The sequence below is a fragment of the Lonchura striata genome, chromosome 4 (genome assembly GCF_046129695.1).
Source record: "Lonchura striata isolate bLonStr1 chromosome 4, bLonStr1.mat, whole genome shotgun sequence".
Taxonomy (NCBI): Eukaryota; Metazoa; Chordata; class Aves; order Passeriformes; family Estrildidae; genus Lonchura; species Lonchura striata.
The window spans coordinates 73,128,376-73,268,940 of NC_134606.1; the positions used below are offsets into that span (position 1 = coordinate 73,128,376).

Here is a 140,565-nt window from a genome sequence, read left to right on the forward strand (position 1 = left end):
CCACCACTGCTCTGCGCAGCCTCTGCCAGGGCTGGAAGGCTCTTAGAGTGAAGAAATTTTCCCCAATATCCAGTCTAAACCTCCCCAGGCACAGCTTGAGGCCGTGTTCTTTTGTTCTGTCCCTGTTCCCTGGAAGCAGATCCCCTGGCCCACCCTGGCTGCCCCCTCCTGTCAGGGAGTTGTGGAGAGACAGAAGGCTCCCTCCGGAGCCTCCTTTTCTCCAGGCTGAGCTCCCCCAGCTCCTTCAGCTGCTCTTCACCAGATGTGCCCTCCAGACCCTTCCCCACCTCCCTTCTCTGGATATGCTCCAGGCTCTCAATGTCTTCCCTTCCATGAGGATTTGTTGATGAAGATACAAAACAGGTCTGGGAATATGCCCAGTGACAGGCAGCCAGCTGGAGGTAACTCCATCCACGACCACTTGCTGGAATCAGCAGACATTTTGACTTTGTGTAGAAGTTTTATTTCAAGGAATACAATTGCTTTGAGTATATTCACAAGAATAAATATAAAATTCTTCTCTCCAGAGCAAGAAGATGTGTTTTTATAAAAATATATCTCTATCCCAAAGAACCACTTAGGTGGAATTCCCTTTAGGACATATTATTTAATAAAAAAATAAAACACTGAAAATAAAATGCTTGACCTATACTTATTGAATCACCAAACAATTGAAATTTTTTAAAGGTTATAAATATTGTAAATATTATTAATAAAAATAACATTTAAATAGACAGGTAGCCACTGAGTCAGTCCATCCAGATGAACAGAACACTGCAAGAAGTCACAGCTTCTCCTATAGGGCACCAACTTCCTTGTATTCACTGGCGTTTGTTTGTCTCCTCTTGTTGCGGTACCTGGAATAGAAGAGAGAAATCTGAGTTCTGGAAAGCCTGTTGCTGCTTTTGGAGAGTGATGGGGAGTGGGGGGCAAAGGAAAGAAGGAAAAAAAAGCTGTATGAGCTCCTCACATTTGTTTTAAATCTCTAGCAGCTGGGCTGTCTCTGTCTGTGCTCATTTCCAGGTCTGAAATCACTTGAATGCAGTCTCCTTTCTCGTCTCTTCACTGACAATTCCACATCTGCATTAAAGTCTTCCTGCTGATACTAGGCTTGTCTTTGAGAAATCCTGCTGGTTAACATCTAGCTGTCTACCAGATCTGGGAAGCTGAGCTTTCCTTCTGGACTTGTTCCACCTCCTCAGCCTTCTGACAAATGCCTACCAGCCAGTTTTCAGGCTGCAGAATGATTCCTGCTGCTTTGGATCCATTCATGGAGAAGAGTACTGTCCCCCATGGTAAAGCTGATAAGGCAGTGCTCATGATATCACACTCACCACAGTAGCGTACCAGATCAGCAAATCAGCTGGTAGAAATCCAGCTGCTCTTCAGCCCCCGATGCCTGAGGGAATGGCATTACCAATGAAAGAACTAGAATATTCCTATTCCCTGCCTGCTCTCTCCTTGATCTCAACACACCCTCTAAGCCAGACACGAACCAACCTACAGAGCCCCAGTGTGAGGGCAAACAGTGTTGCTGCCTGTGCTGAGCGCTTCAAGTGCAGCTGAGCGGGTCCGTGCACGGAACTGCCCGCTGAGCGAGGCGTTCCAGGCTCCACCGGGGTGCTCAGAGGATGCCTGCCACCTCCAGCTGGCTCGGCCTCCCAAGCCACCAGGAGCACGAGTCTCACCTTCTGCAGATGTAGTAGCTGGCGAGAGAGAGGGCAGCGAGGAAGAGCAGGACCACGATGACGGTCAGTGCCACGTACTCCTTGCTGAGGGGCTGCCGGACGAGCTCCGAGTGCACGCAGCGCACTCCGGAGAAGCCCACGTCGCACCTGAGGGCGAGAGGCACAGTCAGAGTGGGGTTACACCTCAGCAGCTCGCAGAGCATCCCAGGCTGCTGGCCTGCTGTTTCCTCAGGGATGAGACACTTAAGATGTAACTCAAGCCCACGTGGTCCTAAAGAGGGCTGCAAATTGTTCAGGAAAATGAGCAATACCCTTAAAAATGCCTACAGGGTCTTTATTTTGTAGCTTGGATCAAAGGAGAGACCTTGGTGCTGTGCCTGAGTTCTGGATCTCATACTAGGATAAATACAGATGGCCTGGGAAGCACATCAGAAAGAATGTCCCAAGTCTAAGCCGGGTTGGTCACTAATTTCATGTGTCTGAGACTCGCACAGAAGTCACTGGAGGCAGCACATGTGCTGAACACTTCCTAAAATGCAGCTGAGCATTATAGACATGGTACTCCTCTTCACTTGTGAGCATTTAATACATGGCTGGATTGGTTTTTCAGCTAAGTGTCAATGGCAGCCAGAGCAAAGCTCACCTCAAAGCCCACCTCAGGGAGATCTGCAGGATGAGTGGGGCCTGTCCATACCTGCAATAGTGCTCATCCAAGTCCACGATGTACACACACTGCCCATGGAAGCAGTAGTCCTTCATTTCAGGCTTGCATCTCGTTATCCCAACTTGGGCCACACGTGGGCTGTTCTCTGTCTGGACTGCAAAGATATTTCATGAGCACCTCAGGATGTGGGCAATGATGCTCAGAGAAAAATGATTCCCAAGGGCACCTCAGTGAGGCTGCCAGTCCAAGGAAGATGGGAACCAAAGAGCTGTGCAGTACTTACTGAGCGCTGTTGTGCAGTTCTCCATTTCACCAGGCCCACATAACGGGATCACTGTTGTGCCCAGGACTGCTTGAAATAGGTAACCTATAAGAGAATAAAAACAGCAGTCAAAACTAGATGCATTTTGAGTTAACCATTTAAGATGCTGTAGTAATTAATTCAAGAACAGAAACTTCTCATCATGGTAGGAAAGACCCGAAGTTGAAACCTGAAAAAATACAGGTCTGAGTGATGTTCTGCCTACATTATATACGGCAGCCCAAAGAAACATCTCTGAAATGCAAACTTATAACACAGAACAAAGATTCAACAGAAACCTGGTTTCTGTGACCACCTCTCACCCACACTCGGAGTGATACTGGGCAGGAGCAGGCTTGGAGAGATTATGGGGAGAGGCAGGAATTAGGCCATTTGATGATTATGTTAGATTTCTGACTGGTCTGGCATGGCACCTGTGCAAGGGAAATAGCCAGGCTTCCACAATTAGACATGACAGTCCAGCACTCATCACAGGAGGAGTCCTTTTGCTGATCCAAATCAAGATATCCTTGACTCACAACAGGCCACAGGAAGAGTATTTCCTAGGAATCTGCAAGTCAGTGCAGCTGGTGATTCAGCACACCAGGTCAGTGCTGAGCCAGGCTCAGTACCCCACCACTGGCTTGAGAGGACACAAACTGCTCCAGGTAGGCTTAACACAAAAGCTGCTTTTTACCAGCAAAGAACTTCCTCAGCCCTCTCCTCGCTGAAGACAGCTGAAGGGCTGGACAGTTCCTGCACTGACGCCCACTCCTTTGGCAGTTCCTTGGTTAAAAGCCCGCTTGTAAAGCCACTAACACGAAACACTCCTCATCTGCCCACGGTCTTGGAGAGGTTACTGACCACTTTATGGACCCTGGGCCACTGTTACTCAGCAGAACACCAGAAGAAACAGGCACAGCTTTCAGGTGTTCCACTAGTTAAATGAAGATTTGCAAACAGGATTTGAAATTCAGCACAGGTGCCTGTAGTTTCATTGCTAGTCCGTGAGGAATAGTGAATGTCTGCCTCGGCTGGCCATGAAATCCACCTGGCTAAAACTCCTCCTGTGGTCACATTAACCTGCTCATGAACTGCTTAGTCATCAGCCCCATTCCACGGAAGTCTGTAATTTGTGTCTTTGGGCTGTTTGCCTCTATTAACTTGTCAGGTCATGCATGTCTAATGGAGGGAGTGTGCCTCCATAATTTCCTGATCGCTCTAATTCAACTCCAGTTATTAGAAAGTGTCATTACATCTCAGGGTTAAATCTAGTAGTGGTAATTTATGGATTTCCGGCAGCTCATCTGCTTCTGGGTGATCAGCAAGCTTCCTTTGTCTTTCATTCCAGCTACACACAAAACCAGCAGGAATATCTAAGAGGGACAAGGCTCTTCCTGTGTTTGCATTTTTAAAAACATCATTCCTCCTTCTCACCTCCCTCTGCAAAGCTAATAAACCAGATTTCCACCAAGCTCTAGAAGAAAGAACAAAGCCCAGTCCCCCAGAGCCAGAGCACCAGTAACAGATCCATGATGCCAGCACCTGTACCAGCTGGAGCTGGCATGACTCAGCAGGACCTGCCTTTCCCTCCAATGGGGAAGGACATACAAGTTTACTTTCAGGGTGGAATTTTTTTAAGCGGCAGTGTGCTCACTGTAGACTGCCTCAGCAGCAGCAGTTTAACATTTCTGTGAGGCCAGTCTGAGTTGCTAAAACATAAGTTCAAGTGTGTGAAAGGAGAGGCCACCAGCTGTCAGACAGTGGCAGCCCAGGAACCTGGGGTCCCAAAAGATGCTGAAAAAGATTTACCAGGCCAGTTCTTCTTCCCAGGAACTAGGGGGACATTTGAAGAGTGCTCCATGGACTAAGCTGCTCCCTTGGAAGGGAGGAGCTGTGGCATAGGGCAGCAATGTCCCTCTAAGGATACATCATGTCACAGAAAGAATTAAGGACAAAAATTAACAGAAGTCAAGGCTAAACCTGCCAGAGGTATCCCAAATACCCACTAGTTAAGCAGACGGATTAAGCCAGCTGAGGATCTCATGCAGCCTGCTCATTTCTGTCACAGTTTGCACGCTTCCTTGATCTGGGCATAACCCGAGCAGCTGCTTTTTAAGCTGAAGTTCCCAGCTGGAGACTTAGCAGAACCCAGCTTTCACATGTGAGGACACTCCAACCAAAAAGCCCATGGAAGAGACAGGTCAGCTCTCCTCTTGGAGAAACTTCCTTTCCAGAAGGAAACATGGCTTTCCAGTTAAAGCCCACAACCCAGACATCTATGGAGGACAAATTAAAAATAATCTCCTCCTCCAACACTGCTCAAGGGCTCTCCCAATCCCAGCCATGTGCGGGTGCCTCCTCCATCTGACTGCAGGCTCTCAGGGCCGGAAAGGCTGGACTGCAGGTGTGGATATTTGCTGACACCCAGCAGTATTTGCTGCTTTTGGGCAAAGTTCTTCCTGTTCTGCACTGCTCTGTTTTGCCCTTTCCCCCATGCACATATTTCCCCTCTGACATCACTGGGAGGATAAGGGATCTGCACACAGCAATGGCAAAGGAGAGCATTTCCCAGGATATTTATCAGATGATGCATACTAAACACAGCACCTGGGAGAGGTTATATTTTTATTCCTTCACTGTTCATTAAGCAAACACAGGGTACAAGATAAGGGTAATGAGGTGGTGGATTTTCATCTGTGTCTTGCAGGAATGAATGTTACATGTCGTATTCCTACATGATAATCCCATCCGGCTTCACAGGTATTCCTGCAAGGTTCACACTGACAGCATTTACTGGAACAGGAATAACGTTGCTACTTCCTTGTCCTTCCATAAGGGAAGAAAGGAAAATGAGGGCCGGTGACCAACTGCCTTCGCTTCCCACAATCCCCATCAGGACAACCTGCAAAGGTTAATCATCAGTTTGCCCACTGTGAGCCAGCTGTAGTTTCCAGTGGCAGGATGGTTGCTAAGGATAAAGGAGGCACATGCAAGATACACTAAACTGAGGACCGCTCTAGGGGAACTGTCACTAGGGGAACTGCCAAGGTTCTGAGAGATCAGTCATTATTTGAGTTGTCTTTGCCTGTCACCGCGATTTCCAGTCCTGTACTAATTCACCTGAATGGTGCTACCTGCCATTTGCATCTCTGCTGTCTCTCTGCCACAGCAGCAGCACCTACACACTCCGCATGGGTTGCGCTTTCAAAGCGGAGGTGCTCAGGTGACATGCACCTGTAGGATCTCAGCCCATTTTGACTGCAAAGACAGATGAAGATGTATTCACATCACCTGATTTTGGACATCCAGGGAATGTCTTAACTGTCTTCTGTCTTCTTTGGGCAAACCAAGTGGGGAACATGGAAGTTAGCCAGTCTGTCCCACTGATTTTGTGAGCATCCCTACTACCACTATTTAATTCCAGAACCACAGACTCACAGCTATGGATATCCAGGATCAGCAGCTATATGGCAGCCCTGGAAACACCAGTCTGTCATGGGAAGACTGGTGCTCCAAAACTGCTACAGGCCCACAGGATCATCTTCAGCATTGTACCAGGACTTACCCTTAGGCAGAGATAATGCAGTTATGTACACCCAGTCATCCCAGCAGTGCTTCCACCCCTCTGGAGACCTAGGCACCTAAGTACCACTGATCTTACTCACATGCTGCCCCTGTGCTCAGCCACAGTGCTTCCCACCACTTGCATGAGGGCTGAGGTCCCTATGCCACAAAAGCAGAAATCCCTTATTACTTCCAGCCAGACACATTGGCCACTAACATTTTCCCCATTGTCAGACACAGTGATCTTTATGCTGAGCCAATTCTCTGAGAGCCAGGAGAATTTGACACAGGAAAACATAAGGACAGCAGGTCCTGGAACTGCCCGGTGAGTCTGGAGGTCCAACACCTGCTGTCTCCACTGAGTGGGCATTACAGTGAGCACAAGGAGATCTGTGCCAAGGCTCCTCCAGCAACTCCCAGAAAAGGCAGGGCCCCGGCTTGTCCCCATCACCATCACCTCTGTGTGTGGCTGGCATAGCACTGTGTCCCCTCAGGAGTAATATCTCTCTCCCACCACTGCCTTGCTGCTGCCCAGTCCCAAGAGCACAATAGCCAGGATATGAACCTGGCAAGGACTGTCACTTCAGTAAGGCTTCAGCCATTCAGCAGGGAACCTCCTCCAGTCTGGCATAACACCAATGCCAGTCTTCCCAGAAGCACCAAGTTCTGCTTACACTCCTGCCCTGGGAGGGGAAGGCAGTAAAGTGCTCATAGCACTTGTTATGATGCCACCTAGCTATGACTAACCCATCCCTTACTATTAGATGTTGTGCCTGCCCCGGAAACAGAGAAATTCATATACAGATCCATGAAGACATACCAGTTCCTACCAGAGTCATTTTTGTACAAAGCATGGCTGACTCACGGACTACAAAATGTTTAGCCTGCTGTCCTGGCAAGTGAGACACTGTGCAGCAGCTGCTCCATCAACTGTTATGGAAATATCTGGCTACGATGAAAGACACAAACTCATACTGCAGTGGGCTTAGAAGGTGAGGAAAATATCTGTCCCAAAAGAGAAGTCTTGGAGTTTGTCCATCAACTACGACCTCGAGCCCAACATCATGAGTGTGAGAATATGCTTTGTCATTAAAGCAAGGCGTGAATGTGCCAGGTCTCAGGACTTTGCTGCCCACAGAGCTCAAGTTGCCCAACAGGGTCAGCTCTCAGCAGTCGCCACCTGTCAGTGCCAGCGCCCCGTGGAGGTGTGTGACAAGGATCAGCTCTTGCATCACAGCACACCCAGGCCCCAGGACTCTAGATGCTCTAAGGATACACGTGTTCACTTGAGACTTTCAGGTAGCTTATGTCATACAATGGAGTAACACACTCCCAGCAAGGAGGAGGAGAAGTGTCAAATAGAAGGAGGCCACAACCTGTTTTGTTATGATCAGGAAGTCTCTGCTTCTTTGAGGATTCACCCACTGAGCTCGCCCAGAGCATGGCCTGGGCAAAGGCAGCAGGACCGGGCGACAAACAGGACAGGTCAAGGTGAAAGAGAGCAGACTGCACCAGGAGCAGAGCCGAAGAGAAGGGAAAGAATGTCCACCTTCACTCAGTCACAGGACACACCTGGGCATCACACAAGCAACAAAACATCCTGTAACAACACACCACGAAGTGCAGTGTGCGCTCCACTCCTCAGCTCATACAATCCACCCGGGTACACCTGTCAGCGCCTGGGACTTCATCTCGGAGAGACACCCATCGGCTTCACCTGAAGGCAAGCCTGAACGTTGTGCTTTGACGCAGATTTCCCAGCAGCCAAGGAGCGCCCCTGTCCCAGGACGCAGCGCCCGACGCCCTTCCAGCCCTTGCCCGCGGGAACGAGGACCTCGCCGCTTACCGAGGAAGAGCAGCAGGCTGCGGCCCCACAGGCAGCCGGCGTCCATCGCCCTCGGTCCCCAGGGAGCAGAGGAGGCGGCAGAAAGGGAGACGGCGGCGACAGGACAGCGCAGCGGTGTGCGATCAGCCGGCCGGCCGGCCGCACATTTATGTGCCCGCGGAGAGGCGGGGCCCGCCCGGTGACAGCCGGCCCGCCCGGCGAGGGCAGCGGCTCGGCTCGGCCTCCGCGCTTCCTGCCTCGCCCCCCGGCCCTCGGGCCGCCCCTGCTTTACCGGCGGGCGATGCCCCGGCCGCCGAGCAGGGACGGCGCCCCGGCCCGGCTTTGCCAGGTCCCTTTGCAGGGAACGGCGGGGCAGCTCTGCCCCTCCGGCCGTCAGCAGGTGCCCGGGTACATGAAGGTGCCCCTGGTTCCAGCAAGTACCTGGGGCCGTAAATATTACCCGAGCCCTCTGAGCAGTCTAGCCCATGCGCTGACCTCCCGGGGCTGTGGATGCCCACGGCACAACCTCGGCACCGCTGTGTCTGCTTGCCCTCCAAGCATCCATGCGATGCGCAGTGGCATGAAGCCCTGCGGACCCGGAGCCAGCTGCCCAAATAGGCCCTGCCGGCACACGAGGGACCCTTGGGCCATTGCATTGCCATGAACACCACCTGTGCCTGAACTAACAAAGCTTGGGAAACGCCCCAGGGTGGGCAGCTGGAAACTTGCTGGCCTTATCTCCCATCTCCTGGCATTTCTGAAGTGACCCTCAACACACACCAGCAGCTGCCAGGGAGCCCCGGAGCTAGGGGCAGAAATGGCTTATTAAGTTACAGCACAGGTACCAGGAATGCCAACACCTCACCCGGCACCTGGGCTGGCCGCAATGGTCTTGGGCTCAGGGGGTGTGTATGCCACGTTCCCCCTCCAGCCCCTGGCCTCACCACGGCCCAGTAGCACAGGCAGTTCCTGGAAGCAACACCTCTATCAGTTCTAAGATCTTTGAAAGACCAGCCAACAGCTACTTTTTAAAAAATTCCTTTCAAGCATCCTGTTGAAGCCCACGCTCTCTGTTGCTATATGAGGCAAGACCTCGTTCAGCAGTTACATCTCACTGTGGGATGACTGAGGGATCCCACCCACCAAATCCCTACTGCACACATTTGCCTAAAATATGAAGCGTGTTTCATCTCAACAAGCTGCTCAGCAATGATTTACTCCTTTTCCTTTTAAAGGAAAAATATTCTTCCCCTGCCTTTCCGCTCTCCATAAAGGCACATCGATACCCAGTTTATTGTGGTACTGATAAGCTTTGTGTTCCTTTCTCACAGTGAAAGGAATCTGAATATTGACACTGAGCTGCACTGCACCAGCTGATGACTCAAGTGTCCCTAATTTCTCTGTTTTACAAGCAGTTATTGATACTGATATTGAAGAGAGGTAACTATAGAAATTACTGTAGAACTCCATATACCACAACTCCATGTTCAGAATGCAGTTCTAAGTAATAAATACATTCATTCAGGGGGCTGCAATAGATCTGATACTTACAAATCATACTCCTTATTTTCAGAGCATTTTCTTAGGTCTACAGTGGCATGGAGATGCTGAAGTGAAAAAAGACAGCATGTTGCTACAGAATTGTGTGTCAGCACCACTTGTTAATTACCTAAATGGTATGAGAGTTGGCAAGATAAATGTAATAAAGCTCGGTGTGAAAGTGGCATTAAGAAGGATGCCCTCCACAGCAAGTGGGACATGATATAGCTGGAATCTTTTTCTAAGTCCCCTTTTTTCCCCCTCTAATTAGCCATACCATGCAGATGGTGTCTTTTTTGATGCCACATGACTGTTTTGGTTGCTTCTTTAATTTGTGCTGATCTCCCTCATTAAGGATTTTATTGTCTGTTCATTCACGGATCATAATGAGTAAAGGAAGGAATTGCAATTATTAGCAACGTGTTTCTCTGTGTAGGCTCACAGATGCCTTAAAAAGCAGCATCACCAAAGAACTTCCACTTTATAATTAATTTTACCCTTAAATTCCTGTGTGATTTATCCTCTGAAGGGCAACATTTAATTATAGTTCTGTACATCGGTACCCAGATACCAAGTAACGCTGACACAATTGGAGCAATTCATTGGAATTTCCTCTTTCAGATGTGAATATATGGAAAACAAGTATCACGGACACATCTTTGTTTCATCTTTCTGTAATGCTCTTTGTTTCACAGTACCTGATTTCGCATCCGGCATCCCCGCGTGCGGCTTTCACCATTCCCTCCCCCACGTGGAGGCTGCCGCTTGGGGTAAGGCTGGCACACACCTTAAGAGCCAGTTTTCCAAGAGGCCTTGCAGCATCAATGGGGTAAGGCAGGCTCATTGCATCCCACAGGTCCCGGTAGGAGCGACAAGTCTGTGCAATGCTCTGTTGGGCAACAGAGCATCACGGGTGCATCTCCGCTGCTGGCCTCGATTTCAGCCGGGGTGAACCGGCACGCCCAGGGCAAGGCAACCATGGATTTGTGCCCCTTGGCACCCCACCAGTGAGGAGCCCCCTGAATGCTTTGATTTCGGGATTTTTTTCTTTACAAAGTGTAACAAGAATATGAGGAAGTACCTTCAGAACCTATGTGGAAGTCTTGCTTGCTTTTATTACCTTGCACTGCCTTAATAACCACCTTTAAAAGAAAACCTCTCTTAACAATGTACAGAGGCTCAGCTGAAGTCCTTGCTTCAGTCCCTTGCAATGTCTCAAGCATCCATCTCCCCTTCTGGGACAGAGCAGCAGATTCACAGCAGTGATTATTGTATGGATACAGACTGTGCCTTGTCTGTCAGTGTTCTGCAGTCCATCAGTGATGGCACACAGCACTTTCTATGAACAACATGCTCTTTTTGATTTAAAGAGGAAAAAACACAGCTTAAGTGTATATTTTTCTGGAGTGTCTGTTTTCCTCACAGGGACTCACTATGGAAGAATACGTGTTCACAGCAATGAACACAGCCACTTCATCTGTGTGTTCTTACATACCTAAAACCATACATGGTGAGTGTCTGTACCACTTACTTTAGCTGCCTTCTGTAGGGCTTGCACCTAGTTTTATGCATTACTGCTGCGGGCATGGATCTGCATAGGTTTAATCTCCTGAAAACAAGACAAATTAGCAAAATCAACATCTTTTCTTGCTAGAAAGTATTTTTGAAAGGGAAAGAAAAGCACTCCTTGTCTTGCGCTGATGCACTCATCATTGTTATGAACACATGCAGAGTAACAAAAAGCAGCAATTTCATAAATTCTCAGGAAAATCATCCAGAATTTTTCAAACACCATGACTTCACGTCAGTACATCCATATGTAGACTTACATACAGCAAGCTTTCATTGCACAAAATGAGAGATGCTCAAGAAATACTCTCAGAAGGTCAGACATCAATTGGAATGCACCTCACTCTTGACAGCACTTTCATTTGAACTACACATGATTAATATTAAGTTCCCAAAGGGATATAAAAAGCAAGTAGATGTGGCATTGGAGTCACAGTTCAGCAGTGAGCTTTGCAGTGGTGGGGGGAATGGTTGGACTCAGTGATCTTAGAAGGCCTTTCCAACCAAGATGATTCCATGATTTTGTGAAAATCATAAATGGTAAAAATCTTGAGACTCATGGGAACACAAACGCCCTAAGAAGGCAATGTGTTTTTAACTGGAAAATGTAGACGCAACCAGCTGGAGGAAATGGAGAAAAGAAAAACCTTGAACCAAATTACTCAGTTTAAAGGTCAGTTTCAAATTTGCCGTGAATGCGAGGGATGAATTAAACAACCATCCTCTCCTGTAAACTACAAGAGTTCAAATTCTGCACCCAGGGCTGAAAGTGGCTGATGCCTTTTCCTGTAAACACAGCAAGAGGACAACATAGTTACCGGACAACATAGATGTTGTGCTATTAAAAATAAAGAACAATTCCCCAAATTCACTGACTTCTTTGCTAACTTCTTGGGTCAGCATTAACCAGCAATTTACAAAAGAAAGGGGAAAAAAAAAAACAAAACAAACCCAAGCAGCTAATTCTCATCCATCTCAGAAGATGGCATTGAAAAGGGAGACAGGTTCATGCTGCATTCCTCCCTAAAGGGCAGTTTTTAAAACTTCATTCTCCTGGCTTGTATGACTTTGCCATTACTCTCCCCTGGGCAAATCCTGAATGGCTCAACACATCTCACGGGCAGCAAGAACTTCTTAATGCTCAGCTGGTGATTTCCCTTTCCTAATTACAGCCCAGTGCTCCATGCTGAGTGATTTCTTAGCCTCCGAGGGGTTGCAGCCTTTCTCATTTGTGGAGTCCTTCCACGGTTTCTGCTTTGACTTGGTGCTAAACAAACCCATGCCCTTGCTGAGAGTGGTATCAAGCCAGGTCTCCCCCACATCACTGTCCCTATATCTATTAACTGTTTCTCCTTGCTTTGGGTGAACTGTTTAGAACAATTACATAGAATAGAATAATAGAAGGATAAAGCTTGAAACAAAGGGATTTCCCCAAAGCATGTAGTACGTTGCAAGTAAGCTGGGAGAACACTAGCCCCTTACCCATCAGTCCTGTGTGCTGTTCTGTCCATCAGCAGCTCTTTGGGTTTATAAAGTCATCTCTTCCACAGAATTTCTCATTCTCCAGGGACAAGGATTAACCACTGGGATAGAATATATGCAAAGGTGAAGATTGCCTTCTCGGACAAGTCACCATGTGCACACATGGGTGCATCATTCATGCCCCTGATCAGTGGCCAGTAGAACTGAAATTTCTAAATGGCAGCATGCCACTGGTGGATGACCATATGGCCCACCCACTGGATGGCTCTGCCCAGAGAGGGACATCCACCTGAGGACAGTGAAAGGGTGGCAAACCCACTGGGATGGGGACTGCTGCAACTCACCAGCTGCTATCACATTTTCTGCACAGCAGTCTCTCTTGGCTGTGGGCTCTCCACCTGGACCTTCCATGCCTCTCCTGTACCTCCCATGGTGCCAGCATGGGGAAGACAAGAGGAGACACTGTCAGTGAGAAGCACAGACCTGCTGAAGCATGGCACTAGTCTCTAAGGCCTGCACTGAAGCCTGAGCAATATGTGCTGCACACATACCATCAGTAGAGCCCCTGACTCTCCACTACTCCATCTGGGAATCTTGTCCGTCACAGGCCTAAGATGCATTGGCTTCAATCCCTTTGGCAAGTTTATTTTGGCCCTTGATAAATATTTTGCTCTTATATCTCAAGCATATATGAGCAGAGGAGAGGCTGACTAGCTGGCTGTTTCCCTGCCTGCGCTTGGCCTGCTAAATCCAAAGCTGCACTGAGCTGTGACTCACCCCATTCCCTGCTCCACCACTGGAACTTCAGCTGTCCACAGACTCCACGTTTTGGCTGCAGCACAGCAGTGACTGTCACCTGCACACGGGACCTGGGGCACCCTGGACAAAAGGAATGTGTCATTAGGGATGATGGAGTAAACAGCAATCCACCTGAAACCAGCTCAGCCAGCACATGTTCCAGAAACCAAACCTAGGAAAGAGCCACAGGTCTCCGGTATTTGTTTGGCCTGGTAACCAGCACTAAGCACTGTAGCAGATGCACTTAGTGGAATTCCCCCATCCACTAGTATTATGGGACACTCCCACTACTGTTCTGATAATTACTGTTAATCATTACTATTACTGAAGTGACCAAAAAAAAAAGGCCGTGAGGATCAGACCTTTATTGTGCTGGCTGTTGTCATGCAGAGGTGATGAGACAGTCTGCCCCAGGGAGCCTATAAACACAGGTGCCCAATTCATTGTTGCAGTCATGTTCCAAACTAGGACACTCTGGTCCCCAATGAAGCTCTCCTACAACTCCAGCAAAAATAATGTGTGGCACTCCCTGCAGCTCACATCAGCTGGGAGCCAGGCTGGATATCCTGCTCTCTGCCTGCAGGCAGATGCAGGTAGAAAGGAAAGAAGCTGATCAGGAGCACTTTGATGTTGCAACACCCAGCAACACATTTCCATTCGGTGTTTTCCCTGACTGGGCCCAACCTGCTATAAAACTCCATATTCTTTGATCTCCAGTGAATTCAGTACCACCAACTCTTGAGAGCCCATGAGTCACATGGTATGTGGAAACCTCTGGGGTTTGGTTTGGGAATGACCAAGAGTATGTGAAATCATCCTCTAGTCACCTTCTCCTCCCATCAACGATCTGAACATCATCTCAGGTATCCAAGTCTCCTTGGACACTGTTCCTAGGTTACACACGGAAGAAATGGATTAGCCAACTGGGTACTGACTGGAAGCCACAGGGAAGGACTGTAGGCCTCACTGAGGCTGAGAAGGGCAGGGAGAGCTCCTGCACAGGTGGACACCATCTGCCTACAATGATGATTCTTCCTCCCATTTATAGAGGTCAGGCTTCCTCCAGGAAAGGAGACAGACCCCAATTCTCTGGTCAGAGCTGGCTGTTCCCCAACCTGTCTCCAGAGTGCAGTCTGGATTCCTCCCACACTAAAAAGCAAACTAAAAAGTGTTCAGTGCCTTCACGTTTCTCTGGTCTCTCAGCAAGGAGCTGTGGGTTTGCCCAAGGGCCAAGGGGAGGTGAAGGCCCAGGCCCCAAGGAACTTGTCCTGTCTCTCCATCCATGGGTACAGAGGGTGCTGGTTGTTTGAGGTGCAAGTAGCAGATGGGACAAAACAGGAATCTGCAACTGGATGTCCTGGGGGCAAGGTGGCAGTGGCCAGTTGGCCAAGTGTGCCACTTCCCACATAACTCCTCTATCTACGCATCCACCCCCTCGTCCTCGTTCCCACAGCTTAGCATTATTTAAGAGAGGCAGGAGATTTACTTTATGACACTGGAAGCACATGCGTGTAGATCAAGTGGGACAGGACAAAGGCCAGGGCTGGGTTCAATTAGATCAGTGATGTTATTAAATTAACAACAGCACTGAGCTATGGCTGGCAGATCTTGATCGATCCTCCTGCAGCCAACATCTTTGTCCTTCACAGAGGAAATTAAGGGCTAGGGAACAAGGATGAATTAGCCAAGGCTGCCAACCAAAAATTTGGTCTCTGAACCCTGTTAAACTTCTGAACAGCAATAGTTTCTCTACAGGATTTTCAACAGATATCCCTGAGAAGCCCTTTGTTGTGAGACTGCACATCAGATGCTCAGGATGAGACACCTTTGGCCCCTCACTTGCAGCTTGCCTACAGTCGAGGTCACACCCTCAAGCATCACAGGCTCACTTTCCAGCTCCACATCCGGATTAACTCCCCTGTCCAAACCTCCAAACCCAGCACACAAGCAGCCTGACATCAGCCTGAAGCCCATTAAGCACAGGACAGGATCTTTCTCAGGTGAAACATGCCAGACCTGAGAGCCTGTGCGGAACACAGCTCTGCTCTTCTGTCTCCATCCTGCCTCCTCAACCCTTCCCCGTTTTGTTCCCGTATCATTCCCCTTTGTGAACCAGGAGAGAGATTTCCAGGAAGAGCTACAGCACACAAAGCTCATTACCCATTTTTCCAAACCAGCCACTTTAAAGGGCGCACAGGTTAACTAAACTAAACCAGAGGTCTCTCTGCAAGCCCTTTCCCAGCGTCTTACGCTGCACCTTATGCAACGCGCTGCGCATTGCTGCGCGCATTTAATTACAGCGGAGCAGCTTTGATTGCCGTGTCACATCATCGGAGTGCTGGCTGCATTGCTCGTGTCAGAACTGTCTTTTACGCACATCTGAGTAACAGTGGAGCCTCTGGGCAAGCCTTCGATTGTTTACATGGCTCCCATAAACAGGATATCACCAATTTGTAAATATCCTGTCAGAAGCCCCTCAGCTGCACTTGATACATACCCATCTGCAGCGAGTCTGCCTCTCTCTCCTACACCCTCACTGGTAATGTTGCACAACCCCTACTGACCATGCATTGCCTCTTGTGGTACGTACCAAGACTTCTACAAATTGTTTGGACAGTTGGTGCACTTAGGGAGCATTTATTGGGGAATTTAAAGTGAAAGGAATGATACATTACTCTTGGCATTATTTCCCAGAGGCTTATGCTGTGTAGTTCTTGCTCAGGTAGAGAAGACAAGGGAGTTACACTGATGGAATGCTTGTTACTACATCTTACCTAGAGGTAGGGATTTTTTCTCTTTCATACAAACAATCCATTCCAGCTAAATGAAGACAGTGACACACAGAGAAAAATCTAAATTTTCTTGTGAGTTTCTTCAGTGTTGCAAAATGGGTTTTTTTGATGGTCAATAATTAAGATACTTGTCTGTAATCTGCAAATTTTATGCAGTAAATCCAAAGATAACTTTCAAAAAGAAGTCATAGCACCAAAGTCTTATGTTTTGGCAGTGCATCTCAGGACAGAACTTCCTATCAGAGCTAGAAAGAAGCTCAAAGTTCCCTGTCAGCTAAATACTTTATTAAAAGCAACACACACTTATCCTGGTTGGCTCATATTTGACTAATTGGGTAGCCAGCTCTGAGGGATGGAGGAATTGCTTTCATGCAGAGGAAAGCTCCAGCTTGGAAGAAAACAGAAGAGCAACACTAAGAACTCTTGGTGTGCAAGTAGAAGCACCGAGTTGAGTCACTGCTCATTCACATGCGAACAACCCACTACTGGGAGTGTGTTGATGCCAAGTAGTCTGCCAGCACATCCCTAGCTCCAAAAACAAGTGCCTTGAAGAACTGTAACTCCAGGCTACAATCATGGTAGCATCAGGTCAGATGCCAGCAAAGCATTCAGCTTCTTCCCCCAGACTTTGGCTAAAAGGACAAGACTCATGCTATGTCACAAGCATGAAAAATATAGAACCAGTCTCATTTTAGTCTAGTTCCCAGCATAACTTCAGTGGTATTCCCGAAACCTTTCCCAGACAGGACAGCATTTTCTTCTCCTCTGCTCCTGTGAGTGGCACAGACTGCTCTGGCGTCATCCCTACTGCACCTGAAAACGTCAGGCCTGTGTTATGCCCCTCTAACCCATCAGTATCATCACTGGAACAGCGACAGCCACACCTGAAATAGATGTAAGCTGTAAAGGAAATCATCAGGAACTTGTTTAATTTAAAACAAGGGGCAAAGGAAGCACTGTGAAGTCCTGACCCTACTTGTTCTAAAGTAGATCACTGCATACTGCACTATGAACTCAGCTGGGATCCAGATTGCTTTGCAGATAGAGCAGGAGGAAGCTGTAACTTACACCCACTACAACTGTACCTCCAGCCAAGGAGCAAGATAACTAAATGCCCTTGGGGAGATATGAGAGGCATTTGAAGCATAAAAATTGCTTACCTTTCCCTTACCAGGTAGGCAGATAAACACAAATGTCTCTGTTCAATAGTGCCTGACAGTCTTATGCAAGCCCTGAAAAGCAAAGAAAATTTAGACATAAACTATGGTGCAAGGATGTGCATCCCCAGTGACAGAACATTCCCCATCATCTCCAAAAGAAGCAATTCCAGAGAACTGCCTGAGTTGGCAGAGATCATGGGCCCAGAAAGCGTGGGAGAGCAGAGGCTGGTGCTTCTGTGCAGGGCACGGAGCCTGCATGTTTCACACGGGCATTCCCAGCTTCCCAGGTGCTGCGCCGTGTTCAGACTTTCAGTCACATGGCTGCTAGGACACACACAGCTTACCACATGCTAAGGGAGGGTGGGAGCAATTTGCTTTACTGCTCCTGCCAAAAGCCTCTATTACTGTATATTATGAAAGCTCCGGAGAGGCAAAACATTCCTAAAACCACTTTATTAAAATTAGTAACACCCGAAACTCCCCCCAGTTGTTTATGGATGGCAGGGCTGAAGAAGGCAAGAAGCAAAAGCATAGGCAGAGAAGGCTTTGCTTTCTCTGCAGCATGACAGGTGAAGAGAGTCTTTGAATAATTTCAGCTGGCTGCTGAAATGTTGTCCACTTCCCCCAGAGGCCATGCTGGGAGCAAGACTGGTTTTCCATCCACAGACACAAAGTGTTACCTATGGACTAAGTGTTGGTTTTCCATACCCCAGCATCTCTGAGCTACTGTCAAAGGTTGTAACACTTTCACCCCTGTGGCATCCTTGTAGCTATTTGGATATTTATATGATGGCAGCACAGATGCAAGCACAGGGCCTGCAACTTATTGAACATGTGCAGAGGCAGGGACTACTACCTTTGTCCCTGTGCTCCACTCCTGCCCTTCTCATGGATCACTTCCTCTGTGGATGCTGAGCCAGAGCAGCACTGCTGCCTCCCAGGCTCCCGTTCCTTATGCTGCAGTCCTGATCCATACTACAGGAGAAGGGGAATTTAAACAACCACAGAGAGATTTAAGCACGAAAAACTATCAGGTCATTATATTGCCATGCCATGACTGCTGTCCCTTGAGGCTTCTTCTCCCAGGACATGTCAGACCCTATACATGGCAGGCTCAGCCCAGCAATCTGTGCTATTCCCTTTGCTCATCCTTAGCACAGGCTAAATCAATGTTTGCTCCTGCCTGACACCCTGCTAGCTTGTTGCTTTACAAGAGACAGAAGCCACATTCAAGCTCAAGCCTCTGAACTTACAAAAAGCTGCTTTTGCACCATCTCACTCTTGGTGATATGTGGAAACCTCTGCTTGGACTTCTTTGGCAGTGACTTGCATTAAATCACATGTAACTGTAATTTTGTCTTATTTATATTACTTGTACTTTCTATCAATCATCATTTCTATCTATTGTCATTTTTTCATTCTGCACAGGACCATAGACCCTGGGGGAATTTCTGTGTGGAAAGGACTGGACTAAAGCTCTGGTGCAGAATAATATTAAGATGCAGCAGGTCCTGATGTGCACCTTTTTGCATACAGACCTGCCCCTGAGCCAGGGGAGAGGCCCTCACTCCAAACCCTCCATGGGCCACAGCCAGGGGCTCAGGGGGTCCAACTCTCCCCAACAGTGGTGGGGTTTGGGTTTCCCCGAGTTCTTTGAAGGATAATAGAATGTTTTCTGCAGGGCTTTCTGCACATGTACTGATCTGCATGAACCCAAGCTCTGGGTCAATAAAGATTATTTTTATGAGAAATAAAGACCAAACTTGCTGTTCAACATTACCAAACCACCTGATATCTAGGGCAGAGCCTCAGCTCTTCATCAGCACAGGGTATTGTATGCACATTAAAGTCTGAAATTTTTTATCAGATGCATGCAGGACACCTCTGTCAATATCTGACCATGTCACCTGGACACTGATCACAGAAAATATCGTTTGGCATAATAGGAATTAAGCACACAGCTTAAGTGCTGAAGGAAGGATGTGAAAATAATGAAGCAATGCACAGTCTCAAACAAATGTATTCCAATATTTGGAAGACAAAGAGAACTCGTCTCCCACCTCTGTCATGTTTTCTTTCAATGCACCTGTGCAGAACTATTTGTATTGAGAGAGAGAAGTAGCCTCACTCCAATTCATTGAAATTATGGACAATGCACAGTCCCCAGAAATCCTGTGGCAGCCCAGGACTTCAAGAGGCTTTACCCAAAATGTGCCTATACACACACACACTGGACCAAGGGCCCCTGAGTTTCCTCCTCCACCCACGGTTTTTAACCTTCAAGTAGCACTCAAAGTACATGCTGTTACTGTTGTCTTACTGTTGTCACATTGGCTTGTATCTCTCACTTTGTTCTTATGTATCATGGTGCTTCTCACTCAAGAAACCACCACAAGCAAATAGGAATTTTTAAGAATCCCACAGCACTCAAAAGCCATAAACGCCTAAATAGCCACAGACTGAAGGCAGTGCAAGTAGCTGTGTCTGCACCCACTGAAGACAACAAATGCTTTATTACAGCCTGCAGCAGAGCTTGGGGTTAGGGCAGAGCTGATTGGGAAAATCACAGAGCCCTACTTTATGATTAATTGTCTTGAAAAGCCTTCAGTGGAGCCATTCCACCAGTACATTTCCCAAATCCTTAATGGTTTAAAAAGGAACCAAACTAACCCTTACTTGGCATCATCCTAAAAACCCTTTTAAAGTCCTTTCAGGCTGCAGTTTGAATGTGGCACCTGAATTATTCAGGGGCACCTGCTCCTGGCTGGGAGGCACCTATTTTGGGTAGGCCAGGAAGGATGAGTCTGAAAGGAACCCTGCTGGACCAGAAGGAAAAGGTCAGGGAAGAATGCAAGGGGACACCCAAATGGGTCAGACCACCCCCAAATTCCTCACTGTCATGCTGAGGTCACGGACACTTCTGTGCAGGTCTTGGAGTGTGTTTGTTGGTGTAAGGTCGTGCCCTTCCCCTGCGTCACTCTCCATTCTTCTTGGGAACAATCAGGAAGAAACTTCTAGTGTTTCTTGGCTCTTGCACACACTTTTCACGCACAGGGGAGCACCTAGCCCATAGAGAACATTTTTTTCCTGCTGTAATCTTGATGGAAAATGTTGTTAGTGATGGAGAAAGGAAATCAGGAGACGGCTGAGAATTGCCTGAGGGAGAACTTTCATATCTGTTTGCACAAGAGACGTCGTGAACATGCCACCAAAGAAATCAAGAGAAGCATTAACAAGGCAAGGGGAAAGAGCAGGAGAATTTCCTCTCTTTCAGCTTCTTGGGAGTCCTGCCTGTGTTTCAGGGCATTGGTTTGCTTTGGTAAATCTGGATGGCCTGAAAGGGCACTGCAGCAGTCATGCATCCTGAGACACAAGGCAGATTAAGCTACCAAAGTACCATGTCAGAACCACAAAGACTTATACCCAAAAACTTGGCACCTGAGATGCTGAGTTTCCAAAAATCACTTGGAGGCCCTCCTTGAGTTTGTCTGCCTTAAGAGCATCCTTCCAATGAACACGCAATGCCATAGCCTTGAAAAGAAGGAGACGAGCACCAAATTCTCAGGCAAACCTTGCACGTTTTGGCATGGCCTGTAACTCAAGGTCCCCCTCCCAGCCCGTGTCACTGACTCATCCCAGCCTGCTTCCCCCGCCCAGAGGCAGCAGATCAGGAAAGCACTCAAGGGAAGCACTCGGGTCCTCCCTGTGGTGAGGCTGCCACAGCTCCCTGCGAGGCCCAATTCGGCAGTGACATCCATTAAGGCAGCTCCTGGAACAGCGCTCACGGCCAAACCCGCTGCCGCGCTCTGTCAAACGGCCGGCACAAGTCAATAAAATTCCGTCCATCGTGGGATTGGCCGCAACAATGGGACACAAACAGACTTAGCCTTACGCACTGAAATGATGTCAAACAATTTAGCTTTGCCCGAGTTACTCAGACATTCTTGCAAAGCTCGGCCCTGTCCTCTCATGTCTCAAGCCTGGCTGTGCTGTTTGCCAAAGGGAGATGTGGAGCTGCACAACAGCCTTGGAGAAGGAGGAGAAAGGAAGGGTTCTTGCATTTCCTTTTGCCCCCCCTCAATCGAAAAAAAAACCTGAATAACAACTTAAAAAAAAAGGCAAAGAGCACAATAGATTTGGAGTACCAGGATCCATGCCCTCACACTCCTGTAACTGGATCATATTGTTCCCCATGGCTTGGGAACCTGAAGGTGATGGCAGATGAACCGGCACGCAGCAATAGTGCTCCAAAAACTGGGCTTCCAGGAGCCTCAGGCCTGAGGCAGCAGGCATGGGCACCTAGCTCTGGGCTCACAGACATACCCTGCTTAGGAAGCTGCCCCATGCTGGGCACCTCAGGCTGGCTCTCCATCAGCCTGGCTCCCATCAGTCAGGGGCAATGCTGCCATGCCACATTTTGGTCAGTCCTGGCCAGGAAACACACCTGGCATTTGATATTTGAACATCTGGTATTCAAAATGCACTAAACTGTATTTCTGCTTATTTGAAGGTATTATAAAGATATGAAAGTATTATAAAATACCTTCATAAAGAAATGCCACTAGGGAATCTATACAAGGAAATTTCCTTGCCAATATTCACCAGATAAATTCAACAAGAAGTTTTGATTATAAATTAGCATTTAAGTGACTCAGCCTTCGATATGGAATCAAAACTCACCTCTGGACACCTTGAACCTTTTTATGAATTAGAAAATTGAGCCCAGAGCTAAGGCAGGTGACCATTCACAGATGACCCTAATTCCACAACAGGGCAAAATCCCCAAACCATCAAACAGAAAACTCCCCCAGAATGGCTATGCAAGACATGCCTTGACTACCAAGTTAAGCTCATCCCAAACTGCTCCAGAGAATAAGCATTTAAAGCAGTTTTAACCCTGATTTGTCTGTGAAACTGTCTCATAGCCTATTTTTATGTTTATACTTATGAAAAATTGAATTAGAATTTTAATTTGACTCGAGCAACCTCTCATTTAGAGGTTTGCTTGCCCGCAGGCCATGGGCTTCATACCAAGTCAAGCCCTGCTCTCAACCAAAACCAGCCTGTGCTCCAGCTCCCAACCCCAGCAGCCACAGAGGAAGCTCTGCCCACCTGGGCAGCCAAGAGCCAGAAGGGAGGGCCTGGAGTAGCAGAGCTCCCAAAGCAGCCCATTGAACAGTTCCCTCTCGTGCACACCTCCTCCAGCTTGCCCAGGTCTGCTGCTCACAGAACCTGCTCTCACTTCCATTCAGTTCAGCGAGAGTAGGAGCAGCCCTGAATCTAGTCATAGTACAAGATTTTATTGCTGTCATGATAATTGATGACTACTTACACTGAGATTTTAATGAGTACCTGCACTTTTTTCTGTTTGTTCCTTAACTGGGTCATAAAGGAGGAGTCCCAAGCAGTTTCCTGGATTTGCAGTACAATAGGGACCTCTAGAGGTGCTTCCTTGTTCCCAACAAGGTTCAGGACAGGTAAGAGCAGCCACACCAGAGCTCTGTGACACACAGACCACAGAGCAGCCAGCACTGGGTTCAGCATTCACTGAAATCAGCAGGGCTATGAAGACCTTGCCTATGACAAGGCTGGAGCTGACTGAATCCAGCCTTCAGATTATTTATCGTGCAAATGGTCTGCTTTCAAACACACTTTGCCATGATACTTTTCAGGATAGCTCTGAAAGTTAAAACACAAACAGTAAATCGGCACTCATATCACACGTCAGAGAACTGAAATGAACATTCAAAAAGAAACTCTGTTTGCATCCAACTTGCATCTTACTAAATCTGACCCATCTTTGCCCTCTCTCAATACTTACTGTGTTACTGATCTACCCAAGCATCATTTCTTAAAAGAACTCAAAGAAGAATTATCTACTTTTTAAAAAGGTTTGAAGTCTGATGTCTCTCCATCATGTGGGTTTAATCCCTCCTTGCTTTAGTTCTCCACAGAACATCATTCTTAAAGCCTTGCTTCCTAGGGATGGTCTACAGGCAAGCCATTAAGAACTGCAGCCTTCAAGGTTGACAGGAATTATTCTGAACTAAATTATAAAATCAACTACATTACCAAATTAGCCTTCTCCCTGTGGGATGCTACAGTGTATTTCATTGACCAGAAATGAAACAAAACATGTAACAGGTGTAAAGAATTACCAAGCTCTAAAACTTGGCCAAGAGGAATATGATTTTTGGGTTTGATTTTGGGATTTTGTTGGAGGTGGAAAGGAGAGTTGGGGTGGTTTTTTTTTTTTGGTGGGGGGGGGGGGGTGTCTTGTTTTGGTTTCTTTTCTTGCATGAAGTTGAGAGTCACCAGGAAGCGACTAGTTTCACAGCTAGTTCTTAGTACACAAACACAAGGCAGGACTGCATGCTGCAGCAGCACGAATCAGATTTGTGCTTTTACTAGAAGTGGGGTGGAGAAGAAACCCTGGTGTGTCATTATCCAAATATACTGTGGGTTACTAGGAATAAGAGAAAATCTCCAAGGAAAAACTGTCTCCTACCTGCCTGCCAGCCACCAGTGTGCCCCAGCCTGTTGCCAACAGGTGGGACAGGGACACTGCACTGGGAGCATCAATCCAGCTCATTACACTTCCCTCCAAAATCAAATCAAGTGTCTTGAAAGCCATCTTTTCCCCAGGCTTGCATCTCACTGTTTGCAAAAGACCTTGCTGGGATCAGGGAAACTGCAGGCCACCCACACACCTGAGCAGAAAAGGGGAAGATGAATTCAGGGAAGATGTTCCAGCGGCAACCCAGCACACCTGCACAGCAGCTGCAGATGCCAGTGAAGCCGTTCAAGGCTGGGTGGCTCAAGGGCAACTCAGCTTGAGAGGTGTGCTGCAGGAAAAGCCAGTGTGGTTCCAGCAGCTTGGATCATTGACAGGGCAAGTGCTCTGTCCTTCCAAAAAGAAGATCCCAGTCTTCGATGTCTCTGGCTTGGCCCTGCTGAGCTGCTGCCCCTCACAGCTGAGGCAGCCCTGCCTAAAAGTCACACAAACGCAGGGGCTCCTCTTGAAATGATAGGTTTTGGCACATGCAGCTGGAAAGGGAAGGAGAAGCTTACAACTCACTTAATTATGCCACTACAGAAAGAGTCTGAGCCTGATAAATGAGCTAGGAAAGATGATCCTGATCCTCTGACAGGCCAGTTCTGCAGGAAATTCAGCACTGTAAGCAGCAACACACCATTCCAGGCTGGCAGCATCTGTCACTTATCAAGGAAGGGCTCAGCAGGGCTGACTCCCTGAAGCAATCTGAGGCCATGCAGATTCCCCTCAGCCCAACTGCACTGTGAGTCAGTTCATGCAGCACACAGCTGGGGCTGCTCCAAGGCTGTGCTTCTGCAGGGTGGGCACACAGCACCCAAGTGGCAAGGAACCCTGTGCTGAAAGCCGTGACTCCACTTGGAAAAAGAAAATAAAGCAAGCATCTTCTTTTCCTTCCTGCCTTGCCTTCTTCCCATCTTCATCTTTGCATTTTATTCTCATTCTGTCCTGACATCAAGTCTCATTTTGCATGGCACAGGCTCATCTGGTGCTTCACTCTCCAGTTTTTCTTCCACTAGCAGAAAAATATCAGCAACCTCTCACTTCCAAGCCACCTTGGGCCTGAAAGCCAACTAGAAAAAACATATTTCGCTATGTCATCCCCTGCCAAATTGTGACCCCCCTAAGCAGACCTTTGTAACCAAACATTGAAAAAAATCAAGTCAGTGCATGCTGCTGTAGGTGCAAAATGGCTCAGTGCAATGAGTAAATACGACTGAAAAGGCACTTGCATATCCTGAAGGGTACCTGCTTGGCCTTTAGTACACAAACGGTGTAACAAACATCAGTAAGAGGACATGCAGATAAAAAGGCATCTCACTCCAACAGTTCTCTTTGGGCAAGGTGAAGTCCAGTTGTTCCAAGTTGTGCCCTTAGAACTTGTGTGACAAATGCATGGATGCCTGAGCCAGTTGTGTAGGGTGTGTGTCTGCTCCAAGACAACCTCCTCGATGGGGAAGGGCTAATCCTTGGGAAGTGAATCCAACACTGGCAGTGTGAGCACAGGAAGAGAAAGATTCACTCATATGACAAAAATTCTAAGGCTTTTCATCCTTGGGATATTCAGCTCTACAATTTTCTCCTGAGACCAACAAGCAGGATCTCTCACCTAATAACATGCAACACTCCTAATAACATGCACATCTTCCATTTCCATGTGAGATGGATGAAGGGAGTTTTTCATTTGAGAGGATGTGCAGACTGTAATTTATACCTAATTGCCCTCTCACCACGTATGTGTGACAGAAAAATGGTAGGACAGACTTGAGGACTGTGAAGAGCACAAGTTACCCAGCAGTGGAACCTAAGAAAAGGTCAGAAGAATGTACAGTGCAAAGATCAAAGGTTTGACTGGAGATGAAGAAGACAAAAAGGTTGAGGGTTGGAAGATACTGGTGCCAATGTACAGAGGAGAGGGTTGGTGTTCATCCACTCCTCACCAGCAATCCTTTTTGTGTGTCCGTATGCTGCTTGCTCCCTCTGTTACATGGAATTCCAAGCAGTGTATGATGTGCCATTTTATTTACTAGTATCACAGAACCAAGATGGCTCAGCTACTGATCAGGATGCCCACATGAGAAGCCCCCTGAGCTTCAAACCATTCAAGTGCCACATGCATCTTTACCCTTTCAAACCCCACCTTTCATACACATTTCAGCATTGCCACCATAGTCTTACAAATACACTTTTTTTCAATGAACAACATCCATCCTTGTTGTGAAAATTAACTCACAAAACAAAGAAACTGAGCTTTCAGCAGGGCACCTTAATTTAGGAGCCAATATTACTCCACAAGACCTCAAAGTACCAATTGCCTTTCTCTGGTAGATGGCCGAGCACAGCAGATGAGTCTACAATGTGCAACAGCTGAAATGAAAATCTCTGGGAGCCATCTCTAGTCACATCAGCACTGACAAACACTCCAGCTTGCAGTGAGACATCTCAGGTAGCGTCACCATCTTCAGAACCCATTTGCTTCCCTCTTCCTTGAACCAAATCTTTGTACCTTCCCAATTCTTTGTAGATAAGATGAATGGAACCAAGCATCCGATATGCAATCTGTTAGTCCATGATGGAACCAAATCCCTAAAATAATTTCTTTCTTATTTGAGTGGTCACATTGTCTCCATAATGTGCAAATGGAACAGAGAAAAGTCTGTTTCCTGGGAAAAAAACTGTAGTGAAGTTTCATAACAAAATTGCAGCTTCTCTAGCAATTGAAGCCTTGTGCAGAAATCAGGGTGCAGCAAGGCAATGTTCTGCCTGAAATTCCATGGAACTAAGGAGTTGCCTTAAGATGTTTGGGAAGAGGAGAGCTCCTTGTCACAAGCATGCTCCATAATCCATTTTGAGAAAGGCGTCTGGTTGCTTTGCTTATGAAAATAATAAAAACACACCATGCCCAGAGGTGTCATGGTCTGATTTTTCAGGAATTGCTTACTCTCTATATTCTAATTTAAGGATGGTTTTGAGAACCAGTCATTTTCCTCAGTCCAAAGCATTTGTTGTCCTTTACGGCACCAGAAGCCCGTGCTTGGCCCAGCACACCAAAGATAACCATTGGATTGGGAGAGGGCTGTTTATCCACATACACAGCCAGCAGACACCAAAATCAGAACCCAAACGGTCAGTTGTCAGTGCATGATGTCCAGAATACAGCTCCGCTGTGAGGGAAGTGGTGCTTATCCTCCAGAGAAGAAAAAAAAGGAAAAAAAAAAAACAAACAAACAAAACACACAAGAGACCAAAACAAAACACTGTACAAGTGCTTGAAATGATTGAAAACCGCTAAAACCAACCAGTCCTCCCCATGGCAAACACTGGGCACAGGATAGTGCCCAGAGGCCTGCCAGTGTCCTCAGCTGCTTGGACCTCAGCATGCTCCACCCTCACCCAAGAGAGCAAGTCTTTCTTCAACAACACACAGAGCCTGTCAGTCCTGCGGGAGTTCCCTTGGCGCTCCTCTGCCGTTCCCTTGAGCTCATCTCCTCAGCCAGGCCGGGGTACCTGTCCGATGGTGCAGGGAGCCTTCCTCCTCAGCAGGCAACTTGGTGAGTGTTCCAGCACTGGGGCTTCACAACGCCGTCTCACCCACGCACAACTTGTAGGGTGATTTCAGTTTCCTGCATCTAAAGCAGACACCATCACATGATTTCTATTGGCCAAACCTGAAACTGCAGCAGCCTGCAAGAACCAAAACCCAACCCCCTAACTCACTTAGACAGCCCAGAGGAGCCCCACGGTTCAGACAACTGCACCACTGGCCACACCAGTAGATCAGAAATCGGAGGTATAGAGCATTAGTTCCTTTAACATCACCTCAGAGATGAACAGCAGGCAAAACCACAAACCCAGTGCCCTCAAAACCCTGCCCACTGAAATTCAGATCAATGTAATCAGAAGGCTCCAGATTTCCTGTACCTCTTTCTTACGTAGTAGTAGATGATGGCAAGTATTCCACTGGTCAGTATTCCTATACCAATCCCCACAGCAATGTAGCGCTCATAAGAATTATGTGCATATGAATTTAGTGTTAAATGTTCACACCTCTCTCCATTATAACCTGCAAGGCACCTACAAAATAAATACACATCATGCAAAAAATTATTCAGAGCTTGTTTCACTTTCTATTTCAAACACATTAGTTTTCATCAGTTTTGAACAGATCACAAAACATCTAAACAAGGGAGGGCTGAACCTGGTGCTCACTCAGAACCTCTTCCCTCCACCAAGACTACCAGTTGTCCCAGTTTATCTAGGTTAAACCTAGCTTGAGTACTGCAATCACAGCAGCACACAGTCTAAACATCGCCTGGTTCTGCAGGGTGTGGATGAAGAGCGCTGTGCTCTGCTGATCCTTAGCTGTTGTAATGTCTCCAGAGGCCAAGACTATCCACTGTGCATCCTAGAGAATTGTAAGGACACCATGGTCCTGACTGGTATGCAGTTGTGGAATATGGGAGTTGGAGCTGATATGTTGGAAGGTGCTGTTCCCTTCTTAGTACTCACTGTGAACATCTACCAATTCCTTTATTACGTACTCCAGCATCAGCTGTAATTTGAGATGGCACCGTGGCAGTGACCTGCAAAGCTGTGAATTCCCCCTCTCCCTTCCTTAGTTTGACACTAGCACAGCAATACAGCGTTGTTTGCAGTCCTGAGGCACCATGGCACTCAGGTCTGTCCCAAAGTTTAATACTGCAAATACCTGACCAACACTGTGAAGCTGCACACCCAGCACATGAAGAATCAATGGCAGTGCCATTTTTGAAGAAGGATATAATAGGCAGTTCCTTACTTGCATATGGGCTTCCTCAGTTCGCTGTGGAAGGCACAGAGCCCATTGATACAATAGCTGTGGTGTTCCTCAAGGCAGGTCTGCATCAGCTTCAAGAGCTTTGGCTGCTCTGTATAATCTACTGTGAAAGAACAAAGTCACGTTATGTTTAGGACAAAGCATCATTTGAACCTATTTTCACACCTGGAGAACAGACACTGTGGAGCAAACACTCCGTACATCAATTTACTGTGTGGTGTCTTGTGAGCTGATTCAGTCAGCACTGAACAGAGCAAGCTTCCCAGACAGTTCAGCACAGCTTTGAGAAGCACAAATTGTAAATAAATCACCTGCTCTTGAGGAACAAGTACAGAAATGACTATGGGAGATTCACACAGGGTAACATCAGCACCCACCCATTCTGCAATCCAATCAGAAAAACTATCCCAGCAATAGCAGGGGTTTAGGACACAAGGCAAGCACTGAATTATTCTCAGTATCCTTCCCAGTCTGAATTCAGTTAATGGTTAATTTTTTCTTTTCCTTGTCCCAAGACAAACTATCACATTTCTAGTGCTCCTGCCTGCCAGCTCTGTAGCCATGAGTGAGGATGAATGGTGGGACTCCTCCCACCCTTCTCCACAGTTCAATGCCAAGATTCTGTGGATAGTTTTTGCTGCGAAAAGCACAGTCCATGGTTAGTGAGGCTCTGAACTGGTGCTGAATTCTACACAACCAGGTCAGCAGGCACACTTCTGGAACAGAAAATGCTACCTTATTCCCTTATTCGGAGTGGTTCAAATGGGAAGAAGTCCTGGGAACACGGGCACAGTCAGTAAAGAGAAAGCTCCAAAGCTTTGCCATCGCTGCAGGCATCTGTTCCAACTGGTCTCTCTACCCAGTTCCGGGAATCACTTGGTGGGGTGGGGTGTCCAAGCAATGACTTGCTATTTCAGGGGACTGCCTCAGTGACAGCTGAAGGTGATTTCCTAACAGAGTGCATGTCAACAGCAGCTTTCAGTTATGACCACAAGAAAAATAACATCTTGCAGCAAGGTGACAAGGTCTGCTCAACAAAGGTGACTCAAAGGTAGAGCAAGCAGAAGCCTTCCTTTCTGACTAAGTGCTGAATCAAGGTCTGGAGATAGTACAATCGTGGAACCATTGCCACGGACACAAGCCTCAAGCTTCCTTGAGGGCAACTTGTGATCCCATCACACACTTTCCAGGATTAACAGCACCAAGCCCCTAAATTCCCAAATTCCAGTCTGAGCCATTTAATGGCAGGAACCTTCTTTGTGTGCTCTTCTAAGTAGTTTTGGGGGTTTTTGTCTTCCTCCTCTCTGCAGCTTTATCAGAGGTGACAAGCAATGGCAAACAGCTGCTCTTGCTAGAGCAGCTCTCCACTTCAGCTGTGAATGATGTGGTTTGGACACCCAAAAGGCATGATGCTATCACTGACACTCAGATCAAACAATTCCTTTGACAACAGTGTTTCTCAAACCTGACAGAGTAACCAGACTTGCAGCTTAGGAAAAGACTTAGGGAGAAGAAGTGAGAATTCAGGTCTGCTTGAGAAATGACATGTTGGCTTACTGCACTTCCTCAGAAAAGCTACAGAGGTGGGAGAAGCATGTCTTGTTTTAAAATGAACTTCTAGTGGCTGAGAAAAGGATATCTTATCCATCCTTCCATGGAGAAAAAGTTACCCACAAGTTTCTCTTCACAGTGTGGGGCGTAGAAACATAAGGGAGGAAGTTGATGCTGGCTAAATAGAAGCTCTAGTATCCAGCTTTGGCTCTGGGAATGCTGCTGACAACCTCTGGAGATGGGCTTGTTGGCTAAGAGCACAGTCCTCAAAGAACCAGGTCTTGGAGAGACTGACTTAAGGAGGAAGAAAGGGCAGTTCCCATGAAAAAAGGCACATTTTGGGACAAGAGATGGATGACCCTACTGGCTGCACAGGAGAAGTGTATGCTGTTCTCTGATGAGGAAAACACAATGGAAAGCATGCAATCAGCAGAGCTGCAGGGCTCAGCATGCCAAGGAGATCCAGGATGCTGGGGACTCACAAAAGCCCACTCTGGTTAGGTCTCAAGTACCTGCAGAACAGCTACCTAAGCTCTGCAGGGAAGAGTTTCATAAAACAGACAACGGCACATCTACACTTTTCCCAGGAGCCTCCTCAAACACTTGGGCACCAACTGTTTTGAATCACCACTTCAGCACAAAGTCCACTAAGAAAAATCACTGAAAATACCCTTTAATGGGAGACCTCAGCCAGCATTTCCCACTTCCCAAAAGTACCACTCTCCTGCTAGGCCCTGAGAAGATCTCTACTGCGCAGGTTTTTCACTTCCATCTCTTCCATGAGGGGAAGAAAGAAAATAAACACGAGGAAGGTACAAATTCACACCCTAGAGGCACAAAATCCCCAGCCACCTCTACCCCAACTTCGACCAGATGGGTTTCCACATCCCAAAATCTCTCCTCACCCACACCAGCGCTGCCGAAAGGTGGCAGACTTCCACTGAACCACATCTGCAGGAAACCTGGCTTTGCACAGGCACCTCTTCCCTGAGTGCTGGTGTCACTAGAAACCCAGGTCAGCCTGGAGCAGCAGCCTGCCTAGAAAGCACTTGAGACAAACCAACACATTCCTTTGCCGCAGTCAGGAGGAACAGCTCGGTCCACTGTGGGTAAGATCAGCTATTAAGTCTACACACAAAAATTCCATGTGCTAATTATTTTAACACTGCAAAAGTACAAATTGCCTCTGAAAGAATGAGTCTCGAAAACAAAAAGGATGATTTCCTAGCCTGCCCCAGAGCATTATCATACTGTCTGCCTAGATACTAAACAAGCTGTTGAATAAACAGGCCCATGTGCCCTTTCATGTCACGTGAGGAGAGAGAAACATGCCGTGTAAGCACTTGACAGCTGCCTGCAACTGAGTCATTCAAAGAGATACACCTGGCAAGATCTGACATGAAGTCGGGGTTACAGGTACTTGGAAGCCTGGCCTTGCCAAAACTAACAGACTGGCAACAAAAGGAGTCGGCCAGTAAGACCATGACAGCTCAGTCCCCAAGTATGGTGCATGGGGGAGGAAAGGCAGTGGGAAAGAGGAGGCAGGAACAGCCCCAGGTCCAGGGCCTCCTTTTACAGGCTGTATGGAACCAGCTGATGGCAATCAAGAGAGTCCATTTTTCTACCAGGTTAACGGAGACTTTCCCTACTCCTGGCTGCCCCTTTTGCTACAAAGGCTGTCTGTCAGCCCCAACACCACCCAAAGTTCTTTGTCTATGCCATGCCAGCTCCCAGCTCCTCTCCATGACCTTTCTCTCTCTCAGCTAATCACTGAGCCTAAAATTCCAGGCCCCAGCACTGGCGACAAGTAAAGCCTATGTGACATCAAAGGAGGAAATAGGACCAGTTCCTGTAAATAGCAGGCAAAAAAATTGAGCAGAAATTAATGTTTTTCCACAAACAGCACCTCAGTCACCAAAGGACTTGAATCCCAAAAGAAACTGACAGTTTCTCCAGCGATACTGAACCAGGAATTCATGTCCTTAGAATCCAGTGTGGCTGAATCCTAGCACTAAATCTTAGCACAAACTTACACTGCACAGGAATAGAAGCTACCAAGAACCTGGAGAGATTCAGTGAGTTTCTCTGTTGTCTTTTTAAGCATTTCTTTTCAATCTTCTTTCTGGAAAGGCTGTTGATTAACTTTTTCACTGGATTTGTACGAGGTCCACCAGAATATAATTTTAACTTCCCGTGTAAATGTGTGCTTCAATGTTTGTGAATTTGATTCTGCCATTGAGTGGAATTCTCTCAAAGGAAAAGTGCTGGTGTCCTGTTGACTACCACAGCTCCAGCTGCCACAAAGGGTCACCGACTACTGTAGACATGGCTGTGACCCTGTAAATATGCCACCTCTTTGTTGAAACATGACCCACTGCTCCTGCTTTCTAGAAACAACACTATCAGGGCACATAACAAGCCACAAGGTATTTCCATTTTATTATCCTCCTGTTTGCTGTATGCACCTCTTCAATAATCGTGTCACAGACAAAACAAGACCACAGTGCTGCACTGATAAACCAAAGTACTGCGGTCAAAAATCAACACCTTACCAATTTCACATGCATACAAGTGTGTATCCATACTTTGTGTATATATAGAACTCATGCATACAGTATGTGTATGGATTAATGTACATATAACACTTTCACTATGAGACATCAGAAATGAAAATAAGACAGCTGGACTTGCTATAAGAAAATAATAAAAAGCTTATGGCTCTACTAAAAAAGGCTTGGAAGATGTCCTGTGACAACTTAGAATTAACAGAGGATTATTTGTATGCCTGATTATATCCCTTTCAAAGTACAGAAACACTAAAAATTATCGCAGTTAGATTCCTCTCCTCCTTTACTGACCTGCCAAAACCTCATTCCCAGACAGCACAGCTCTCCAAAAGCAATGACATCACCAGCATCTCAGCTAACATCAAGAACGCAGCTGGCAGGATAAACACAGCTCTACTCTCAGAGGTTGGCAGGTAAAATAGCCTGAGCTCACATTTCAGTCAGGAAAGAGAAAGGAAGAAGGGAGAGAGCCAGCACTCTGAGGGCTGTGAAAGCCCAGACAGCCAAAAGCAAAACTGCAACAAAGACAGAAACTACTGAGTAACAACTCATGACAGGCATCGCTCAAAGTTGTGCCCGTTCGTTCTCACTTCTGTGCATTAAGGTGCATGCCGAGGACAGACAGAAACCAAGCACCAGGTGAAAGTAACATAAATTGCCATCAGTAACCCCCTCCTTCAAATTATGACTGAACTTGAGTTAAATGATGCTTCAGCTGCTCATTGCTGAGCCTATCCCAGCTGGGTGGCAGCCCTTACTCCAGAGAGGTTTCAAAGGCTCCGTGAAGAAATCAGCTCATCTCACAAATCCAACAGTGTCCAAGGGATGGAGCATCACAGCAGCTAACATAACAGATTATGGTGGAGGTTTTGGTTTGTTGGTTGTGTTTTTTTCCTAACTGATTAACAGAGACAAACAGAACAAAAAAACAGTACCTTCAGCGTTGTTTTTTGTCCAATTATTCCGTAAGTCAGTGCTGAGGGATGAAGCAGTAATAGCTGACTCTTCACTCAGCGCCCCCATTGCTGTGTAATGCAAATACATGCTTACTGGAACAGAAAACTCAGTATATCCATTCAAGGTTCATTTCACCCAGAAAGCACTTCATACAAGACGCACTTCAAACAAACCCCTGAGAAGGCAGCAATATAATAACAATTCATTTAAAACACTTTTGCCTCAAACTTCCTTTTGACACAGCCTAATTATGATTGTGGGACAACAAACGACAGCTTGCAAATTTCCCAAAAGACAAATCCATCCTGTTTTTCATTTTATAATCTTGCACAATATACAACACAAATACCTGTAACATAGTACAACCTTACACCTCTTTACCAGTTTAAGTAGCTTATTTCCAAAGAGTCTAAATTATACCCTATCAGTAAAATTTCATCCAGGTTTCAAATGGCTGAAGTAGTTCTGCTTCACAGCGTCTCTGCACGGCTCCCACCCCACCGCCTATTTAAAGAGAGGCTTTATTTCTGTTTAACAAAGCCCAGAAAAGCCTCTTCCAAACCTACCTTTCAGCAAAATATAGATTAGCATTCCAAATGCCATGGCAGGCAGCTGCTTTAACACCTTCTCAAGTCTTCTTTCCAGGTGGCTTGCTTGCTCTGCTTATCTGTACTCCCGTGTTTTCTCTTGCACTTATATGCCAGGAAGCGTCATCTCCTGTTCTCACCAATCACAAAAAGGTGCATCTGGTAACAACCTAACCCTCGGGGCAACCACACATTTATTTAGGAAACTGCTATTATCTAGCAATGGCATCAGGTTTTCTTTTGAAACCCTGGTTTCCTATTACCTGTGGGCATAAAGGTACAGTTTTAGAGCAAAACTCAATCTGACAGAGCAGAAGAACAAAAAACCAGCCAAACAAAGGTGAGCCAAACAAAACACGATGTGAAAAATGTGGTGTTTCCTTCTCTTCAGAATGTAGGTCTTGTATTACTTCTAGGAGGATATTCACCCTCAGGATGCTACACTGGATTTCAATTGCAGAGACCAGTCCCTGCTCTGCTAATGTTCCTCCCCTGGTCCTCCCTGTCCCTCAGTCCCTGCCGTGCAGAAGAGGAACGCCGGGAACAACTAGTGCCGAGATTAGGAAGCGATCAGGCCCGAAGATAATAGATGGTGCTCTTCATCAGTGACTGCCAGCGAGATGCCTTTGATCCCAGGCCCTGCAAGCCTGAGGGCTGTGCTAATCACTTTCCATTCAGCCCGGCTGCGCACAGCCCGGGCAGCAAGGCAGCCCACTGGCCGGTGCCAGGCCTGGGATTGCTGGCTAGAGCTGCGGGGCACAAGTCCAGACCTTGCTAGGCACAGGCACTGAGGAAACACACTGAAAAAGCAGGTAAAATGTTGCCTCCTGTAGCAGCATATCCCTTAATTTCTGCCAGAAAAGCCCATCTCTGCCTCTCCAAGAAGTGACTACGCTCAACACTCAAATTTTTTACATAGTGTTTGCAGGGTCTCCAGAACAGACCTGTCAAACATGCTTCTCATACTAAACCATTCTCCACAGCTCCAAACACTGTCCAGCTTCCTTGGTCACAGGCAGCTTGGAACAGGTAGGACTGGTCTCTCTGAAGGGTACTGATGTGCCCAGACTAGAGCAGTTAATTGGAAAAGCCCGGTTCAGTAACACACTGAGACATCAACAGCCTGACTGACCAAAGCAGAGCTACACAGTTCACCTCAGCAACAACTCTCACTTCCTCAACTGTGAACTCCAAGCAACAAATCATTTCACAATTTTCAGATTTTAAAACCCAAAGTCTTTTAGTAAGTGCCCTGGTAACTCCGACCAGCTCACATCCTCCCTCTCCACTGCATTCTCCTCAGTAATCTGTAGGATTACATCTAACCACTTCACGTGTTAAGGAAAAAACACAAGCTAGTTATGCATATTTTAATTACACCTTTTCCTGCTCATGGACTGCATTCCAGGAGGCTTTTCCCTTCCTTTGCTATCCTGAATTACTGCATGCCTGCACACTGATTGAGTGCAACTTGCACACTCCCTGGACGGATAGAAGCATTTATGCCTACCCAGATAACCTCTGCTACCAGTCCCAAGCAGGGATGAGGATCGTGAGCCTTGCTTTCAACACTCAGCTGCACAATGGCAGTTTAATCTGGCCTGAATCTGAAAGCAGGCTTTGTCATGAGGCAACAACGGGTGTGGTAGGCCTGGGACAAAGCTGCAGTGGGCAAGGTCACGCTCTGTCTGCTGCAGGGCATTTGTCCTTGGACAAACCTTGACCAGGTCGGGCATACCAGTGTGCATTCTGGGTTGTCTAATGGGCCCTTCCCTCTGGATGCTCCTTCTGGATGTTCTCCCAGCAGAGAGCACTCTCACAGATGCCTCCAGCTGCTCTGCAGACAGCATGCAGTGGAGCCAAGCCCACGCCTCACTGGCTGCACTGCAATGCTAACCCAGCTACCATGGGATAAAGGGAAAAGGCTTGCAATGCACTATGACCTGCTTGTAGGGCATGACACAAGCAGGCTCGCTCAAGGGACACCAGCACGGTGCCATAAGTGGTTACTCTGCCAAAAAACACAGAGATGATCAGAGCTGAACCAAAGAAAGCAAACAGCAGTGCAAACAGATGGGTGCAGCAATGACTGAACACAAAATAAACAAAGGAAGAACACAACCATGACCCAACCACATCAACACCCTACAGCAAGACCAAGGTAGCAGTGAACAAGTTTTATTCCATCTTTCAGTCATGGGTTGATGAGTCCAAGTACAGTCTCCATAGGTACCTTTGTCTTCCAACCACTTAAATCACCACATAAATTTATATTACCACCTACATTTAAAAAGACAAGCAAACGTCTGCACCATTGGCACTGTATGTTTAGTAATAATCCTGTCAAACTTCTGCAAACACTGTGCTAAAGCAAACTCTCAAAATCCATCACAAGAACAGTCAGCACAGCAACAATGCTCCACCTTGACTTCTTTATCACAATAAGTGCATTTTTCCCTGTAACAGCAAGAGAACTTAGCCACAGTATTTTTCCTTCCCCTTCCAAGTTAGCCATAGCTCACTAGCAAACACCTAAGGATCTCAATTAAAACAAATCAGTAATCCCTGCCCAGATAAAAACATGTAGAAGCCCAAACAGTCTACCACTGCCTTCAGTAGGAATGTCACAAGTGCAGACACTCAGCTGAACTGGCATCTCAGCAGTAACTCCACTACAACTTTTACATTGCATAGGAATGTTCTAGATGCATCCAGGAAGCAACTTTGGGAATAGAAGCATACTGATCTTATCCCATATACTCTTCTCTAACCAGCAAAACTCTGTGCCCATTGAAGTCAAGGCTTACAACATAGACTAAAAAAAGGTCCTCTTCATGCAGTTTTGAAAAATAAGAGAATAATTAAATTGCTTAAAGTTCCAACACAAATATTTCGTGAGGGATCAAGTTTCTCCTCCCCTTTGTCTCCTGCTGCACTACATATGTAGTATATGTATAGTACTTGAAACTACATTCCAATCAATTTCATTCTATCCCATTCAATTTCAATCAAATTCAGCCCAATCAACTGTTCAGGTCTGAGGGGTTGTTGTGAGATGGGGTACTACACACCAAAACAATTTGCCCAGACTGCAGCCTCAATTCTAGCTACTGATTCACACTTACCTCTTGCAGATGTTTCAAGTCAGAATTTCACCAGTGTTCAAGCTTATTTGACTATTTAAAAACATTTACTGAACACGTGCATTCATGTCAACATTACTGCCTGGCCACTGCTGGCTCTACTTGTTAAAAAAAAAGTATTTAAGAATTCTCAACTACATCCAAAGTGCTTAGTGACCTCAGAACCCAAACCATGTATTTGAAAGATATCTAGCATGTCTTAGATTTTATATTGTTTGAACGGGTCCCAGGTGTTTAATAGGCCTTAATAACTGCCCCAGTAGATAGGTACAGTTGAAATTCATGCTCCATTCTTCACTCTGAAACACATAATTGGCCACCACTACCAACATACCTAGGCAGGCTGCATTCTCCAAGTCAATTTTGTTTACAATAAGTCAGTAGGAGGATTTGAACATTTTATAAACCGTCAGATTTAACATACCTGACACAAAAAATAAATACAATGTAGAAATAAATAGATTTGTAGTAAAAAATAAGCGCTTTGTGTATCAATAAATAGAACAACTCAGATTCTTCTTCCAAAGTAACTCATTTGCTCTAGTAAATGAGCTTTTTAGCAACCAGGAGCGTGTTCTTCAGAAGCATCGCAACAGTCATAGGTCCTACCCCTCCTGGCACCGGAGTGATAAAGGCAGCCTTCTTCTTCACTTCTAAGAGAAAACAGAAAAAGGCATTGACTAACAATGTTTCCAAACCTTTTTTCCCCCACATCTGCACCAAGGGCTGTGACTGGCAGGTACTGCAGGGAAGTACCAGTCAGGGACCAGCCAAGGCAGAAGCGTTACTGCAGCCACAGCAGGCATGGAACGTGGCCAGGACCGGGGCTGCGAGGTACTTCTAATCTGAATGTATCACCCAGGGCTAATTCTGGGCCAGGGCTGCACAACCTGTTCCAGCTGATCTACCTGCAGCACCTTGCCCTTTCCCCATGGCAGCACAGGCACTCACGCACCCTGTGCTCCGACACAGGGAAGGTTAATTCCAAGGAATTCTTTTGCTAAGGGGCAATTTTTGCCCATGTGACATGGGTGATCAGCTGTCCCAGGACCATCTGGGTGACATGAGGTCAGGATGAGCCTCAGAGAGCAGCATGGATGCGCATCACCCTCATCCATCAGCTGGGACACTGCACCTCCGATAGCCAGGAGAGCTATGGAAGCTGGGGATGCCATTCTCTAGGTGACACCCCCCAACTCTGTGCTTCTGAAGAACAGCATGCAGAGCAACTACTGCCATCAACAGCAGAGCACCAGCAGTAGCCAAGTCACCTAGTCAGCCTCTGTCCCACACACGACAGAGGACACACAACTGACACCACAAATGGTTTCAAGCATCAGCACTTTTTTATTCCCCTAGTCCAGCCTTTTCTACCCTGCTTCTCACATGCATGACACCTGTGTGGCCTTTTACTCTCTTGTGATTGGTCAAAGCACCTCAGCATTCCTTGCTCCTTTTCCTTTAACAATGTTCACCTGTTTTACACAGCTGCACCCCATTAGGAATGAGGCTCAGCCACAGCCTCATTCCCCATGTCCCATAATCTGTTCTCCTAGGACACATCCTAAAAAGACACCCTGAAATTATAGAAACAAAACTGGAGAGGGAGAGAGTACAACTTTCTGTTTGATTTGTTTTTCTGCTTCACACTACAGACAAAGACAAGAGTTTTCTTCAAGAAAAAATATTCCCATTGCAATTTCTGCCATAAACACCGAGTTCCTCCAGAAAAGACTTATTTCTTTTTAATCAGTTTTACTAGGATGTCTACTTTAAAACAGGATGCAAAGGGCAGGCTCTTTGCAAAGTATCACAATGGAAAAACTTACTGATGAATTAACTCCAACCATTAGTCAGGTTAGACTATTCAAATCCAGTGTACACCTTGAGTGCAATTAAGTTAACCTGTTTGTATGAGGAATTCATATAACAGCAATAAATTCTGGCTTGATCATCTTAACTGTGGAAAAAGCTATCAATTGGAATTACAGGCTGTTTGCAAAGGAATTCAGCTCGACTTTGTAGCAACTCACCTTGTTAGTACTGGCAGTCAGGGTTTTTTTAGGGCACCACCATGAGAGATTTTGTTTGTTAGCTTGGGTTTTTTTTTGTCTAGCTCAGTAATAACTTCTTGGTAAATCATTCCCCACTTTCAGAAGCTTTGCTTTTTCAAAGATGCGCACACACACAGGAGACAACTGAGCAAGCATAACTCACACAAACACATTCAATTCCACTGAAATCCCTACAGAGCAGACTCTGTCTGGCTGCGAGAAGAGATTAAGAGATGGAAAACTAGGCACCTGGCTTTGAAACAAACAAAATCACTTGCTACTGCTTGAAGTGTATTTATCTTGAATCTCTGGACTCTATGTGGTGCTGGCAGGAATAAGGAGGTCTCAAAGAACTATTACAAAAGAATTTGAAAAATTAAGACACTGGAGGTTTTGGGAAATGATTTACTAGATTTGAGGAGCCAAAGGTAAATGAAAATAATAAAATACTGTCTGAACCTCCCCCATGGCAGGGAACTCACAAGAGCACTTGCAAAGTTATCAGCAAATATCTCACTGAACTGAAGAACAGAAGATCAACCCTCATTGAGGAGAGCTGGTAAATACAACCAGGAGGGTTTTAATTACTCTGCTGACTGGCACCACCAGATACACTCTTAAAATATATGCAAAGGAAGTCAGGTTACAATGTGGTTTTTCAGATATAAAATTCAACAAATTAATTAAGATGTCATATGACAGTAACTCTCAATATTCGCAAACACAAACAATTAAACTTTTTGTCATACTATTTTAAAGTCCTTCCCATTTAGAATGGTGCTTACAGTTAATACAGTTACTATGAATTCTTGGATTAATGTCATAATTATTGAAATGTATCCACATCTGAAGAAAACACAGCCATTAACACAGAAAACACTGTAGGCACTTGAAACTGAAATATGCTTATTTCCATGGCAATGTTACCCATCTCTTTTTGTGGTGTTATTCAAACTACTCCTACCTTACCTCCAAAGAGGACAACCCACAATCAGACCATGCCTTTCCTCAAGAAAGCCTTCCAAAGCCTGTCAGGCACAACATGCATTGCCTGTGGTGTTAGTAACCATATCCAGCAGGAAACACACAGTGCACGGTTTTCTGAAGTTGGTGAATTCCTCTGCCCATATTCTACCACTATGGAAATCCCTGTAGGTAGGCGTGGCAGAAGCCAAATTTTGTATCAGATAGCATAAAACCACCCAGACAGCTCATGCACAAAAGCTGATCCAGATTTTTGAACACACAACAGGTGTCTGTGCTGGGGAAATTACCATCTGATATGTTTCCATTGGTAAGAGTAAATACAGACACAGTGAGCGCAATTTTCCAAGATGAATGCCAGCAACCAAAGGGGGAAGATAGCTTGGCCTCAGAAACATCAATAGACTTTCCTGATCAAATGAAATAGGCCAAAGCACAGTTCTCAGACATCACGTAAATGTGTGATTGAGCTCATGCAGGCAAGTGAGGCTCCATCAGGTCCTGCTTCTGCTTCTCGAGAATGAAATAACTTGGTTCACAGTTTACTCCTGATTTCTCCAGATGGATGCTGGTCTCCCAGACCTTCCCCTGACAATCTGGAAAATGCAAATTAGATGCCTATGGGGGAGGAGCAGCTATTTTGCAGCTTCTGTAGAACCTTGAAATCTTCCTTTGATTCTTCAGAAGAAATGCAATGTAGATTGTTTCCTTGAAAAACAGGATCCACTGCCTGGGAAACAGCCCTTCATTCCTAGGTTCCTTTAAAGCTGAGGACATCAGACACCTAATAGGGTTAATCACACAAACCAATGGCAAGTCTCAACCTGAAGGCAGTTCTGGGTCTTGTGCATCTGCATTAAGTGATGCAGAGTAATTCCTGCCTAAGCACTGTTTCCACACAGCTTTACAAGTCCCTGTAAAGCTACACCAGATCCCTGCAGCACTGCCCAAGTGTGAAATCACATGCTCAGCAGCCACACTAGATAGCCCATGTTCTGCTCCACACATTCTGGGATTCTTCTCACTGTGCACTGTGGGATACCAACCAGCAAGCACTTACCCCATTGATCAGAGTTCCTTCTTTTTCTTATCTTTGTTTCCCTTATTGCAGCTATTTTAACTGCAATCTAAAAGAAAACCAAGGAATTATGGCGCAGTGCTGCAATTCAAACAGTGTGTATCAGTAACACCCCTGAACAACATCCTCTTCTGTGCAGGAGAACCTTGACTGGCCATGCAGCAGCTCACTGGCTCTAGTTAGCCAGCAGCCTTCTGGCTTCTGTCATAGCCTAACACCAACCTTCTTATTGATTCCTTGCAGTCACGGAGCACTACAGGCAATGGTTCCCCCTTAAGGTCAGCAATACGGAAATGTGATCACACAGACTGGGCTCTTCTTTGTGGCAAAATAAATACCAGATCTTCAAAATCAACTGAGAAAGGAACTAACTAACCTTAGTTAGCAACAGCACCTGAAGCATCTACATTCTATTTTTGTGACCACTGTTTGGGAAAACTGCACAGGGAGCTAATTTGGAAAGGATTCAATGAGTGAGGAACAGCCTATAGCCAGGCAGGTACCACAATGAACGCAGAGAGGCAGCAAACACCATCAGATGCAGGGGCTGTCACAGAGCCCAGCCTTCCTGCACACTGCTGCAAAGATACAGCTGAAGGACTACTGCTTCCATCAATTAATTGGATTTGAAGATTGTGGTGGGCAATCTCATTCAAAGAAAATGCATAATATATAGGCCCACCACCTCGGAGCCACATAAATTACTTGTTTGGGCTCTCTCTTCTGCTCTTCAGCACTGCGAATCCCTCCCTGCTCATGGTGGCACTAATTTTCCAGAATCTCTTTGACATTGTCAAGTCAGAAAGAAGAGTTCTCCTGTGTAAAGCCCTTCACTTATATCACATCTTCATCACCAAACAAAAATATTACACAAAGCATTTGTTTTCTACATAGGCATATCATAAAGACTCAACAATCAGCACTGCTGTTTGTCAAAAATAAGGATGGAATTGTAAAGAAATACAAGCAACTTTGGTTTTGTTGGTATTTCCAGTTCCACTTGCAAAGGTGAGCTACTACTGTGGTGTGTTACTACCCTGCTCTACCAGTTACTCCTGGAAATGATGCTCCACCCAAAAGAGCTGTTTCAGCTAAATGTTCTGGCTAAGTTTTTGCTTTATTCCATGTTCCTGGTCCTTGTAGCCCTCCTCCTCCCTTGACATTATAGCTGTGGCAACAAAAGCATCTATAACAGGGCCAAGCACACCCACACATGCACTGTGTGGCTCACAGAAACAGATCTCCCATTCTGTCACCAAAATTTGCTGCCCAAAAGCAGCTAAAATGGCACTGGAGATCACATACGAACACCATCACTTCTCCTTCCTGGCACTTCACTCTTCCTCCTGAGGCTCCCAGAAGCCAATACAGCCATGTGAAGTTGAATATATCACTGTAGTATCAAGGCTGGGTATCTCAGTGCTTTGCAGCTGACCCCCACATGCACAATGTTCTCCTGTCTTGTTCTTTTAGATATCTTGGAACTGCGCAGTCAACTATTCCAGACCAAACCACTATTGTTTTCTGATGCGCACACAGTTTAGAGCGTCAAAATAAAGAGGGGACATGGGAAATGGCAAACACTGTTTAAAGGCATTCCTTTACTTTTGCAAATGTGTACGCTGTATTGACAATGAAAGACAAAAAAGAAGAGCTGAAATGCATCCTTTTGTTGTTAAAGAGATAATAACTTTTACTCTCTCACTTACCTTGCAGAGATTAGAAGATGGGATCCAAGTAGTGGCAAGATAAGCAACTGAATCAAAACACCTTCCACCCACCTAATAAAATTAATTTCCACTACAGGAGCATTTCAGCCAGATGACCTAGTAAAGGAAGCAATTTCCATCTATTTTTGTAATTGAAATTTGAACTCTGATTGCCCACTTAAACCTCTCTGCCCACAGCTGGATTTTTCTCCTAAAGAAGTGGATGAAGAGACAATAAATACTGGTGGGCTATGTGATGTTACACAGGCACTGCATGTTATGCCAGCCATGTTTATGTACCTGTCCTCAATCTGCAAAAACTATTTTGATTTAGGCTTAAATATAGATTCAGCCAAGAGATCAAACAGGGGAAAAGGATAAAATTATTTGCAACAGAAACATGCTAGCTTCTTCCATTTCCTAACTGCCAGATCAAGTACTTGGCAAGGGTGATTTACTTGCTAGAGTTCAGAACTGTTTCCACCGGGATGTTTTCTGTTGCTGTTAAAGATTTAGTGAAACTTTCACCGATACCAATGAACCAACAACAACTTCCCTTTGGCAATGCACAGTGAAATGCTACTTGTAACTGCTGTGGCATAATCCAAGCTGAAGTTCCTCCCTCTTTTTTGGATCTTCCCTCCCCCCAGGTAAAATCTCAAGAACAACCCACAGCAGACATGATGAGACAGATACAGTGCATTGCTGAAACTCTGAATCACAGCCTTGCCACTGAATCTACACCTTTATTACAGGCATATGGTTCCATGTTTGAAAAGAAACAAACAAGAAGGATGCAGGTTCACATTTCTCAAAGTTACAGCTTTTGTATTCCCATACCTGCTAAAGCTAACCAAACACCCGAAAATTCTCTATACTTTAGTTCAGCTCTGAAAACAGAACCTTTTATTTGTGATTCCACAAATCTAGACAGGATAAAATAAAACTTTTCAAGCTGTCCTCCAAAAGATTTCTTTTCCTGAAGCTCTATTGCACACATACAGTTACACATTTCCAAACACATTCCAAGACAGTCGCTCAGCTACACTCACACAGGTAATTTCACAGACTTTAACAGACAAGTAACATGCATGATGAGTAAAAGCAGCAGGGAACTAAGTGAGTGATGTAATTACAAATACACACAAGCTCGCTAAAACCATTCTGAATATAATTAAGCTTTGAAACATTATGCCAGCCAAGATGTTAACAACTGTGGAAAAAAAACCTGTGGGTGATTTTCATACTTATCAAAATAAGGAACTGTTGAGAACCATTAATAATGTGGGTAAATGCTGTCTAAGCTTCCCACACTCAACCCTGCCAATAAGTGCAACAACAATCCTGCTATTCCAGTTTGGAGCTCCTCCAGAGCGGAGATATTTAATGAAGTTACATTGTGAACTTGCTCTGCAACAAGTTAAACATAAGAAGATCAATATGTAACAACATTTTTTATCTGTTAGGCTTGCCTGGACCAAGATGCTAAGCCCTTTTAGATGTACCCACATTCAACTTTAGCATAAAGGGTATTTCTAAAGCCAAGTTAACATTTACACAGACAAGTGTAGAGAAAGAGCGTAAAAGGAGGCTTTGAGAAGCTGTGGTTTAATTATAATTGCTATGAATAGCAGGAGACCTTACGCTTGACAAACAGTTTCTGTTTTCAGTGATTGCTTCCCTAACTTTTGATAAACTCAAAGGATTAAAGAAACTGGACACAAGCACCTTCTACACCACTGTCAGAAGAGCTTATCGGTACCTCTTAGGGGTTGCTGGTACCTGTAATTGAATGCAACACTTTATATCCTAACATACAATTTCTTGATAGCAGATAGATTTGTGTTCTTATTTAAATAAATAGATTATACAAAGTCGCTGAAACATTGTCTCATTTGAGACACTGCCTAGCCCAAAATTTTACCCTGAGTGAATCATACAGACTTCAATATATTTATCCAAGAGATTTGTATAAAGAGTTTCACTGACCTTCAAAGTCCACATCCCCAACTAACTTGGTTTTTCCTGTAAGGGGATCGTGGATATGGTTGATGCCTACGTCAATCACAGCAGCACCTTCTTTGACCATATCAGTTGTAATCAACTTTGGGATACCTGGAATCATCAAGACATATTTAATTACCCTAGCCAGGCAGTCTGAGGTTATCAGTTTTGAATGATATCAAGGGGTGTGCATGCATAGCTATGTATGCGCAAAATAGAATTCTGTTGAATGTTTCTTGATACACCCCACACTGAACACAAATATTCCTCAACTGCACACAGTTTGGAACTGCTACTACTACAGGAAAGAGGAAAAAAAATAAACATAAAAACATCCCACCAGAAATTGTGCCATGGGATTTGTTTTGGATGAAAAAACATACAACCATGAGGCAATCTGAGCTGTTGCAGTAATCCCAGCAGACAACACTGATCTTCCACAGGGACAAAACACCATTTCTTGCTCTTTACAGCAATTTGTGAGACCTCTGTACTTGACCTGGGAGACTCAGCCTGGGCACTGCACATCTTGTGGGCTGCATTTCTGTGGCATCCTGGGGTAGGACTATTTTGCTATTAAGAAATTCCAGCTGAAACAACCACAACAAGCCACCTCAGCTTTTTCATATGCAACGTATTCCTTCAGCACATTTAAACATGAAGCATTTCGATATTCATCATTAATATGTGCCTCAGTTAGGACACAGAAAACCTAAAAGGTCACTTCAAAGTCTAGATAATGAAATGTATCCATCGCCGTACAACTCCAGTCAGGAATTTCTTCCCTAGCATGCAACCTCCAGCTTTCAGTAATGGGAATTTCCAAACTAAATATTACAATTCATCTTGCTTCTTGAGCATTTCCACCAGTTTTCTGTTTTGAGAGGAATGTTAAGAGTACCTCTAAAAAGGTAGTCTGAACTCCCCACTCCCTATCAAAGCAGCTTTCTCTCAGGTGGGAAGAAGGCAAAAAGGAAAAGAAACCAAATCCATACAGTTTGAAACTGCAGTTTTTTGGGAGGGAAGTGGTGGTGTACAAGGCTCTGGCTCCATGTGCAGTGCTAGAGCATTGGACTAAGTGTCCAAATGACACTTAGTCATTTGGATATAGGCCATACTACAACATTCTTGGCTCTCCATTTCTCACTCACCCATAAGACACCTGCTTGAAACTCTGCTTCTCATATTGGGCAAGCCAAGATCTCAAACTCTCTCCTAGCCCATTTGATAACATCTGACTGCATCGCCTTCATCCCCCTCTGATGTAATCCATGGCAACCTGGCTGGTAATTGGATAATGCCTCAGCCTTATGGGGGTGAATGATCTGTGTGTGATAGGGCTGGATGCATATTAATGGCAGCTGCACAGTTACACCCTTTGTAAAATGGTTTGATAATAAGCCAAATACTTAATAGCAACAAATGAAGTAACCCCCAAACCAAATGAATGTATCTATTTACTTAAGCCTACTTTACATACCAAGTAGGAAAGGATAAACATAAGAGCACCTTTTCCTAAAATGCACTGACTGAATATGGGAAAAGCCTTCATGGGCAATTTTTGTAGAAAATGATGAATCACATTTTAAACAAAGGAAAAACAAGGCCCTGTCTAATCCAAATTTAGGTGCAAGGACTGTGAAACAGCCAACTTCCAAGAATGCTAAGCAGAATAAAGGGTTTGATCAACCAGCACTTCCTACAGAAGACCACCAAAGATCATGACCCAAGGGATGGCACAAGTAGTCCAAGCAGAGGCTCACCTGGCATTTGGCACTGCCATTACTTTTTCTCTTTACCTCCTCCCCAAACATAGCAGGCAGATGAGCCCTGTTTCTCTCAGCAGACAGGAAAGCCCAGAGAGCAGGAGCAGCAAGCTGACTGGTTCAGGAGTCCTGCTGTTTCCATCAGTGTCTCACCTGTCCTGAGGTGGCTCTAGGAGCACCACTGGGTGAAGCTGCACTTACACTTCTGCCATGGGGCTGGGCAGATGGCAAAAAGAACAGACACCATGGGATGTCTGTATAGGCAAGGTTAGCAGGCCAAGATGGGTAACCCCTGTGCTGAGATACGTGTCAGGTGTGCTTAACAGGAAACAATGCCTTGGACAGAAATTCAAAAGCTGTGTGGTATTGAAAGAGATTTTAGGGAGGAGTAGGCTGGACAAGAACAGTGTTGGTGGAACTTAAGATGCAAGGAGCTGGCTGGGAACAAAAAGGAAGGAATAAACTGCATGGATAGTTACAATCCAAATAAGCAGGAAAACTGGTGCCCCATGCCTGGGGGCAAATGAGAGACAGCAGAGACAAAATCTTCTCACATTCAGGAGTAACAAAAAAGAAGCACCTGATTTGAAGTATTACCAAAACCATGAATGCAAGTGAACAGGAAAGCACTGCACCAGATCAGAAGAGACTCACTCGAACAAGTCACCAAACAGGAGCCAGGATGCAGATGGCTCCTGTAAAAGTACTACAAAAGAAAAGGAACCTTGGTCTTCCATGCAAGCACACACAAAAAAAGCTCTTTTCCATGTGCTTATCTTCTGCAGTGGCATGTAAAAGCACCTGTTCCAACCTGGCAAGGTACAAGTTGCAAGAAAGGTAACACCCACTGAATAGATCACCCATTTCTGGGGAGTGTGTGACCCCAAAGCTAAAATGTGCACAGTTCTCATGTAACAAAAGGAAGCTTGGAGTGATTCCACCTTTCTAAAGCACAACTTTCCCCAGAGCACCCACCGGGGCAGGGCTGTGTGCTGTTTGCATAACCTAGCCCTAGGTTTTTTCATCATTCCAAGTATATCTCAAGTTGTGTAACGAGTGTTGTATCACACTCCTGTTACAAATGACACAGGAAAATAATGTGAAAGGTCAATATGGCTGAATTGCTACTGGGCCATTTAAGTCCAAGCATAAACAACAACAAACCACATTCAGCACAAAAATCCGAAGCAATGATTAAACTGGAAGCAGTGAATTTGGATGAAAAGTTAGTGGTTTATTTTCCAGTTAGCACAACCATTGTTGCCTTTCATTCACAGTGGTGAATTCTCGTCAGGCCCACAGCTGAACAATTAGATGGGGGACAAATATGTTGATACTTACTCCTGGCCTGCCTTAGGAAAGAGGCAGTGAAATTAAACCTGAAGGAAAGGGCATCTCATTTCACCAGGAAGTGACAAGCTTTAGACAGGCACCTGTCTGTCTTCATCTAAAAAATACATAAGGAAGTCTTGGGTCTTGAGGATGAGAAAGAGGGGGAAGGGAGCAGAAAAGAGCAAAGACAATCCTCTTGTAGTCCCTACAAAATGGTACAAGAGAAGGATGATATCCCTGAGCTGCAAAGGGACCCAGAATTTTACCAAGGTTATGCTAAGTTGGGTCGTTCAATTTTGAAAAATTAATTTGTAGTTCTACCTCTAATACCTGCAAACAAATAAGCAAGGCTGCTTAGAAGCAGAGTTCCGCCTGTTTCTTTGGGACAGATTAGTTCAACTGTAAGTGTATCAATTTACATTGCTTTAAGAGTACAGGCACTGATCTTTCAGTCCCCTTCCCCTAGGCAATTACCATTATCTTTCTCTTGACATGGTAAAAGAGAAAAAAACCCAGCCATTACTAACATAGGTTACCCAAACCTCCAGTTAACTTGGCAAGATTGGCCTTAATTCTAACAGCAGGGGAATAATACCATGGTTTTATGAAAGCAGGCTCCAGCTGATTTAAAGAAACCCTCCTGTCAAATTTTAAATGACTCATGATTTTTCCACAGCACAGAGAATGTTTTAATTTACATAATTATACCTGTATAAACTATGCACTGACTGGTTCCCAATCTTGAGTTCACTCCAAAGTCTCCCTAAGGGAAAGGTGTCGCATGTGATGAGAAACAGTTTATGAGTCTGCAAATGTGAAGGGCAAGAACAAAGAGCCAAATCATTTGCCCTTCCTACAGTGAGAAATCCTACCCACTGCAACACCATCAGCAAGCACAAGCACTGATTATTCAGAGAAATGTGAAACAGTCAGTGCCACAGACTGCAAAGTCCTCTTTTTAGGTTTGAAATGCTGCAATTGGAGTATTGACACCAACCAGTATTACCTGCAGCAACTATTACTATGTCAGCAAGCTGTGTATGGATCTTGAGCTGCTCTTTTGGGGTGTGTCTGTGAGTAATGGTCACTGTAGCATCACCTGAAACCGAAGAGAAAAACAATTATTTGACAGATATGAAATGCTATAAAAAGTACAGAATTTACCTTCAGGCACAAATTACTTTGGTACGTTAACAATAGAACACAATCAGATTTGTCTTGGGACATGAATTTTAAATCAGCATAGGCAGAACACTCACAACACTTGCTGCTCGCATATATGAAAAAACACTTTTCTTAAAAATATACTGTGGACTGAATTCCCTTCCACAGGAAGGTAAGCCCTTGCATGGCTTCGTTATGTTCAGTGGAACTCCACAAAGCAAGCCCAGCACAGAATCCAGGGTCTGTTTTATCAAGCCCAGTTTGTAGAGGGCACCACAAGACTCAGCTGTCTGCCACACATGACAGCTTCAGTACAAGACCACCAGCAGAAGCAAAAGAAGCACACATTCTTCTGCTCCTGCAGAATACACTCCCCTGGTTAGACATGAAAAACTCTTGTGCTGTTTGATGGAGACACTGAGGAGGGACCACAGCATGAACAGTCACAGGGAGAGGGTCCAAAGTCTCCTACTGCATCCAACAGCAGGAGTGGTATTCCCTTGAAGACTCCCCAAGCAAGCAGCAAAAAGAATGGCTCTCAAAGAAGACTCCTTCCAACCCTCTCTGCAATTATTTGTACTACAGTGTTCCTATGTTACACTCCCCCATCTCTGCCTTCCATTCACAGACACCTAGGCCATGTTACTTGCAATTAAACAAAAACCTTTTGCCTTCTCAGACATTACCATTGTATCTGCTTCCTATGGAATGGTCTGACTGGTCAAATCTGTGCCTCTCATCTTATTAACTCTTTCAGGCATCTCATCTTCAACCTTTCTGGGCTCTGGCTTCTCTGCTCTTTCCCCTCACTTTTTACCCCTCTTCTTCAGGCTGTGCAGTGCACAGCATCTCCCCAGAGACAAGCAGATCAAAACATTTGCAGATAACTGAAAAGTACAGGCTTGGAAAAAAAAAATAGAGGAGTCTACCAATACCTGCTTTAGGCCAAAGAACAAAAAACATGATCATTACTCAGCAGAAAGGTTGAGAAAAAACAAAGGATAAAATCCAAAGTTACAAGGTTACCTCTGAGGAATAAAATTGGTGGTAATTTGCCTCTAAGATTTTAGTGAGGAATGTGTCTGTAGTCAACTCCTGAAACCAAACAATTGCTTTCACTACCAAAAAGGAAAAAAGAAAAAAAGAGGGGGGAAAAAAAAAAGCCCGTACCTTGACAACAGCAGTCCAGAAGCTTACAGACACCTCAGAAAGGGGAGGCTTTCCATTTATTTGTGATCATGCCCAAACAGAAAATAAACAATTATTTTTTATACTGCTACTTCTGCTGAAAGAAGAGGAATATATTTAACAATTAAGATTCCACATGATACTCCCAAGTCAATTCCCTAGCTCACAAAACAGAAATAATCTCTTGACCTGCCTACAAAGAACATTATTTATTTTGGAAGTGGTTCACATCTGATCAGATATTGCCACCTGCAGGATATAAGTGTATCTACAGATGAAACATCACAAATTAAGACAGTGCCCAATCTTGAATTTTTGTTCATAATCTATAAAGAAAACCAACCAAAACCTACAACAAAAAAAAGTACCATACACACCCACCCCTTGCACAGTTTCTCAATTAAAAAAAAAAATAAAATCAACCCAGTCACTGAAAAAAATTTTCTTGATTGATAACCTGAGAAAGTTCTTTTTCAGTGTTCCATTGTAGGTCTTCTCTGGTCCCTATCACCCTAAGTTTAAAAAAAAAAAAAAAAAAAAAAAAGCAAGCTGAAACCATAGCCTGACCTCCCTTCCTTTTTACACACCACCCAGGCCAGTCTCTTGCTGCTCACAGCAGAAGCAGAAATTAAACCCAAGTGCAAAAGATGAACCTGATCTTCAGGAGAGCCCCATCTGTGAGTTAGGGAGGAAAATGCCACCCAAAATACAGAATACAGAAGTATTCTGTACAGAAGTCATCCCAGATACAGAAGTATTTATCATCATATACACAGCATACACACTTAACACCAGCTCATTATCAGAGAAGTACACATCCCCTTGTTTTCTCACTGCCAGCTGCTTTATACTGTGTGCCAACTCACAGCAGACTGGAAAACTAGAAAACTACCTGATAAATAAATCCAGTTCTTCAGATTAGGCAAGGATAAGTCCAGTGCGTTAATTCTTTCTGTATCTAGGCTCCAGTGTCAGTAAGGGACTACCTGAACATTCTTCTGACCCTACACCACATATGTGATATACTTTGAACACTGGCAATGCCAGCAAGCAGGGTTGCAAGGGAAGTCTTCTGACATGCCAGGAAACAAAACACTGGCAGAAGACCATGAAGAACCACAAAAATCTCATGGACTGGCCCCTCAAAACAAGCTGCACTACCAGACAGTCAAACAGAAACTGGAAACCCAGGATACAAGACCAAACTGAGCCGTGGATCCAATCCACTCAAAAGCCGGAAGCTGCAAATAGTTACAGCTCAAAACTGCTCATGCAGCTGGTGAGAGTCTTGCAAAAAGCTGCTGAAAGCATCACAGGTCACTAGGTCTCCTCATTTCCAAGTGGGAAACATGTAAATAAGTAGCTTGTAACATGACTTTGTGTTCTACCAAGCCTACTTCAAACATCAGCTGCACTGCCAATAACAAATGTCATCCAGTATTTGCAGCAAATAGCAAAAATGCTACTAATTTTCGTGGGAATGAGGATGAGACCATAACTATGTACCAATAGTAATTACGATCCAGGCACTGAGAGGAGTTCCAAATAGCAACTTTCCCACAGAGGCTGAACAGAAAAACCAACTCTGTGATTAGTATAAAGCTTTTTAGTGTTTTATTATATTAATAACAGATTTCACTCTGCTCCAATTAAATAGGCCTGGGATTAAATGTCTATGTTTACCTCATTTATGCACACCACATATTATACACCACAGCAGTTCCTAACATCAAAATGGAGTCAAAAGGGCAGTATTCTAGCTACATTATATTTGCTTTAATTTCTACAGCACAATTATAGCAGCACTACTGTAGGCTTCTGTAATTAGAATTACTTTAAAATATTTCCACCACAACACTCAATTTCCAGGGGGATATAAACTGCACTGCAGAAATATCCCCCAGGCCAACAAGTAATCATGGTACTCACGCTGAAGAGTTCCTTGGTTGGTCATTCGGGTATTTTCATAAGCAGCACCTCACTGACACAGCACAACACAAAGGTCATGCCACACCTTTTTTGCTTATTCCTAGATAAACATGTGTGTGCACATGTATACATAGGAGTACCGGCATGCTCATGTGTATGACCAACGAAATCAATATTGAACAAGCACAAGGACAAGTCCTATAAACAGCTACATTGTATAAACACCACAGGAGCCTCTGCAGCTCAAGGCCTCACTGCCAGTACCACCTTCAAGGATCACTTTGAAAAAGCAGCTGTTTCAAATGGAGGAGGAAGTGATGACTGAACAGCAGAAGAAGTCCAGAAACTGCTCTCCTGAGAGTAAGTCAGGAAACAGGTTAGCAAATTTATTTTCTTGGTCTGGTTGCAAGTACTGACAAGAGTGGAAAGCTTTCTCTTTAATCTCAGTCCTCTAGTAAGCTTTATTTTCAGGCCTTCACAAATGGAAACATTGGAACAACATTCCTGGACTTACCTCCAGGCCTTTTGTGTTTTCCATCAGTATGTAAAAGCATTGCAATAGGCATTCCAACATTTTTGGATCTTCCAGCTACAAGAACATTTTTTCCAAATGTTTGTATTCCTTGTGGGGGAAAAAAAAAGTATTAAAAAATTATATCCCACTATTTTGATACAGCTAAACCTTCCTTCTCAATCCCCATGACAATTATTTTGTTGTTGTGGACTGCTGACATCAACACGACTTGAAAATCCACAAGACTGAATTTGAGGGATGAGCCCACAAAACAGCTTTCACCTTTCACCCTGGCAACTCATTCAGGTTACCAAAATCACTCTTAGCAAGGACTTAATTTCCCTGCTCCAGCCACAAAGGAAAGCACTTACATCTACCAGTAAGAACATGTATATTCCAAATAAAAAATTACAACTATGCAACACATAGGCATTTTTTCCCCCTTCCAGTACTGAATTAAGTGCTCCCATTTTTCATACTTGTTTTTCCCCCTTCTCGACAAGAACTTATGCATCCAATCTTCTATTTGACAAATAGAATAGCACAGAAAATTACCTGCAAAACTATGAAATTCAGAAAGTTACTGAAGTGTTCCACCAAATACTACTGTCTACACTTTGTTAATAGTTGTGCTAATGGCACAAAAGCCCATCTATTTGGCAGCTCCTTATTCAGATTAATACCCTAAACATTTGTTCTTCATTTAGCCCAATGCATTTAGAGCACCTTGACCTTCTAGCTCCCACCTGAGGTCATCCCTTGTTCACCTCCCAGGATGGGAAGAGTCTCTTACCCGTCTGTTTTATGATCTCCCAGACAGCAGCAGCGGTGGCAGGGATTATGGAAGGCTGGTCGAGACACAGCCGTCCAACGTTCACGATATGGAACCCATCCACGTCCTTGTCAGGGGCGATGGCGTCACAGACCGTCCGCTCGTCTATGTGATCTAGGGGAGACACAGCCCTCAGCTACAGCTCCTTCACTGTCAGGTGCCCTCAATACATCGTGGCACTGGCAAGCCTGGGTCACTAATGACTGCTCTTGATCAAATGAACTACACTCACCCTTAAAGGCAATTTCCCCTTTTCAACGAGTTTACTAAAGATTAGGTCAAGGCATTTGTCACAGTGTTGATACAACAGATTCAGTCAAAATATGAAAGCCCATTACTCAGCTGAGAGTGAGGACAGGAAGAAGTAAAGAAGAAATGTTTAAGGAAGTCACTTCTGCAATGTAGAATTCTTGAACATGAAGGAGCTCAAAAACCCCAACAATCCACAGGAGAACAGTTATATGAATTTCTCTGGTTTCTAAGCACACAGAGCACATTTTTAAACAGATTCATGCAAACCTCAAGCTGAAGTAACTTTGAAGGTCTAGCTTTCCTTTTCCAACAATACTATTTTTTAGTCAGTTAATCAGTAGACTCAAAACATATCCTACTTCATTTAAAGAAGTGAGAATACACAAAACTGTTTGATTGTGGTGATCCCAAAACATTGAATATGGCTTGAATGGCATTACCAGCACATAATTTTGTATTCATATGTACTCATACTGAATATTTTTCATATGCAGTAATGATACAGGACAGCTTTGCAACTGCTTAAAACTTATACTGCATAAACATTAGTGCTGATTATGAAAAAAGCTGTTTGCTGGACCTCTCCCTGCAGAGTTACAAACCCAAGCATCAACCTGGAATACATAACACCGCAGAGGAACAGCTCCACAAAAATCCCATGCTAACCCAAAAAGCAAACTGTGTTTAATGACTGACCCACGGCCTGCTCAGAGCCCCAAACCAGCACTGACCGACCCACAGCCTGCATTGACCCAGACCTGTTGAAAGGTTTTGTCTGGGAGAAAGTCAAGCAGACCCCCAGAGTGGGTAGATGGGGAGAAAGGCACTGACCCCTCTGTGGGTTAATGACCAATTTGTTACTGAACCTCCTGGGAATTTGGCTGTTCCTCCCAAGCACCAGTAAGAGTGAACCGAAGTACCTTCCCCTAAACCTGACAAACAGGCAGAGGGTTTACAATTTCCATTGCAGAGCAATTGCTTTTTCCATCCCTTACATCACCCATTCTACCCACAACCTGAACAGAATCCTGCAACTACGAGGCAAGATGTCCCAGTGCCCAAGTCAGAGGGCACTACAGGAGGTTTAAAAAAACTAAATAAAGGAAAATAAGCATCAGTAAGAAAATCAGATGTTGCCAGTAAAATATTTTAGAGACATAAACAGGATGGTTTAATTTAGTAGATTTTTGTGGTTTTCCTTTAAAATAAGCTAGATAAAAGATAAGCATGTTGTAGAACTTAAACCATGGCAATCTGTTAAGATTTCCAATTAGAAAACCCCTAGAGTTAAACCAGGCTGCTATGATTTACAATTCTGTTTTTTGACAAGAGCAAGTTTCCTTTTGAATCCTAATGAGAAAAGACTGCGGAAATTAATATATTAAGTACATTGATTAAAGAGTCTCTTAGAACTGAAACTTGCCTCACAGATACTGAAAGCAACCATAACCCTGTTTTTATGTCAACTTGGGAATTAAAAAAAGAAAACAAAACCAAGAAAGAAATTTGGAGTAACCTATTAAATGGCTTTTGCAAAAGAACTTGTTACCCTTAGGCAAGTCAGTTGCTCTTCCAACACAAACTTGGCAGCCATGTTTTTCCTTGTGCCTGGGATGAGCAGAACACTGCACTGAAAAACACCTCCTCCACATTGTCTTTAGCTTCCCAAAAACAGACAGATAGACAGTTATATAAAAGGAAAAAAAACCCTTTTTACATTGGTATTTTCCATATTCAAAACCAATTTACACAATTCCAGAAGAGGGTTTAAAGTACTGGGAAGAAATGCAGCTGAACAGTCGGGGAGAAGTGAGCTGGGGGCCAGAGAAGAGGATCCCATATGCCTTATTTCCAGAGGAACAAAATAACTTGTTGATTATCTTACTGTCAGTCTCATAAAACATGAGCTGATACCCATACAAATTTCCTTGCTGTCATTACAGGCCACCCACCAGGCCAAGTTCCTCTCTGCACTCCTCCTCTCCCTTTTTGGTAAAACTTGCAGGACTACACTGGGTATCACTGGCCAAACATCTGCACACAGAGAAACTCATATTTACACAACAAGTGCCTCTGGTGCTGGCACATGAAAAATAAAGACTGGTTTTCAAAAGGGAAGACTAATGAAAACAATACCATAGCACAAAACAGATTTGAAAAAAACACTGCATGGATTTTCATCTTCTGTCTCAAATAGGTTAATATTTCAGGGCCACCTCCCAGGCAATTCAAACTAAGACACAGGAAAACGTCCAGAAAACTATCACAAGTAATGCACTCAAAAGGTGCACAGAAAAAAAGTTCTCCTCAGGCAAAGACAACAATCCTCAAAATTAAGTCACCCCCACTTAAAATAGTGCAACAGAACAGAGCTACTTCTGATTCCATTTTTAACCCAATGTTGATCAAAAGCCACACTTTGTGTGGTTTACTTCAAAAAAGCTCCAAACCCAACACCACTACCTCAATTCTGGAATAAGGAGTTTCCACTAATATGAGTTTTAACAATTCATGGGTTTTGTCTCCTTCCATTACAGGCAAATAAAATTTGGAAAATGAGCTAACTTAGCTTTTGGCCCTTTAGTTTACTAAGCTCCATCAAGGAAAAAAAAGTTATCCGAGTTACATTGTTATGGAATAACAACATAACTCATGGAAAAGAGCTTACTGAGTATTTCCAGTTCATGACAAGTTGCACATTTAACTCTATTATGCAGACACTACAATATTGACAAAGTTCTACTATTGATTAAATTGTTTTAAGGCTTTTCCGAGCACAAGCAACAGCTGTGCCTGTCCAATAGGTTGGATGGAGGCTAATTAGTCATGCAGTTATTATGACAGGTATGTCACAATTCTTAGGAGGAATCTTCAACCAAATTTAGGACTAACCCTCATTTACAGACTCGAGCATTGCAGTGCAGAAGCATCAAACATTTAATCTGACACAGCTAAAATTATCAGCAGGCTTTTTTTCTTCTCATGTTGACCAGGTTTAAATTCACTACATTTCAAGAATAAAAGAAGTTCTGAACTGTGCACTGATGAAAGTGGACTGCAGTGACCTGATATCCTCCACATAAATGCATTGCAAGTGACACATAACCATTCCCCTGAGTACCTTCACTAGCAAGATATGTGACACCTCCCACTTTTAGGGAGCACAGCACTGGACTGGAAACCCAGTGTACAAGCTTGCTTCCTTTGCTACAGGTTTCAGACAGGATGATTCCCATCCCCAGGCTGCCTGTGCTCCATCTTTTGCAGTTCTCATCACTGCAATGAAACTTCGTTATTTACATCACCTGCTGCTGCAAATATCTGTCAGTGGGAGAGATGCTCCTCCAAAGGAAAACTGACCACATTCCATCAGCTCCTACCTTGAAGGCCAGGGAGGTGGCTCCTTACTTGTGTTATACTTCCACCTTGTGGCAAATTTATTTCAGTACATGGCCCATTTCAGGTAGCAGTGCCAACTCATGAATACTACTGTTTATTACAAATACAACCAAAGCATTTTTTTCCTCCATAACTCTCAGCACCTGCCCCCAGTTTTGCCATCTTATAAACAAAAAACATTTTCAGTTTAGTTCTTTATTTCTCTGCAAGTTTTATCACCCCAAAAATACCAGTTTGCCAGCTACTCCCTGGTGATATTTCAGTACAAATTAGGAGAAGGTAAATAAAAAACCCTAAAATTTAATCAAAGCTATTAGGACCTTTGCACAAAGTTCACCTGGAATATCACAGCCGACAAAGAAAACAAATGTTTAATGTTCAAGGCAAAACCTGGAATCACTACGAAAAAGGCTATAGCATCACCTGCTACATACCATATTTCTGCACGATATAGGGGATGAAAGCATGGAATTCAAGGCAAAGCAGTGCAACACACTCAAAAAATAAATATAATTAAACTGGATAAATTATGTGAAATGCTTTGAAACACCAGTCTAACTGATCATTAAAGAAGGCAAGTTTTACACATGAAATTACTTGCAGAATTTGTCTTCTTGAAAATGAACTGCATATTCACCAACAACAAAAAAACCCAGCCACCTCAGCTAACCATTCATTATGCAGGTCGTCTTTCAAGAGTTTTTTATAGCCCCAAGGTACACTTGCAGCTCAGAACTATTAAACTCTTTTCTCTTACATGGGCTATGTATGAGGAGTGGGACAAAGACATCACACACCTGGGAGAGGTAGCTGAACTAATAAACCACTAACTCTGGAATCCTTGTTAAGTTGTACTGTCATATCCAAGAGTTCTTCCTGTGAAATGTCTTTAGGCCTCAGTATGATCTCACTAGAAATGCCTGATAAAAACAAAAGACAGAAGACATGTCAGAATAAGGATACAGAGCAATCAGCTTAGTCTTTTAGTCCAAAAATCTGATTCTTAAGAACTGTTCCCAAACACTATTTTAAGATGCAAAATGAAACTTACAGCTCCCATTCAAAACACATTAAAACTACTTTCTTCGTATATCCATGCAAATCCTCAGGTCCATCAGAGAAAACGTGGAAGAAATTGGTGCAAAATTTAATTAAGACACTGAGGGAACTCCTCCTGCTTTATTTTTTCCTTTTAAACAAGAGTATCTTGTGCTTACCAACAGAACACTTATATGACATACCCACAGCAGCAGCTGCTTTTATCTTGTTCCTGACATAGATGTGACTGGCTGGATTGTCTCCTACCAATATGACAGTGAGGTGAGGCCTCTGGTTCCCAGCAGATATCCACAACTCCACATCCCTTCGAACTTCTTTCAAAACCTGGTGTGCAAGTTTTGTCCCTGAGATAACAGTTGCTTCGTCACTGAAACAACAAAAAGACATGCAACATTTAGGCATAAAATTTTTTGCCAGGAAGAAGACACCTTTAAGTGTGTGATCTACCATTTTGAACACTATGAAATTTCAAATATTAACAGGCATTTCAAATGTTAGTCAAAAATCATGAACACACTACAAACCCTACATGGGAAAAACGCTTTCCCACTTGTCACAGTTGAGACAGCTGCAACACACAGACTGCCACCACACTATTTCAGAATGCTTTCAGCATACACCCATACAGAGTAACACCATACCCCTTCAGAAGACTCCAAGTCCCTACTCAGACAGAGGAACACCACACCACTTCAGAAAGCTATAAGCGTGTGCTCTTTCTTGCTCAACCCTTTATACCCTCACGGTTCATGCATCACACCTGTGTGCCCTCTGTTCCCTTTAGTGATTGGTCAGCACACCTGGGCACTCCCTGTCTTGTTACCTTCAATGCTGCTCACCTGCTTGAGTTCACCAGACGAGCCACAACTCACCTTCCCAACACACACAGCTAGCCACGTAAACATACGTGAACTCCTGCATTTTGGAATAAAACGTGACAATGTTCTTACGCCCTTAGGTTTTACTGGTTTAAGGAAAGTTACCAACTCCCCTCCTCAAATTTCCTTAAAAATTGATTTGACATAATTTAATTGATTTGACAAAAGTTCTTGTTTATGAACCCAGTGACTTGCAGGCCACAACACAGAGTAAGATCTGCACTGCTATTTTAGATCAATTTGTACTCTAAAACCCTGAGATCATATTCAGCATCACAACAGACATGTCCCACACCCCATAAAAACCTCAGGTAAATTATTAGTGCAGGAACATCTATGTTTCACAGAACTGGAAAAGAACAGTTACTAGCAGCACAGAACAGAAGTAGGATATGCACTGGTCTAGAAATACAGCTGTTTCTCCCAAAACTGACAGAATCAATTTTGAATACACAGAACATCCAAGGGGTCAGATGTTTATTGCAATGACTGTTCAGCTCACTCCTCTTTTCATTCTTGAAATCACAAAAACAGTGTTCACAGCATTGGCACTTGTGATGTGCTGAATTTCTTCAGTCAGCTTTCAGCCAGGTCTTAACACAATTACATATAAATGAAAAGGTTCACAAGCAGGAGCTCAGAGAGACCCTCCCATGCACACCCAGGCAAGTGCTCAGAGCTGCAGTGCTGCAAAACCACCACCAGAATCCCTTTGCAGACACTGCAATAAATTAAATGCAGAGGGTGATTATTGTCAGGATACTCATCCCCAGTGCACCAAAGCATGCCCTGTTTGCCACCAATTGATGAATATATACAGCAGTTCTGTATAAATCCCCTGACAGGCCCTTTAAGGTACCAGGAGCAAGCAAACTCGCAGACTCCCCTCAGGGAGGGGGCAGGAAGCTCACATTGCAAGGGCTTCTTCAATTTCAAGGGCACTGCTTAAATCCCCGATGGATCAGCAAGGCCAGGGCCGTGGCCCGTTCTCCCGCTGGTTCTTCCCCTTTTCCCGGGAGGAACTCAGCGGGGATCGGAGGGCATCCAGCCCGAAGGGGGATCGCGGCGCGCCCGACCCCGCTGATCCCTCAGGCGTTCCGCGCCCTCTGGACCCGCCGCGCCCGGAGGGCGATGAGGATGAGGAGGAGAACGAAGAGGAAAAAGATCCGACCGGCGCAAGGTACCTGGCGGCGCTGCGAGGGGAGCCGCTGATGCTGCGGATGAGGGTTCGCCACCGCCTCAGGGGAGCCCAGCCCGGGCGCAATAGCGCGGCAGAGGAGGAGGAGGCGGAGGAGAGGGAGAAGGCTGCGGTGGCCGCCGCCATTTCGGCCGGCCCCGCGGACGGAAGCGCCGCCGCAACCAAGCGACGGGCGGGAGGGGCACCGGGATCGCGGCCAGAGCGGGCGGAGCGGAGGGACGGGCGGCGCTGAGGGATGGTAAGTGCTGAGGGAAGGGCGGTGCTGAAGAAAGGGCGATGCTGAGGGATGGTAAGTGCTGAGGAAAGGGCGGCGCTGAGGGATGGTAAGTGATGAGGAAAGGGCGGTGTTGAGGGATGGTAAGTGCTGAGGGAAGGGCGGTGCTGAAGGAAGGGCGGTGCTGAGGGAAGGGCGGTGCTGAGGGAAGGGCGGTGCTGAGGGAAGGGCGGTGCTGAGGGAAGGGCGGCGCTGAGGGACGGGAGATGCTGAGGGGAGATGCTGAGGAAAGGGGCGATGCTGAGGAAAGGGGCGATGCTGAGGGACGGGAGATGCTGAGGGAAGGGGAGATGCTGAGGGAAGGGGCGATGCTGAGGGAAGGGCGATGCTGAGGAAGGGGAGATGCTGAGGGAAGGGGAGATGCTGAGGGACGGGCGGTGCTGAGGGAAGGGGAGATGCTGAGGAAAGGGGAGATGCTGAGGGAGGGGAGATGCTGAGGGAAGGGGCGATGCTGAGGAAAGGGGCGATGCTGAGGGACGGGAGATGCTGAGGGAAGGGGCGGTGCTGAGGGAAGGGCGGCACTGAGGGAAGGGGAGATGCTGAGGGAAGGGGAGATGCTGAGGGAGGGGAGATGCTGAGGGACGAGAGATGCTGAGGGAAGGGGAGATGCTGAGGGAAGGGGCGATGCTGAGGGAAGGGGCGATGCTGAGGGAAGGGCGATGCTGAGGAAAGGGGAGATGCTGAGGGAAGGGGAGATGCTGAGGGACGGGGAGATGCTGAGGGAAGGGGAGATGCTGAGGAAAGGGGAGATGCTGAGGGAAGGGCGGCGCTGAGGGAAGGGGAGATGCTGAGGGAGGGGAGATGCTGAGGGAAGGGGAGATGCTGAGGGAAGGGGCGATGCTGAGGAAAGGGGCGATGCTGAGGAAAGGGGAGATGCTGAGGGAGGGGAGATGCTGAGGGAGGGGAGATGCTGAGGGAAGGGGAGATGCTGAGGGACGGGAGATGCTGAGGGAAGGGGAGATGCTGAGGAAAGGGGAGATGCTGAGGGAAGGGCGGCGCTGAGGGAGGGGAGACGCTGAGGGAGGGGAGACGCTGAGGAAAGGGGAGATGCTGAGGGAGGGGAGACGCTGAGGGAGGGGAGATGCTGAGGGAGGGGAGATGCTGAGGGAAGGGGAGATGCTGAGGGAAGGGGAGATGCTGAGGGACGGGCGGCGCTGAGGGAGGGGAGATGCTGAGGGAGGGGAGATGCTGAGGCGCGATCGGCGTGACGGGGACTTGGAGCCTCAGGGTAGAGCAGGAGCCGCGCAAACAGCGCCCCAAACACGGGCTTCGGCTTCAGCCTTTGGCTCCCTGGGCTGCCAAAATTCCCGCCGCAATTTGGAGTGGGTAAACACGGAGCTCCACGGGCAAACACCGCTGCCCCTCATAGTTATTCCCTGCACGCCCGCGTTTCCTAAGGGGGAAGCCTCATAGAGTCGCTGGCAGCTTTCATATTGGTGACTTCTGTCACGTTCAATTGCAGATTTTATAGTAAAAAATCGCCTGTGCAGAGTGGAAGAAGAAAACGAACCAAGATGTGAAATAGCATATAGAAAGCATGCCAAAATAATAACAGCACCCTCATTAGCCTACTGACAGTGGGAAAATTCTTTTATAAAGTTGGGAAAAGCTTTGGAAAGATTTGTCAATTTAGGCTTCATGTTCAGCTATGATCCTGGCGGAGGTTTTTGACGAGTTAAATTCTTCCAAAAGCAATGTGGCTCAGATGCGTCCACATACAGTGCGTATGCTGGCTTTTAATGGTTTGACCTGTGAAAAACGCCAATCACTTGGTTTTTAAAATTTTAAAAGTTTAATGATAATAAAATGGTTATAAAATAATAATTATACAATTAGAGTAATAAAGTTTAGAGTTAGGACAATTACAAGACAATAAAAAGCAAAAAATTACTGACGTCCGGATGCTCTCGGACACTAAGTCATGAAAAGCATAACTTGTTATGTAAGGAATCACCCTTAAAACAATACACTTGTTGCATATTCATACATCCTTTATGGTTATGTATACATTCTATTCTAAACAAGAAACTCTGTCTGTTGTATGTCAACTGTTTCCTTTAATCCCCTGGCGTCTTCAAATCTGAGCAAGGCCTGAAGAAATTCACTTCTTCTGATAAGAAGCCATAAATTCCTCTCCTTTGGAAGATTTAGGTGTTCCTCAAAGTGAGAATCTCATTCCTAAAAAAAAACTTCCCCCACATACATAATCTCTATTTTAACATAATGTTGTAACCTAAAACTACATTTAGCACACTATGTAAGAGAATTAATACAGCATAACTTTCTAACATTACACATATAATATTCATTGTAATATTTGCGAAAAGCCAATCATAAAATATGCATTTTTTACAATTCAGATGCATGTTATCATGGAGAAACAAAGTAATAATTTAGATCTGATTTGTCTGAAATAGCTGTTTCTGTATTATGAAATAACTACTAGGCAATAATAACTATTACTACTAGAAGTAGTTACAACTCTTTCTATTTAGTGACAGTCTTTGAATTCACATAACCTAAAAAAAGCCCCAGAAATCTATGCCAGGTCACAATTTTCAATGTGCTTTTCATATTAAAAGTTCAGCAAACGTGCTTGCATTGCTGATGTTATCTATATAAGCCTCTCTAAGATCTTGGCATTTTCTTTATTGAAAGTGTATTTTTCCAAAGCATCTTGAAAATTGTAGACTCCAAAGAGTTATGAATGTACTAGTTGTTATTCCCTTCTATATATTCGGAATTCTTCGTGGGTAATTAGACACACTGTAGCAGTAATGTCCCACAGCTGCAAAGTCCTCGACTCTTCTCCTTGGTTTTTGTTTTGGGTTTGTTTTTTTTTTTAACAGCAGAAAGTTTGTGTCTGAAATTCTAAAGTCTCTACCTTTCCCTTGCTGAACTTGTGTGTTTTCTAAAAGTAGTACCAGAACCTTTGTGTCACGTTCAGTTTCTCCATGAAAGCATTTGGTTCCATGGTCTGCAGCTAAGGAGAACTAAGCAGTTTCCCAGTCATTCCTCCAAATATTTTATAAACTTATCAGTTCATCATGTTCATTACAATTTAGCATAAAATATGCTATTTACTCAAAGACGGAACTTTACATGGAAACCAAATGCTCTTTTCAATTCCAGAGGGGAAAAACAAACAAACAAAAAAAACCCACAACCCAACAAAAACAAAGAACCCAAACAATTTCAATTGTTAAATGTAGATGTAAATGCTGTGATAGGCTTACTGTGAGTTTGTACATTTGACTTATCTACAGGCTCTTATGTGAATCTCTTAGGGTGCTGTGAAGATGAACTTTATTCATGCTTAATATCTTGAGAATTTCAAAGAACAGATGATAACAATTCCTGAACCTCATGAGGACTTTAAAAACCTGAGAGGCTTTTGATGTGTCCTGTTTTACTAGCATTTTTTCTTGGGCAATGTACTTTCCTGCTGAAAACTGGGTGGGAGGCAAAAAATCCAGAGTTGCACAAGATCTTTCCTTTGCTGTTTTAGTCTATTCACTTGCATCTGAAGAAAAACATATGACAGAGCAGAAGGAAAGGACTGTAGAAGTTTTTACTGAGCCATGGTTTTCAAAAATGGCATATTAAATAGGTATCTATTCCTGCTGGCAAGTTACACTTTTCAGCTTTCAAAAGGACCCGGTTATTGTCGGTGTTTTAGTCACAGCCTTTGGTGCGTACTAGGCAGGGAAAGTGAAAAATCTGCCTCGGGAGTTTGCAAATATCTGCTGCTCTGGTAAAGTGAAGCAGGATGTAGCTCTCTCTGGGCTGTTCCTGAGACAGACATGGTGTGACAGGGCAGTGTGGGCATCTCAGGCAGAAACCATTCCCAGGGGGAAAGCCATGATGTGTGCAGACACACTGCAGTTTGTTGAGAGGTGGCCAGTGCAGACAGGACTTTCTCAAGGTTCTGAAGAGGGAGCAACAGTCTCAGATCACCTTTAAATGGCAAGGAAAAACCACCTTTTTTAATTTTTTTTTTTAATACAAGGAAAAAAAAAATACAAGGAAATTCACAAGGAAACGGAAGAACTTCTCATGCTCTCTACCCCTGGGTGTGTAAAGGAGACAGATTTCCATATTATCTTAATTTGTCTGTCCCATGTTCTGGGGATGAGCCAGCCTTCCTCAGGTGTCATAGGAAAACATTCATGACTCCCCCATGTCAGCAAGGCCAGGATGTGGGTGTGCTTTCAGATGAGGTTTTGTTTGATTTCATGTGGATTTCATTTCATCTCAGTAGATTTGTCTGTCAGTAAACAAGAACCATGTACCTAGTGACAGATTGCTTGTCCTAGAAAGGTGCACTGAAGAATCCATACAAAGGGATTCTTGGCTCTCAGAAGTGCCAGAGATCCTTGTAACCGCTGGGACCTGAGCAGTTTTTCTTCTGGAAACAAGCTGGGACCTGATCAGTTTTTCTTCTGGAAACAAATTTACTGTTGCAAACTTTTACTGTTTCTTACCATAGCAAACACTGTTACTCCTTCCCACCCAGCAAAATGTGTTTGACTTTAAACACAGCCCACTTCAAGGTGGGTTGAAGAAAAGAAAATAGAAATTCCTGCATATTGCAGGGCTGTGCCTGGGTTCCATACATCTATCCTGGGCTAATCTCTCTTCATATCAGCATCTCAGGTCAGCTTCACATCAGAGTGTTTAAGTGATGTTCCTCTGAATATAGGAACGTTTGTTTGGCACAAAGAGAGGACTGATCTGCAGGTCTGCCCAGGAATCCCTGGGTACTCAGAGGTCGCTGCTTCCCTGCATCCCTCTAGCCCAACTGACACAGGTACACAGGTCCATTTAACATGGAATTCACAAAAACCCAGGATATTTTTCAACAGGAAAACACTTTTATTGCATCATATATTTCATTACATTATCATGAGAAATCCACCTCTCCACATACAATTTTCCACAGCAGAATAATGAAAATTAGTTATTCTTTATGAGTTATGACATTATGTCATACAAGTAGACATAAAATGTCTAAGTCTCTCCAGAACATTTACTGTTCCTTTAGATCTTGTGCATAAAGACCAAATATTGTAATGTAAATTAATTTAAAAACAAACCAACTAACCAACCTCAACATTATCTGGTTAAAAACCAAACCAGTCATGGCACAAACGCCCACAATTTCACAGAAATTATTAAACTCCTCTAAGTATTGAATAGGGGAAAAAAGACTTCAGGGGGAAAATCTGTGATTGCATTAGACAGTACCTTGTGCAAAAAGGTCTGAGGCATTCTGCATTAAAGGCTGGAGAGTTGGAGTAGGAAAAAGAGATTCAGCAAAACATTCTTGCCTGAACCAGATTTTATTCCCATGTAATCCTGAACAGGCACTGAAATGTTAAGTGCCAGACAGCACTCTTGTTATTCCTGATGGAAGGGTTACCCCCAGTCATCGGCACAATCCATTCAAACCTCTCATGTCACGCTCTCTGCGGACATCTGCAAAATCATCTTTATGATGGGCCCATCTTCTTTTCAGATATGAAGGCTGTTTTATAGGAACCTATTAGCAAGCAGTATTTGGCAAGAAGGAGCTTGCACAAAGGTGGAGCAAGTTCTGAGAAGGTTGCTGAGAGGCATCCAGCAAAGCTTCCATTGTCTTATCAAATAGATTCAATCACTTTATCTCAGTCAATAAAACCATTCATAGGATTAGGCAATAACAAATATGAGGAGAGGGAACGAAAAATAGAACATCTGATCTACAAACCCATCAAAACTAGAGAGCTGAGTTATTGTGGTCTCATAGCATCTGTTTCCTGGTATCTTGTGGCAAACAGGCAGCTTCATTCCAAGGTGTTCCTTCCCTCACTCAGAGCTTGTTGGATGAACTGCAATAGGCAGAATTCAAATTGTAAAGCCAGCCAGGAAAACTTTCCATAAGTTTTCTTGCATACACGAGATACTAAATCCCATAGGAGGTGTGGAAAAGATGCCTGATGGTGATGATGGAACATACTGTGGCTAGATTTCCAATTAATCAGGCATTTCTTATGGATACTCTCCCTGACAACCTGCTGGGCTGTCTCTTCCCCAAACAAAGAAGCACTTTCTGGACACATTTTTGCTGTGACTAACCAGAATTTTCCTACAGGAATCAATAACAGAATGTGGCTCATTACTCTGGGGTAAGCCCCTCCAAAAGGTAGGTTTGGCCCCGAGTGCTGGCGACAGCTGGCCCGGCAGGTACCTGCGGAGGATCCTGGTGACCAGGAGCTTGACCCAGGGTGCGGCGGGGTCCAGGCAGATCAGCTGTCCCTGCTTCATCGTGGCTCTGCGGGCGAGACAGGGAGGGGTGAGACCGGGACCGGGGCCGGGGCCGGGGCCGGGGCCGGGGCCGGGGCCGGGGCCGGGCACTTACATGACCTCGGGCACGGCGCAGTGCGGTCCCTCGGCGAGGAACTCCAGGCGCGCCAGGCGCCGCGGCGGGATCACCTCGGACACGGTCCGCACGCAGCGGCAGCGCAGCTCCCCGGCCAGCGGCGCACCTGGCAGGCAGGAGGAGCCTTCTGAGCCTCGGCTCCGCGGTCCCCCGAAACCCCCGGCCCCCCGACGGGGCCGGCCACGGACGGATGGGTAACCCCTGCTCCGCCGCTTACCTTGGCATAGAGCGGCGACGGCCAGGAGGAGGAGGAGGAGGAGGCGGAGGTGCGGGTTCATGGCTGATGCTGGCGGCGGAGAGGGTGCAGGAGCCGGCGAGGCGGCCCCCTTTCCCTCCCGTGCTTTTATTCCCTGCCGGGAGCTGCCGGGGAATTTCCCGGAGTGGACCCGGGGGGCAGCGCCCCGTTGGCTCCTTTCCACCGGTGGGTGTGTGCGGCTAAAGGAGCAAGGCGGAGAGAGAAGAGCGGCCGCTGCCGGCACAGCGGCTCCTTCAGGTTCGGGAGCGAGGGAAGCGTGGCGCTGCATCGTCCCGAGAATCGTCCAGCGTCTGCTGGGACTCCACTCTCCGAAAGGAGCGGCGGGTTTTCTGTGGGGGTTCTCCGTTAGCTTTCAGGGTGCACGGTGCTCAGCCAAAGAGGAATTTGGGTTCTGGAGCTTGCCTTGCTGCTGAGCCCTGTGCAACCACGTACTCTTATTCAGTAGGCATTGCTCCCCTGAGCGCCCCTTTATTTGCCTAGCTTTTGAAAACTGGAAATCTTGTTTACCTGTGACTAGGAGACCCTCAGGTTTCCATACCTACGCTTCCACCACTCTGCACACACAGGTCACTCTTTTTCTTCATTCTTGTCAAGGTATTTTGCCAAGTTCAGTTATAAAGAAGCAAAATAGCAGTTTTCTATGAGCTTTTAATGAAAATGAGATGCAGGTTTTTAAAATTTTATTTACACATAGGTTTAGATTCTAGTAAGAAATATAATGTTGCACTTTATTTGTCATGTCTTTTGGGTTTGGCTTGGTTTTTTGTCATTGTTTTTGTTGTTGGTTTTTTGTGTTTTGGGTTTTTTTGTGTTTTTGTTGTTGTTGTTTTGTTTTGGTAGCCCATCTGTTTTCTTCCAGACTTTTGTGAACATGAGTGCAGTTCAGCAAATCAGTTTGTTCTAGGGTCAGGCTGCCATGTGTCTTGCCTTAGATTAGATGTACTGTCTGTGAACAAAACTGAGTCAGGATCCAAAATAGATAAGATACAGCGTGTAAAGCAGTCATAAAAAGGGATTAAGTAGATAGGAAGCTGATGGAACACTAAGACTCTAATTACTGGCCTCCATCATCTACAGCTCATCCTGCTTCATACAGCTGCTGGATTAGTCCTTCAGGAGATCAGCCTTGCAAGAATATTATATGTCACAAGCAAATGGTGATTGCCCCATGTTATCGGGAAATATCTAATGACTAATTTGGAGCCCTTTCTAGATGCAGCTTGGTAACGATAGCCTTGGAAGCACCTGGCTTTTAGCTTGGTCTTAGAAGGAAGCTACATGGTCAACTTAGGAGAAGCCACTAATTAGAAACCTTTACTGACATCCCTTGAGATCATGGAAATGGAATCACCATTCCCTCCATGTTATAGCCACCCAAGCCTTGGACTGCAAGTTCCCCTTATGGTTGTACCAAGAAAGCACCATGCTCTTTGCAGGAAGAAGGATTTGCCCAGCTGTAGCAAACTGAGGCAACAAGCAGGTAGTCTTCAGTCTGCTTCAGGTCAGTGCAGCTATCATTGGCAGATCCAGCTCTGAGTGGATGTGGGGGGCAGATCATTCATTGTCACTCGTGCGCAGTCAGATTACACATTGCTCTTGGACAGTACACATGAGTAAGGACAGTTTACGTGATAGCACTTGGCTTTATGCTTGCATGACTGCTCACAAGAACTGACCCATGAGACTCATTCCACAGTGGTTACTGCTGAGGAAATTCCAGATGTCTCCTGGGGTCTGGAGTGTGAGGCTGTGTTTAGATATGGAGCAGCAATGTGTGAAACTCTGCGGCCAGCTCTCCCTCAGAGCCGTGTGCCAAAAGGAGCAGCAGTCAGGTCATGGACATGCTGCGGTGCAGCAGATGGTGCAGAGCCTGGTCCTCTGAGTCAGTGCTTGCACAAACAGGCCTGGAACAAGGGAAATGGGTGTCTCCTGGGACTATTTCAACATGCAAGACTATCTGCCTGGGTGTGCTTTGTACCTGCATATTTCATATTGCTTCTAGACCCCTTCTGTGGGAATGTGAGTAAGGTCTCTTCAGTCCAGATGACAGCAGCAACAAGGCTGAGCTGTGGAAGAACTCTCTTGAATTATACCCTTGCCCTGTCTCCCTTCACCACCTTTGGCAAAGTTCCTTTAGCAAGTATGGAAAAGATAGGGAGCAGACAGCATCACTTTAGAAAGCTGAGATTTACCCCTGCCTGCTGCCCTATCTCTTTCATTTTAGATAAGTTTGCCATGCACTGAGTGCAGGTGGTACGTATAAAATCATTGAATGGTTTGGATTGGAAGGGGACCTTGAAGATCATCTTGAATTAAGTTTAAAGTAGTTATTGTGAATAGTAGTGTCAGTGTAGCTGGGACAGAACTCAGGACAAGGTTTGTATCTGCCTCACTGAAGTTCTCATTCAAGTTACCCACCTCTTTAGCAGAAACTGCTGTGTGAAGATACACCAGAATTCCATGATTCCGTGAAATCTCTCAGTGTCCTTAGCATGGGTCTTGGGGTTACTGGGACACAGAAAGCATTCCCAGATCAGGCAGGCCCTGAATAGGTACGTAAAGAGAATAAACCTCATGCATCAATTGCCTTCACATTGTCCAGTCCTTAACTGATTACATGCAGGAAGTGATTTGGCTGCTTTGTTGCAGATGGCTGCATGCCTTTCTACAGCAGGTATTTATTTGGCTTGGCACCTGCAGTGGGAGCCATTCACTGGCAACAGACCCAGGAGAGCTACAAGACAAACAAGAGATGTCTCATTTCAACAAGTGAGGACTTCTCCTAAGTGCACAGGAATTACTTTGGAGGATGTGCCCCAGATACAAGCATAGGGTGAACTTTCATCATGGCCTAGAAACCATTTAACATGGCCAGTCTCTGAAGGAGCAGTCTTATTTCCTCCAGGGTTTTGATTAGGAAAGATTTATGTTCTGATCCGTGAAATGGTGAGTCACTGCTACCTAGTACAGAGAGTATGGACTGCTGATATTCTCTCATCTTCATCATGTTACCTTTCTTACCTATACCAGTATGCTTCATAGTATTCCTTGGCTATGATGAGGTACTGCTCCCTAGCACCTATGATTCTTCCCATGGATCCAGCTCTGTCATGAAGTACAAACATATTTGCTGGAGGCAGAAACCAAATTTCAAGCTACAGTTTCGTGCAAAGTAAGTTTTATATCTATCAGATATTTTATTTCCTTCCATTTCCCTGTGTGTTTCTCAAGTTTTGAAATGTTTCCAGTCCTTATGCCCTTGATAATAGTACCAGAATAGGTAAGAGATTGAAGTGTCCTGCTGTTTACCTTGTGTCATGGAGCATCCCAACTCCATTTTGCCAGCTGCATCGTGGCACGTGTCACACATTGTTGTGTGCTCATTTCTGTAATACCTTTTAAGATGTGAAAATTCACATTTATAGTAATGACCTATAGCAAATGATGCCCAGTATCTTCCCACACTCCTTCCTGCATCTTCACCTAACTTTAACATTCAGGACCCCTTAGGTTTTTTGTTTCCATTTCCCAGAATTAGAAGTTCTGCATCCATGCCCACTGCTGGGAATCGGAGCATGAACACGCACACACACTGTAGATAGCTGAAAGGCATGTGTTTGTATTACTCAGGCATTACCTTGGCAAATAGAACATGTTGGCTTTGAAATCTGTGTGTTCGGCCATAATTTCTCTGTTTTTCAGTTTCAGGTGCCAGCTGGCCTTTTCTGAGATCATTGATGGGACTGCAGAGACTGTGGTTTCACTGTCACCTTTCTAAGTGGGACTCCTGCATGTACAGCAATTCCCAAAAAGTGAGTGGCTGGTGGTGCATTCACTGGTTCTGGTGTTTTACACCTAATATATAAGGACAGGAGGGAGAGGCTTTATTTTGTGTTTGGGACCTAAATGTTTAAGCAATTTGTTCTTACCTCTGCTGAGGGGGAAGAATCTCCCAGCATTTTAGTGGCAGGTCCTGGACAAAGATTGCAACTGTATGACTCCTTCCACCATAGTTGTTCAGTTGATAAGCCTTTGAGGTCATCACAGCTTCTGAAAGGCAGAAAGAGTTACTCTTGGCCTTAGCAGCAGCAGGAAATGCTCTTCATCCTACGAACTGCCTGCAAGCTTTTGTCCGAACTTTTGTGAGAACTTCTTTGTAACAAAGATTTCGGCCAACTTGTAAATGATCCATTTGGAAATAAATACAATAAAATTTGTTCCATCTGCAGAGAGTTGGAAGTAAAGAAAATATGAATCTCTTAAAAAATTAATTATTCGCCCCAACAAAACCAAATCCAAGGCCCCAAAACCAACATTCCCCCTAACATGGCTTAAGGCAATTGCAGTTTTCAGACTCAGTGGAGCTGAGTAATTTTTGGGAGTGTGATTTGGATAGTTGTGGTCTATTGGTTAAAGTGATGTCATCACTTGGGAAAACAGTGACACGAGACATTTGACCACAAGAAAACGGGAATGCTCACTGGAATAATCACAAAATCTTTGAAGTCTTCTCTCATGACACTCAGACTTCAATCCTGTCTGTTACTTTCATTGCTTGTGTTGCAATGAAGGAAAAATGAAGAAGTCATACTTGACTTACACCCTAGGAGACACTAAAGCTGCTATTCAGGGAACACTTTCTTACAGCCCTTTTGAGTGCCATATGCAGATTCAGTCTCCAGTGTATTTGTACTCTGAAGTAAAATGAATTGGATTGCTCCTGGCAACAAAAAATGGCTGCTATTTGTTGGAAGGAAGGAAAAATAATACCAATGAATTTGCCTACTTGTCACTGAATTATACAAAATAACCTATAAAGCAGCTAGAGGGACATTCATCCTTTTAAGCTTGCTTTATGGAGGTATTTAGAGAAGGAGGTGCTTGGAGGAAACACACTGATAACATTTTTGGTAAATGTGATCACCACTGAGTTTACTGTCAATGGTTTTCTTCCCTATTATCTTGTATTTCTTTCTTTTTTCCCTTCCTTTTTTTTTTAAATTCCCAGACAGTGTGACTCCAAATTGCTTCAGTACATGCAGGGTACCGGACTATGCCAGCACATTGCGCTAAATGTTACGGCAACAAACATGAGCAAAGCATTTTTTCTTTCTTAAGAACTAAGAAATTGAAATTGCTAGTGAGTGCTGCTGTCAGGAGTCCACTGAGGTGGCAGGAGAGTAAGCAAACTAGGAGCATTCCATGGAAAACAGGCTACTGAAAAAAAAAGCAACACTTGATTTAATTGAAATTCAGCATTTTTAACTTTGGTTTTCTTCTAAACAGTGAAAGTACCCATAAAATTAAATTGACCAGGACTTTGACTGAAAAGAATAATTCCGCTTAGCTCCAAATACTGTTTTGCTGCAAGCTAAGATTAGTTTAATTTAGATTACTTTTGCCCTTAGAGCTTGAACACAAGCTTGAATTTGACAAAAATATTGCTTTCTAATGAGGTTCTTTTTCGGTTTGTTCAAATCCTCATTTTTTCTAGGAAGCACTGTTCCACCAGCAGCTTTTTCATCTGGATGGCTCTGGTTTGTATTCCTGGTACCTGGTTACACCATTTGAAAAAAACTGTACAGGGTACTTTTCATGCATTTTCTTCTTCTTGTTCTTTTTTAATAGTCATTATAGTATCAGAAGACATTGCATGCTCTCCCTCATCCTTTCCTACAAGCAATAACAGTACTGTGAGAACTTATTGGCATGGAAATGACTCCAGCATTTGACCTGCCAACAGGTCAGGTGTGTGCAGGTAGATTGACAGCTCTTTCCCATGTTCCTTCCTCAGCTGAGTCTCCTGCTGGCTTTGCTGAAAGATTTGTGTATGCAAAAACCACTTGGGTTTTCTGCGGTGGTATTAAGGAATGGGTGAAGCTGCAGTGTTCAACACGAACCAGCTACAACAAAGCCTGTTTTCTTTGGCTCTTCTCATTGAGACTGTGCTCACGGTGAGCAGTGCTAACGTCAATTGCTTCTCTTTCCCAGGATGACGGGCTTTGCTGTCAGAGGTGAAGTACCAAACAGAGAAGAAAGCAGAAAATGAGGAGCTGATGGAATTTTTGACTACAGGGATGCAGTAAGTCAGCAAACCTAGGTTTATGTGCTTTATTATTAGTCTTCTGCTGGCAATGTCTGGCTCAGCAATGAACCAGCTGGGTGGCTGTGCATTCCTTTATTGGCTATTGATAAGTCAAACGCAAAGCTTTCAAAGAGTCAGGCTCTTCACACTTTGTATTGAGTGACTAAGTGCCTTTCATGCCAAGGTCTGACACCTGCATGGACAGACTCTTACTTTTCAGTAAGAGCAATGGATGGCGGGGGGTGTTTCAAGTTCTACTCTTTGGTCCTTTTCTGAGCTTAGTATATCTTGCTCCTCCTTTGCTTTCTACTTTTGCAAAAGCTTGACCAAAGGGAAAACAGGAGTCAGTCATCTGTTGCTTGTGATTATCTGCTGCTACGGCAGGTGGCTGTGCTTTTATGAGTACCTGTGAAAGCTGGCTTTCAGCTAGAAACCTTGCCTTTTAACTGCACTGTAATTTCTTCATCTGTGCCTGTGATTTCCCCCCCACACATATTCTCGCACATTTTTATTCCTTCAAGATGTTCTTCATCCAGTAAAAAACAAGCCCACATGGTCCATCCTCTCATTCGCATGTCCTGTCTCACTCTTCATGAAATCTGCCACTGATGATTTAGACACACTTCACACAGCAATGATATTTCAAGCTTTTGCAATTTTATTTACATTTTAGCCTTAGCACAACAGTTGAATTCTGATTCTCCCATCTGCTTGTAAACTTGTTAAAAATGTGGCCTTGAAAACAGAAGAGGAAAAGAAGAATTGCTAGTGTCTTGGAAGTCTCCTTATCTTGGTGTAAACCTGTAATATATGTCTTTAATAAAAGAACCAGGCTATGAGGGTAGACTTATTCATTTGCTTCTCTTTTGTTCTATGAAGCTTTCATCATTCTGGAAAATAATTTCAAGGAAAAAGCTATAAATTGTGAATCTTAGGAGTGCCGTGAGAATGTTACTTCAGAGCTTAAAAATTATTTTTCCATTTAGCTGAGTTGAAAAAACTGCTTAACTCTCCTTCTCAAAAATTGAAGATTCCTTTGGAGGTAAGTTGCTTAACTGGGTCCAAATATGCTCTCAAGCCACTTGCCTAACAACTTCTTATTTCCATAGATTTTTATAGGGTGTCTATGTATGAAAAAGTTTTATGCAAAAGATAAAAAGATTAGATTTCCCCCAGTTCACCTGACCTCCAGTAAGGAACGGGAGAAATCAACAGACTGATACTGCAGTTGCCAATGTGCACTTTGGGTGGTGCAGTCATACTTCACACTTCTGCTGGTGTCCTTGGCTGAGTCGGTGGGGATGGGTTCTGGGAAAGCTTGTGCAACCCTTTTCTTTCAAAAAAATATTGATCACATTTCTTATTAATTTGAACTTATGTGGATAAGTGGGTGTATCAGAGGTTGATGCTTGTTAAAATAAATAATATTTGTTAGTGATGAAAAGTTATTCAGCATTAGCTGCGTTGAAATCTGCCCGCAGAAGGTTGTAGAGATGTCACTCTGCTGTCTATTTCATGAAAGGGCAGAGAAAACAGTATCAGTGAGCCTGGTTACCTATAACCTTCCAGATTCTTCCACAGAATCTTCCTCTCCAGAATTCCACAGGAATTGTGAAGTAGGCTTCGCACTGACTGACACCAATGGTTGTTACTTGAAGTAATTTAACTGCAAGTAATATGAAAGTCAATTTTCATGACAGTTTTCAAGAGCAGAGATCTCAGGCTTATTTTTGTAGGTGGCAAAATTCTTGTTTCACTTGTGCATAGAAACAAAATGCCTATTCACTGACCCCAAAGTTTCCATGGCAATTTGTGTCATTTCCAAAGGATCCACTTCCTGTAGAGTTGCTTATGATATCCTGTTATAAACAAGAATAAATGCTTGAAACACATCTGCAATATAAAGTCTGTCCTATGTGTAATTTTCCTGGGGAAAATGGGATTTTTCCCTTGCTTTGTGATAAGAGCATAAGAAAAACAATCATTTTAGAATGGGGAGCTATCCATTATCAAAAGCAAGTTAAGCACAGATCATGCGTTTGTCATCTAAGACAAAACCAGGATGTTTATGTTAGCCAATATTCATCACAGACAGAGAAATTGAGGCTGAGAAACTCATGCTTGCATTCCCTGTACTTCTAAGAAAGAGTTAGAAGTATTTTTCAGGGACTTTCCAGTATTTCTCCTCATTACTTCCTCTATAGTTTCCAGTGTTTATACATTAGAGAGAAATATTCTTTCATTATTACAAGGACAGCAACCACAGACACTCAAGGGGACAACTTGCAATTCTCCATACAAGAGCAGAATTCCAGCAACCAGGCATGGGAAGGAGAGTTTGAAGAGAGGGAAATGACCAGAAGTCATTGCTTGGTCAGTTGATAGTTGCCACTTCTCTTGCCTCCCAAATGAAAGAAGGAAATAAAAGTGGCTTGAAGGGAAGGTAAAGTAAGGGGCCAAGAGAGTAGCAAAGGACAGAAAGGAAATGTAAAAACATCTCTGCTGCATTTCATTACATGGAAGGCACTGAAATGAAAGGGAAGTGATGAATGCACATGGCAGCTGTAAAGTGGAATGGTCTTCTGACAGTCTTGTAGAAAGACAGTTTAGATGTTAAATGAAGTGACCGAGGGGAGCAGAATCTTTCACGAGATTAGGAAAAGGAGGAGATGGACAAGAGCACGTAGTTAGCTGCAGTGAAATCTCAGGGTCCATCCTTTCCCTGTGATGCTGATGTCCTGACCCTTAATCATCCGCTGGCCAGCTGCCTTCTGTGTTCCACAGATGTGAACGTGTACCCCCACAGACACTGACTGCACAGTCTGCATGTTTCTAAAGTGTGCATTTCTCCCCTCTGGCTTCTGCATGGATGGGTAGCCAGAGAGCCACAGGGCACGTTGTTTAAAGTGCCAGAACTCTTCCAGCTGATGCCAAAATAACAATGGTGAAGAAGAGGACTGGTATTAAGCTTACTGAGAAGGGTCTTCAAGAAAAAACAAGCCAGAGACAGCTGTCTTATTTTATGATCACAAAGTTACCTCTGCTGTTTTATTACTATCTAGATTGTAGATAAAAGTGAAATAAGAGTGTGCATCCCTCAAGTAAACAGTTATACTCTAGTTAAAAACAATAGTTTTTAAACTTATGCCCTTTCTCTCTTATTCTTTGTTTCCCTCTGGAAGGTTTTTAAGAGAGGCAGGCATCATGTGTTCAGCACACTGCACTTCAGGGGTCAGAATAGGAAGCAGTTGTTACACCAGGACAAGTGCTTGCTCTTTGGGTACCCAAAGTAAAGGTCACAAGTTCCCATTTCGATGGTCAGATAGTGGCTTTTTGTTGTAGTAAAGATTTACAACTGCTTGGCTGAAGTGGACGCCTAGTGGTGTTTAGGCATCTGAGAGTAAAACCCTTTTGTCTGCGAGGGAATTAAAGAAGGGGCCTTGACCTAGAGCCCACCAGTCCCCATGGATTTGGAACAGCCTGAAGATAGGAGAGTGAGCCTCTTGGCCCATCCTAAGAGCCTGTCAGTGTAGTCAGGAGTGCCAGGTTACCATAAGAAGGGAGTTATGGCACCATGGACTTAAAAATGTTCATTTCAGTTCCAGAAATCAGGCTGGCAAAAATAAAGCAGAATTTTCAAATAAAGAAAATTAACATTTAAAAGATAAAACTGATAACAAATGGTTTTTTATATATAAAACTTTTAATAGTACATTTTTAGGAATAATTACACTCTCATATTCAAACTCTAGGTATGTAAAATGTGTTTTTTTCCATTAGCTGATGGAGTAGCTAATTAGGCATACAATCAAGTACAGAGTAGTGAGATTGTGAGTATTTCTTCAGAAATGAAAAAATCCAGTAGAAATTAAATAAATTATAATTATTTGCTTTCTTACATAGTAACTGCTCAATAAATACATTTATAAATACCATGGAAATCACAATACATAAATACCAAATCCAGAGTTACACATTCTGTAGGTAAGGTTTTTCAAGCTAGACATTAGAGTTCACAGTCTGGCCACAGGCTGACTGTGGTTCAGGAAGCTGTTGTTGACACAACATACTGGTGTGCTCCAGGGGAGCAGGAGGATTCATCAGTTTGCTGGTGAAATAGCAAAATTATCAGGCTTAGTGTAAATAAACTGTGCTGCGGGTGCATTGCACCTCACTGCATACGTTTGGCTAAAGTGGCTGCCAAAGGTTCTCAATATCCTTCAGCAAACAGCTTTTCCTTCAGTGTCACGAGCAACGTATCCCACGGACAACACTGACCATAGCAAAAGACTTCCTTAAATACACACAGTTAAATAAATAGATAAATAAATAAAACCTTCCATAATTAACAGTATCACATTGATGCAGGATGTGGAAGATGGTGCACTGCTTGAATGATGCTTTTCCAAAATGTTTCTCTTGACAGAGGAGAAGAAGCAGTTCCCACATTTTTTCTGTCCCAGTGTTTCTTAGAGAGGAGAGTCGGAATTTTGTTCAGCCCTGTTAAGAAGTGAGGGAAGAGAATAATTTAAAAGGAGGTTCAAGTTACCACTGCTTAGCATTGCTCAAACAATTTAGGATGTGAGGTCTTTTTCCAATTCTTTGTGCTATCTTGTGGCACAGGGAGAATAAAGTTGATGTCTCAAAAGCAGCTGGTGAAATGCCAGTGCGTACATGCCTGGTGTCCAGCTGGGAAACCTCTGCAGCACGAGCTTCTGCAGTTCCTCACAGCAAAAGCCTTGTTAGCTCAAAAATAGCAACTAAGTAAGGGGAAAATTACTTTTTTAAAGCCTTATTTCTCAAAGGGAGAAAAGCATTTCTGTGCTTCCCTGCAGATGGAGTTGCTGGTACTCAGGATTTAGTACGGACATACCAGCTTGAGCAAGTACCCTGAAGCACAGCCATTAAAACTAAGATTGATTCTATAGTTGAGCAGGAAGCTTCCCTGGTCTTTAAATCTGATTTTAAAAGAATGGGAAGTATCACTATGGAATCCTACAAACTGGCTTTTTCTGGGAGGTTTGGCACTTAACTGCCCAGACAGACAGGGAATGAGACTTACTTGGCCAAAATTGCCTTTACAATCAGCTGTACCCAGGGAGCAGTGGGCTCCAAGCACACCTCTCTGCCATCCTTCAGAGTAGCTCTGCAAAATAAGGAATAAAGAAGAGTCAGGAAACTACTACATGGATTTGTTTTACTCACAGAATATAATCTTGCACTTTGAGATCAGATAGTATAAATTCATCCCAGCTACTCTAGGTTAGACTTGGCTCTTTTGCTTTATGTGTTGAACAACTGAGATCATCCAGAATTGTGTGAGTCTCTGTGTCTGCTCTCAAACACATTTCCAAAAATCTTTCCCTCTATATATGAATACTTATTTTGGGCGTGTTTATATTACTAAAGCTTCCTTACACAGTGGAAACCTCCAGTGGTGAAAAGGTGTTTGAACAGATAAGGATTTTAACATTTTAGTGCCTTTGTGCTGTTCAGACCAGGTTAGGCTGGTTCATTGTTTCCCTAAATCTGCTTATTGGAACTTAGTTTTTCTTCTTGAGTCTGCCTGCCTCATAAATGCAGGATTCAAACTACATCATTACCTTGTGTACTAAGACCTGACAAGTCCATGAAATTCATGTTCTACTACTAGAAACATTTAATATATCCCCTGACAGATAAACAATGGCTGGTTCAGGAATATGTAAGGTCCTAGAGATGGTGAAAAAACAGGATGTTTCACTTAAAACCATCCCTCTCACAATACAAGCCAAGTCTGGCTGCATGAGGTCAACATGCTGACTGTGCTACTTGTGAAGCCTAGAAGCCCAGCTGCAGTGTCAGTAGTGCAGGAGAAGAGGAAGGAACCTCTTGCAGAGCTACTTACATGACTTCAACATTCTTGCAGTGGGGGCCGCTCTGTGTCAGCTTCACATCTTGGATGGATTTCGGGGGAATGAACCTGGAATGAGTGGCTATGCACTGGCACCGGAGCTCGGTTCCCATCCTTGCCAGGGTCCTACCTGTGAGCAGAAAAAAGAGACTGGCATTTGACAGGTGTCCATTATCACACATAAAGCACAGCTGCTCTATTGTAACAACATTCTCATTTAAAACACTGCATTTGTCCAAGCTATCTAAATCCTCATGTTATGAGGGAGGGTTACTTAGGTTTCAGGGAAGCTGATGCCCAAGTATGTTGGAAACTAAATTAACAAATCTTTTAAAAATGAACCCACATATTTTGTGGTTAGTAGCCATACTGACTACATGGTATGTTTAACTGCATTGTTTTAATATCTGGATAAAAAAACTTGGCCACTCTGCAGAAGACAGAGCCCTAGATTTGTTCATTAGTTGGAGGTTTGCCCATGTTTCTGTGTTCAAATTGTTTGCTCTCCCTTTCCAACCGTGTATTACTTGCTTAAGTTGGCATGGCCACTAAGCAACAAATACAAAATTATAAACTGCTATTTGTGTGGGAAGGGAGAGAAACATTAAAACACTCCAGAACAAAAATCTGTCTCTAGCCACAAACACTTCAATAGAAACAGAAACAAAGCAAATGCAAGTTGCATCCTTAAAATATTTCCCACCAGATGTCAGTAACTCTTTAGTCCAAGGTCTACATAGTAGATTTATGATTGAAGAGAGGTGCTGAAAATTTCCCAAAAGAGACTAATTTAGTGAGACAAATAGAAAGCTACTCTGCAAGGACAAGCATCTCAGTTGATGCCTCGGTAAAACTGCAGCCAAGGGGACTTTGGGAAGCTTTGCTTACCTTGAGACACAGCTGCTGAGATAAGGAAAAGAGCCAGGATAGCTGCGAGTTTCCCGTTCATGGTTGGACAGGAGTTGTTTGCTAGTTTCAGTCTAATTCTGCGAGCTGGAGTCCCAAAGGATTGTTGATTCCTGCTGTGTGTGAGGATTGTTGATTCCTGCTTATATACTGTTTTGTGCCCAGCCTCTGTGCTCTGGTGGCATGGAGATTGCGTTAGAGGAATTTCCCAGATGCAGTAAAAATGAGTCACATGACTGTTGTGAAACTTCTTCCTAGATGACGAGGAATTATTTTGCAGATAATGATACAATGCATTGATTTATTAAAATATGTCTATAATAGTCACACATTCCAATTATTTCGGTAGACTTGTAAATTTTGTGCTTTTTCTAAAGCATATCCGTATTTAATATTACAACTTTAGAATGGTTTCAGTTAAATTTATGTTGTCACATTATTATTTTCTTCAGTGTTATAACTGTTCTTTGTAGATGTATCAGGTCTACAGTGGAGATACTGAATTTCTTATTCCCACTTATGGTGACAGCTTCTACTTACCTCATACAAGCCATCAGAGTGGAATTCAGGCAGTGCTGAAATTACTGAGAAGCTCTTTACTGGGTCAGGATTTTACCTTAGCATTATTTTGATGTAAAAGATTTTAATTTTAGTCTTTTTTCCCCTCTGTTCAAGAGGCATGATACAAAATAAATTCATCACTAAATGTTGTGGCTAACAAGGAATTGAGGCTGCAGTATTCAAAGCTTTCTGTGGGAAGCAGATGTTGAATTCTGAATGGATTTGAAAATCATGCCTGTACTTTTCATGTTACACGTTAATGAATTATAAACAGAATAAACAGAGGAAACTTTATATGCAAACTAAACAGTATGACCAGCTGAACACAACTGATTTTCTCTGTAAGTCCAGACATTTTTAATAAGTATTTTCTGAAATCTTTTCAGTGACAGCAACCTATGTCCCAGCAAAGGGACAAAAGAGTGAGAGTTATGGCTCTGTACAGACTTTTCTGTTAGAGAACCTTGTTTTATGAATGCTGAGCTTTCATTTGCTGTGGCTGGGGATAATAACCTTGCAAGGGAGATGATTCCAAGGGAGGACGGGCTCAAATGCTGAACTTTTGCTTGAATTAAGATCTGTATTTTCAAACCTGGAATATGTGTGATCAGGAGAAAGCCTTCTGTTTCAGTGCAATAAGAACATCATCCTTTTGACATGACTAATGTTGCTGCTTGTGGTCTTCAAACTCAAAACTCTGTGGTTTTAGGATACGTGGATTGAATGAGGTACTTCTTCCTAAATTTGGGGACTTCATAATAACTCAATCATCTTTAGCATGTAAAGCATTGCAATTTATTTACTGTAAGAATGGAATAGTTTGCCCATAATTTATTGTCGTTTCCTTGTATCACACGTCATTAACTTGATAAAATGAACTTTGTGATAAAAATTCATTTGTTTCCTATCACTGTGTGGGCTGTCCCAGGAAAAGATCCAGCAGCTTTTTCTCTCCTACCTCTTAGTGAGCATTAAGTTGACAAAAGATACCGATTCTGCCTCCTGATGGTGCTGCTCCTTAACTGTGTCTCTTAAAGAACTTCAATGAAAAATACATTTACTTCTCTGAAGGTGTGAACCAGGAGAGGGTTTTGCTAGGAACTTAGGGTTATGTTTTATTGATAATGTTCTATTACGATGTATATGTTGTGTTATATTAATGTATGGTTTCATTAGTGCCAGATTGTAGATGTTGGAGTTTTAACCAGTTTACTTGGAAGGTTTTGCTGTTTTTTTTAATTTTGATTTCTCTCTGTGTCTCCACACGTGCACACACACAGAGGTTAAATTAACATTTGATTAGAGATCACACTTTTCTTAGTTACAATTTGCAGCTTTATTATATCGTTTTGGTATGTGCTGAAATGTTATTAATATCAGAGGAAATAAAAGATAAATCCTGTTGCTATAGGACACGAGAAAGCACAATATGAGCTACTACGATGGTAAGGTAAAAAGAAGAAAGTTTATTTTTCTGACTCTAACTTTTATACTTTTTTAAAGGTGACAGTGGATTGGAGAGTGAATAGGCCACCTCCCCAAAGACATTAGATAAACCACTAGTATATCAACTTCTTCCACTCCCACAAAAGAATGTAAAACAAGATGTTGTTTATAGAAAATGTGTGAAAAAGTTTTCTAACAAAATATAAACTCAAAAAGCTTTAAAAAATCTTAAGAATCAAGGCAACAAAATCCCCTTCAAATCCCCAAGTGAAATCAGTGAACACTTGTGCTCGTGACCACCAGGCTCAGCTATTTCCTGCGTGTGGCAGTAACGGATCTGCAGAAATCCCCAGGGCAGAAGTGAAGCCAAGAGCCTGCTCCACCTATGATGAGCCCTGCTCTGAACTAAGAGTGAGTGTCTGTCCAAAAGAGCAGTTTGTTTGTAATTGAATAAAAACCCCTGCACTTTGTCACCAAATTTACAGTTTCATTGGGACTGTGTGGAGGGGGAGTAAGAGAAACAAACTGAGGCGTGAAAATGTCGAGGCATGAGATCAAGCTCAAAGGCCAGGCACTCCTAAGCTGCGTTTCTGGGAGTGCCGTGTTTTGCCAAAGTTCTCCCTACATCCCTTCAGCACTGTGCCCAGGATCTCATCCAGGCTTTTGTCATGGGAACTGCAAATCCATTCTGGAATTCTGGCAGCTTGTTTCCCTGACAGCCATCAGAGATGACTTGTGCAAATGGAATTGCTGCTCCTTTGGCAGGATCGCGTCACTGAGTGAGCTGATACTGCCGCGAGCATAGACCTTCCATGCAAAACCCTGTAAAAACCACGCTGGCAGTGAACAAAACAATGCTTACACAATAGTCTGACTACTGAAAGACTGCTGAAAAGGAAGCAAATGCCTCCCGTGCCTATGTTCTAAGGCAGGATATAGCTGGTGTTCCCCACGTTGCAGGATGGAAACTAGTGGTTTGTCATGACTCATCAGCTTGTCTAATAAGCACAAAAGTCAAAAGGGCATCTTTTAGGATCTTGACTGGGATCCGTTAATCTTTGCATGTATCAAAGGATGATCCTGCACAAGGGACACAATAAGGGGGATTCAGGTGTACTGAGGCTGAGCTTCAGTCCATTACTAGTTTGAGTCCCTCCAGGTCCATAGGAATGCTCCAGCACCTGGGCTGGAAGTTACTCTGACAACATTAAGTATCTGTCTTGTTTTAGACAAATTCCATCCTCTCCCTTAAGAACTTGTGCACACAAGACCCAGAGGCCCAGGAGGTAAAACCTTTGCTGGAATGAGGGTTCAGCCTGTCTGTCAACTCCTGCCTCCTGTGTGTCCTCTGTTCCAGCTACTCTTGTACCCAGGGAAAATCTCACTCTGTCTTCTGAAACTGCCTCCTTTTCCTCACAAGGGCCTTGGCATTCAGCTGCCATTCTACTTGAGCTGCAGAGGGCTGAAGGAACAAATACAGGAGCTGGGAAATAATTGCTTCCGCTGCTCAGAAGCTGTGCCCAGTGTTGTGCAAACACTTGTGGAAGTCTGCAATCAGGCAAATGTTAGGGAACAGACACGTAAAAAGCAAAATATCTGCTAGACATCAGAATTGCTATAGGAGGAAGTGATATCAAGGAAAGAAGAAAGGCTTAGGTCAGCTTGTGGGGTTTTTTCAAACTTCAGTGTTTAAATATAGATGGTTATGTAGCCTTAGTCAGATCACAGTAAGTGTTGGACTTTCCTGAATCCCTCTGGAATCACAAGTAGCAGTACAGCTCTTAGGCTGATTTGCCTTTTAATATATGTATTTATAAAAACAGTAGTATGTTAATGCATACTTATTTTAGATATGTATGTCATCTCTGCTTGAAAAGACTCAATTCTGTATTGTAGCTTCCACTTAAAAAATTGTTGTGGATTAAATGAAATGTTCAATTTGCTCCAACTCATCATGAAAATATATTGAAAATATTAATATAAGGTTTAAATTAATATAAGAAAATGATGTATTAATATCACCTGTAGTGTTAGCATAAAATACTAGAAAATATTAACAAATAAAATACATACTACAAATACAATTTACCTACATACATACTATAAATAAAATGTATCCACTTGGTATGAACAGAAGAGATACTAAGTCCACCTAGAGAATTGTTAGGCACCAGCACCTGGGCTTTACTTGCTCCATAAGGCTGCATTTATTGCTTACTTGCATTTCCTCTCATCAGCTTGGCCAGAGGCATTTTCTGAGTATGCAAGTAAGACCTGGAAGTGGCAGGAGGAAGCACGTGATAAGTTTTAAGAAATTTGTGCCAGGAACTTTTGATTAAATTAGAAGCGGTCAGTGGCCGTAAGACACATCCCACCTTCATCTCTGACTCTCATAAGTGAGATCTGTTTGGTATAACAACTGTAATATGGGAATTTGGTGATCCAATGGATATCAAACAGATGGACAGGTAAAAGCTGGCTGCTCACCAAAACCTGATGGTGCAGGAAGGAACAGTGGATATGTTCAGTCAGATCATGGATTCAGGTCTGAGTCCAGAGCTGCTTTGGTGAGGGGATTGCTGGGGGTCAAACTTCAAACAGAAGACTGAACCCCACAGGGCACTCATGGCATTTTTGAGACCTCCATCACTCTCACCATGTGTGTCTCATCTGATGAGTGCTGCTAGAATCTGCACTTCAGCATTTTCTACCTCAGAAAGTAGATTTATATGGCCAGCCATAAACAGTGTGAAGCAAATCACTAAGATAAAGCATCTTTTTGACTATAGAAAGAAATTAACAATAAATCAAAGGGATTGACACATTAACATTAATGTTCAGCCATATAAGCATGACACTAGAAAAACAACACGTAATAAGTGTGTAAGCTGCAAAATCCTTTTATTTAACAAAAAATGTGGTCTATTAGGGTCTCAGATAGAACATAATGCCAAGGTCGCAGTTCAACCCCCATATTGGCCTTTCGCTAAGAGTTGGACTTGATAATCTTTCTGGATCCCTTCCAACAGATCAATCTGTCAACTAACATGAGAGAAAAAAATTGACCTAATATTTTTTTTTTCTGTTATTGAAGTAAATAATGTGTTATTTTCTTTGGAAATATGACCTCTAAACTTTTCTTGGCATCTATGTGTATGTGTGTCTCTCTGCCTGCATCTTCCTGTCTGTGAGTGGAAACTGCAGCACATCAAATAGAAGTAACAAGGGTGATGTAGTCTCTCTATTTTTAGCTGCTCCCTTCTGAAAGCCCAGAGTTCCCAGTCATTACCCTGAGGCTTACAGTGACTTGGAACTGTTGATGAGACAGGAGGTATTTTAGGTATCAGCCCATGCTTGCTTGCATCTTCCTTAGACCCAGACAAATCCCGTTCAGCTGAAGTCACTTACAAACACTCCCCATTCCTAATCTGATATTCCTATCATACACCCACCATCACCCCGAGGTCTCACTCCTGTGTGCTGATGGTCAGCCTGGAATGTTTTACTTCTATAGGAATGCTGTAATTTTTGTCTTATGTCAATCACTTTGGCTACTTCCTGCAGGGAATTTCACCTGCTAGTTTGTTGCCTAATCAATGACTCTTCCAAGGTCTTTCTGCAGTTCTTTATAGATGAGCCTTGTTTTCACATCATCATTTGGCATCACCAGAGTACTTCAGCTCATGGCAAATGACCTTCCCAGATCCCCTGTGGGACGGCCAAAACTAACAGAACACCACACAAGGTGGTGTAAGAATCCACGGGTGAGGTCCCTTTATCAGTGAAAATTGATCTTTTCATTCTGCCCTTCATCTCTGTGTATTCACCTGTTACTTATCCATTTCCAAGACGTTTTTCTTAGCCTCATTATTTCCAGCGTTTAGTGAGGGCTGTGAAAGGATTTCAGAAAGGCAGTTTGACTCTACCGGTGAGACCTGCCACATCCATGTCTTGTTTTCACCTTCAAATAGCTGCAACAAGGGCATGAGAGATGACTTCCTTCAAACTTACACAGATGCTTCTTTATTATGTGTTTATTCTGTTTCTGTTTAAATCAGGCCATTTAGGGGTAACTAATGTAATCTTGTTTATTCTCATCATTACAATACTTGAACACTTTCATTAACCTTGAACTCTTCGATCTATCACAGACAGAAGTTTAGAGAGAGCAACAGCAAAGAAAATAAGATGACTCAGCAAGCATTTCAGGGAAAGAAAAATAATCAACAGTAGTAATGTAGCAGAGGGGGCATTCTCATCAAAAATTATAGCATTCTCAGCAACAATGTTTTCTCTCATTTCATATCCTTGCAGAAATCCAAGGTTTATTCTTCCTTGACTTTTCTTTGACTGGTGACTCAACATTGTCCCTGGCCCTGTAGATTAAGTATAAAGTGAATTCAGAAATTAAAGAAACAATTACTATTAAGACAAGCTAAGGGAGAGCAGTAAGTGCTCACCAATCATTAATTACTTATTTCTACTGTACCAACCAATTAACATTTGTGAAAAAAAAAAGAAAAAACCAAACCCTAAACTGTTCCTGCATGAACTGCTCCGACAGAAAGAACTTCCATCTGTCTGTGTGCAAAGCAGGGATTTGATTTTCCCTGTCTACAGCAGTAAAAACCCTTGGCAATGCCAGCTGCATGTCTGAATTATACCCATTATGAGGAAGTGAGTTTTTGAGACCTTGATTTTTAGAAGTGTCAAACACACAAAATGTGCAGCCTCTCAGCAGAGGCCTTTTGGGTGGTTTAACACACCAGGAAGATATCAAAGGAAACTATTTCACTCCTCAGGCATGTAGAAATATTGTTTTAGAGAGAACTGATGGAAATCATTAGCTGTGCCTGAAGAGGGTGAACAAGAGGCATGCCAAGAATTTAAGTAGCCTTTTAAAATGAGCTTTCAGGTGCAGGTGTTCTAGGAAACGGAAACAGCTCACCTGGCTAGCAGAGCCTTTACAGTCAGCTGGATCCAGGGTGCAGTGGGCTCCACACACACTTCCCTGCCATCTCTCAGCACAGCTCTGCCAAGAAAGGAGCACAGAAGTTAAGGCCAGGTGTGTCCCTCACTGTTGGGAAGGATGGATAAATATAATTATTCATAATAATACAGCCAGGATGAAAACAATCCTCTGTACTAGCTGGACAATACCCTTAGCTACAGATAAGTCCAAAAGTCAAATGGACTGTTCCATCTCACCCCCCAAAATGTATGGGTCACCCGGCACCTGTATCCCTCCCCCCTAAAACATCAAGTGCTGTAACCCCATTGTCCCAAAGTCTTGTTCCAGCCCACCTTGAAGCCCCCTGATAAGGGGTCTCCAAGGGGCCAGATGCCCTCTTGGAACTTCCCCTCCTCTTGGAACTTCCCCTCTCTTGGATTTTCCCCCCTCTTAGGACCTCCACCCTTTCCTAGAGCATCCTTTTGTCTCTCCCCTCCCCCATCCCCTCTAGCCTCGCCATGTGCTGCATCAGGCAGCTCCAAGCAAGACCTTTCTCCATCCCTAATAAACCTTATTCCCAAGAGCAGCCTGCAGAGATCTCTCGTCTCCATTCATCTAAACCATCCTGGAGCCCAGCACTCCCTACACCTCACACTTCTCCTAATGGCTGGAAATTTCTCATAGCCAGTAGATAAAGGACCTGTTTGGTTTTGGTTTATGTGTTTCGGGGGTTTTATGAATGATGTCAGTACAGGTGTTTATGCTTATAATGAACTTAATGAATTCTCTATTTGGTTTCAGTTCTCTATCTGGCTGTATTTTAGCAGATCTTTCAGGAACCTGATTATCTTGAAAAGTGTTTTTTTTAACCAAGCCTGGCTTAAATTACCTAGAGGGGTGGAATGGGATACCATGCAGTGCTGCACAAACCATTATTTGCTTAAGAAACCATAGTGAAAGCATAACAGCCTGACAGTGCCCTTCTGTTTACTGACTGCACTGCCCTGGTTCCTGTGACTAGTTCCAGGAGTGGCTTTAAATTAAGCTTACTGTATCTTTTGTTTCGTACCCACGTGGAGTATAATCCAAATTCCCCACTCCTCAAACAGAGAAATGCTCCATGTGAAATTCTGACACAGGAAATAACTTGGGGCCTTTCAAACTTTGCCACATGCAGCCAAAGGCAGAGGAAATTGTTTTAATTCATGTCAAGAGGATCAAATTTGTATCTTTGATTGATTTTTCAATGTCAAAGTTATTAATTGTGCTCTGTGTTGTGGGAATCTGATTCTCTCCTCTGATGTTGTTCATAAGTAAGATAACAGCAGAAAGAGATTTAAAATACTGTCTGGAAGCTGCTTGTAACACTGGCTAGGAATAAGCTTATTCCTTTGGACATAAGGCCTCATTCCTGATACTTGATATCTCTGAGGCTTTGCTAGGAAAACATCCCACCACTCACAGTTAATGAGTAAATAGGGTGAGAAATGCTGGGTCCGTTCCTCCTGTAGGAAGCAAGGTGCTATTTAGGAAATGTGCTCACATGATTTCCACATTTTTGCAGTGAGGTCCTCTTCGGCTTAATCTAACATCCTGAACAGTCTTGGGAGGAATGAACTTGGAATGAGTACTTATGCACTGGCATTGGGAGCCTCTTTCTACTGGCTTCTCCAAGGCCTTACCTGTAGAACAAAATTTTGTTATCTCTAGGTATATGAACAGTCTCCTTATTTGCTCCCCTGAAGCAAGCTGTATTCTTTCCTGTAGCCTCATTAGTGTTCCTCAGACACTCTGATTTGCTAGATGCTGAGATAAAAGTAACTGCATCTGGACAAGACAGCAGCTGCATTTTCAGAGCTGTTGGCGTGCAGGTGCATTTGAATTTAAACTTGGATTGCTACGTTTCTGCCATGATCATCTGCTCATATTCCTTATTCGTGCTTGCAAACACGATAATTCTTGCTCTGTCATTAACCTGCCTACCAAGAATAAAATCACAAAAAGGATAAAATTGTTATTTGTAAAAGAAGATCTATATGGATATAGTTTGGGGGAAAAGTCCTGTTTTAATTCAAACACTTATTAAATTTTGAGACAAGTATATATTGTGGCATAGGAATAAATTCATTTGCAGACAGAAGCATATTTTACTCCTGGAAGCATCCACAGCATCCTAGCAGGTACAAATGATTGTTTTTACTTCCAAATGACTGAGGATGCACTTCTCTTGCAAAAAGTCATCACAGACACAGCGTAAGCCCACTTGCATTTGCACGTGTACACTTAGTAATTGCTTACATGATTTTTAAGAAACAATTTTCTTACCTTCTGACCCTGCCATTGAGAGCAAGTAGAGAACCAAAGTGATAGCAACAGATTTGCCACCCATTGCTGTGCACGTTTTCTTCTTGACAGATGTAATGCTCTGGTGCTGTTTCCCATCAGGTTTTATACCTGAAAGGTGTGCTCCCAGCAGCCTGAGTGCTGAGAGGTGGGTTCTGCACATGCAGGTTTCCGAATACATGAGAGTGTTGCATAAGAAACCCAAACCTCTATGCAGTTCCATTCAGTGGCACTTCAAACTTCCCTGGCTTTTGCTGCTGTATATTTTCAATTATTCTTTAAATGGTTATTGTTGTCCATCACTTTCTGTCTGCACTTCTTCATGGAATATTTGCCTTAGCCAACAACGCTAAGCTTGCTCTTGGAAATCAATACAACATTATCAGACATTTCTCAGAGCCAAAATAAAGAGACTTTTTTCCTCCTCTGTGAACATAAAACTTCTGTTCAGCTCTTTGCATCATGCTTAAGTGACTTGTGCAAAAACATTCATTCAGCACCAGCGTAATTACAAGAACTTTTCATCTCAATCTTACACACTATATTTTGGCATGAATCCAATGAAGTTATTTAGTCAGTGTTTTATGAAGACAAGACACAGCTAGTTTCTCTTGTTCTCTGAAAGGATTTTGTCTCTTTCAGTTTGGCTAAAGGGATTTAGATGATTTATTCTGTACTGAGAAGTCTCTCTAGTCATTAAGCAGGAAATGATGAGCTTAAAATGACTGAGGCATTGTCACCAAAGTCACTTAAGCTCTTCTGAAACTTTCATCTGATCAGAATATGAAAGGAGAAAGTATCTGGCAGTAAGGGCTGTAATGATACCTGGTTAAAATAAACACTTAGGATGTTGCTTGTTTTTCTTTCTAACCTAGTGCATTTAGAATAATCACAGGTGTTTAAGACAGCAGATAAACACATGTCATAAGTGACTTCTACTGACAAGGAAGAGCAGCCCAGTCTGGTGAAGGTAGATGCCAAGTCAAAAGAGCCACAGCACTTCACGTAGCAGTCTCCAAGAGCACCAAAACACACTTTTGGAAGCATGAGAGTGGTTGTTGCACTTCTCAGGAAGGTATTCTGTGACTGCACACAGAACAGAGATGTGGTATGTTGTCATTTCTACCCTTGGAATCACATCCCACCAATGAGCCTATGGAGGAAGGTGCAGATGCCTACCCTAGAAGTGCAGCCATTGCTGACATTTTGGACAGAAGAACTGATGAGAAAAGCCCTTTCTCAGTGTGGTTCAGCTCCCAATAATTTGACTGGGATATTGCTTGTGGCAAAGGTTATGTGTATCTGTATTACACTAAAACTGATGGCAGTCCTTTAAGATACACCCAGATTTTTATGGCTGTGCAGATGAAATGGTCTTTCCCAACCTCTCCACATTCTTGGCTGATACTTGCAACATCCTGATTCCAAATTACATCTCTGAAAGAAGATATCTTATAAGAATCCCTCAGGATTATTAACAGGAAGGCTTAGACTTGTAAGACAAGTCTGAACAAAACCTCTCTCTTTGAGAAACCTTGACTCCTTTCCATTCTGAGGTCTAGCAGGCTGTACAATGCTGTGCAGTGGGACAGAGGCAATATGGGGAGAGGGAGGTCAGAATAGTTGTCCTCTTGCACAAGAACTTGCTCAAACACTGCCAAAAAACTCCTTTTATGTCTTGCACCATGAGCAAACATGAGCTGATTGTGCAGAATATGGAGAGGCTCCTTGTTGGAAAAGATCAAACCTAAATAAGTAGCAAAATATTTGCTCAACTTTCCCAGGTGTTAGCTGCTTGAATTTCAACATTCCTTTGTAAATTGCTCTACCAGAGGTAGATGTAAGGCTATATAATGGGAGCTCTGTTTCTTAGGATTTCCCCTGATGTAGTCCTCCCTCCTAACTGGAATTATGGAGGATATTCAGTGACTTCCATAATGTTTATCAGATTTCCCTGTTTCTTTAAGCTGATGAAAACCCTTGTTCATTGTCATGTTCTCAGGTTCTGCACTGTCACTGCTATTGCCTTGTGATTTCTGTGACTGGCCAGTATTTGTTCATTACTATCTGTGAATTTTATCATCCAGACTTCTGAAAACACTGAGTCTCACATGAAAGAGGAAGAAAGTAGATGACTTTCATAATTCCTCTAATTGTCTACACTTTACAGAGGCAGCAATATGCTGTTTCAATTTGCTGGCCCCCACAACTCAGATCCTCCCCCTTGCCCTTCTTGAACCCCTTTATGTGATACAAACTGAAAAAAAACGCTTCCTCTTTTTTTCAGTTCTCTGTTTCAACAAGGAAATTAATAACAAACAATATTGAAGTGAAAACATTTCAACAAGCATTTATTAGATAGGTAAACATAAACATCTTCAATAAATAAATAAATAAATAAATAAATAAATATTATTCTATAAATAAATAAAGTGGTTTTTTTTCTAGCCAAAAGATGTCATTTAAATATATGTTTATACCTTCAAAACACTCATTGACAATAAATAATATATTGAAAATTATGAGACAAAACCTGATGTATCAGAATTTTGACGTCTTAATTCTAGAAGCTCCCCTCTTCAGGCAGTAGCCCACTGTGAGTGGCAGTGATCCAGGTACAGTTGAAGTTACCTGTCTATGCTTTGATGGGAAGAAGTTGTTGCTGGTCTTTTCCTAAACTGCTTGCAAAAAGGGAATGAGTTATTTAGTGAAAACTCCACTGGTCATGCACTGCACTGTTCCAGCTGTGTTTAGCAAAAAATTATTCCAGAATCGTCTCCATATTCCTTCACCAGCCATTTTTCCTGCCTTCTCATTGAGGTGGTAGTGGTTTCTTTCCTATATAAAGAGACCAGTTTAAAAGACTTAAAGTATTGTTGTCGATTAACTACAAAGCAGGGAATGCATATTCTAAATGCTGTGACATTGTAAATGTAGGAGGCAGGAGGAGGTGAACTGTCTTGTGAGATGGGTGAATGTCTTTCCTATTTTTGCCTTGCTGGAGGAGTTAGGACATTTTTCTTCTTTGTTTTAATACACTGCCTCAGGTTTGGTGTTGGCCCTAGAAAGAAAGAAGATGGAAAAGGAAGCTATTAAAAATTAACCATACAACAGTTAAGACTTGCTGGTGTCAGCTGAAATCTACCACTTCGTGCTGCTGTGCCCAAGACCCTCAAAAACTGTGATAGAACCCAATAGACACTGGTACATCATAACATTCCCAAAATTATTCAGCAGCAGTGAATTTCTATCGTTTGATGCTTCACTTGACAAATGGAGCCTGATTTTCTCCCCACTTATTTATGTGCCAGTAGTTTGAAATTTTTTTTTTTTTCAAACTGCTTTCTGCCACTGCAAGCATGAGAAAACTAGTCAGTTAATGCTTGGATTTTCTGAGCAGCTGTGCTGAAGGTTTTCAAAATGCTTGTGCCATAGGGGAGAGGAAGCTAACCTTCTCAGAGATGCGTGGCACAGTAAGGCTTCAGTAGCTAATGCTATAATTAAGGCTCAAAGCAATCACAGTGCTTGTCACAATTAGTGAACACAAAAGGTAATAACTCCCCGAGGAGACAGAATTTTGGAGTGCTTCACACCTGTCTGTGTTTGGTAGTTCAATTAAAATACCAGCTTTCAATAAACTGTGCTTATTGAGGAGAAATGACTCACTTGTCCAGAATTGCCTTGATAATAAGCTTCACCCAGGGAGCACTGGGCTCCAGGCACACTTCTCTGCCATCTCGCAGGGTAGCTCTGCAACAGGGAAAAAAAGAAGGGAAAAGGGCTGTTCAGTGAAATCCAAGGCATTGTCACCTTTCTCTCACAATAACATCATTCTAGGCATATACTGACATGTTCCACTTGAAGCTGTATAAACTGAGGCTGTAGCCTATAACATAAAGAGATCTTTTTCACTAGTTTAGTGTTTTCTCACATCTGTTTGCTTCATGCATTAAACCTTCTGCAGGAATCTCCCTCTTTTAAAAACTGCTTTTTTCCCTCAACTGGCTTTGTATTGGTGTCAGTCTTTCACTGAAGAGTTAAATCTTTCCATCTTGATTCAGAAATTGTACTGCCCAGTCCAGAGGAACTACCAGTCCATAGGAACTTGATTACTTACAGTAAAAGTTCTGGAATGATTTGTAAGCTAATGGTAGTTTTCTTTGGGTTTTTTTGTTTTTTTTTTTTTTTCATTGATTTGAGCAGAAGTGTGATCATTTTTTTGACCTAGCCCTTAAAAGTTTTGTTTTTATCTCTTGATCAGCATGGCTCCATGCCTTTTCACAAGCCAGTGCAATTCAGAGTTTTAGAAAGTTTAGAAAGTTATTTGCTGCCTGATGACTGTGAACTTAGGTCAAAATACTGCATGTGTTTAAAAAGTAGAGATTGGCAAAACAACACTGAGTTCCCAACACGTAGCACGTCGTCTGCAGGAGCAGGGAATGTTGCTATTCTGCTTTCTGAGCAGCTGCTTCTGCCAGAGCATAGAGCACTTACACCCAATTGAGAGCAAAATCTGCTTCCTTCTTGTTAAGTAATCAGGAAGCTTTTGCAAGACACTTACATGACTTCAACATTCTTGCAGTGAGGTCCGCTGGGCGTGAGGTTCACGTTTTGGATGAACTTGGGATGGATGAATTTGGAATGGGTGCTTATGCACTGGCACCGGAGTTCAATGGCTGAGCGTGGCACCGCCTCACCTGGAAATAAAAAATAAAGGTAGAGTGGTTCGCTATTTTCACAGGAAGCACAACATGGGGATTTTGGCTGACAGCATTGGGAGAGTCCTTTGCTGCATTGGTAAGAGAGCACAGTGTCTCCCCACCTCTGGCCATTAGCAGAATTTGAGGAAGGGTTTCCTTACCTTGTGTTCCAAGCGCTGAGAGCAGGAGCAGGGTCAGGACAGCAGCCACAGTCTTGCCAATCATGATGTAAGAACGTGTCTTCCTCCTGTGTCCTGGGCCTGGTTGTGTGCTGGAGGGAGCTCTGGCAGATCCCGGGGTGGAAAGTGTCTGTGCCCTGGGACAGGCTGTGTTTATATCCTGCTGGGGCTCTCCAGCATCACAGGAGGGGTCATAGCCACGGAAACTCCGAACCTGCGAGATGCTGCTGAGCACTGAGTCACAGGTGAGTGGGGAAGCCCCTTTCCCTTCATGACCACAAAACTGCTTCTCTTTAAGAGAAAGCAATTTATGAAGTAAAGACATGTAGATAGAGTTGCCCTGTATTGAGCTGTGTGGAGTCTGTAGGGAGTTTGTAATTTCTTGAAATAATTTTAATCTGTACTTGTGTCCTCCTTGTGACTTTCCACCACAGTTCGAAGGCATTTGCTCTCTGATTTTCCATCTCTGTGTCCTTGGACTTCAATTTCACTTTTTTCCAGTTTTAGACATGATAGAAGTAGGAGTTAATAATTTTAGAAATTATAGAGACTAGCCATCCTTGTCTTTATATTCATGTACATTAAAAAAAAACAAACCACTTTTTATATGCTGACTTTAACACAACTTCAACAGAAATACAGTATTCTTTTCATTAATTCAAATCTAGCTTCACTGAAATAAGCAACAGTACCACTGAGACTCTGTAGTTTCATTGAGAACACACAGAACATGTCAATATGATACAATGAGTTGGTTTGCCTAACCTAAAGTGGATTTTGTTTTTTGAGGATGACTGCTTTTTCTGAAACGAAAACTTTTTAGTTGTTTGCTGCTTTGAATTTGGACAAAGGAAAATTCTAAAAGCTGCTGTAGGATTCTGCTTCTGAAATACAATGAGGCACTTTTGCAAATTTAAATTTGATGCTGTAAAGAGAAGATTTCTTCCCATTATGATGAAAATAAAGAAAACTGAAAATGGGATCATGAAGAAGGATTATTCAGACAAAGTCAGAGGTGTTCAACCATTCCTTTTAACAGTAGAGACAAGTACTATAATATAATCTGGCCTTATTTGGGTTAAACAGTAAGGACTCCCATTACTGTTCCTCTGCCAGGTAATGGGGAAGTCAAAGGAATAAAGCACAGGGCCAGATATTCATGAATGTAGGTTATTTTTCTCTGACTGATCATGAAGGTCTCAGAGATTTGCATAGGCCAGACTGAATGCCAGTCACTATTACCATATCTATCATGTCTGTAATTTATGAATAGCTTTAGAGCACATGATCTGAACAGCAGCTATTCCAGAAGCTATGGAATTAAGCACCTAGTTTCCCTGCCACTTTACAGTTTGCAGCAAATACAGCTGGATTAGCTAATAGATAAATAGATAAACCCCTAATCCCAGCCCTTGCTTGTCTGACCTGAGGTCTGCCTAGGGATTTTCCTCTTCAACCATGGCAATCAGCAGGCATCTAGGAATGTGTAAGAAAAGACTTAAGTGTCTTTGAGACTTACCCCTAGTAGTCTGATTCTGGTTCATTTGCTGCCTTCTGATTCTTTTACAGGATAACAAGAAGCAGATATTGCTCTTTACCCCTGATTTCCACTGGCTTCAGAATTTGTAGGCCTTTATCATGTCTCCAGGTCAACTTCTTTTTGCCAAGTGCTGTTCTGTCCAACAGACTGGGTTGTTTGTTCCTAACTCTGGACTTTTTATTTTCCCCTCACACACTACTTCCATGCACAGCAAGCTGTTTACAGAAATGCAAGCTAGAGCATGAATGGAAAAGTCTTCTGGCCTTCATACAAGGAGAAAATGGAAGGATTAATTGCAGGGCCTAATGAGTGTGGATTTTTTCCCCAAGCATTTCCATTAAACTGTTATTCCTCTTTAATTTCACAAATTATTTGCAGTATCTCAAAAAATAAAAAGTTATTCTTTCTGGGCTCTATATGCAATGAAGCTATTATCCTTTGTCCTCTTTGTGCAAAACCTTCTGCCTGTTCAGTTTTAAGGAAATGTAATTTCTGCTTTCTTGGTCCAGACAGACCAGATGTTTGTGGCTCTGTGTGTCTCTACTCAGATATAAAGAAAGGGTTTAGGTGTTGTATGCTTATCAGAGGCAACATAATGATTCCAGCATAACAAATCCTGATATGGAGCAAAGGGACAGCTGAGCACTGTTCTGGAGGCTGTGCTTTGACTTGCAATCTATGATATAAGGAGCAGAGTGTTCAGGAGTGGCCTGCAAAAAACTCCCAGTCCACAAAGATAAAATCTCTCCTGTGATTACAGAGAGAAGTCAGAAGATATGAACTCTGAATGAAAAGGTCACATGTTTTATTGTAAACTGTGTGATTTGGGCCAAAGAGAGCAGCTGCTGTTCCAATTGATTTAAAAGGACCTTGTTTTGGAGCATGAGGCAGGTGAATGAAACTCTGCTGGAATTTTAGCTCACACACAGGCTGACTGAAGAGAGCCATTGCTAAGCCTTAAATACGAGTGTCATAAATGATATCTAGTATTCTTCAGCTGTATAAACACCTTTTTGTCATAAGGGTCATGAACAGAGTTATTGAGAAACTTCCATTTTCTTGGCAGGAGTGTGCCTTAACAGCTACCAAGCGATAAGATTTCTGAGTACTGACACTTATCAGCAGTATATGACACACAGGAATGCATCCAACTTCTGACACTGGTGTGTGGTCCCACAGTCCCTGTCCAAATCACATGGCAAACTGGTACATGCAGGGTTACTTCAGATCAACCTGGGGGTGCTACAGTAGGCATAGAATTCAGTAATTCCACTAATCAAGGCTTCCACATCACTTATACTATAGAAAACAACAGGCAGGAGAGAGGCTGAGGTACCCAAGTGAAAACACTGCATTTTCTCAGATAATTTTCAGTGTGCTCCTGCCTTTCTGTGACTTGAATGGAAATTTGCATTTCCTTATGCCCACATCAGCAGAGAGGAATTTCTTTCCCCTGGGGGGATCCTTGCAGTGCCCTGTCCTCATTTCCCTCAATGACTGTTCACTACTATCTTTACTAATTCTGCCTCATGCCTGGAATTTTGCATCCAAACATGTAAAAGATGATTTAAAAATTGCTGAGCAGCTGAGTCAGTCCATGTGACCTGGCAAGGTTTTTTTGAAAGAGTGTTTTGTTCCACAGGAAAGGGTAGTCCTCTTTCGCTTTGGATTTCCTTTAGGCAAACTCTTCCTCTTAATTTCTTACACTTCTGTGACCCTGTATGCAAGATCTCTCCATATTTTTGATCTGCAATAGGAAAATACTTGAATATCTTTGTGGCTTTTTCCTGGCAGCTGGGGTCTTTAGTTTCATCTGTGTTCTAGAGGTGAGATGGTCTCTTGTGTGAGCCTTTCCTGAGGAAAGTTGGCTGACTTGAGAGGGCCAAACAAAGAATGAATTATAGTTACAAATGCCATAACTCTATGTCTTTCACAACTACTATTCCTTAATTAGACATCAAGAAACTCCACAAGATTTTAAATTTGCAAGCTTTCACACTGGATGACTTTTACATGAAAAATATAGAATAAAGGGCTGTAATTAGAAACATGACCATGAGATTCACTTTTAGTATCTGTCTTCTGATGAGCTTCTGCAATGTCTGATCAGTCCTGTGCAAAAATATTAATTCTCTTTTATTTAGTTAATGTGCAATTCTACAAGTCCAGCTTGTTTTGCTGTGCTCTCCATCTCAGGAGAGGCTCGCTGAAATTTGTGTGGCTGCCTTCTCCCCTCTTGCTGAAACTGTTTGTGTCTGATATTTGCCTTCATTTAAAAAAATGGAAATAGCATTTGATCATTTTTAGAAGTGGAGGGTCTTTGCCAAATCAGTCCTGCACTGGGCAGGTGTTACAAAGGTCACTGTGCGAGTGGTTTAAGGAAGGAGAATTAATTAGTCATGAGATTGCACAGTCTCCTGAGAGCAAGGATGAGAGGCAGAGCTCTGCTGGACCACAGCACTGCTTCCTCAGAGCACAAGAGATGATGATCCCTATTCCTGTATTTTCCGTGCAGCCCGTGATTCTTGCTGCACAGAAGCACAGTTGCAACATCTCTGCTGGTGAATGTTTTTTTCCACCTGCCCTGCTGATGAGATCTCTGGTTCACAGGCAGGTGAAGCACCCTGGAGTTCTGTCTCGATAGCACCGGGCACATGGATGTCCCTGCTGCAGGAGTACACAATTATATCACACACCTAAAACCATTGCTAGCACTTCTTTCTCTCTCTCTCCTGAATTTTGATTTTCCAGTGTTCATCCTGCTGGCTTTTCTAGGTCCTGGTGTTGTGCATTTAATTCTCCACGCTTGCAGCTGCACATCTAAGATTCACTAATGGTGATGCTGAGCTTTGCTTCAGCACTCCCCAAGCTTCCAGCAGAGTATTTGTGGTTGACTCAGAACTTGATTCACATTTTTCAGCACTTTGAAGGACTCCAGAATTGCAGTTCTTCCTTTCTGTGACCCTTGGCATATTCAGAATACAACAAAACCCAATTACTGATCGAGTTTGATGGAAAATATCTGTCTTTGTGTATTCCTGGGTTTTTCCCATGTATGTAATAACTGCATAGGAAATGAAATCATCTCCAGAAAAGGGAAGTAGTATTGGAAGGGAGAAAAAAAAAAAAGAAAAAGAAGAAATGGACAGGACACTGCCTGAAACATTGCCAGGATATTCAGGCTACTCAGCATGCAGCAACTTCTTCAAAGAAAAAAGAGACCAGATTAATTGCATTAATTGCATTTTTAAGAAAAAGACTAATTGCGATAGGATTACTCAGGGATTTTCCAGTATTGCAATATATGGTATCATCATGTATTGTCTTTCCTATTAGATAGATACCTTTTTTCATTAATCATCACATGTAACTGAAAACCTATTACAATACATTAACAAAAGAGTTACTCAGAAAAATATTTTTCCTGGTGTGACAAAGCCAAGATTTCCAGGACTGAGCAGGAAGAGTAGTTGAGATCCTTGGGAGTAGCACTTACTTATGCTCCCTTCCTTATTCCCTGGCCTCCTCTTTGCCAGCCTATATCCCCTCAGCTGTCCCAAAACTAGAAGCCTGTGTTCTAGGGTTTACCTGCTTGGGAGAAAAGGATAAAATAATGACAGCTTTTCCAAAGATATAGTATTTTCAAGCACTTTATCAAAGTAGAATTTAAAACCCTATGGTTCATTCCACGGGCATTGCAATTCTACTCACCCTTACTGGTCTTAATCAGGAATAAATTAAAATAAATGGAGTCACGCTTCAGCACTGTATGTAGATCCGAAGAGAACAAGGTCCTGAACTCAGAGGAACTGAGATGGTGCAAAGCACAACAGCTATAAGCTATGAGCTATGAGAAAAAGAGTGTGCATTGGCCTCAAATTCCAACATCTACTTTCCCTGCTTGGGAACACTGTGCTGGAAGATAATGATTTTCAAGGAAATCAAACTGATTTTTCTTGTCACCGGATTTTCCTCTTCTTTCTTTCATTTCATGTTGTTTCATTCCCATATGAAATGGAAAGCCCCAGGGAATAATTTACATTGTATTGATTTGTTGGGAATTCCTGCCGTAGAGAGCTTCCTTTAACTCCAGTGAATTTTGTAACACCGATCATGAGTTAGCAGCAGGTCAAACAAATGCTTCAGGTATGACCTGTTTGCCTTCTCCCATTCCTCACAGGTATGTAACAGCAAACCAGAATACTTGTGGGACAGGGAGAGTTTGCACCTTGGATTTTTTCCAAGCATTCACAAGTAGCTCTCTAGATGTTTAAAGACCCAGTGGTATAAAGACAGAGTTCATATTGTTTTAAGCCTCCATAGATTGCCTGAAGAATTACAGCACTTTTGGAAAGCAACACTATATGGGTATAAAGTATCTTGGATTTTGTGAATTTAGCATTTAAAATACCATTGTTCAGGAGTGTAAATCTCTGCCTAACTATCTTGGTATTTATACACTGAATCATATCTCCTCTGCACACTAATTTCCTAGTGCACTTGCAATTCACCCTGGTGCATTGGGAGAAAAGGATTAAGCTAATCTTTAACTCTTCAGAAGAAAGTGACTGGACATTTTAAAGTAGTGATTTGTAATCACTTCCCACCCAGATCAATCTTCTTCATCAAAGGTAGAGCCTATCTCTCTATGACTGACTTATGTCTCTGGGCCTGACGTCTACCAAACCACCATCAGCCAAGGTTTGAGTTGGCTTGGACAGTCACAGTTAGAACTGCAAGTGTGTTTATACCTTTAGCAATTCCTAAGGTGTGTTCTGAACTTCCAGAAGTTCTACTCTCCTTCTGCCATTCCCACCTTACTCTCTCTTCACTGTTCGAGTTCAGTGGTTATTTCTGGGCTTGAATTTTTTTTGCATTAAAGGCATCACCTCCTCTTCATTTGATGAAAAGTATTTGTCATTTGGATTCAATGAAATGCAGAAATTACTCTTGTATGTCACTGTTTCTCTTACTTTCAGCACAGAGCTAATTTCGTTGTAGAGAAAGGAATATGATTAGCATAAACAACTGCATTGCTGTGTGACACAGAACATCAGTGGTCAATACCAAACTCAGATATCTGAATATATAATGTAGATCACGGATATAAACCTACAGCAGCGAGTTTGATTTTCCCCAGCACCTTTTTCCCGAAGGTCTGGCAATACCTGTTTGTTAGGTCCAACCAGTGGAGGTACCCAATCCCAGTACAATTAATCAGAAAACTATCCATTATGAACACAGGGCATGGAGCCGAATGTTTAATCACCCACAGAAAACCATATCCTTCCCCATTCCTCTGAAGTGCAATAACCACCCGAGAGCTTGGAAACTGCTAAGAGTCATTATGAGCTTTGGTTCCAGCCACTGTTTTATCATTTTCATTCCTGGAGCTTCATGTGTGACTGCATACCAGCTGGAAGCCTTTCATAAGGTTCGTGCCATCAATCACACATATTCTTCACAGGACATTTCTATTTCTCCTGGAAAACCCCCATGATTTCAGCAGCTTTAGAGGACAGAAACTCCTTGGCTGCTAAGATGTCCTCCAGATGAGTTGCTTATAGACTGTCAGGGAGTAAATACGAAATGCAAGACACCTAGGACCATTTCTTCTTGGTTAGACTTCATGCTTCATCCACTTTTTGGCTTATATGATGTTTTAAAGATTCTCTCCTGAAAAGGTTTTCACCATGTATTCTAGTTATACTACAGCTGGGACAGTTTTCAGGCAATAGTGCCTTAAACAGCAATTACCAGGCTGTAGCAGTGGTGGTGCACAATTATTGGTACATCAGGGTTTGGTTTGCACTTTAGTGAGAGTGATGTAGTGGTTTTGATCAAAGAACACTTACTTAACTACAGTTTGAAAACAATTTCCTTCCACCTCATGTTGCAAGATGAGCAGGATGTTCACTTGTTGACTTGAACGTCACTGTTCACCTTTCACACAAGTTCCTGAAGTACATTATAGACATGTGGGAAAGGGAATAGCTACAGATCACACTTGAACTTGCAGCCCTTCTTATTATAAACTTAAAGTAATAAAACTTCAGTTTTAAGCTACAGAATTGGACGGGAAAGAGAAAATGAGTTCTGGAGTGTGTTTGTGCAACCTCATTAAAATTTTTTGTCTTTTATGACCACTTTCAAGATAGGCTCCATTTATTGACCATCAAACCCTGAAATATACACTCAGAATGAAAAAGCTGCTGTATTCTTTGTTGCTCTAGTGGAAGTAATCTCCCCATGATGGACAGTTAGATCCTGTCCAAAGCTTTCTGTCACAGTAGAATTTTTCATCATGTACTTTCTGGATTGGGTGTTTTGTGATCCCTGTTTACAAAGTTGTGTGTCATGGTCTGAACTCATCCCAGAGAACTCTGAAAGTAATTCTTGTAATTCTGTATAAGCCACTGCATGTCCTATCCTTTTCACAGCCCATTCCAAAAGGAAATGCCAAACATCATGGTAATCATTTACCAAAAGAAATTCCAGATGAAAAGCATGTGTCTGGAGCAGAAGGCATAAGAGCAAAGCGATTTGATTTTTAAACACATTTTTTGAGTAATTATGTGATTTTTTTTTTCCTCAGTAAGAAACATAAGCCAAGTGGCAGAAGTTCAGACAATTAATTGCCTTCTTTCTGAAGATACAAAAAATATTTTTATTTTTTAAGCAGGACATTAAAGGAAGTTATGTAACACCATTGTGAGTTCCTTGGAGCCCTCCTTTATTTGCTTGTCTTTATTTCTTCTCTGAATCAAAGATGGTTTCCAATCTACAGCTATTGCACTGCTTTGCTATGTTTTCAACAGATTAATCCAGAAAGGAATAGTGGTTCTCCTTAATATGCAATCACAGTGGATTTTCAGTGGAGGACTTTTGGGGCTGACTTTGAGACCTGGGAATAGGATGGGCTAAAATTCCTGAGGTGCCCATCATTACAGACAGGTTTTCTTCATTTCAGTGCTGGTCATTTTGCTTTTAGTGTGGTTCTTCTTCTTTTGTGGGGGTGCATTTTATCATCTGGAAATCTACACTGGTGGTGAAATAACTGAGGAGATGGTGCAAAAGCTAGACTGCAAAGGAAAGAAGAGGCCAGGACTGAAAAAGAAATAAAAACATCTGAGTGGCTTCCCCAAAACTGTGTATCTCAATTAGTGTACACAGCACAACCTGGAAAATTATTTACTGTGATCTGTTGCACGAAGCATCAGACAGAAAATATCTGAAGGATTAGTGGCAGGGGCTCTACAGCCTTTATGAACCAAGGCATCATGAATTTAAATAGTACAACACAATGGAATTTCAACGCACAATGCCATTTTTATCACAGAACCAACCTTACTAACATATAGGTCACTTCATTTCATGACAAGTTTGCTCACGTTTGCTCTTCCTGCTAAGAGCAGTGGGTATAAATTAAAGAAGTGCTGGATATCTCTGGTATAGCATGCTGGATCTATGAACCTCAGCAGCAGCCAGCAAGGGTGTGAAGCACTCGGTTCTGATCAGGAAGCAGTCAGATCATACTGGAATGACTTCCAGTGCACATCTTCTATCCCAGCTGGAGCACTGCAGCTAAAGTGTGATGGTACAGAGGGAGAACAAGCAGGCTGGAGGCACAGAAGCTGTTGTTGCCCAGGGGAATTGCAAAAGGCCAGCACATTGCACCTTGGCTTCTTTCCAGGGCCTCATCCTCAAACCTGTGTGACAGCCATCACCCATTTCAAAGTGATTAATCGCTGGGGTGTCCACAGGGCATTTTCATGTCATTCCTGTTCTTGGAAGGAGGAACTTGGTAATGACTTCCAGCAAGACAGACAATCAAATCCTCCCTGCATCATGTTGCAATGTCCTGGTATTGCAGTGTCATACCAAGAGCGCCGTGTGCGGCGTCAGCTCTGCACTGATGGCACGCACACAAAGCCAGTGTCATTTTGGAAGAATTGTGGTGGTCCCTCTCTCAGGAGAGCAGGGCACCATCCTGCCTGGCAGCAGGAATTTTCCCTAAGGCTCCACCCAAGGATATGGAATTGCTTTGTGATAATGCCTATTTTCTTCTGTGGAATGTGATGCAAATTTCCTCAGGCAAGTTATCAGTCTGGCCTTTCACATTTAAAGTTGTACCATTGAATAAATGGCCTGATTTTCACATTTTTAATTGCAGATTAAGTCATTGGGTATGTGGGAAAGCAATAATCAAGAGAATTTCAGTATTTTGCTTTCCAAGTGCACCTGTGAAAGGACTGCAGTGGATGAAGTCCTTGCAATGCAATGTACTACATGAACCCATTAGGGATTTTCAGCTTTAGGTAAATCCAGTGTGAAAGAAAATTATAAGGACTACCCAAGACAAATGCAGCAAGTAAATTATATTTATCGCATGCACATGATTTGGAAGATGGATAGATTCAGAGGAAAGATAATCTCATGCCTAAAGTGTTATCCTGGAACGATGGCGACTTCAGTGCAGCTCTTGGCTTTGGAGCAGAGGTTTGTGACTCTGGGATAGTTGAATAAGCCAGGATTTGCCAAGTCCTTATCAAAGATGAGACTGTCATCCTCAAAGGTTCTGCCAGAGCAAATGAATTACTGCTGAAGATCGAAGCTTTATTTCCTTGTGCCTGACTTCTCCTCAACACAATTACATGGCTGTGCAGATTGAAAGTGCCTGTCTCCCAGGAGATGAGTTTGAGTTACTGAAACTTTTAGAATCATTTCTAGAGCTTCAGAAGAGGAAACACTAAAATATACAGTATGGAGAAAGGTTAGCGGCCTTGAGAACTTAATTATTAATATTTTAATAATTTTGTAGATATATATGCATTAAAAAAAAACAGAAGTAGAGGATTGCCAAGGATTACTTGGATTAAATAAGGAATTGGCACAATTCTCAAACACAAGTAGTACAGACTTTGGACAATGTAAGTGATACTGGGTTTTCTTTCTTTCAAAAGTAGGGTTTGGGAGTTACCAAGCATACTTGGAAATATGGATTTAGAAGACCTTTGAAAGAAACATCAACTTTATTCTGTATGTTTTATGTGAAACAATACAAATTATAGGTACATAATCTTATCTTTAATGTTTCAATAACTTTAACCCTTTAAAAAGAAATCATGCGAATATGTGACTCAGAAAAACTGTCTTGCTTTCTTTGTTTCTGGGACAGATCTGCCTTATAATCCTTTGGAAAGGATTCAAGCAATATATTTCAGCCTCAACACATTTCATAAACAAATAAACTACCACAGGATAAAGGATTTGAGGTGGATTATCATTTTGTTCCACACCTTGCAGCCAGGAAATTCAGCCACCAGTGACACACTGGTTTCAAGGCAGTCCATTTTGTTTTTCTAGTAGTGCCTGTTACAGACACCACCTGAAAGCTGAACTTCCTGCTTAAAGCTGACACAGGTATCAACACTTTAATGAAGGATTTGCATGATTTATTTCTCTTCTCTTCTGCATTATTTGTCCTAACGCATTGTTGGGAATTGCAAGAGTCTTATTCACCCCACTGAAGTCACTGAGGTGATTTCCCTGACCCACTTGCCTCTTCTGTAATCTGATAATTTTCCTCCCATCTCACATGCATTAGCAAGATCTCCAAAGTAAAAAACACTGTCAAGACTTCCTGTTGGCATGTGATGCATTTCTTTCTTGTGGGTATCATTCACCATTTTTTGGGCTTCAAAGGTTTAATGGCTCTGTTTCAGAAAGTGTGAAAGAGGTAAATATAATAAGCTTCTGATCATTTAATATTTCATTTCAAAAGGTCCACGATGAAGCACCAGATGACCAGACACCAGTAAGAAGGAGATGCTATTGCAGGGTGTACCAACTTGCCAGAATCTGAGGTATTGGTAATTCCCAAATTGCAGAAAGTCTGTCTCTCAGTCCCCCTGCCAAAGCAGAAGTCATAATTCATCTATGCTGGTTTCCAGGTTGTTTATTCTGTTTATCTCTAACATGTTCTGCTGCCCTGCCCAGCTCTGTCCTGCAGGGCAGCGTGTGGGGCTCTGCCCTCAGTGGGATGTTACAAACATTAAATACCAGAAACTCCCTGGGCTGCATTTACAATAACGTGCCAATATCTGTCACCTACGTTGGACAGTGTGTCCCCAGCCTGAACCAACAGAAAAATGCCAACCCCACAGTGAAACATGGAAGGCATGAAGAAGGAGAGAAAGGACAAGGCACACCCAGTTTCCTCCATCTTGTCCCCTTTGGACCCCTCATCTAGAGTCCTAAAATTTTACTTTTGCACCCGTGCCATGCTTAATTATTAGTTATATCAAACACTCAGAGCTTGTAATTCATCCTGTAAGATTGAAAACTCTTTTCCATGGCCAGAGATCACAGACAGTGTCTCTGGGGGCTCTGTACAGGGGGATTCCTGACCCACTGCCAGGGTCCCAGACCTTCCAGGGCAGCCAGAGGGAAGCCCTGGATTCCCATACCAACTGAGAATGTTGCTACTTGCAGCAGAACTGAATTCAGAGTATGCACTTGAAAACATCTTTATGTGCGTCCCCTGCTCTTACATGAATCACAATATTTAAATTTTTCCACCTTTTTTTTTCCCCCCACCAATTGATTTTACAGCTTCAGTGAGAGAGCACCCAGGAAATACTACCAGGAGTCAGTGCTCAAGTTTGCAGCAAGTGGGCAAGTTTTGGCAGGTGGATATTGGGGCCCAGGAAAGACTCCCTAAGGCCCTGGGAGCCAAACACCTGAACCCAGCAGGTTGGGTAGGCACCTCACTGCCCAGCTGTGTCCCACAGAGCCTCAGCAAGGAGATCCTGGCAGGATCTTCAACCAAGAGCCTACATTACCAGCAAAGTTCAGGGCAATGAGGCAAGTTCCAGGTCAAGCCAAAAAACTGAGTGACAGGGCAGGCACCTGGATGAGTGCCATCCATGGCCAGGAAAACTCGAAGCTGAGGCTGAACCCAACCCAAGCACTCCTCCAACAAAGTTCAAAAGTAAGAAAATTGCCAAAGCTTGAGCTGAAATGGACTTGTTGGTCCATGGGCAAGAGGGGATGCATGGAGAGGTCCCAGGATTATGAAGGTAAAATTGCTAGAGGAGTTTGAGGGGTCATGAAAGGATTTAGCTGGAAATACTGAAGAAGGAAAAGAGTCAATGGACTTTCCTCCTTCAACTGCCTTCAGCTACAGACTGCAAACAAATTGCAGATTTTGATGCCTTCTGTGACCTTTCTGCAGGTCTGATATTTTCCTAAATCCTCTGAACAGAAATAAAACTAAAATCTTAATCATTTCTGATACAGCAAAGGTAAAATACAGAAGTTTTTTCCTTCAAGTTACAGCACATCAGAAAACCCTTTTCTTGATCTCTTGGCCTTCCATCTTTAAATGACAGCTGAGTTTTAGACATATATCTCTGATTTTTTTTTTTTTTAATTGTCTTGAATACATGCCTCAATGTAAACCAGCCTTTACTACTTTCCTATGTGAGTTTCCTTGCTCAGTGTAAGAAATTGAACAATTTTAAATCACATATGCTTGCTCTAGGTTTGATCTTCTGTCCCTTGGCAATGGTGGCAGAAATTACCTAGTGTACTGCCTGGTCCAGTTGTTGGCTACAAATGCTTTTGATTTTTCTGAAAGCCTGGACATGGTGTGATTTTCAGAATGAACCTTCTTTTTGTAAACCACGTATATTTGAATGTGGGGTACTAAAAGTCATGTCAGCATTTGGAAAAATCCCTGTTCATGGATTTCACTATTTTTTTTAGGTTTTTAATATTAACACTTCAATCACTAGTGGAGAAGTTTTAGACTAAATTTATTCATGTTCCTATAGAGGCAACTCCTTACTATTCATAGCTACTACACATTCTCTCCCTGGGAAATTGCTTTTACTACTCTAGCAAAAAAAAGAATTAAGAAGTAGTTCCTCCTGACATCACACACAATGAGATTAAGTGTTTTCCCCTATTGGTCTGGTATTTATTTTTGAACAAGGTACTATACAATAGCAAGGCACATTGGTAACAACCAGAAGTGTTGTCAGTGGAATGCATGAGACAGGTATAAAAACACCAAAAATAAAATGTTTGTGTCTTGTAAAGACTTTGAACTGCACATTTAAAAGATTTTCTATTGATTTTCGGGTTCTGCCACAACACTGTCCAGACATGGACTTGAATTGTGTTCTTGAGGATTGTGTTTTACAGAAATAGAACAAACTGACGCCCACGTGACTTTCAGAAATGATGACAAAGAGATACTCATGTTTTATTTTATGAGAAACAGATTAATTTCTGAAGCTACCCTGGAAGTAACCTGCAGCAGCAAGTCCCTGCGTGCACACACAAAACCACCCAGGAAATAGCAAGCTGCTGACTGCCCAACTGGGCCTTTTCTCTCGAAGACAAATGCTGCATTGTGTTGTTAGTCTGTTTGGAGGTTTGTGCTCATAACATTTTGCTGTGACAGTTTCAGACACATCAGCCTGTACCCAGAAATTCTCAGGTTATCCTGGTAGGTCATAACTGATGAGAAGCTTCCAATTTGTGATGAGGTGCCATTCAGCAGCTGATGCAAACAGTCTCCAACAGACAGGGAGAGGCAGCAGCTGAGATAAAAAACAGTTCCTACACTTCCTGCAGGTGACCCAATGCTGGTACGCCTCCCAGTACCAGCATGTCAAACATTTTAGATCCAGTTGACAGGATTCCTGTTTATATGTTTGCAGTGTTTGATGAGAAGGGAGCACTGTTTCCTGTTTAGGAACTCACAAATCTGCGAGCTAAAAAAAAGGATATTTTCCTGTTCTCAACAAGGGCAGAAGCAGCATCTTGCCCTTAGGAGAGAACAGGCTACACTGGCCATGTCCATTTCTTGTTTTGTCCAGGACTCGGCCCTTTTGGTGCAGATTTTTTTCCTTTAATAGTATTTGGCTTTTCTAGGAATATTGGGATTTCTCTTCCAAGTGCTTCTTTAACACCTTCAATCAAGCAGGAGCCTGCAGTATCATATTGTCCATGACAATCTTTCCTGTCAGTGACCCGCTGTAGAGTTTGCAACCAAAACGAAATCTTTCATTCCCTTTTCCTGCTCTTCGGTGCAGGAAGATGTACCAGTATCCCTGAATGGATTCCTTTTTTAAGTTCCACATCCACTCCTGCAGCCTCAGACCCTACAGGGGCAGCCCTTAGGCAGGGAAACACTGGTGTGGATGCTCCCCATGGGCCACACAGCTTGTGGAGGACTCGTCCAACCTTTCCTCTCTGTTCTGCTGCGGGCCACCGCGTAAAGAGCAGCGCAATAAAATGTGACAGCAGCAATTCCTGGGGCGGGCTGGTTGGTGTGAGAACCCCGGGCTTGCTCTGGGGTCTTTTTGGTGGTAAAGTCTCTCCTCCAACCTGTGCTTCCAAAGAAAAATTCTGCAGCCACTTGTTGTTTGGTCTCAATGCAGTTTATTGTGAGTTATCTAAAAGATTTTCTTCTCGGGCTGCTCTGGTTTGCTCAGCAGCTCAGGCAGAGGCACACACACACCCTGACATCCTCTCTGTCTGCTGTCTTCTTCTTCCTCCCCCCGCCCAGGGCTGCTGCTCTCTTTTATATGATATATTATGTATTACATGTTTACAGTTTTCCCCAATGCCTATTACCTATATTAAATGGAGCTTTTCTACTCTAAACCAATCCATAAGTGCCAGCATCACCAAGAACATGGAGGCATGGAAGAAGAAGGAGGAAGAACAGGATCAGCCCACTTTCCTCCATCTTAGAACTTCTTACTCCCAGGTACAAAGTAAAAAGCCCCCTGTACAGGTGCTAAAAACCCCTGTACAATACTAAAAAATTTTCCCCTCTGTTTTGTAACTACTTCTACTATACTATCTAACCCTTTGTGACTGCTTGTTCCACCTCCAAAGTTGGTAACTCATTCCATGGCTCAAACTCAAAATCACAGCTGTTTCCAGCTGCCTACCGGGGTCTAAAATGCTTCTGACCAAGGCCTGGAACCTCGAAAAATGTCTGAGAGCCATTCTGAGTTCCAGCAAATTGGGAAGTCACGTTTTCCCCGTGTGTTTGAGCGGGGCGGTGCCCACAGAGCCGTGAGGCGGCGCTCGGAACACGCAGCTCCCGGGAGCGCCGAGGCTGATGCCGCGGGAGCGGCGCGGTGCGCGGGTGAGCAGCACCGCCCCGTGTCCGCGCCCCGCCGGCAGCCCGGCAGCACAGCCCAAATCTGTGCCGTGCTATTGTCCCGGCGTGACGTTATGGGGTTTGTATCCCCGATCGTGTGTTCTATTATGTTCTGTGCTTTCAGAGCTGACTCTGAAAGTGAAGGTTTGTTTTGCCTTGTTATCAGCCGGTTCACTTCCCCCCATGGTCTGCTGTCTAGAAAAGGCTGGTGCTGGCTGGCTTGCTTTGCTTGCTTCTGCTTTTGCCTTTGCTTCCTAGTTACTTTAGCTAAGCAGCCCAATTCTTTCCCTGGACTGTTTCTTTTCCTTTCCTCTTCCTGAATACCATCCAACCTGCTCCAGACTGGGACCTGGAAACACCGAGGAGCACCCAGAGGCTGCACTTTGTGATCTGCAGCAGCCATCCCCAGTGCCCAGAGCAACCCCCAGCGTCCAGACCCACTCCCAGGGGAGACTTTCTGGATTTGTTCATCTCTTCAGAGTGGTGAAAGAGTTTTGTTGTCATCTGGTGGTGTTAATTTTTTTTTTTTTTTTTTATTTTTTTTTTTTTTTTTTTTTTTTGGTGCTGGGGAGTGCTTTGTTAGTTGAATAAACAGGTTCTTTTCCCCTTCTCTCAGAGAAAAATTTTTCCCGAACCAGGTGGGTGGAGAGGGGCTGTGGGGTTTTGTTTTCTGGGGGCTCCTCCCAGAGGGTTTTCCCCAAATTTGCCCTAAACTAGGACAGCTATCCACCCTGGCTGCCTGGCCCCGGTCATGAACACCGAGCTTTGTAAGCACTGGCGTATGAGAAGGTCTTGCTCTCACCTGGGAGCTGCCTCTGACATTTACTGCTCGATGCACTTCATGTTTCTGCAATCACTTAGGCATAACATTTCATGCCTGAAACAAGGTCTGTTCCCACACCTGTCAGAACCTGCACTCTCTGCACAGACCAGGGTGAGCACAGCTTCGAGGTCACAGTCCTAAAGACACTCTGCAGCTCTTTTGCTGGCTGACCATCCTCTTGATGGAGGTGGGCTCTGTCATCCAGCATCCTGTGGTTTCCTGTGTGCTTTTTAAAAGCCAGGGCAACATCATCTTGGAGGCTGACTCTGCATTCCCAGTGTGTTCAGATTCTTCACTTGTAAGGACATGTGTACTGGCTAGAATCAAGGTTTTGCCCATGGGGCTGAGAATGACAGTTTCAGATGGATCAAATTCCAACTTAGGAGACACACCCTCCAAAAAACTGCACAGGGAAGAATCTTTCCAGAATTTCAGCATCTCCTGAACATCTATTGACTTGTTTATATTACCTTACACAGGCACAGGCAGAGCTCATAGTCCAAATCAGATAGTGGTTTGATACTCCACCATGTTCCATGGCTCTCTCGTCTGGATTCATTTTTCCAAAGCATCTCTATGCCAGAAAGACATTCAGATGTCCTCAACAATCAAATAAAAGTTTAGCCCCCTTAATTCCCATAAAGCCTAGCATAGTTTGGTAAATGTGTGAGCCAAGCATGAAAGAGGGTTTGGCCCTTCAAATTAGAGACTCTATTGTTTCCTTCAATGCTGCTGAAATGCCACCGCCTCTGCCCTGGAGGGGACATATAAATGCCAGCATAAGCTCTAGGACCCAAAGAATTTGGGCACTGAATATCTGAATGAGAAGAAAAATGTGATCCATACAATCAGACATTTGGGAGAAGGACATGAACGTGATAGAGTAAGTATATAAATGAATTTATTCTTGAACACAATGCTCCAAGGGGTTATTTGATACTTTAAGGTAAAAGCAGTATTATGGAAGGCCAGGAGTGACACAGAGCAGGCAACCACAGTGTCAGCAGGGTGATTTCCAGTAAGAAGACTGAGCTGAGTTGAGGGGTGTCTGTGTTAGAGCATGAACTTGCTTAGAAGGGAGTCACAATGGTCCCCTCAACACATCCAGCTGAGGGCAGAACCTCAGTGAGTCAGCCTGATCTGTTTTGCTTTGTACTTTCTCCTTCCCAGTGCCCTCTGGGCTCATGTTTTCATGACCAAAATTAATAAATAAGTGCCATGGATGCTTCTGGATCACCTGCTATACTGTCTGTATAAATCTCTAATGCACAGCTATTACATAGTTCTCTCCATGAACAAGTTTTCTAATGCTTCAGGGCTGTTGCTTGCCAATATTCACTACAGGAACTTTTTTTTAGGTCTCAGATGTGGCTGGTTTCACAGCTTCCTGGCAGTCTGAGGTATCAGTGTGTTTGAACTCAAAATGTCCCTCAGACATTTTTGGATGTTTTGGGCCCAGGTCAGAAGCATTTGAGACCCTGGCAGCTGGAAACAGCTGTGATTTTGGGTTTGAACCATGGAATGATTTACCAACCTTGCAGGAAGAACAGGAAGTCACAAAAGTTTAGATATTATAGTAGAAGTAGTTACAAAGTAGAGGGAAGAATTTTTTAGTGCTGTACAGGGGGGTTTTAAGTCCTGTGCAGGGGGGTTTCTGTTTTGTACATGGGGGTCAGAGGTTTTAAGATGAGCTGCTCAGGCACACTGCCACTGCTGCCATCCCCCAGTGCCCACCAGTCTCCCATGCCCTGCTGCACAGGCAGAGCTACAAGAGAGAGCTGTTTGTCACCCTTTTATTGCACTAATTGTTACAAATGTAAGGATCGCTGGTGGTACTTATTTCAGCGTGTTTTGCTGCAGGGACAAACTGTCCTTCTTGTACAGAAGCTTTGATGTGTAACACCTTTCAAATTGAAAATGCATATTTATACCTCTTCTAAATGAGAAAAAAATGACACTTTGGAAGGATGTCCCAGCTGTAGCAGGCAAGTCTGCCCTTCCAGGAACGATGATAACAATTTCGGTTTGGGAATCTGAATTTTTCTCAGAACTCTAGGAAGTGACTGTTCCATTGAGGGGAGTTCTGGAGAGACATTTTTAAATGAAATAGAAAATAGGAGACAGTCCACATGATGACTCACCTGCCTTAAGAGAAGATTGAAGAAAACTACTTGCAAATGGGAAAAGAGAGTCAGACAATGCAGTCTCATGCCCTCAACTGGTCATTTCAGAGGGGTGATGGAGCATAAAAGGATCCTGTAATGCATTGGTGTCAGGCTGTTGTGTGGGATTGGGAGGGTCTTGATAGCAGCTGTCAAAAGTAAGGCAGACCAAGGGTTTTGTATCTTAAAGACAGAATAATCCAGATATATACCATGACCTACAGGGGAAAAAAAAAAAAAAGGAGAAATTATGTTTTGTGGATTTAAGAAAAATGCACATCTGAAAATCTTGAGTGTGACCAAGTTACAGTTTTTAAGGGCTGTGCAAGGCGGCTGGGTGTGATGAGGCAGTGATTTGACTCCTGCCTGAGCACTAGTGGGAGTGACAAGCTGTATTACTGTAGCTCTTTGCCACAGGGAAGTCCCCTCTGGTTCTGTCCTCTTTGATATTTTGTAGCTCCAGGCAGTAAAAAATCCTCATGTACCTCTGTGAAGTCCTGTAATATTAAATGGATGATTTCATGGGTGTGCACAGGCAATGACAGCCACGAGGCATGACTAAAGGTGTTTCAGATGCTTGGGTCAGACCTGCCCATCCAGCAGTGGCTCATGGGGATAATAACAGAGACCTGCAAGCTGCTTTCCAGGTAGGCAAAGGTCAGCATTTGGTAAGTTCCAGTTCTTGATGTGATATTTAAAACTTTAGTACATGGGCTGCTGCCAACTTCAGCTCTGCTTCTTTTCTGTTCCTTTAAAACTCATGGACCCACCAAATGGTGTGTGTGAAGGATTCTGGCCTATGACAGTGCATAAGCCTTTGTGTGTGTTTCATTTTTCTGATGTATTTTAATATCTGAGCTAGTATCTGTTACCCAGTTTCTAGTTTCTGTGCTTATCAGTTGTGGCTCCAGAACATGTACTGCTGTTGGCACTTGGTTGTGATGACAGAAAATAATCTTGCTAAGGAGTGAGAGGCCCTCTGCAGCCTAAATTCAGGTTTTAATTTCTTGATTTGTTCCTATGATCATGCCGCCACTCTGGTACCATTTGTAATGAGAATGGAAGAATTGATCACAGGGGGGTTTTTGAGTTAAATTCAGGTCTTTTCAGATGAGGCTCTCCTTTTGCATTAGAGTAGCTAGCTCAGAAAATCCCGGAAGAATTTTTTGTGCTTGAAGTTAATGAGTTGTCTAGAAATAAGTGTTTGCAAACAGGATTAGGGATTTTCCTTCTTACTGTGAAACAAAGGAATATTTTGTGTTTATCAAAGTCCTTCCACTGAAGTGTGTGTGTGATGCTGCCATGGCAGCCTGCTTATTTTGATTGTCTACTACAAAAATAGAACAGGAATCTCTGTTTTTCCTCTTAGAGGTTCTCTCCTATCTTTAGCAGTGTGTTTGTTAATGGTTTGAGGCCAAGTTATGAAGTAGCTTAACTCCAATTTCCAATTACTTATTAACCTAAAATTACTTAGTTATTAATAATGCAAGGAGCAGAAATGTAACACAGTTTGTAAAGACTCCAGGATCATCACATTTCCTGCCTGTTCTAAAGAAATTATTGTTACCCTTTCACTCAGGAGGTAAAACAGTATTACCAAGTTGTGACTTGTTCATAGGTTTCCAGGCCATGCAAACTATGCTGATTATGAAAGACAAAAAAATAATTGTCTCTGTGCATTGATTATTTAATTTCTATGAAAGGGATCAAAGCCTTCTGTTTCTTGGAGTTGACAGTAAAAGTAGTTTCTGCTCTGTGACCCTGAGGACCTGATTCCCCTCCCCATACCTGTTCCCAGCCTGCACTGACCAGTCCTTCCCAATTACTCAGCAGGTAATTTTCTGTGACTCAGATGAGGTCAAAACTTGCCCATTGGTAGGAAGAGTTCAAGGGTGAGAGAGAGAACTGGAAACAAACCAGAGCCACGTTGCCCAGGCCAAGGTAAGGACCAACACATCTGCTTTTATGAAAATGGGAACTGTAGGTTTTTATTACAATTAGAAATTTCTTTGCTTTATGGTAATAATTTCTTACTGAGACATCTTTGCATGAATCTAAGTACTTGAAACATTGGGCTTTCAAAACTTGGTTATAAGCTTTAAGGAAAAAAAAAAAAAGGAAAAAGTAAAAAGCTATCCCTAGAAATCTGAGGTTTTGTTTGTTTTTTAAGTTGAAAAATTTGGGGTCAGGATAAAGTCTGATTTATCCTTGCTGGGGAAGGGTTAACATCACATTTTGCTGTTGCAAGCTAATAGTGTTGTCTTCAGTCATAAAAATACTTGAGTACCTCCTGGTACCAAACAGCTTCATGGTGTGAGTGTCCAGCAGGGTGACAGACTTGTCAAAGACAGATATTTGACATTACCCTGGGTTAGAGACTCGAAGGAGTCAGGCTGCTATTGCTGTCTGCTCCAGTTCTCTGATCCCAGAGCGCCAGGCAGCGTGCTCAAATATCTGAAGCCAGGACAGGAAAAATCAAACCTCTGGTTTTCCAGCAGCTGGGAAGCTGTGTGGGTTTGTGCTCAACTGTCCCACTTGAGATGGAGCAGCTCCAGAGACTGAGCTTGGCACGAAGCTCTGAGTCCCAGCACAGAGCTGCGATGCTCTTATGAACTGAGTAAAAAAACCTTGCATGTTGCTTCCCTCCTGTTTTGAGTGGCTCTCCATGTTGTAAATACCAATTAAATCCTTGTGTGAAGGATTTTTTTCAAGGTGCAAAGAAAGAAACTGCAATACAAACTTTAATCCCAAACACCAGGCTTGCTGTGGCGTGTGTTTGGCAGCGTGTCCGTCTCTGGAGAGAAGGATACCACAGGATAGTATGTGATCAGGAATCAAACATTTGAGTATTTGAGTCTGTTCTGCCTCTCCCTAACATCAAATTATATAAAGCAAAAGGAACTTGATATGAATCAGTGGAATAAGATGGGTGTGAAGGCAAATTCAGGTTCAGCATTTTTCCTGCGCTTCTCTGTGGCCCAATAACTTCTTGTTTTGGGCTTGATCTGGTGAATAAATTATTTGCTGGAAATAGATGGGCAAACGTAGGAATGGTGAAGGTGTGTCCTGGTTCAGTTCTTTTTTCTAGCTTAAGCATCTGCTTATGCAATTTACTGCTGAGCAAATAAAGTAAGAGGCCATGCTTTCCTTCTTACAGATGCAGCTTTTGCCCAGTAATATTCATAAGGGCATTACACAGGTCAGCAAAAATAACTGTGTGGGGTTAAGGGATCAAGCTGTGCGGTCACTATTTGTCAGAATGTTCTAAATCTGTGTAACGATCTGATGGATTGTGCCACTTATTCCCCCAAACACCGAAGATGGGCATGTATCTGAGGGAAAGCATACTTTATCCAATGGATTAGGAAGCAGAAGAGGTTAAAGTGCTTTGGGCACAGGATGTTTCTGGCGAGTTACCAGCTGATTCCGGGGAGTCGGCAGGTTGCCTCCCTTGCTCAAGCGAGCGATTAAAGCGTTAACCGGAGCCTCCTGGAGGTGGAACCGCGGCTAAGGGCGGGCTCCTGTCCGCGCTTGGAGTAAGCAAAGTGGGATAGGTAAATATTCCCGACGTGCACCGAGCTGCGGGGAGTGTCCTGTGGCCTCCCAGCCTTCCCGGTTCGTTAAGCCAAGTAGGAATGAGCAGCTCGGTGGGTCCCGGGGAGCGGCAGCGGAGGTGGCGGTGCGCCCTGGCCGTGCTGCCATGCCTTTCTGGGGGCTCGGGGGAAGGCGTGTGAAACTCCTGCCGCGCTCCTCCTGCTCGCACCGCCCGGCCAGGTGAGCCAAGGACGGCCGGGGCTGGCCTCTCGCTGTGTGCGCTGCTCTGTCGGGGGAAGCCAGGTCCCTCGCAGCCGCCCGGAACTCCAGGCACACTCTCTGGGGTCATTCCCTGCGGGGGGAAGGAGAAATGCTCGGCAGAAGTTCCTCAAGGCTTGGGGAGAGCCGGCTGAGGTGGGGCGGGCGGTCGCAGGTCGCGCCCTGCGTTCGGTGCGGCGGAGATTCGGCAGCGACATCGGCGACCTTGTGCGCTCTTTTCGGCGGCTAGGAAGGGCTTGTGCCGGTGGGCTGCGAGCAGAAAGTCACTTCTCCTAAAACGGGGTAGCAGAGTTTGGAAGGGATGTGTGCGAGCCCCGCTCTAGCGACGCCCGAGGGGAGGGAGCGGGTCCGCGCCTCCTGCCTTGTGCCTGGGAAAGTTAAGGGGCCGTATTCACATAATCCAATTTACTGCTGTTTCCTTCAAATCCCATTCCGAGCCTGCCTGAGCAGAGGGCTTGTGCTGTGATTTGTACTCAAGGAGTGCTCTTAATGCTCTGTACTGAGCAGCTAATTATTAAAATAAGGTGTGAAGAAATCTGAAAGCTCAAGAAAAAAAACAAAGCCCTTTTTTTTAGTGGGGAAAAGACATTTGTTCAAAGTAAGTACTTTGTTTTAATTACCGCCTTTTTCTATGGTGGTAAGGACATCTAACTTAAACAAAAATTACAAAAAAGGGGAACGTGAAGTCCCGTAATTAGAGTATGTGACTAGTAAAATTATTGTGCTGATACTGAGTTTATCTATCTGAACAAATCTTAAATTCATCTTTATAGCAACCAATCAGGATCGAACAATTTGCTGAATACCAGGCACTTGTGAGTTTAGAAGATGACTCAGCTGGACATGATGTTGTGCCTATGTATAAATTACCCCGTGTGTGTAGTTGATAGCTGAGTTAACAGGAAGCTGAGCCTTGTGCTTTCTGTAAAAGAAATGGAAGAGTTTCAGAGTTTTACCCTATCCTGACTTTCTGTGGGTTGGGAAGAGCTTTGGGGAGTGCTGGGTTAAAATACCTAGGGCTCTTTGCTGAGGTTTGGGGTTTTGGTTTCTCTAGCACTGGCAAAAGCTCTGCGTAGTGCACTGCACTCTGCAGGCCCTGTCTCCATAGATGGATGCACCAGAAAGCACATCCAGGCTGTTCCAGGAGCTGAGGTGCTGCCTTGCTGTTCCTGCTTGGCTCAGCTCTGCATCCCAGGTGTCCCTCTCCTTCCAGTCCTCCTCTGCAGCCGCCTGTCCTTCTCTAAAAATCGGTTTAGCCATTTGCTCTTAACTTCTGCTCTGTCATTCCTGCACTCTACTGTCCCTGGTCTGTCCCCTTAAGTAAGTGACTTAAATAGCACTATACTGAATAAAAGGAGCAAGTCCTCCTATCTGCTTCTGCACGGACACTTGGACATTTTCTTTGGGGAAAAAAACACATTTCGGGTAAGATATGAATCTTACAGACAAGTACAGCTCATTACCTTTGTGAAATTTGTCTTGTGCCCTGACGTGTTGATGCTCTTGCAGTTTTGAAATGTGCACTGGTCTGTTTTCCCTTTGCTTTTCCTAGACTACTCCAATAGTTGCAGTCCTCCTCTAGAAATGCTCAGTTTTCAGCTCTCCCAGTTTTCATTTCCTCCTGACTTTCCCTTTGCTTTCCCTCATGATGTATTTCAGGCTTCAGTCAGTATTCCTCCAAGCAAATCTCAGGCCAGCAGTTTAGTCCAACCAAGCTCCCACTTTCCAGGTGTAACCTATCTGAGGAAATTCTGCCCTTCTAGTCCAGTTTAACATAATGGTAAAAACACCTGTGTGATACCAAGTAAAACAGGAGATGGCTTTGAATAAATGACACAGGCAGATATGGTTGGAGTGGCTGGAAAATTAGCATGGTTTGGTTAGTTCAAATCAAAGGGAGCAGTGGAGAAAGCATTTAACTTTTGCTTGCTTCCTCAAAAGGACTACAGGGAAGTGGCATGGAAAGCAGCAAGATTGCAGGAGGTGATGGGAAATCTAACAGCTTTGTGGATTTAGGGAGTGCCAGTACAAACATCCTGGCATCTGTTGTGTCAGGTTCTGGTGTTGGGGAAGTCGCTGCATGGTGGCAACCCACAGGTTTGGGCCTTGGCTAAAAATAAGCTACAGTGTGCCCATGGGAAGGGTCCAGGGAGAAGAGGTTCATCTCTGGAGTGAGCTGGTGGTGTGGAAGTGTTTGGTACAAGGCTGATAAGCACAGCAGATCACATAACTGAGGAGAACATAGTGAGAGCTGTGCTTCTCCCCCAGCCATAGGAGAGAAGGCTTTTTCCTGGGTGTTGCAGCCATGATGGAGAGAAAGAGAAAGGTGTCGGTGAAGAATTATCCCCATCACCACCCACTCTTCCAATTCACTTTATTTTCAGCACTTTAATGGCACCCAGCTGATTGAAAATCCGTTCAAGGTGTTTAAGGCAAATAATTTACTAGGAGCCACCTGCTGCATATGGAAAGAGTGTTCATCTCTTTTGTGTGTGTGTAAAGGTCACTTCTCTCCATGGGCAGAGATCAGCTTTTTCTTTCAGATGAATCATTTTAAGGCCAAATAGTGTAGAAAAGAGTGCATCCACAAGCAGTGAAGCAGTGCTGGAGCTTGCTGGTGTCACTACTCTACAGTTGGTAGAGGTGACTTGGCTATTCACTGCTCTTAACGTGTTGTTTCCTGACAGGTGGGAGGAAGCCCAAGTGTACATTCATTTATTCAGGTGCCAAAGTACATAAACTCCTCTGCATCTTGTAAAAATGGCTTGAAATTGCACTGACACAGGCAGCTGCTTCACTTAGAGGTCTTAAGTAAGTCACATAAAATCAGATTTCAAGGTGTGGCCAATGGTGACTGAAGTAATTTCAGAGGGAAAACCCAAGCAGTGGTATACAGCAGTGTATTCCTCACACACAGACTCATGTCTGTACAGAAGTCCCTGGGCTTATTTGGCTTGCAGGTATGTTTTTGTCTTGATGGATGTCACCCAAAGGACAAAGGGAGTGCTGCTCTTTTCAGTGAGCTCCTGATAGAGCACTGCTAGAAAGACCAGCTGCTCGGGTAAAGTTCATTTTGGTAGGGCACTCTGGTTTTAGGGATTATTAAATAACTTCCTGTATATTTTGTAGGGTGGAGATCATGGTTTTTCTATGCAAAGCTTCTCATTTGTCCACCTATGTTGTTTTTTAGAAGCTATTTATCTATGATTATAGAAAATTGGTGACATCTAAAAAAGCAGCTCAGTAGTGCAGTACACAGAGGTGAGGTGTTTACTCTTTGCCCAGCCATGATCTGTTCAAGGTTGAATGTTCCCTAAATTGGTTTTTGGAAGATTGCTTATCATGGGGACTATAGACAATCAACTACTTTGCAGATATCTTTGACCAGGACCTGTCCAATGCAGTCTGAAATCTGATTCAAGTCAATCACCTGGCATAAGGGACAATGCACATTGAGTGCTGTGAGCCAAATTCCTCTGTCACCATGCCCAAATAAGAGAAATGGAAGTGGAATGATCAACTTCTCATGCAGTCTTTGGAGATGTTACTGCTTTACGTGGGATTCTTTGAGGTTTTTTCCCCAGCCATGTGTGATGCCACTTGTTCAGTTAACTCCTCAGTCTTGCTTTTATTCTAGTACCTGGGGGTGAAGGAAAGAGCCTAGACTCCATAATTAAGTTTATTGAGGAATGCATTGCTGAAGTCTCGTGGCTCTGGCTCTTTGCCTGCATAATAGACTTGAATCCCAATGTGGAGATCTGTGAATTGTATTGCTACCTCCCTGAAATTACCATCTTGTTCTCTCTTTGCTATTCCACTTGCTTTCTGGGTGTGCTGCAGGACAGTGCTAACCATCACCACTCCTTCCCGTGCCTAGTTTTAGGAATCTGGATGAAGCAAGAGTCACAGTGTGTTTTGCTGACCCTGTGTCCATGGTGGACACATGGATCCTGACCAGTGCCTGGGCTGCTGTCTCAGACTGCTCACAACTCAAGCATAATCCTGGAGCTGAAGCAGTCCCAAAACTGCTTGAGAAAGTCCTGGTAGATGTAGTGCTTGGGATTTAAGGTACTGTTATACGCTTGACAGGAATGGCTTATGGCTTGTTTTGTTAGGAGTGGGAAATACTTGGGTATTAAGGCAAAATTTGAAGTAGTCAAAATATGGTGTAATGAGCCCTCAGCTTGAGTGTCCCAGCCTGTGTCACTTAGCAAACCTAAGTTCTGTGCTTGATTACTATTCCATCTTTTGTAGTAGCAGTAATGGATGTATTTACTTTTTTTCACCTTTTGCTTAGATTCATCTCTTCTGAGTAAATGAAGACAGTGACTATGAAGGCACAGCATCTGCCTTCTGTTTTCATCAATGAAGAGAAGTTCGTAACCAGGTAAATTATTAAAACCCTGACTATTTAATGAGTTTGCTGCTTTCTTTCAAGTTATTCCACCTTTATTCCTTGACAGGGGATTCTGTAGACAATTAAGCCTGTAGCCACAGCAATCCCTACCACTTAAGTTAGTTTAACCTGTCTACAGAACAGAGTTGGCCTTGACATGGAATTAAGAGAACAGAGCATTAAGCCTTCGGGTATGTGGGTTTTGTTCCTTAAGGAGAACAGCCCTTCTAGAGGATTCTGAAATAAAATTACAGGTTAGGGAGGAAGACCTTTCTGTCCTGGAAATCTGTTGGAATTTACCATAAGTTCCAGAGTTGAGCTCAGCTTGTCTGCAGTTTGGGGTTAGGCAGCCCCGGATTGCAGGGTATCTGTGTAGAAAGACTTTTGGGCTGCAAGCTCTCTGCTGTGGTCAGAGGAAGTGTCTTTTTCACCTACTTGTAGAAAAAAATTGGAATCTGTCATTTGTGGGATGCTTTTCCACAGTTCAGTCTCCCTGGGAGGAATTTTTCCTACTGCTGCCCAAACTCTGAGCCACCTGCCATTTAGCTCCATCCCCTTTTTTATGGGATTGTTTTCCCACTGTTGACTGGAAGGAAAGCCTCTCTTCTCTCTTCATTTCCATCACTCTTAGTCTTCCCATGGGAAAGAAACTACCTGTGGACTCAAGCAGGGATGGGTCTGGAGTGGAATTTATCGTGCTGCAGCAGAGATTTGTTCCTAACTCCTGATACTTTCCTGTGTGGCCTGGGCAATGCTGTTTTCTCCCTTTTCAAGGAAGAGTGTCAGGGCTTTGCACACAGGCAGCAGATGCATCACTCCCTTTCTCTTCAAGAGTTGTTTCCTTTATACTTCTGCTACTTTGGGATGCAGTGCTTTTAATTAATGTGTGTGAACTTGGCATGCAAGAGCGTTTGGAAATGTACAGTGTCTCTGGGGCTTTATTCCTCTGTGGACTTGCCTGTGAAATGTGCATCCCAGTTGAGACCTTTCTGCATGACAGCCATGGTTTAAACTTTCTTCACCTTGCATCAAGGGGAATAAGTGTTTCAAGAACCACTGCCAATTCCATATGCACTCAGGCTTGCTTCCAATGCAATTTCCAGACTGTGATCTCTCATCTGTACATTGAATCTGCTGTTACACTACTTCTCTTCCAGTTCTATCCTGAAATCTTGCTGATGGGGCAAGCCTACTGTTTGGGAATTGCACAATGGCTGGAGCAAAAGGCTGACCAAAGGTTGTGAGGTGATTTGGCTGGCTGAACTGCTGTGTCTCCAGAACAACTGCCATAAATATTCATATAAATTGTGTGTAGGGCTCGGGCAGGAGAGAGCACAGGTGAGCTGTCCTGGCTTAGTGCTTCCAGAGAGCAGCCTGAGCTCTGTTGTGGTTTACCACTGGGGCACCTGATCTTGCAGCTCCTTTGTATCCTGCTTTTGCTGCTGAACAAAGTAGTGAATCTGCAGTGCATGTTATGTTTTTTGGGAGTGAGTTGTTCTGCCAGTTACTTGGTTTTGGTTTCTGTTCGTGGCTGTGTTTGGCTGTTGTCACAACAGCTGCTGATATTCCAGATGCCAAACTCAGCAGAGATGGCATCTGTCTCTAGGTTAGGGCAGCAGGAAGATGTGCTACAGTGAGACTACTCCTGGAGCTAGGCTGGTGCACATATTCCCTTCTGGGCCTGAAGGAAGGAAAATGTTTTTTTTTCTCTTATATTTCTACTACACAGGGACAAACAAGTCTGAGTGAGCTGCTGTTAATCTCTCCCTCTGGGCTTTTCTAATTGCTTGTGTGGTTTGTCACTGTTGGTTGCACTAACGCAAGGCTGAAACCTTGAAGATTTACTTATGCAAACTTCTGAGGAAGGTAATGGCAAGGTTTTCTAGACAAGGCAAGAAACTGTGTGGAAATCTTGAGAGCTTGCTCTGAAAAACAGAATCTGCTTCAGAGATGACCCTTACCAGACCACTTACTGCTGTTAGTGTATGATTTTATTTGCCTTTGCAGTCAACATGGATTAAGAGTAATTAGGTGGGCCTCAGAGTGTGACCCAATTCCTTATGTATCTCTAATCCATCTTCACGGATCTCACCTTCCCAACTTCCTACTTGGAAAAAACTTGTCAGATAACAGCTGTCAATACAATGATGGCCAAATTCTGTGAAGTACAGAGACTTGAGCAGGATCAGCAGGTCTGTCACAACATCTGTCAGACAGAACTGCCTGTCTCCTACTTGTCTGGTAATCCTGACTTGCATCTGGAGCTTGCCTGTGTACATGATGCAAGGCGTGCTTCATCTTGCTTGCCTGTAGCCAGCGTGATCAGAACTGGGCTTGCACCTGATTCATTTCCAAATCTATTTGCGTTCCCTTTTGGTGGGATGACCTGAATGCAGTCCCTCATAGCGCACGAGACACAAAGAACCTGGAATAAGCTATTTCAACCTAGTGCTTTTGCCAAATTCTGAGGATTTAAGACTAAAGTAAGTTGAAGTAGATGTTGAAAATCATTGTTTAGAATCCAGTTGATAAAGCTGGTTAAAAATATATTTTGTGTGTGGGATTGCAGTAATGTGAAGTAAATAATTTACATCCACAGAATTAGCAGGGAATGCAATGAACCTTGAGTTTAATGCTGCAGCCCCTGTCCTCATGTTACCTCCTAGTTGTAAAAGCTCAGTTGATCTTCTCACTATGGGAAAAGGCTCTCTAAAGCAACAGGACACTGTCCTGTTTATTAAGTGCAGAGGGAGGGATGGGTATGCCAGGGAAAGCTTTCCATGTTCATACTCCGCATAGCCTGGAGGTGTTACCTGCCCTCCTGGCTGTCCCTGGTTCCTGTCTGGTGTGTGGACACCTGGGTCCAGGGGAAAGCCACGTTCCTGGAGTCTGTCCCCACACTGGGCTGTCAGTTCTCCGGGGCACTTCTTTATTTAAAACTGATGGAAGAGTTGTAATAGTGTTTCTGATGGTACATGAGTTCTGAGTATTTTCAGCAGCTCTCTGAGGAATGTGTGCTGCAGAGTTTGCAGGTGCTGTGTGCTTGATCTGTGGGCCTGCTGTTCTGTCAGAATGTGAGGTATTGATGATCCCAAGATTGTAGAAAGTCTCTGTCTTTCAGCCCTGCTGCCAAAGAAGAAGCCATAATTGGTCTGTGCTGGTTTCCAGGTTGTTTATTCTGTTGATCTCTCACATGTTCTGCTGCCCTGCCCAGCTCTGTCCTGCAGGGCAGCGTGTGGGGCTCTGCCCTCAGTGGGATGTGACAAACATTAAATACCAGAAACTCCCTGGGCTGGATTTACAATAACGTGCCAATATCTGTCACCTACGTTGGACAGTGTGTCCCCAGCCTGAACCAACAGAAAAATGCCAACACCACAGTGAAACATGGAGGGCATGAAGAAGGAGAGAAAGGACAAGGCACACCCAATTTCTCCATCTTGTCCCCTTTGGACCCCTCATCTAGAATCCTAAAATTTTACTTTTGCACCCTTGCCACACTTAATTATTACTCATATCAAACACTCAGAGCTTGTAATTCATCCTGTAAGATTGAAAACTCTTTTCCATGGACAGAGATCACAGACAGTGTCTCTGGGGGCTCTGTCCAGGGGGGTTCCTGACGCCCTGCCAGGGTCCTAGACCTTCCAGGGCAGCCAGAGGGAAGCCCTGGATTCCCACACTGCTCCAACAGCTCCCACAAACATGGAAATAATAGGCATTGTTTAGAAACAAACTTGGTGTCCTCACACATGACTGTGAGGCTGGACATGAAACCATTGTAACTGTTAGTCCACAAGGAAGAATTTGTACACTTTCATGCAGTTGTTCCCCATGGTAACCCCCTCTGCTGGTGGGAATTTCTTGCTTGAATTGCAGTCTGAATCATCTTTAAATGGTGGTGGGGAAGAGTGTTTCATTCTAGATGGCCTTGAAATGCATTTCAATTAATTCTGTCATTGTTCAGCCCTCCACAGCCTGAGCTGCAGCTGGCTTTGTCTCCATGGCTCCTTGCTTGTTGGCAGAAGTTCTCTTCATCTCCTTCCTTTCTCCTTTCAGCAAAGACGTGGTGCAAAGCTGTTTCATTTCAGGCAGAGGGAAATAGAAATGTTAGACATCCTGTAGGTGTTTGAAGATAGAAAATGTATTGAAGCAGTATGAGAGCTGAACAGAAGCCATCATGCAGGGAAAGCCAAGTGTAGCCTAGTTAAAGTAACCTGCAGCATTGGTGGGTGCATGGGGATGTTGTTCTGTTTGCTTCTTCCTCGTGACTGCTCTGGAGGTGCAAAGTACGAGCTATGCTTGGGCAGTGTTATTGAGGTCATGTGAGACTGACTAATTAATTTGCTCTGGGTCTTTAAAGAAGCAGCTTATGAGCAACCCAGTAACTTGACAAAACTTTACTCTCAGAAAACGATGTATAGTTCATTAATAAACCTATACAAGGATGCAGTGGGGAGCAGAGTTATGGGGTGTTACCCTGCCACGTACCACCTGCATTTTGCAGAGATATTAAAAATTTGTTTTTCATTGTGATCTTTATTCTAGAGAGCAGCTCAGTTCTCTTCTGAAGAATTATAACTCTTACTATTCAGATCAAGAGAATCTGCAACTGACATATAATCAGGTAAGGATTTAGGGGTGAGAAACTCCACTAATCTGGACATCACAAATTAGTGCTCTCTTCTCCTCACAGCACTGGACTCCAGCTCCACTTGCTGTGGTGCTGTTATTGCACAACATGTCCCATTTAATATAATAAACCAGAACTGGTTTCCTGAACTGATCAGGTCAGCCTGCAGCTTTGGCTTTTTTGGAAATTGCTCAAAACTGAGGTTATGTGTTCTTCCAAGTAATCTGTTCCAGGGCTGTGTTAGCCTCAGTGATTTCATTGTATTCCTGTACTTTGAGGGGAGATGTATTATTAGTAGCAGCACTGTATATTATTATTATTATTATTATTATTATTATTGTTATTATTATTGTTATTGTTATTATTATTATTATTATTATTATTATTATTATTTATTATTATTATTATTATGCAGCACTAACTATTTCCCTGTTTTTCTCCAGGGAGAAGGAAGCACGCCATTCATTGAAGGAATCCTCTCAATATTCTGGGGAGTACGCCATCCGATCCGATTAAAAATTCAGGATGAGAAGCAGATACCCTCTTTTGTAACCCTGAAGTCAACAGAGAACGTGGGGGTTTTTCCTAGTAAAAGGTAATGTATGAACTTCCCTAGGGAGGCTAGCACTGCAAGATAGCTCATGTTGTGGCTTCAATGGATATGGCTGGCTGTGCTAGATGTCCCAGATTCCCCAAAGTTGTGGTGGTTGCTGGACAGCAGATTCTTTCAACAGCTTCCTCTGGGCAGGAAGGTGTATGTTTGTAGCACCTGTGTTTCTGTGTGCACCTGATACTGGTAGCCTCTGAAAGGTCTCATGTTGGTGCACACACCATGGCATGAAGCCAAAAATCTGGTAGGTATTGTCTGTCCCAGTTTGCATTCCCAGGTATGTGAGGTCTGGAACCACTGCTGCTCAGGTGAAGTTCAAGTCAGGGAAGAATACTGGCTTTGTCTGTGCAAAATATGGTGTAAAAACTTCTTAAAATGCCCACAGAGCAGCTGTTCCAGCTGCTGCCAATGAGGTTTTATATCCCAGTGGGTTGTGCTCAGCTGATGCAGGTACTCAGTTTACTTTTTCTTTGTTCTGAATGCTGTTTCCTCAGTCTTGACTGAGGAATTTGAATCTTGTAACATAGAGGCAGAGCCAATGTTCACCCTGAATGACTCCCTGGTAAATAGTGTATTGCAGAGTTTATTTTTCTAATGACTTACTGTCTTAGGTTGTATGTGGGACATGTTGGAACTGTGCTGGAGATTTAATTCCAGTAAAGTCTTCTTCCCCATCTCTGGCTGTTGAAATTCAGGGATGAATTTTGACAGGAGCAACTAGGAAAGAACCTGAGTTTTAGGCAGATCTGGCTTTCTGTTTATCTTGACCAGGTCAGCTGGTGTGGGGTGCACATGGCCTGCAGGGCAGTTCTTAAAAAACTTCTGACTGGTGGAAACTTGTATACTAAAGTAAACATTCACTCATGATCCCAGAAACGTAGGGCTGCCCTGACATGCTTTAAGGTATGCAGACCAGCTTGGCTGGCTGATCTTAAATGAACTTGGTAAATGTGTGGAGTGCAACCGAGATCTTGTTTGTAAATGTAAATTGGGGGTAGCTGAATATTACTGGGAATACATAAATATATACATATGAAATTAATTTTTAATATTGCACTACAAATTGGTTTATTCTCAATCAGAGCAGTAACTGGCTGAAGACCTCATGCTGAAGAGTTTGGGCAATGATTTATGGAAATACTGACATGAATACAGGTTTTCTGAAAGGCTGGATGGAACTTCCTACTCTCATTCACAGCCAGTTTGGACAGCACGAGGGGCTGTGTGTAATTCAACCTCTGTAACAGACCTGTGTTCTGTAACTACTAAGCAACAATATGTGTGTTTGGTGTGCCTGCCTGGTAGTCTGAGTGTGATTAATCCAGGGTTTTGCTGTAAAATAGATGAGGAATTACTGCAAGTTGTTTCAGTTGTGTCCTGGTTGATGTTCAAAAGGTTTTAAATTGGATGTGTTACATTTGGGATCCCTTGTCATACCATATTGTAATACCTGATCTTGTTACGACTTAAACTAAAATTACCATTCTGAAGTCTGTAGGTTGAGCAGGAACAGTAATGTATGGTATGAACCCTGGCCACAGGATAAACTGAAATCACTGAGTGAATGAGGAGCAGTCCATGATAACTACACATTTGGTCTTTCAGGGGAATGACTCGCTGGGGAGAATTTGATGACCTCCATCACATAAGCGGGGATACGCTGAAATCTACTGAGGAACAGCCAGACCTCCAGCCAAGTTAGTGTCACTGCTCTCAGGTTAACAAAAAATTCTGTGTTCTGTGACAGTGCCAAATGCACCTCACACATCAGACCTTCCCTAGCAGTAAAGGGAAGTCTCTTTGCTCTGTGTAACAAGTACTGCAAGCTGGGGAAACTCTGGCCTAGGGCTGGTTAGGGCTGTGCAGGTGACTCGGTGAGCAGCTTGTGGGAATGAGCTGTGCTTTTATCCAAGAAATCATTCCCAAGGGACCAAAACACCAAACTGCAACCACTGCAATCTGTTCTGAATTGCCTTGTTCCTTTCCTGCTCCACTCCCCCAGAAAATAATAAATAGTAAATAGTAAATGAAGCCCTTCACTGAGAGCCTCCTTCCTCTGGGGGTGCTGGCAGGGAGTGGCAAGCAGCTGCACACGACGTGTGGTTCTGTTGTGTCCAGGTTATCCATGCTATGAAAGTCACACTCTTAAGTCCAGGAGGGAGCCAGAGCTGAACTGTGCCACCCTGCCCCGGGCCAGCAGCGATGCCACGGTCGTGCGCAGGAGGACCAAGCTGCCCACGATAACCAGGACAGAAGTAGAAACTCACAGGTTCTCTATCAATGGCCACTTCTACAACCACGAGGTAGGAAATTTTAGGCTTGGCTTTGTCACCTGAGGGACAGGGAACCCTGTCCAGAGCGTTGTGCCTCATGCTCATGTCGTGGTGTGGCTGTTCTTGTTCCCAGACATCAGTTTTCACTCCAGCTTTTGGGTCAGAAACCAAAATAAGAATCAACAGCCAGATGAGGACCAGACAAGTGATAGAACAGTTGCTTCGTAAGTTTAAGGTAAGACTGCTGGCAGGAGGAGGTGTGGCGAAATGTTAATTCCGATGTGCGCTCCAGCACTGTGCGAAAGATGGGGAATAGCTGGGCGAGGATAGTGCTTGGAGCAGAGTGTAAAAAAAAACCCAGACAGACAATTTTAAATGCATGGGTTGGGTTTATTTTACCAGTGTTTCATGGCTCTCAGAGGCGTTTCTGTCACCTCCCGCTCCACGGGGCGAACGCCGCCGCGCTAAACAGCAGCGGTGATCGCCCATGTCTGTCTGGGACGGGCTTGCTCCTGGAGCCAGGCGTATGGAAAGATGCACAGGGTTAGAGCTAAAAGCATGCTCAGCGTCAGTGCCATGCTGAGTTTCCTTGCAATCATCTCCCACCAACAGTGTTCTATGTGGTCAGAAGTTGTGGGAATCCAGGGCTTCCCTCTGGCTGCCCTGGCAGGTCTGGGACCCTGGCAGGAGGTCAGGAACCCCCCTGGACAGAGCCCCCAGAGACACTGGCTGTGATCTCTGTCCATGGAAAAGAGTTTTAAATCTTACAGGATGAATTAGCAGCTCTGAGTGTTTGATATGAGTAATAATTAAGTGTGGCACGGGTGCAAAAGTAAAATTTTAGGATTCTAGATTAGAGGTCCAAAGGGGACAAGATGGAGGAAATTGGGTGTGCCTTGTCCTTTCTCTCCTTCTTCATGCCCTCCATGTCTCACTGTGGTGTTGGCATTTTTCTGTTGGTTCAGGCTGGGGACACACTGTCCAACGTAGGTGACAGATATTGGCCCGTTATTGTAAATCCAGCCCAGGGAGTTTCTGGTATTTAATGTTTGTAACATCCCACTGAGGGCAGAGCCCCACACGCTGCCCAGCAGGACACAGCTGGGCAGGGCAGCAGAACATGTGAGAGATAAACAGAATAAACAACCTGGAAACCAGCACAGACCAATTATGGCTTCTGCTTTGGCAGCGGGGCAGAAAGACAGAGACTTTCTACCATCTCAGAATCATCAATACCTCAGATTCCAACAAGAAGTAGCTTTGCCCTTACTGCTGCATATTTTTCAAATATCTTGATTTTGCATGGCTGCTTAGTGTTTAATTTATACTTTAATGGTCTTAAACTTCCCGTTTAATGTGTCTAGAGACCTCACTGTTGCAGAATTACTTTGTGTGGTTAGTAAGATTTGTTAGTGTCTTGGGAGGAAAACTTCACTTGTAGGAGTAATAAGGGAGGAAATTACAGAGCAGGGTGTAAAGTTGTAGGGAATAAATTGCAAAGTAAGTGTTCAACAGCTCTGCTGTTTTCTGAGTGTGGTTGTCAGGTCACAGAGGTTTACCTTGATGGCAACACAAATTGCAGATCTATGTGTGATCTGAGAGAAGTAAGCTATAGGAAGTGGTTAAGGATGCTGCAAGGAAAGCAGGCAGGAAAGATCTGGGTTTCCATTGTGTTACTGATCTGGGCAGCATGGGAATGCAAGGGTTAGGCCTGGCACAGTGAACATGGCAACACAGCCTTCTGTCTTATCCAGATCCAGGGTCTTCTAACTCTTCTACAGACAGGATCCCTGTCCAAATCTCTGAGCTGAGACACACAGGGAAAATGTGCTGAGAGGGAAGTGCTGGGAAGATCTGTGAGCCTGAATGGATTTGGTTTTTTTCTTTCCCCACAGATAGAAAACAACCCCCATGAATTCGCACTTTACGTTATCCATGCGTCTGGAGGTAAGCCAGCCCCTGCTGCCCGAGCACTTCAGCTCTAATCATTCTCTGTGTGTGTATGGAATGTGTCCCTTGGAGCAGCAGGACTCGTGCCAGGCCTCTGTCCTTGTGCATGTGTGTGTGGCGTGGCATTTTGCCTTCTCAGGGACCCTTCAGAGATGTCTCCTCTGGAGAGGAGAAGCTGAATCATTGTATTGTGGGCCCTTTCTGCTGACAGCTTTGCATTGCATATGCTGAGTTCAAAGCACTCACTGTTCAGTGGGAAAAGTTTACTTCCACAGCAGTTTACTCTTACTTTTCCTGGAAAAGGGAGATTTGATAATTATTATTTAATGGGAACACCTGAGAGAATAGGAGGGAACTGGGGAAGAAGGTATTTTAAATAGCACAATATTAGGGACCGATTAGGTATCTGGTAATTGCACTCGAATCAGTATGGGATCTCTGTCAGGAAAAAAGGCTCATGACTGTGGGTGGCAGATGGAGCCCCTGTGGCATGTTACATGTTTTATAACACTGCTTATAAATTCCAGAAAAGAAGCAGTTGAGGAGTAGAGATGTTCCCTTGCTGCACAGGCTGCTGCAGGGGCCCTCTGAGAAGGTTGCCAAGTTCTTTCTCATGGATAGAGACGTGGAAGAGATCAGCAGTGATGTACGTATATCCTCACCTCTCATAGTTCATGGAGTTTTTCTCAATGACCACAGTTAGTAGTAGTGCCTTTTTTGTCTTCTCCTTATTAGGTTGCTCAATACATTTCATTTCATCTTCCCTTTTTGGAATCCATTCTGCACAGAATAAATGAAGAGGAGGAGCAGGAGATTCAACAGACAACTGCAAGGTATATAGACACAAAGTGAGGTGTCAGAGAGTCCAGGGCAATCTGTACATTTGTGGCCTGGCTCATGAGGAGAACATAGGGATGCAGCAGAGTAGAATACTGCAATGGGAAGGCTGAAGGGATTGGGAGGTCTTATAATCCTTTCCGTGTCCTGTTGCTCTTAAAGATTCCATAATTAATACTGACTACACACAGAGTGGGGTCTTCAGAAAATCTGGACCCTCAGGGTAACTCCTCTTCATTTTGTTTGCTGTTTGCTCTCCGAGCTTTTGACTGGCTCGGTTTGGACATGCTGCTATTTCCTTGGAAAGGGTAAATGCAGTACTGTTAGCCTTCAGGAACACACATAATCACAGGATATGATTCCATGCAGGTGCTTTTATTAAGAGCTCTGGGAATCAGGGGTACAGACCCAAATCTGACTCCGACACGGTTTTCGAGCTGAATGTATTTTATATTCTATCATTCTATAACTTACATATTAATTATTAAACTTATGTTGTTCTATTGTATACATTGACATGAGTTTCTCATGATCTTTCTTAGGTCCCTGGCCACAGTTTCTCATGACTATTCTTATGATTAAATAGTAATTATGTTTAATTACTAAACAATCATCACATCTAACAATTATATCATTTATCATGTACTACCTACACAGGTGCAGTTCTAGCAATTACAAGTTCTTCATGTGCTTAGTGTGTTTATTTTTAGGGTTTACTAAGCTTATTTTTCCTTTTAACCCTAAATCCACACGATTTTAAGACCCTTTTACTATCAGTACCACACATGGTACTATTTCAGTTCTGTAGCGTTTAGGCCACATCAGTGCCAGATGTCCCCTTAAAACTTGAGGTGAGTGACAGGAATCCCCCTGGCAGTAGCTGAAAATGCCCCACAGGTACCAGCCAGAGGAGCTCCCATATTTGTGAGCCTCTGAGTTCAAGAGCACTAAGAGGCTACAGCAGCCATAGATCTGTTACTGGATGATTCAATAATAGGCTTGCCTGTGTTGGGAAAGTTGGGCATGGACACAAAAGCTGGGAATGGCCACACGTGTGACCATTGACATGTTGGAATTTGGGCTGAAAGTTTGCAGAGGTTACTTAAATGCCTTCTCTCTCTCAGGTATGTAAGAGAGAAGAGGCTGATCCAGCAGCACCTTCGAAGTCGAGGTGTTAAAAAAACAGAGACCACGGTGTGATGGGGAACATTGGAACACCTCTCAGGAATGCCTGGGCTGCTGAAGGGCAGTCCTGCTGCTGCCTTCTGGGGCTGGGACTGAGGAATGCTTCATCCTCCAAGTGGGAGAAGCCTCTGCTCACCATTAACTCCTGCAGGGCCAGGGTGCAGGCTGGAAGCACCCACGGAGACACGCTGCATCACCGAAACGACGTGTGCTGGATCTGGCTTGGAGCTTAGGCAAAAACTCCTCTGAAAAGCCCAAAGCATTCAGCTTTAAACCCTGCTGATGTGTGACCTGCCACCAAGAGGCTGGCTTAGAAAAATACTGCAATAACCAATGTGCTGATTGAAAATATGCCAACTAGGAATATGGTTAGCCCTCTGTTAAAGAAATACTGTATTATATTAGCAGAAAGCTTTTCAGTAGAGCCAAGTGGCAGAAGGTATTTATGTATTTAAGACTGCAGGTAGAATTTTCACTTAAGTTATACAATGTCCATGCAAGATGCCTGAAATCCAGTGGCTTCAGGCTGGTGTATGCTGAAATTGCTTAAGCTTTGAGCTACTGTTAGAAAAACATAATTGGAAACCCTCTCACTTAGGAGCTGCTCAGCTCTTGGCAATGACAGGGAATTTATCGCTGAAATACCTCGCTCGTGAACTGCAAGTAAGAATTGACTGAACACTGTTGGGTCCTGAAAGGCATCTCAGTGGTTTTGCAGTTGGAGTAAGTGATTGTGTTCCTTCCTGTGTTTTCCCTTTGAAAGGGAATTGAGAAGCTCTCAGTGAGAGGCTGCATGTTACAGCCACAGAGAGCTGGGCCCACGGCCTCCCCAGGGATGCAGTTTGGCTCCAGCCCAGCCCCACGCAGGGCACAGCAGCAGCTGCCAGGTCCTTCCTGGCTGACTTGTGTTCAGTGTGAGAGCTCCGGTTACAGAGATGTAAATAAAATAAATCTGTGCACAGCTCATTGTCCTCCTGCAGCAGCTGGTTGTTTTTACCTTGTGTCTGCACCTTACCTCAGCTGCCTTTGTCTCATGCAGATAACAAATAGTTGTGAGGGAGGAAAGGGATGTGCAGAACCTGTTGCCTAGAAATTATATGGAATAAATCAAATTGCAAAACTTTGCGCTGCCTGAAATCCCGTTAATGGGATGAGAATTCAGAAAGTAAAGGTGAAGGTGCTGATTTGAAGCTCCTCAGGTTGGAGCAAGTGTGTTATTTCAAAGTGCAGTTTATAATCCTGCCCAGGAAAATGGTTAGGGACAAGGGATTACAGAGGGCAGAAAATAATAATAATAATTAAAATAATTCACAGTTAAGGGGTAGGAATTAAATGACAGTTGGCTTGCAGCTACATGTGACAGTTCCTTGAAGCAGCAGGGGGTGCCTCCAAGTGGAAGTATTGGAATATTAAATAATTTCTTGAGAGAAGAGTGGAAAAGAGGTGTTTCCAAGCAGGTTTCCAATCCCCTGTGTATGTCCACATTTCCTAAAACAGCCATTTTTGCCACCGTCTGATATTCAATTTTTGAATCCTTTTCAATTCTCTTTCTTGCTGAATTGGGACTGATGGCTTCTGGAAGACAGTTCTGGGACAAGACACAGAGCTGATGCTGTTGGCCAGGATTTCAGGGTGAAGGAAATCATGCTGTGACTCTTGTGGGGTAGGTTCTCTGCGAGTGCTGTGCTGTCTAAATGAATTGTTTTTGACAAATACAGGCAAGAGCAAGGGAAGAATTTCTTCCAGGGTATTCTGGGACATTCAAGGAAACACAGCAAGGACACACAGGTGATAGAGGAAATGGGGGTCACTCAGGTTCGGACACAAAGCCATTAACCACAGAATCAGTGATTAGAGTCTATATCTTATCTGAATTTGTACATTTGATCTCATTTGCACTTACTCCTCATAAGGCTAGGATTTAAAATGCCTTTCTTTGTTTTGTTCTGTGACTATTTGGGATAATACAATGATATTTCATGCCAGAAGATCATGACCACAGCCATACCCTGAATTTCCATCGCTTAGCTTATTGTTTCAGTGGATTTCCATACAGGAATTCAGCTTCCCTCTGAACTAAACGTGGCTTTTTGTCACTTGATTTGCTTTAAATGCTCCCTGTGCCATTTGTGTCACTTTTCCAGTGAGGACCTTCCCATGAACTGTACAGCTCCTTACGCTGACAGCATTTTCTCACTCCTTTGAATGAGTTCTGGAGGCTGGAAAAAGGAAAATCCCTGGGATCAATAGTGTCAGGAGGGTGCCTGATGTGTCTGTGACATGTTCAGTGAGGTGGCAGCAGGACCTGTCTGTCCTATGGCCTTGGCACGGTGTACACAACACTTGTGTGCAGAGCACGGACACTTTTTTGACTGTGAATGTACATTTGGTTTTGCTCTTCAGCCGAGCTGGCCTTACACTTGGTATTGGTCAGAAAACTACTGAAATACAGTTGTGGTAGGAAGGATCAGTATCATCTTTTGGGGATGTACTGTTCAAGCATTTCCAGAGGTGAAAAAATTTATATTAATATAATTCTTTCTATTGTAACATTTTAAGCCAAGGAAAATATAATAAAATCTTATGGCTCAGGGATGGTTTGTTAAGTTAGGAATGTAGCAAAGCGAGGGACATGAGAGAAATGGGAAGATTGGATTTACTGGAGGGTGAAGAGGAGCCAAGGCAGGTTTGGGATATGTCGTTCAGCAGGCTGAGCACAGGGAAGGGAAGAGGGAAACAGAGGGAGGGAAATAAGGAAAATGCTTTGGTCTAAAAGCCCATCATCACATGCGCTCATTAACAGTCCCGAGAGCAGGAGGCTGTGTTCGGCTGAACTCGGCTGGGTTCGGCTCAGTTCGGTCGGTTCGGCTGAACTCGGCTCGGTTCGGCTCAGTTCGGTCGGTTCGGCTGAACTCGGCTCGGTTCGGGCAAACTCGGAACCGCTCTCGCGTTCGGCTCGGCTCGGCCGATCTCGGAACTGCGCGGGCGTTCGGCCGGACTCGGCTCGGTTCGGCCGGGGCGGAGCCGCTCGCCGGGTTTGGCTGAGTTCGGCTCTGGATGGGGAAATGCCCCTGGCTCGGGCGGCAGCGCCGGGAAGGAGCCCATGGTGCCTCCAGGTGAGTGGCCGCAGGGGACGGAGGTGTGCAGGGTCACCTCAAACCCCGTGCTCTGTCTTCTGTTACATTGCAGGCTTGCATATTCAAAGTTCCTTTGAGTTTAGATGTTCTTTTGCTTGGTTTTTACCTTTGACTTGTCTGCATGCTATCTTGTAGATTAAACCAATATATTTGGTTTCTTCCTGTGATGCCTTCCTGCTGTATTTTCACTCCCTGATAACGAGGGTCAATAAATTATTCTATTTTTTTTCTGGTACTCTGCTTTCTGTTTCCTTTATCTTGTGCTTCAGATAAGACAGTCACCGAATGTGGGAAATCACCTAATTATTTTACACCACTTTCTCAGTTAGTTACGTGCAAAAAAGCATTTTAACATTTCACAGTCTCTATGGTGCTACGGTGCAGGATAATATATATGACAATACTGTTTATAAAAGCTGTACGGTGAATATATAAACTGACAGGTTATACTTTATCAAGAGCAGGAATTACAAATTGTACTCTATCAGGATTTTTGTGGTCAATAATAACTTGCCAGAGCTAATACATAAATGCCAAAGGCAATAACTTTATTTGTTATTTACAATACTGGGCAGGACTGGGCTCTGTTTCCCGGGAGCAGCGGGATGGGGTCCCTGTGCCACCCCCGGGGGTCGCACGGAGAAGCCGCTCCCGTGGTACGGCCGAGGGTCAGGGGGAAAACATGAACAGTCCTGGTGGAAACCGATGGAAAAACAAATTTGGCTCGGTTTTGGACTTGACATTTTCCCCCTGACCCCCACCTGGTCCAGGTGTTTTGCCTTAGGGAACAGGAGACAGAAGGGGAAATGGAGAAAAAGATAATTCATTACCCTAAAAGGGACGAGCTTTCTATTTGATTTGATATTTCTATTGATTTCCTGATGCACCTGGGATGATTTGGGTCTCAGGAGGCACCTGGGAGCCTCCGTTTGTGTCCTGGGCGGGGCCGTGGCTATAAAAGGGGTAAAGGCTGGAGGAAGGGGGTTCCGGGGGAGAGGAGCAGTGGCTGGGATCGGCGGTGCCCTGGGCATTTGCATCTGGGAGCGGCCGCCGGTTTCCCGATGGGAGCCCTGGAAACGGAGCTGGGAGTCCGTGAGAGATGCGAACGCTGCAGCTGGAGCGCTGAGAATGGAGGCTCTGCCGAGAATGTCGTCTGGTGAGTCTCCCGATGTCCCGTAGCTAATGCTGTGCTGGCACCGAGTCCCCTCATTCCGATTTAAACTCTCTGAAATTACAAATTGGATACAAAATGCACGTGGGAAGCTTCATGTTCCCAAGGAAATGCTTTAGGGATGTGCAGCTTCTGAACTGCAGCAATAATCCCCGCTCCCACAGAAACCTGCTGGGCCGTGGTTCTAGAGTCTGAGTGCCAGAAAAGTGGCACCTTCAGTGCCACCCTGACAGGGATTTCCCTGGGAGCTCTCAGGCTCGGGAGGAAATGGTGTTCCTGCCCCTCTGGGAAAGCAGGGAGCGGGATCAGTGCTGCAGCTGTGTCTTTTTCCTGCTCTCCACAGCTGCTCCAGGGATGCCCTGGAGTGCTCTGGCTCATGCAGGATAATCTGTGTTTAGAGCTTCCCCCGTGCCTGGGTGCGCAGCTGGGTCAGTCACTGGGCTCCCGTGGAACCCCTGGAAAAGCCCTTCGTGCTGCTGAAATGGCCCCAGGACAAACCTTCCCAAGCTGGAAGCAAAGCTGGGGGCAGGGAGGGAAATCCAAGAGGGTGGTGGAAGGGCTTTCTCCAGCTCTGGACGCCCTCAAGGCAGGGGTGATTTTTGGGAGTTGTTAAATGCTGCAGCAGCTCCCTCCCTGTGCGAGAGCTGCCTCAGCTTGGGCGAGTGTGAGGATGTCCAGCTCTCCTTAGGGCTTGGAGCAGGGCAGGGTGCAGAGCTTGTTTAAACACTTTTAATATCAAAATACATTAACATTGAGGAGATAACACACAAAACTCTGTTGCGAGCATGGGTGCAAGCTGTCTTTATTAAAAATCACATTGACGGTGTTTTATCAAACCACTGTGAGGACAGAATGTGTCCAAAAAGCTTCACTAACCCCTTGTTCTTCTGCTGGTAGGGCAGCCTCTGACCCCAGGTCTCGGGGCTGCGTGGAGATTCCTCCCTGGAGCAGGGTCACCCCGTGAGGAAGAGCCACAGAGGTTCAGTTCTAGGACCAGGTGAGGAGCTCTTTTACTTAGCAATTGCTTTTGCTGGTTTTAATGTCACAGCTCCGGTGTTCCTTCAGACACTGTGCCCTGCAACAGCACTCGCAGCTCCTGGGCTGGGCAGGGAGCAGCTCTGCTGTGGGAAATGGACCTGTAGAAAATTGTCAGAGTTTGACAGGAGGTTTACATAGTATCTATCTGCATGGAAATAGGTTGGTTAATAGGTAAAGTGATATAACCAAAAGTAAATAAAGTAAATAGAGTAGAAGTATAATATTTGATAGAATTTTATATTTTTAAGTTATTAAATAATAAGATTTTTATAATATTGATTTTTATATTTATAAAGAAACTTAAAGTTTATAGTTTTTTGTGGGTGTAATACAAGATGTTATGTGTAAGTTGGAATTTTTGTGTAATTTACGCTTGTGTAATTTACATTTGTATTTACATTGTGTAATTTATCTATTTACATTGTTTTTTTATTTGTGGAGTGATGGTGATGTTTTTTGTGTGATCTGGTTTTATGTTTCTTATTGAAATTTACTTGGGTTTTTGTACATGTTGAGTGAGATATAAGTAAACTTTGTTTTTATATGAGAAATAAAGTTAAGTTTTGTTTTATAAAATTGTATAGAGATTTGCAAGATAATGATATAAGCTGTTATTACTACAATTTTTTAGTTATAAGTATGAAGAAGTATAAGAGTAAAATAATGTATGTTGTAAAGAAGAAATTGATAATAATTAGGAATTATTTGGATAATATCTATATTTAGTAACATAGGTGAAATTTATATAATTAGTAAGTATTAAAAGATTGTACATTATTTTAGATTTTATAACAGTTGATAAGTGTTAAATTAGTGGAAAGTTGGATAATTATGTGTAGATAATGATTTTTAAGGTTTATTTTAGAAATAAGTTTTTGTTATAATGATAAAGTTAAATTGTTAAGTTAAAATTATTTGAATTTTATTTCTTATGTAGAAAATATCTGGGTTTGTTGTTAATTATTTTATTTAGGTAGAGTTAGGGTTAGGTTACAGTTTATATTTTAATTGGCAAATGTTACTTAATTTATTTTTATATAATGTTTTTAAAAGTCATAGTTAAGAGTAAAAATGTTAGGATTAAAGATTAATTACATTATTTAATAATTGGATTTTTTAGAATAGAGATGCTTTGAATATACTAAACTTTTTTTTTAAAGATTTGAAAGTGGTTATAGATGGGATTGTGAGTTTGGATTTGGATATTCAGAGTGTGAAGGTAGAGGAAATGTAAGAGACCGATTACTTAGTGTGAAACTTAGAAAAAGAAATTAATGTTGTAGCTGGATTTTATATTGAAGTGTTTTTGTAATAATAACTGCGGAAAGTGATAAGATTCACAGTTTGGAGGAGGTTTTTAATGAAATTTCTTGTTTTTAATTTTGAAAAACATTTAAAATTATGAGATAACATTAGGTTAAATTAGAGAGTTAGTGTAGAGATTAGTTAGAGAGTTAACTTGGTTTAAGAGCTGTATAAGTAGAGAATAAAAAAAGTAGGATTTAGAAATTGTATGTGTTTTTTAGATAATTATATAAAGAGATAATAAAGTATATGAAAGTTGGTTGTAACTATTATTTAATAAATATTATTATAAAAATTAATTTATTTATATAATTTGTATATTAGTAGTAAGTGTTTGAAGAAGTTAGGATAACTTTAAAAATATTTATATATTAAGGATATAGAGTAAAAATTATTTTTAAATAGTATTATATTAATAGTAATCGCTATTTTTGGTGTTACTTATAAAAGATCAAAAGAGCAGAGATTGTAATGAAGAACAGAATTTTTGATGAAATTGATGATATAATAAACTGTATTTTTTTTACTTCTGAATAGGTGTTTGTTAGTGTTTTCTTTTAGTTGTTTTAATTGGAGATTTTTTTTAAAAG

General features: G+C 43.7%; 8 protein-coding genes and 1 long non-coding RNA gene across 15 annotated transcripts in view; 1 reads left to right on the plus strand and 8 right to left on the minus strand.

Moving 5' to 3' along the window:
• Positions 1–440: 440 nt before the first annotated feature.
• On the minus strand, positions 441–8,180 carry EREG (epiregulin). The gene is made up of 5 exons (XM_021529535.2): positions 8,067–8,180; positions 2,636–2,719; positions 2,383–2,506; positions 1,689–1,835; positions 441–857 (listed from the first exon to the last, which is right to left on the minus strand). The coding sequence occupies exons 1-5, from the start codon at positions 8,110–8,112 to the stop codon at positions 797–799; spliced, it is 462 nt and encodes a 153-aa protein (XP_021385210.1). The 5' UTR covers positions 8,113–8,180; the 3' UTR covers positions 441–796.
• A 3,162-nt stretch (positions 8,181–11,342) lies between these two features.
• EPGN (epithelial mitogen) lies at positions 11,343–36,516 on the minus strand. 2 transcript variants are annotated; one of them, XR_013339910.1, is made up of 10 exons: positions 34,396–36,516; positions 33,808–33,897; positions 28,737–28,857; positions 27,860–28,012; positions 27,446–27,567; positions 17,386–17,457; positions 13,413–13,514; positions 12,980–13,053; positions 12,636–12,736; positions 11,343–11,939 (listed from the first exon to the last, which is right to left on the minus strand). XR_013339910.1 is itself a non-coding variant. In XM_077783085.1 (5 exons), exons 1-5 carry the CDS (start codon positions 34,430–34,432, stop codon positions 27,513–27,515), a joined length of 456 nt encoding a protein of 151 aa, XP_077639211.1. In that variant the 5' UTR covers positions 34,433–36,516; the 3' UTR covers positions 25,944–27,512. The 2 variants fall into 2 exon arrangements, 1 of the variants encoding a protein (XP_077639211.1); XM_077783085.1 differs by lacking the exons at positions 11,343–11,939; positions 12,636–12,736; positions 12,980–13,053; positions 13,413–13,514; positions 17,386–17,457 and having other exon boundaries at positions 25,944–27,567.
• A 61-nt stretch (positions 36,517–36,577) lies between these two features.
• On the minus strand, positions 36,578–62,170 carry MTHFD2L (methylenetetrahydrofolate dehydrogenase (NADP+ dependent) 2 like). Of its 3 annotated transcripts, XM_021529532.3 has the most exons (8): positions 60,886–62,170; positions 59,006–59,190; positions 58,562–58,684; positions 54,075–54,227; positions 53,282–53,389; positions 49,493–49,585; positions 45,374–45,499; positions 36,578–38,212 (listed from the first exon to the last, which is right to left on the minus strand). In XM_021529532.3, the coding sequence occupies exons 1-8, from the start codon at positions 61,023–61,025 to the stop codon at positions 38,100–38,102; spliced, it is 1,041 nt and encodes a 346-aa protein (XP_021385207.2). In that variant the 5' UTR covers positions 61,026–62,170; the 3' UTR covers positions 36,578–38,099. The 3 variants fall into 3 exon arrangements, with proteins under 3 accessions (XP_021385207.2, XP_021385208.2, XP_021385209.2); XM_021529533.3 differs by lacking the exon at positions 45,374–45,499; XM_021529534.3 differs by lacking the exons at positions 36,578–38,212; positions 45,374–45,499 and adding an exon at positions 48,368–48,601.
• Positions 62,171–62,874: 704 nt separating this feature from the next.
• Positions 62,875–67,872, minus strand: LOC116183551 (interleukin-8-like). The gene is made up of 4 exons (XM_077782655.1): positions 67,812–67,872; positions 67,574–67,700; positions 67,291–67,486; positions 62,875–62,922 (listed from the first exon to the last, which is right to left on the minus strand). Exons 1-4 carry the CDS (start codon positions 67,870–67,872, stop codon positions 62,875–62,877), a joined length of 432 nt encoding a protein of 143 aa, XP_077638781.1.
• Positions 67,873–78,391: 10,519 nt separating this feature from the next.
• On the minus strand, positions 78,392–80,837 carry LOC110470131 (interleukin-8). Its single transcript, XM_021529529.2, has 4 exons — positions 80,717–80,837; positions 79,823–79,958; positions 78,998–79,081; positions 78,392–78,435 (listed from the first exon to the last, which is right to left on the minus strand). The coding sequence occupies exons 1-4, from the start codon at positions 80,775–80,777 to the stop codon at positions 78,405–78,407; spliced, it is 312 nt and encodes a 103-aa protein (XP_021385204.1). The 5' UTR covers positions 80,778–80,837; the 3' UTR covers positions 78,392–78,404.
• Positions 80,838–87,041: 6,204 nt separating this feature from the next.
• Positions 87,042–90,081, minus strand: LOC116183588 (interleukin-8-like). The gene is made up of 4 exons (XM_031504655.2): positions 90,018–90,081; positions 89,236–89,374; positions 87,690–87,773; positions 87,042–87,117 (listed from the first exon to the last, which is right to left on the minus strand). Exons 1-4 carry the CDS (start codon positions 90,079–90,081, stop codon positions 87,042–87,044), a joined length of 363 nt encoding a protein of 120 aa, XP_031360515.2.
• Positions 90,082–93,697: 3,616 nt separating this feature from the next.
• Positions 93,698–94,960, minus strand: LOC110470161 (interleukin-8-like). Its single transcript, XM_031504656.2, has 3 exons — positions 94,897–94,960; positions 94,597–94,732; positions 93,698–93,785 (listed from the first exon to the last, which is right to left on the minus strand). Exons 1-3 carry the CDS (start codon positions 94,958–94,960, stop codon positions 93,698–93,700), a joined length of 288 nt encoding a protein of 95 aa, XP_031360516.2.
• Positions 94,961–117,223: 22,263 nt separating this feature from the next.
• On the plus strand, positions 117,224–134,285 carry LOC110470130 (ras association domain-containing protein 6). Of its 2 annotated transcripts, none has more exons than XM_021529526.2 (11): positions 117,224–117,401; positions 121,738–121,827; positions 126,385–126,463; positions 126,913–127,064; positions 128,685–128,776; positions 129,198–129,382; positions 129,486–129,587; positions 131,248–131,299; positions 131,830–131,948; positions 132,038–132,135; positions 133,476–134,285. In XM_021529526.2, exons 2-11 carry the CDS (start codon positions 121,757–121,759, stop codon positions 133,555–133,557), a joined length of 1,032 nt encoding a protein of 343 aa, XP_021385201.1. In that variant the 5' UTR covers positions 117,224–117,401; positions 121,738–121,756; the 3' UTR covers positions 133,558–134,285. The 2 variants fall into 2 exon arrangements, with proteins under 2 accessions (XP_021385201.1, XP_021385203.1); XM_021529528.2 differs by having other exon boundaries at positions 133,264–133,589.
• Positions 134,286–138,418: 4,133 nt separating this feature from the next.
• The window catches only part of LOC144246141 (uncharacterized), a 5,112-nt gene continuing 2,965 nt past the window's right edge, over positions 138,419–140,565 (minus strand). For all 3 annotated transcript variants that reach the window (XR_013339825.1, XR_013339824.1, XR_013339826.1), the window contains exon 4: positions 138,419–138,768. This is a non-coding gene — a long non-coding RNA (uncharacterized LOC144246141). The remainder of the gene's footprint in view (positions 138,769–140,565) is intronic.

Excerpts from the sequence above, each read along its gene's own strand:
- LOC110470130 (XM_021529526.2), top strand. The coding sequence starts at position 121,757 with ATGAAGACAGTGACTATGAAGGCACAGCATCTGCCTTCTGTTTTCATC. Across the intron at positions 128,777-129,197 it reads ACAGCCAGACCTCCAGCCAA|GTTATCCATGCTATGAAAGT; the intron begins GTTAGTGTCACT and ends TGTTGTGTCCAG. Across the intron at positions 131,949-132,037 it reads TGGAAGAGATCAGCAGTGAT|GTTGCTCAATACATTTCATT; the intron begins GTACGTATATCC and ends TCTCCTTATTAG.
- LOC110470161 (XM_031504656.2), bottom strand. The coding sequence starts at position 94,960 with ATGATTGGCAAGACTGTGGCTGCTGTCCTGACCCTGCTCCTGCTCTCA. Across the intron at positions 94,733-94,896 it reads CTCAGCGCTTGGAACACAAG|GTGAGGCGGTGCCACGCTCA; the intron begins GTAAGGAAACCC and ends TTTTATTTCCAG. Across the intron at positions 93,786-94,596 it reads TGCAAGAATGTTGAAGTCAT|AGCTACCCTGCGAGATGGCA; the intron begins GTAAGTGTCTTG and ends TCCCTGTTGCAG.
- EREG (XM_021529535.2), bottom strand. The coding sequence starts at position 8,112 with ATGGACGCCGGCTGCCTGTGGGGCCGCAGCCTGCTGCTCTTCCTCG. Across the intron at positions 2,507-2,635 it reads GAACTGCACAACAGCGCTCA|TCCAGACAGAGAACAGCCCA; the intron begins GTAAGTACTGCA and ends ATATCTTTGCAG. Across the intron at positions 1,836-2,382 it reads TTGGATGAGCACTATTGCAG|GTGCGACGTGGGCTTCTCCG; the intron begins GTATGGACAGGC and ends TCTCGCCCTCAG.
- EPGN (XM_077783085.1), bottom strand. The coding sequence starts at position 34,432 with ATGGCATTTGGAATGCTAATCTATATTTTGCTGAAAG. Across the intron at positions 28,858-33,807 it reads GACAAAAAACAACGCTGAAG|TAGATTATACAGAGCAGCCA; the intron begins GTACTGTTTTTT and ends GTTCTTTCACAG. Across the intron at positions 27,568-27,859 it reads TACTACTACGTAAGAAAGAG|ATGCAGGAAACTGAAATCAC; the intron begins GTACAGGAAATC and ends TGTCTGCTTTAG.
- LOC110470131 (XM_021529529.2), bottom strand. The coding sequence starts at position 80,777 with ATGAACGGGAAACTCGCAGCTATCCTGGCTCTTTTCCTTATCTCAGCA. Across the intron at positions 79,959-80,716 it reads CTCAGCAGCTGTGTCTCAAG|GTAGGACCCTGGCAAGGATG; the intron begins GTAAGCAAAGCT and ends TTCTGCTCACAG. Across the intron at positions 79,082-79,822 it reads TGCAAGAATGTTGAAGTCAT|AGCTACTCTGAAGGATGGCA; the intron begins GTAAGTAGCTCT and ends CTTATTTTGCAG.
- LOC116183588 (XM_031504655.2), bottom strand. The coding sequence starts at position 90,081 with ATGGGTGGCAAATCTGTTGCTATCACTTTGGTTCTCTACTTGCTCTCA. Across the intron at positions 89,375-90,017 it reads CTCAATGGCAGGGTCAGAAG|GTAAGGCCTTGGAGAAGCCA; the intron begins GTAAGAAAATTG and ends TTTGTTCTACAG. Across the intron at positions 87,118-87,689 it reads GTAAAGGCTCTGCTAGCCAG|GGCCAGGGACAATGTTGAGT; the intron begins GTGAGCTGTTTC and ends CTTAATCTACAG.
- LOC116183551 (XM_077782655.1), bottom strand. The coding sequence starts at position 67,872 with ATGAACCCGCACCTCCGCCTCCTCCTCCTCCTCCTCCTGGCCGTCGCC. Across the intron at positions 67,701-67,811 it reads CGTCGCCGCTCTATGCCAAG|GTGCGCCGCTGGCCGGGGAG; the intron begins GTAAGCGGCGGA and ends CCTGCCTGCCAG. Across the intron at positions 67,487-67,573 it reads TGCGCCGTGCCCGAGGTCAT|AGCCACGATGAAGCAGGGAC; the intron begins GTAAGTGCCCGG and ends TCTCGCCCGCAG.
- MTHFD2L (XM_021529532.3), bottom strand. The coding sequence starts at position 61,025 with ATGGCGGCGGCCACCGCAGCCTTCTCCCTCTCCTCCGCCTCCTCCTCC. Across the intron at positions 58,685-59,005 it reads AAAAGCAGCTGCTGCTGTGG|GCATTTCTAGTGAGATCATA; the intron begins GTATGTCATATA and ends TGTTTTTATCAG. Across the intron at positions 54,228-58,561 it reads AGTTCAGCTACCTCTCCCAG|ATCACATAGACGAGCGGACG; the intron begins GTGTGTGATGTC and ends TGTCTCCCCTAG.